The sequence below is a fragment of the Balaenoptera borealis genome, assembly GCF_965194805.1.
Source record: "Balaenoptera borealis genome assembly, chromosome: 16".
NCBI classification, from domain to species: domain Eukaryota; kingdom Metazoa; phylum Chordata; class Mammalia; order Artiodactyla; family Balaenopteridae; genus Balaenoptera; species Balaenoptera borealis.
Genome location: NC_138872.1, coordinates 62,545,401 through 62,689,579, shown reverse-complemented (window position 1 = coordinate 62,689,579; position 144,179 = coordinate 62,545,401). Strand labels below are relative to the sequence as shown.

Here is a 144,179-nt window from a genome sequence, read left to right as displayed (position 1 = left end):
AATAAACAAAATGTGGTGTATTCATAAATGAAATATTATTCATAAAAAGGAATGAAGCACTGATACCTGCTACACCATGGATGAACCTTGAAAACATGATGCTAAGTGAAAGAAGCCCAGCACAAAAGGTCACAAATTGTATGATTCCATGTATATGAAACATCCAGAATAGGTAAATCCAAAGAGACAGAAAGCAGTAGGGGAAGGGGTACAGGGGGAGGGACTGTTTAATGATACAGGGTCTCCTTTTGGGGCAAACAAATGTTTTGAAACTAGATAGAGGTGATGGTTGCACAACACTGCGAAAGTACTAAGTGCCACTGAATTGTACACTTTAAAATGGTTAAGGGTTAATTTTATGGTATGTGAAATTGACCTTAATAAATAAAATCTTGATCTCAGTAGAGAAGAAAGACATATAAAGCCAACCTAGTCCTGGCTTTGGATAAGCATTTGAGAAAGAAAGCCTTGCTACAAGGCAGAGCTGATCCTTACAAAAGCTGACCTCTTAGCTCCTGGATCCCAGCCCGGCCGCCTGCGTCCCTGCTGGGCTGCTCTTCTGGATGTCATTTGCACTTGCTTTAGATGTGCTCTGGGGACACCTTCCCTACATCTATTTAAACAGGATGAAGATGGATGGATTGTGCAGCGGTGGATGGCAGGTCTCCAGCACTAACAGTGCACCACAAACACGGAGTGGGTGAAATGGTCTCACCAGGAGTGCTGGGTGTGAAAGAACCAAATGGAACCAAAATGGAAATAATTTAAGCACTTTTGTTCCTTGTCACAATGATAGCCACTTTTAAGAGCCACCTGCATTTCATCCCTGGAGTAGGGCCTGGACAGATTTCCAGCTTTCAGCTGTCTTAATTCCTTCCTGGACTGAGGAGGGTGCTATAGACTGAATGTTTATGTCCCGCCCCAATTCATATATTAAAATCTAATCCCCCATGTGATGGTATTAGGAGCTGGGGGCTTTGGGAGGTGATTAGGTCATGAGGGTGGAGCCCTCATGAGTGGAATTAGTGCCCTTATAACAGAGACCCCAGAGAGTCCCCCCACCCCCTTCCTCCACATGAGAACACAGCTACAAGACAGTCATCTATGAACCAGGAAGCCCTTACCAGGCACTGGATCTGCCAGTGTCTTAATCTTGGACTTCTCAGCCTCCAGAACTGTGAGAGTGAAATTGCTGTTGTTTGAAAGCCTATGGTCTTCTGTCACAGCAGCCCAAATGGACCAAGACAAAGGGGCATAAACACAGGAAGAAAAACACGAAGTAAGGAAAGACTGGTTTGTCCCTTCCTCTGCTCATTATTGTCTATTTCCCAAATTTATCTCTGGGACCAGGATTATGGAGGGAGTTGTTTCTTTTTTCTGCCCTGGGATCACCAGGAGAAAGCTGGCATGTGGACGGACTTCCCTGGTGGTGCAGTGGTTAAGAATCCGCCTGCCAGTGCAAGGGACATGGGTTTGAGCCCTGGTCCGGGAAGATCCCACATGCCACAGAGAAACTAAGCCCTTGCGTCACAACTACTGAACCTGAACTCTAGAACCCATGAGCCACAACTACTGAGCCCAAGTGCCACAACTACTGAAGCCTGCACGCCTAGAGCCCGTGCTCTGCAACAAGAGAAACCACCGTAATGAGAAGCCCACGCACCACAATGAAGAGTAGCCCCACTGCTGCAACTAGAGAAAGCCCATGCACAACAACGAAGACCCAACGCAGCCAAAAATAAAATTATTAAAAAAAAAAAAAAAAAGCTGGCACGTGGGAACTGCAATGGGAGAAGGTCTAAGTGGGAAGAGTCGGCATGGTGACAACCCAGAATCTTTAAAATTGGTTTCCACACACTATTTCAGGTGCCTATCCCTTTAAAAATATGGAAAGCCAATGGAATTTAATATAGTTGGAAGTTTACAAGTAACTAAAGGGGAAGTTATGGACTTTTTGATGGTCCTAGATTCAAATCCCTTCTCCATTGATTAATGGGGCAAGATTTTCATCTCTCTGTTCCTGGATTTCCGTATATATATTGATACACACACACACACACAATGCTTTATCTTATAGGGTGGTAAAGAGGAGTAAATCAGATAAAACTGTATCTCCTCAATTTTGAGACCACTTTCTTCTCCCACATTTTAGTATTTCTGAAGTTAGGATGCCCCTTCTGCATAATTTAACATAAATGTATACATGTGATAATATTATTAAGTAGATTTTTTTAGTGAAGTTTTCCTTTTAACTTTCTTTTTTGCTTGACTCTCCACTGCCCCCGCCTCACTCTGGCCCTCACATCAGCCCTGTCTCCCCCGCTCACTCCCCACCTTCCCCCAGGTAGCCCATAGCAACAACTTGTTATGCATTTTCCATGTTTTTCTCCATACTAATAAAATCACACACATACAAACACGCACACATACCCATGGATGCATATATATTAAACGTGCTATATACAGAGAGAAATATTTTGTTTTATAAAAATGAGATCCTGTTATATACATTTTCCTTGATCTCATTTTTCTCCCTCAATAATACCTCTAAGACAACTATTACTACTCTAATTTATTCCTTTGTAACAGCTCCCTACATTTCACAGTGGATGAACAATAATTTATTCAACCATTCTTCTACTCTTGTGCCTTCACTGTGTTCAGTGTTTCGGTTTTCTGTTTTTTGCACATACTCCCTTGTATACTGGTGCTTCTATTTCTGTTGGGTAGAGTCCCAGAGTCAGACTGCTGGGTCAAAGCATATGAGTATCTTAAACTTTAATAGATGTTATCTGACTGCTTTCCCCAAAGGCTGGAACACTCAACAATTTCACCAGCAGTGTCTAAGATGACTCTGCTCTCCGCATGAAATTAAAAGGACTTTTAATGGACCAGTACATTTAATGCTGCCATGTTGTTTTTTGTTCTTGTTGTTCCGAAAAGCTGTGATTGACTATGAATGGTGCATCCCACATTTGCTGACATCTAAGAATCAAGGAGATATGGTATATATGTCAAGCACCTTGCCCAGCCTACACCCATCATAGCATTCATGGTGCACCGCCAGTTCACAATAATAGTATCTATTCCTGTTGTTTTGTATCTGATCTGAAAATCTTGCATCCTTCCCTCAAAGCAGGAAAGCAAGAAGGCTCATCTACCCACAGGAGCAGGAACAAACTTTCTAAACCAGGAGATGGGCAGGTGATTTCGACCAAGACTCCAGCTATTTCTTTTTAGTTTGATGATTTTGAAGGTTTGCAAAACACAGTTAAATCATTTGCATCTCAGTCTTTGTGGATTAACAGTTGCCCAATTCGGCAACTGGTGATTGTTTTGAACGTGAAGCTTCTGAGTGCTGGGAGATGTGATAGACACGGAGCATTCAGCATTCAGCAGTGAATGTGACACGCAGAGTTTCTGTGGTCATGGCACTCGCAGGAAGACAGAATCAAGTAATTGCACTCCAGGTTAGCCCAGAAAACTTGGTTTGACCCTATTAGGACTCACTTTCTCAAGGGCCTGCAAAAACACACCTGTGGCCAAACAACTGAATTAATCTCTTGAAAACATTTAGCTATGAGGGCATCAGGTCAGCAAGCTGACTGAATTCTGTTTCTGAAGGACTGGGAGATACAGTATCATCTCTTGGTCCTTTGGTTTTGCATCATTGGAAACAGGGACTGTTCCCAAAGAAGTTTTCTCAACTTCACTGAGGTATAATTGACAAAAATGTAAGATCTTTAACGTGTACATTGTGGTGATTTGATATAGGTAAACACTGTGAAAAGATTCTCACCGTGTAGTTAGTTAAAACATCTATCACCACACATGTTTATGTATTTGTTTATTTTTTTGGTGAGGACATTTAAGTTCTACTCTCTTAGCAAATTTCAATGATATAATTCAGTATTATCAACGATAGTCATCATGTTTTATACTAGATCCTCCAACCTCTTTCATCTTTTTTAAAAAATTTTTAATGGAGTATAGTTGATTTACAATGTTGTGTTAGTTTCAGGGGTACAGCAAAGTGAATCAGTTAAACATATACATAGATCCACTCTTTTTTTTTTTTTTTTTAAGATTCTTTTCCCATATAGACCATTACAGAGTATTGAGTAGAGTTCCCTGTGCTATACAGCAGGTTCTTATCAGACCTCCTTCACCTTCTACCTGAAAGCTGGTAGGTACCCTTTTACCAACCTCTTCCCATTTCCCCCCTCCCCCAGCCCCTGGCAACCACTTTTCCACTCTCTGTTTCTATGAGACTGATTTTCTTTTTTTTTTTAGATTCCACGTATGTGATATCATGCAGTATTTGTCTTTCTCTCTCTAACTCATGTCACTTAGCAAAATGCCTTCAAGTTCCATCCATTTTGTCACAAATGGCAGGATTTCCTTCTTTTTCGTGGCTGAATAATATTCCATTGTATATGTACAACACATCTTCTTTATCCATTCATCGGTTGATGGACACTTAGGTTGTTTCCATGTCTTGGCTATTGTGAATAATGCTGCAGTGAGCATGGGGGTGTAGAGGGCTCTTTGATATCCTGTTTCCATTTCCTTCAGATATATTCCCAGAAGTGAGATTGCTGGATCATATGGTAGTTCTATTTTTTCCAAAAGACCTTAAGTCACCTGAAGGCAGGGACTATAGATGTCCTACTCAAAGGGCTACTGCACAATATCTGGCATATAAGAGGCTATCATTAAATATGTATTCAATGGATGAGGAAATGAATGGATGAATGGACAAATACATGAATGAATGACTTACCTGTTTGGGAATTTTAAATGAACTGAATAATTAGTGTCATGCATTGTAGTTATTTTCCAATTTGCATTTTACGAAATCTAGACGTACCTGTCACCATCTTGTAATGCAGTTGTTGTTCATGATTTATCCAAATAAATATGTCCCTGGAAACCCTAGTCTAGTGCAAACAGCCTGGGCTGTTGTGTCCTTGCTCAGTCCATACTGGCTGCACCCCTTCTCTGGGGTGAGTCCTTAACCTGTGTCCCCACTTACAAAGGGCCATGACGACTTCTGCCCTTTGCCCTTTTTTGTAAAGAGTAAATTAGAAAACACAGGAAAAGTATAAATTGGAAAGTGCTATAAACGTAAGAGGCCATTACTATTACTTCTCCCGACACCCATAATCCATGCACCTCTTTAAACCCTACTGAAAGTGAGACTAAGCAGCACTGGTGCTGATGTATTTAAATGCCTAAGACCTCAGGCTAACAACAGTTATTTCCCACCTGTCACATTGCCTATGCTTAGAAGACCCTCTTTCTTTCCTCTCCGTAATCAACCACCAGTGTTTTTTCCCTTCCAGATGTCTGTCTGGTTAGCCCCTTCCTCCCAACCCACTGCCACTGCTTTAGACTCCAGTCCCTGTGAACTCACGATCAGATGATTCCAAAACATGCCTGGTTGGTCTTCCACCGCCCCAGAGTCCCTGCCCTTCCATCCCGTCTGCAACCACTGCCAGACAAGTCTTCCTAAGATGCTACTTTCTTTACCTCTGCCCCTTGTCCTGCAGTGGCTCCTTGTAGCCTGTCATTTTTAATCTGCTCAAGTCTAGGGGCCCTGATCAATCAACCTTGGACTTCCCCACTCCACCAATGCAGCCAAGTTCATGCATGCCTCCAACAATCTCCTTACACATCGTCACCTCCACTCTTTTCTTGAGGCCAGACCACCCACTTTAACTTTCCTCTTTTCCTTCTTTCCAATTGTTTAAATACTACCCAGTTAAGGTCCACTTTATGTCCTGTTCTGTCAGCATCACCATCATCAACACCATCACCATCATTTAGGGAGACTGTGGCTTTCCACATTCTCTGCCAGGGCTTTCCACATTATCTCATTGAATCTTCCTCATTACCCTATGAGGCAGGTCTTCTTACTATCTCTATTTTATAGATGAGAAGACGAGGGACTTCCCTGGCGGTCCAGTGGTTAAGACTCCACGCTCCCAATGCAGGTTCAATCCCTGGTTGGGGAACTAAGATCCCACATGCCGCACAGTGCGGCCCAAAAAAAAAAAAAAAAGCTATGTATAGCTGAGAAGACGAAATTCAGAGAGGTTAAGTAACTAGCCCAAGGTCACAGAGCTAATAAGTGTTAAAGTCATGATTCAAATGCAGGCAGAATTCCCACTCTCAAACACTAGACTGTCCATGAAATCTTTCTTGGTCACCCCCAGGGAGGCCTGTCTCTGGGAAGCTACAAGTCTTCAAAACAGGAAAATTCTTCTGCTGCATTTCTGTAAATGTCTTTAAGCTCCCACCGCAGTTTTACCCCGAAGGCACTCTGAAGCAGTGAGATATAGTCCTCAAGTTTACAAGGGATGTGTTTGTAATGGAAAAGGAAATGAATGAGCCAGAGAACAGAATCAGTACTAAGAAACCCAGAGAAGTGTCTAACTGACCTTATCTGTATCTGTATTAAGAGTGGTTTTACTAACCCCAGGAAATAAGAAAGGCAGTAGGATGAAGTCACCCGTGCTGGGTTCAAGTTCCAGCTCTGCCACTTACTAGCAGACTGGCATCGGGCAAGTTGCTTAATCTCTTTGAGCCTCAGTTTCCTCATCTGTAAAATAGAGCAATAAATGGCTCCACTGCCCCTCACATCATAGGGTGTGTTGGAAGGAGTAAATTAGAGCATGCATGTAAACATGTGCTTGGAGCAGGCACATAGTAAGTGTTCAGTGTATGATATTTCTTACCATCATTCTCTTCTACTTCTCTTAGAATCACTAGTTTTGCTCCTTTAATGTCAAGGCATTTTAACTAAAAAATAATTATCAGTAAGTCAGACTCTGATTCATTCAAACAAACAAAAATCCCCAAACTTTATTCTAGCAGTCTGGTCCTTGGTCACCCCACGTGGACCCTGCAGGAAATGTGGAGCTGAGCCTTCTCCTGTCTAGCCTCCTATGAACTTATCTGGACTCCAAAATGCACTCACCTCCTGCCTGTCTTGTCTCCCTCACTCTTTAAGAGTCTAGCAAGCATGACTGATCCAGCTGTAGTTCCCGGGTAAAATGTGCACATGTGCCATTCCCTCTGCCTGGAATGCTGTTCCCCTCAGTCAGTGATGAAATATTGTTCACCTTTTCAGCCTACTTCAAGAGTCCTTTTCTCTTCCAGACCCCAGGAACCATCCCTCGGTGTGACCACTTGGACCTACAATATATTTGTTATTATATTATACAAATTATACCTGTATTTATTTATTATTATTTTTTTTGGGGGGGTGCGCCACACGGCTTGTGGGATCTTAGTTCCCCGAACAGGGATCGAACCTGGGCGCCTGGCAATGAGAGCTCTGAGTCCTAACCACTGGACCGCCAGGGAATCCCCATCTTAACCATTTCTAAGTGTACAGTTCAGTGGTATTAAGTACATTCCCATTTCACAGATGAAGAGAGTGGGGTCCAGGGACGTTAGGTAACTTGCCCAAGATCACAGTGTTGGGAAGCAGCAGAGGGAGGAGTGGAACACAGCCAGCCAGAGAACGCCTTAACGGTGAAGTCTGGGTCTTCTTCATTAGCTAACACATAGTAGGGGCTCAAGCCCACTGGGTAAGTGAATAGTGAGGGAATGAGTGGATTGTATGGTAAGCATCCTTGGGGGAGCTTTGTGAGTGATGTTCTGAAGAGCTACGCTAAAAGAGCCTCCACCTGTGCTTATCTCCGGCCCTCAGGATCATCCAGGTAACAGGTGATTCACATGAGTGAACAGACCCCAAGGTTTCTTTCCAAGGGGAAAGAAACAGAAAAAAAAAAAAAAAAAAGTGGTGCATGGCCTCTGGGATCTCCACCTCCTTGCCTGAGGCTGGCAGCTCACCTGAAATGCCCTTCTCCCCTCTCTTCACCCACTGAAACCCTGCTCAGCCTTCAGGTCCAGTGCAAACACTCCTCCTGCTGTCATGCTGGAGCCCCCAGGAAGAGCCAATCTCTTCTTCTGCTCATTTCCCACTTGTACCTTCATTTAGTGTCTATTTCATACTGTTTATACCGGTTTATAATATAAACCATGATGTTCTTCACATCTGTGCTCCCCTTCCCCAAATCTGTAAGCTTCTTCAGAGTAGGGGCTGTGTCCTATTTCATCTCTAATCTCTGCAACATCTAGCGTGGTGCCACGAATAACAGACACTGACTAGGAACATTTAGAGTCAAAGAGAGCTAGCATCAGGCTCCAGCTCTATCATTCACTAGCTTCGTGGCCTTCAGCTCTCTTAACCTCCTTAAGCCTCAGTTTCCCCATCTATGAAAGGGGAATAATTATCTCCTGACCTAATAGAGTTGTTAAAATTTAATAAGCTCGAGTTCATAGCTAAGGCTCACTAACTACTATTATTATTAATAAGTGTTTAATAATTAATCAGAGACCAAGAATAGGCATAATTGATTTTGCCTTCAATGGACACATAAGAAGGAAACGTTTGCAAAAATGAAACTTAAAATACCGAATAAACAGAGCTATGTAAATAATTGGTTTTGTTCAAAGTACATACTAGATAATATCATATTCATCATCTTTGCCTTCCTGCTATTATGGTTCCTGCAATAAAGTTACACAGTCAGTTGCCTCTCCAGGGAGACTGCAGAGACTAGCACACCTCCTAAACCTTAACCCGGTGCTCAGTCTCCCAAAAGGTGGTCCATGTTGCCTTTACCCTTGTCACTCCTTTCACACTAAGGAAATTCCTACCACTTAGCCAAAATGGGATCGATTAGGAAGGACCCTGGGACTACAGCGAACAGTGATTACATCGATCACTTGCCCCATGGTCTGATTCTCCATCTAGTAGCCAATGTGACCTTTTAAAAACAGAAACCAGCTCATGTTAGTTAAGCTGGACAATCAGAAGCAGCTTCTCCTACAACAAGAATAAAATCTGTACTTTCTTTTTTTTAACCACAACCTACAAGGTCCTACCCAGTCTGGCTCCTCGCTGATTTCTCTCCTCTCTCTACCCTGACCCTCCCGGTTCCAGCCACCCTGGCCTTCTGTCTCTTCCTCTAACATACCAAGGGCCTTTGCATTTGCTTGTTGCATCCTTGACATTTACATGGCAAAATGTCACCTCCTTAGGAGAGCATTTCCTGACCACTGGACGGGAAATAGCCCTCCCCTATTAATTCCCATGTAACACATCATCATCTGAACGACATTATTTGTTTGCTTATGTATTGTCTGTCACCTTCACTCCCAGCCCACTTCCTGCTTTCCCCTTGAATAGAAGCTCCATGCAGGCAGGAACCTTGCCTGTCTTGCTCCACACTGTGTCTCAGCCCCTAGAACACTGCCTGGCACTTATAAAGCAGTTAATACCTATTTATTGAATGAATAAATGGGGGAGGGGGAGCAGATTATGGTCATTTTTCACTTTTTATTTTTATATTTCAGATGAATTTGAATTCTTTATAAAGTGCATGTACTACTTCTGTAATAAGAAAAGAGAAATAAGACTAAAACAAAATAAAATTGAAATAATAAAATTAGCATATTTAATCAAACAGATGAAAGTAACACAAATTCTTTCCCAAGTATCTATTATATAGATTGCCAGCAATTCATATTTTTCAGCCTCCACGCTGTTTATTAAACCTGAAACGTTGGCCAGTTTAATGATCTGTTTGCCAGTCGGCACACACCCTTGGATTTTTAAATAATTGTCATCTCTCCTGGGCTTATAGAAAGATTATCATTTGAGCTTTCCACTTTATTCCAATCTCCTACTCATAGCACATTTATTTCCACCTCTATGCTTTTGCCAATGCTGTTATCTCTCCTGGTATCTCCTACCCACTGTGCCACCTTCCCCCACCTCCCCTGTCCAAAATCTTGATCATCCTTTAAGGCACACTCAAATCTTTCAAGAAACAGCCACGACCACTGACAACTGTGCTTTTAGAAAGCTCTGTGCTTTGTCAAAAGGCACCTTGTCTTTGTGCCTCCCCTAATTAATTACAGTTGGTTGAAAGCAATACTTTTATATATCTAACCACACTAAAATGTCACTATGCATTTTCCAACTGAGTAAAAAAAAACAAAAAACCTACTCACTTCTAGTGGAAATATGTTGTCAAAAGTGGATGGGAGCAATTCCTTAGACTCTTTCTCAAAGGAGAAAATACTAGGTGGTTTCCAAGGATGCAAAAGCCGTTTCCTACACCTTCCCATAAGGAAGAAGGTGGTATCTACACAATCATTACCTGGAATTCACAAAGAAATGCACGCAAGGAAAAACTGACTGGCAGGCTGGAATAATCTCCTCCAATGTTATTGGGCACCATCCTCTTATGTCCTATTGCTGTGGTCCCCAACCTTTTTGGCACCAGGGACCGGTTTCGTGGAAGACAATTTTTCCACGGACCGGGGGCAGGGGAATGGTTTCAGGATGGTTCATGGGCATTACATTTATTGTGCACTTTATATCTATTATTATTACATTGTAACATATAATGAAATAATTATACAACTCACCATAATACAGAATCAGTGGGAGCCCTGAGCTTGTTTTCACTTGTCTCTCACTGATAAGGTTTTGATATGAGTCCTCACGCAATTGATTTATTATGGTCTCTGTGCAGTGAAACCTCTCTGCTAATGATAATCTGTATTTGCAGCCACTCCCCAGCGCTAGCATCACAGCCTCAGCTCCACCTCAGATCATCAGGCATTAGATTCTCATAAGGAGCGCGCAACCTAGATCCCTCGCATGTGCAGTTCACAGTAGGGTTCGAGCTCCTATGAGAATCTAATGTCACCGGTGATCTGACAGGAGGCAGAGTTCAGGTGGTAGTGCAATGATAGGGAGAGTCTGTAAATACAGATGAAGCTTCGCTCACCTGCCTGCTGCTCATCTCCTGCTGTATGGCCTGGTTCCTAACAGGCCACAGGCTGATACCGGTCCATGGCCTGGGGTTGGGGACCCCTGCCCTATTGGGGTTGGGGACCCCTGCCCTATTGTGACAACCATTCAGCATGGATTGAGTGCTTACTGTATGTCAAGCACTATGCTAAATGCATTATATGCATTATCTCATTTAATCCTCCCAACAGCCTGAAGTGGTCCTTACTATCCTGTTGGAAGATGTCACTGAGAGGATGGAACTGCCAGCTGACTCTTGAGCAGGACTGGGGTAATCGGAGGCTCCTTACCCCTCCCGTCCTTGAAATGTATATTCCACCCATTCTTCTCGCACTAGGAGCCAGTTCAAGGATGCGGCTTTGAGAGAGTAGGACGTTGTTGAGACCATCGGATGGGATACACCACTGAACCCCATTAAGGCCTCTATATAAACTGTTGAGATTCTGGCGGGCCGGTGCAGAGATCTTGTGGCGCCCAAGACAAGCCTCATATGTAAGTTCCCTTGTTGTTAAACCTGCCACCTACCAATCTGGAGTGGCTGTCTCTTTCTTTGGCCTCTTCTTGCCCTCTGAGTACGGGCCCAGTTTCAGATTTCAGCTGTCAAGTTCCCAAGGGTTCAAACCAACATATCCCCATTTTATAGATGAGACAGCTAACTTACAGAACGGTTCAGCAATTTTCCCAGGGTGACAAAGCAACAAAGTGTTAGAGCTGGTTTGGATCCATGTCACCTGATTTCAAAACTCTCATTCTTAGCTACTATACTATTTATATCTTCTACCTAGAAACTCTAGCTAACATTAAAGAGAACGGTTAATACAACCTTAACTGAAAATGACCAGTTTTGCAATCTTTTTCCCCTTTTCAAGTCTTTTTAAGTAACACCTACTCAGTGTTTAACATAAAATATTTAAATATGTGTAAAAGTTAAACAGAGAGTGTCTTCTTTTTAATGGGCCTCTCTTTTTCTCCAGCATTTCCTGCATAGCGACATTGGCTTGACAGTTATTATGCCACAGAATCAATAGTACTAATTTTTACACTTCGTTAATAAATAAGTGGAGGCCCCAGATGTTATGGGATGGACCCACAGATCCCCTGGGAGTTGAGAGAGAGTCCAAAAAGAAAAAAAAGCCACTTTAATTAAAAAAAAAAAAAAGTTAGGCTGCAGACAAGAGTCTAGAGATCAAAAGTCTAGATTCAAAAGTGAAACTCTGGATCAGTGCTTTAAGAAGATTTTGAATTTGAATAGGTAAAAATGAAAGAAAAAAAAAGATTTGGGGATCCACACCAAAAGCAGATCATAAACTGTGGTCTTGCATCTGAATGGGAAGCAAGAGTCAGAATCTTTGTTGCTTTGGAAGAGAGAGGATAAGAAAGCCTTTCCGCCAAGCTTTTAACAGTTTGCAGCCTAAGACTTAGAAGTACAAAAATTTCAGGAGCGAAAATGCTATATATCAGGTTTTCACTGCAATTTTTCTGTATGCTTGAAATTTTTCCTAATAAAATGGTGAGAACATAAAAAAACATAAGAGAATTATTAGGGACCTGGCCAACATTGCAGCTTTAGTCCAGAGTGTTGCTTTATGTAATTCTTTGCAAAGGATAAAAGCAGGTTCTTTCTACAGATGTAGTAATAAAATAATGGAAGCAGCCAATATATTCAGCACTTACCTTGAGCTCTACCTACATCATCTTATTGAATGTTCACAATTAAGCCGTAAGGTATGTATTATTATCATCTCTGTTTCAGAGAACAGAGGCAGAGTGAGGCTTAAAAAAATGTGACTAGTTACAAATTCAGTCACATGCCAGCAAGGGGGCAGAGCCAGGATTCAAACCCAGGGCTTCTATTCTGCACAGACCCAGTAGTCTTTCAAGGCCACCGTGAACTCCAGAGACCAACAGGCTGCCACATACTTAAAATCACTAAATGTGTTCTGGGACTCTCAACAGATTTAGAAAGCTTCCTGAAAATGTGAAAGCAATACACCTTCACGTTAAAAGCAGAGAGGGGCTCAGGGGCCCAACAAACCTGAGTTCAAATCCTGACTCTGCCACTTAAATCACATCACCTAGTAAGCCCCAATTTTTCCATCTATGTAAGGGGAGTCATAAGTCATAATATTCCCCTCAAGGAGGCTGTTCCAGGGATTGAATGAGAGGATGCATTTAAAGTTCTTAGCACAGGCAAGACCTAATACATGGCAATCTATCAACAAAAGGCAGCCATTGTGGGTATTATTTTGAGCTTGCAGGAAGACCAGAGACCCTCAGCCCTGGTGTCATGTTAAAGTATCAAAGCCAAAGGGTTTTGAAAGGATGAAATGGGAGGAAGGACCCATATTTTAAAAGGAGAAAGAAAAGAAAAGGAGAGAGGCTGGACACACTCTGGTTTCCAGGTGCAGAACTAAGATACTTGACTGTGATTTCTACTTGAACCCATGAAAACCAGAGTACAGTTGAACCATTCTAAAAAGATCTTCTGAATTTGTAATTACAGGTACGGAGAAAGCACACACACAGACACACACACACACAATCTTCTACCAGGTGAAGACAGGAAAAGAGCATATTCACAATACTTCGGTCCAACACAGCTCAGCGCCAAGGCAGGAAGCTGAGGGTCCTTGTGAAGGGCGAGACGGCCCTTCCCAACCCGGATGGAGGTACGGAGCTAAAGCAAGCAGTGCAAGGGCAGGGGACTGCTAAGTGCCCGGGGTTTGCAGGGAGGGCTGGTGACCCTGGGACCCCTGCAGCTGCCTCTATACTTTGAGAGCAGGAGTTTCAACTACTGCATCCTATTCATTAAAAACAAAAGATCCTTCGTTTATTTGTTAATGTTGTTGACCCCAAAATACCGTAGAGAGAAGCAGCAAATACAGTGTGTCCATTTCAGAACTGCCTTCTAGGACTGTACCCAAACCAGAGACTTTGAGTCAAGAGAGAAAGAAGGGCGTGCACAGGGTTAACCTTCCCCTAACCCTTTCCCTTCCACTCGCGACCCTGGAGAAGGCAGGGGAAGAAACGCTGGGAATTTCAGGTGTGCCCTGAACCTCACGCCGGGGGAGAAGCAAAAGCAGAAACCCAGCGGACACTCCCCCCTCTCCAGAGACGTGGGCGCTTTCCAGGATGGTCCAAAGGTTCCAGCGTCCCAGTGCATCCCGGGTGGAGAAAAACCCTCCTCCCTGGGCTGCGGGAAAGACCCTACTTTCCAAGACCGGCTGCGAGCTTGGATCCGGGACTCCTGAGTCCACCCCAGGCTCCCGGCTCAGCTGCCTGGAGATTCCCGAGCCTCCCGGTGAAGCCCAACCCGGAGGCTTTTGTTCGAGGGAGAGCGCGTCGCAGCGCAGCGCATCCCCGCAGCGCTGAAAGCCTCGCTGCGGGGGCGCTTCCCTCGGTCCGCTCCCTACCAACCCCGCGCTCCCGCGACCACCCGCTCCAGCGCACGGATCCCCAACTGTCCCCACCCCCCGCCCGAATACTCACTTCTCCCCAGTCCCTCCGCTTTCCACGCCGTCTCCTCCACCGCCCCATAGCGCCTCAAAGGCTTCTCAGCTTCCAGATGGATGGACAAAGATTGCTTTAACTCCATCGCTGATCTCCGCGGGCAGGTCGACGGGTCTCCCTTTACTCCATCCCCGCTGCGGGTTGCAGGGAGGGAGGCGGCTCCAGACAGCAGCGTCTTAAGGGGCCGGGCGCTCGTGACGTTGCTCCATCTCTTCCGCCGCCAGGGCCGGGGACAGCCGACTGGTACCTGGTGGGGGGGTGGAGGGGTGGAGAGAAGGATGAGGACGCATGCGCAATGGAGGCTTGGGGAGGGGAGCTTGGGGGCTGGGTAGACAGAAAAGAGGGTAGGTGATAACTCTACGAAGAACAACAAAACAACAACTAAAATAGAACCATCACAAAGGAAGTCAAAACAAGGCAGCAGCCCATACTGGGGCTTGTGGCGTCAGCGTGCTGCTAGGTTTTGAGTGGGATTTGTGAGAGCATCTCTATCTGGGGGCAATGGATCCATCTTTGTGGCGAGTGTACAGAAGCGTGAGTGTGGACCTGGATCTGTGGGTTCTGGGCTTGGCCGAGTGCGTTTTTGTGACAATCTCTGTCGTTTGCATCTGTGTGTATTTTGAATTTGAATTTGAACATAAAATGGGACAATCTTGTCTGCCGGTGCCTGTGTCCACTCTGTATGTGTTTGCATGAACTTCAGAGAGACATGAAACTATTTTAGACACAAGTATAACAAAGCTATTTGGAACATGGGTCTTTACTTTCCAGAAACCCAGAGGTTTATCTTAACCAACAAAGCACGGCAGCATTAAAAGTACAAGGTAAAATCAGCAGCTAGACTGATTTTTAAAATAGTACTATTTGTTGAATGATGGCTAGGTGCTAAACACTCCCCAATAACTCTGTGAAACAGATACTGTTTTGTTAGCTTTGTTTTATAGAGGATGAAACTGAGGTGCAGCAAGATTAAGTTATTTGCCCAAATTCCCACACTTACCAAGTGGTCTGGTCAGCACTTGAATCCAGACTTAGACTCTTTATTGTACTGACCTTCTTGACTGCACAGGTATGTAGTTTTGTACTGGGTTGGGGGAGAAGCTCTATAGGACATGTGTTGTTCATTTGTTGTTTGTTGTTATTCTTAAGACATCATCTGGGGCAACTTTTGGTTTCCACACAGCTTGTGGAGGTATGAAAAGGCTTTAATAAAATGATTTATCAACCAGCAGCAAGAGGCTTTAAAAATTTATGATCAGTAAAGTACTTCTAGGGCTTCCCTGGTGGTGCAGTGGTTGGGAATCAGCCTATCAATGCAGGGGACACAGGTTCAAGCCCTGGTCCAGGAAGATCCCACATGCCACAGGGCAACTAAGCTCATGTGCCACAGCTAACTGAGCCTGCGCTCTAGAGTCCACATGCCACAACTACTGAAACCCATGTGCCATGACTACTGAAGCCTGCACACCTAGAGCCCGTGCTCCGCAACAAGAGAAGCCACCGCAATGAGAAGCCTGTGTACCACAACGAAGAGTAGCCCCTGCTCACCGCAACTAGAGAAAGCCCGCATGCAGCAACAAAGACCCAACACAGCCGAAAGTAAATAAATTAAAAAAAAAAAAAAGTACTTCTAAATAGCTCATGAGAGAAAAAGGATAAAACAATGAAAAATTTTAAATATTTAGACCTCGATAGTCATGAGAGTATCACATATCAAAACTTGTAAGGTTATTGTTTTTTTTAATATATGTTTTTCTAAATTTATTTATTTATTTATTTATTTATGGCTGTGTTGGGTCTTCGTTTCTGTGCGAGGGCTTTCTCCAGTTGCGGCAAGCGGGGACCACTATTCAGCGTGGTGTGCGGGCCTCCCACTGTCGCGGCCTCTCCCGTTGCGGAGCGCGGGCTCCAGACGCGCAGGCTCAGTAGCTGTGGCTCACGGGCTTGGTTGCTCCGCGGCATGTGGGATCCTCCCAGACCAGGGCTCGAACCCATGTCCCCTGCATTGGCAGGCAGACTCTCAACCACTGCGCCACCAGGGAAGCCCCAAAACTTGTAAGTTTTGATGTAAGTAAATGCATAGCCTTAAATGCATGCATTTAAAAATGTAAGACTAAAAATAAATGGGTTAGGATGAATAGGTAAGCAAAATGTGGTCTTTCCATACAGTGGAATACTATTCAGCCTTTAAAAAGGAAGGGGATTCTGCAATATGCTACAACATGGATGAAACTTGAGGACATAATGCTAAGTGAAATAAACCAGTCACAAAAAGACAAACACTGTACAATTCCACTTATGTGAGGTGCCTAGAGTAGTGAAAATCACAGGAACAGAAAGTAGAATGGTGGTTGCTGGAGACTAAGGGGAGGGAAGAATGCGGAGTTTTTGTTTAATGGGTATAGATTTGCAGTATTTCAAGATGAAAAGAGTTTTGAGGGTGGATGGGGGTAATGGATGCACAACAGTGTGAATGTATTTAATACCACTGAGCTGTACACTTAAAACTAGTTGAACTGGTTTAAAAAAAATCATTGTGTTCAACTGAAAAGACTATAAGAGAAAGGAAGAGATAAAACCTAAGTGAAAAAAAAAAGAAAATAAAAACCTAAGTGAAGTAGAAAAATAATAATAAGAGCATAAATTAAAGTAATAGGGACTTCCCTGGTGGCACAATGGTTAAGAATCCGCCTGCCAATGCAGGCGACATGGATTCAAACCCTGGTCCGGGAAGATCCCACATGCCACAGAGCAACTAAGCCCATGCACCACAACTACTGAGCCAGTGCTCTAGAGCCTGCGAGCCACAGCTACTGAGCCCACATGCCACAACTACTGAAGGCTGCGTACCTAGAGCCCATGCTCCACAACAAGAGAAGCCACTGCAATGAGAAGCCCGCTCACTGCAATGATGAGTAGCCCCTGCTCGCCGCAACTAGAGAAAGCCCGCGCGCAGTGATGAAGACCCAACACAGCCAAAAATAAATAAATTAAAACAACAACCACAACAACAACAACACTGAGTGGAGAAACTGGAACCCTCATACGTTGCTGGTGGAAATGTACAATGGTGCAGCCACTTTGGAAGACAGTCTGGCATTTTCTCAAAAGGGTAAACACAGTTATCTCACGACCCAGCAATTCCACTCCTTGGTATAGACCCACAAGAAATGAAAGATACATCCACACAAAAACTTGTTTGAACAAATGTTTACAGCAGCATTATTCACAATAGCCAAAAAAGTGAAAACAACCCAAATGTCCATCAACTGATGAATGAATAAATAAAATGTGGTATATTCCTACAGGAGAATGTTAGTTGGTAATAAAAAGGGATGAAGTACTGATACATGTTGCAACACGGTTAAATCTTGAAAATGCTATGCTAAGTGAAAGACACCAGTCACAATAGACCATAAGTTATATGATCCCATTTATATAAACTGTCTAGATTCTTTATCTACAGAGAAAACATTATCTATAGCAAATCAACAGAGAAAGAAAGTAGGTTAGTGGTTGCTTAGGTCTGGGGGTGGAGGAAAATAGGCGAAGGCAGGGACTGCTAAAGATAACAGGGCTTCCTTTTGGGTGAAAATGTTCTAAAATTGTGATGATGGTTGCATAACTCTAGTAATATACTAAAAACCCTTGAATATGTACCTTTAAAAGGGTGATTTGAATAGTATGTGAATTATATCTCAATAAAGCTATTAACAAAAAAAATTAAATTGAATGGGATTTAACCATTTAAATCACAACACATTATCATGAGGTAAATGAAATGACTAAGGCCAGCCTGTGCAGCCAGCCAGCAGGGAATTCCAGGGGTCTGGCCACACAATCCAAATCTGTCTGGGTCCTACCTGGGGTTTGGCATTACCTGACGGTGGTTGTCCATTCTAGCTTGTGTGTGTGTGTGTTTTTCATATTCTTTTCCATTATGGTTTATTACAGGATATTGAATATAGTTTCCTGTGCTAAACATAAAGACCTTGTTGTTTATCCATTCCATATATAATCGTTTGCATCTGCTAATCCCATACCCCAGATCCATCCTTCCCCCATCAGATTGTGTGTTGATGGATATCACTTGAGGTCCCGTGGCAATTGGAATTTCCAAAACAATGACAGTGATTCCAGGACAGTGATTCCCCAGTTAGTGGCTCAATTACATGGGGCCGATTCAGAAAAATTAGGCTAGGCGAACACCTCCCCACCCATCAGCCCACCCCTGCCAACCCTTCTGTCTCCCACTTAATATGTACTTTGGCCAGCATTATCCTGGGGTTTTAGTGAATTAGCCATTGTGCTACTAGTATATAGGCTATATATTAGTAGGACTACAGTTATGCTTCTGTATCTGGAGAGATAGTAAAAGTTTCAATTGTAATACAAACGTATTCATGAAAGAACATCAGAAGGATCATTTCCCATTCCCATGATATGTCTTTCATTCCAGTTTAAATCATGGAGAAAGGGGGAAAACGTGGGGATGGAGATGCACTGATATTGTTCAAGCTATTTTTACTCTCACAAAATGGGTCCCTCCCCTAGTAGGCCCAATTTCTCCTAATAGATCATTTTTTATTAAAGCATATCATTTATCAGCCTTGTCTCTCTTTGATTCCTGGAAAACATTCCTTGAATATTTCAAGGAAAGACGTTACTAGCCATTTAAGTGGAATGCCCCCCATAATCAGTATGGCATTATACCTTGTATTCCAGCTGAATCACATCCTGTCAGTCACACACTCTGATTATAGAAACAGTGGAATAGCCAGAGAAGAATTGATCTGTGTGCCTGTAGAGAACAAACGTATGGACACCAAGGGGGGAAAGTGGGGGGGCGGGGGATGAATTCGGAGATTGGGATTGACATACATACACTAATATGTATAAAATGGATAACCAATAAGAACCTGCTGTATAAAAAATAAATAAAATAAAATTCAAAAGTTCAAAAAAAAAAACTGGGGAAAAAAAAAAGGATTCATCTGTGTTTCAATGAAAAGCCTAATGCAGAGGGAAAACAAAATCTCCCTGTGTCTCAAAGAAATATAAGAAGTGTTGCTTCTAGAACGTGGGAATTCCAGAAACTATGATTTGCATGAGAAGAAACATTAATTTTAAGATTCAGAAGAAAAAGTTCTAGATGTTAGGGCCATAGATGGAAGTCAGGCTGCTTGAGTGAGATCCTGACTCCATGATTGGAAGCTATTTACCTTAAACCAACTATGGAAGCTGTCCAAGAGATAGTTTCCTTTCCTGTAAAATGGGGTTAATTATGAAACATGCTTAGTACAGCACATAAGAGATAGTTTCCTTTCCTGTAAAATGGGGTTAATTATGAAACATGCTTAGTACAGCACATGGCACAGAATAAATATTCAATAAATGTCATTTATTCTATTAATTTCATCACTGCTGTCATTACTTGAAGTTAAAAGTTGGCTTCCGTGTTGTGCTGTAGTCATCAAAATATCAAGATCGTCCTTACATAAATCCTAGAATATGCAACTCTATGAAGTCATTACATTTGTCATAATAATATTCCTAATTCTACAGACTCCTTCCAGGGAGATCGATGTTATCCAGTATTAACACATTCCTAAATTGATGGTTAGCAGATATCTTGGAGTTCCACAGATGAGGAGTTTCAGGAAGCAGTGAAAGAGATTCACAGAGAAGGACTGGAAAATGCAAAAACTGGACCAGGTCGCATGCCTCCTGCACAGTCCAGGAGCCTACCCCATGTCAACTGTTCTGCAAAGAAGCTGTCACTTACGCTTGCAAGGCAGAGTCCAAAGCAGAACCGTACACTTTCATCAGGCAGAGTTGGGATTAGTACAGCTCTCTTCTCTCATCAAAACTGGGGTGTTTTGTTGGTGTGTTTCATTTGTGTATTTTTTATTTTTATTTATTTATTTTTTTGGTGTGTTCCATTTGTAAAGTCAGTGATCAATGTCTTAAGAAGGCATCACTTTCATAAAGCAGATCTGGGGTTTTAGTGTTTCATTTCTATAATAAAATAACATACCATTAGTTTCCAACCCACATAAACACAAGACACACTTGGGACATGTTAGTAGGCATGTAAAGAATATTACCTGTAGAGCAGAGTGATAAAAAAAACTTGGGCTCTGTCGTCCTGGCTCCACCACTTACTAGCGGTATGACCTTGGGCAAGTCACTTCCTCTCTATTCTACTGAAAATGCGCTAAAGATCCCTAATGGCCTATTTTTTGTCACATCCAATAGCTTCTTTCCAGTCATCATCCTATTTAATCTCTCCAAAAATATGTAACGTTGTGGACCAGACCCTACTCCAAACTCCCTCTCTACCCAGTTTCCAGGACATGCTCTCTCCTGTCCTCTTGGCTCCCACTCCTGCTGTTCCAGTCTTCCCTTCTCGTCTCCTTCACAAGCTCTTTCTCCATCACTCACCCGCTTGAGTTAAGGTTCCCAGTGTTTATCCCTTTCATCTTCTCCTCTTCTCATTCTTCACCTCTTCCTAGTTAAACCTATCTTTTGTTCAATCTCCATCTCCAGCCCCCGTCCTTCTCTCCTCTTAGAAATATCCAGCAGTCGTGGGGAAATTGATAAAAAGAGGAAAATGGATTTGGAAGAGAAAATAGAGTTAAAGAGAGTTCCAGAAAGCACACTGTGTATTACTCTTAAAGGAGGCTTAGAAGAGAGAAAAGAAGCTGAGGAAACATATGCCGGAGACTTCAGACCTGAAATCCTGCATCTGTTGGAGAGCAGGGAGCTGGTACTTCTGCCCAAAGTGCTCAAGGAGTGGGATCAGGTGTTTTGGCTGTGCTGGGGCATGAAGTTATTAGGAGTGAAGTCAATGCTACATGCCTGTAAGAGGGTGGCGGGGGGGGTAGTCTGAAAAAAAGTCCCCAGGGCATGTAGGGACTCTATTATGGTGCTTTCTGTTTTTCAACGTTTATTGAGTGGTTACTGTGTACCAAGCACTTTACAAGACTTACCCTTCTTAACTCTATACTCTGAACAGTGTCCTGTGAGATCAGGGTTTGTAGCTACAGAGAGGTTGTAGTTTGCCAGTAAGTGGCAGCACCTGCATTCAGTCTCAGTCGGCCAGTCTCAGAGTCCAAACACTTAACCACAATCCCACATCCCCTCTCAAAGCTTTCCTTTCTCCTCCAGGAATCACCATGGCAACAGCCAGGAGGAGGGATTTATAACCTCAACCTGAACATGTTCAAAATCAGACTCCTTATATTTCCCCCCAAACCTGCTCCACCTCAATTAGAAATCTCGGATTTAGCCTCTGTACCTTACTCTCAAATATTCCACACTCTTTTGCACATAGCCAGTCAACAAACCCTGTTGATTCTACCTTGGAAATCTCTCCAAAATCCAATTGTCCTCTTCATTCCCACTGCCCTGCTCTAGCTCAATGCTGCATCACCTTTTTCCCAGACTATTGCAGAAAAACATCTTTTCTGTTTTTTTTCCCTACTGGAGACTATTCTCCACATTGCTTCTAAAATTATCTTTATTTTTTATTATTTTTTTAGTATTTATTTATTTATTTGGTTGCACCAGGTCTTAGTTGAGGCAGGTGGGCTCCTTAGTTGTGGCTCCCTGGCTCCTTAGTTGTAGCACATGGCCTCCTTACTTGCGGCATGCATGTGGGATCTAGTTCCCTGACCAGGGATCGAACCTGGGGCCTCTGCACTGGGAGCGAGGAGTTTAATACACTGCACCACCAGGAAGTCCCCTAAAATTATCTTTAAAACACACACACACAAATGCACACACACACACACACACACACACACACATATACACATGCAATGCCACTCTTATGCTTAAAAGCCTCCACTGGATTCCTGCTGCCTGCAGAGTAATTTACATAAGCAATCTCCTTCGTTTTGAGGACCATCAGGTTATTCCCAACTTCCTGAGTTTATCAAGAAAACCATGAGGAGAGTCTTGGAGTTAAAGCTTTGTAGATGTCCTTTATTTCCTTAGGATGAATTCCTTAAAGTGAAATTGATAAATCAAAGGATATGCACATTGTCAAAGGCATTTAATGCCTATTATTAAGCTGTTCTCCAGAAATGCCATACTTAACTTACACTCGCCAGAAGTGTGTACTACAACTTACTAGAATTCACATGTTTTCATGGGTATACCCACGGAGTGGAAATGTGTTTTATTCACTTTCAAATAATCAGAGCTGAAATACTGAACGGCACATGGTACTCAGCAAATGTTTGCTGAATGAATGAAGAACTGAATAAACAGAAGAAAAGTCCATTTGTGAAAAGCTCCCCGACTTGTGTATAGCTTAAAATAAGCATATCGTAACACAACTTCTAGATGTTGTCTGAATCTGACTGTTTCATGTAGAATTAATCCAGTAGCATCCTTTTGCACATGGGATTGATATTTATGGGATGCTCCACAACAGTGCTCCATCCAGGGAACAAAATCTTTGCTTCCTATCCATATTCACTACACATGTACAGACCCAATCTTATTGTAATTTCTTCAATTTTCCATCATCACCTATGCAGGTTAGAGGCTCTCTGGAAAGGAGTTAACCTAAACAGTAAAATGAGTAAAAGGGTGATAAAATTTCACAAATCTATATTTCCAGATGTGTACACTCGGCCCTCTGTATCTGTGTGTTTCACACCTGCAGATTCAACCAACAACAGAATAAAAATGTTTTGGGGAAAATAATTCCAAAAAGTTCCAAAAAGCAAAACTTGCATTTGCTGCTCATTGGCAAATATTTACATAGCGTTTACATTATATTTATAACTATTTACATAGCATTTACCTTGTCTTAGGTATTATAAGTACTCTAGAGATGATTTAAAGTATACAGGAGGGGGCTTCCCTGGTGGCACAGTAGTTAAGAATCCACCTGCCAATGCAGGAGACATGGGTTCGAGTCCTGGTCCAGGAAGATCCCACATGCCTCGAAGTAACTAAGCCCGTGCACCACAACTACTGAGCCTGCGCTCTAGAGCCCATGTGCCACAACTACTGAGCCCGTGTGCCACAACTACTGAGCCCGTGTGCCACAACTACTGAAGCCCATGCGCCTACAGCCTGTGCTCCGCAACAAGAGAAGCCACCAAAATGAGAAGCCCGCGCACCACAACGAAGAGTAGCCCCCGCTCGCCACAACTAGAGAAAGCCCGCATGCAGCAATGAAGACCCAATGCAGCCAAAAATAAATACATAAATAAATTTATTTTAAAAATAAATAAATAAAACAAAGTATACGGGAGGATGCGTGTAGATTATAAGCAAAACCTGCACCATTCTATATAAGGGACTTGAGCATCTGTGGCTGTTGTATCCAGGGGGTCCTGGGACCAAAAGCCCAGGGATACCAAGGGATGACTGCATATGCATCTCTCTGTTGTACAGCTCTGCTAGAATAAATGTCCCCAAAGCATCTCAATTTAAATCCCTTCCTTCCAAAACCTTCCACAGGTGGTAACAGTTTCCTTCCAGCCAGTCAGTCAAGCCAGAAAATGTGTATTTTGTCCTATAAATCTTACTGATATTGCCTAGGTACATCTGAATTTATCAACCTAGACTATCCCTTCCTCCCTACTTCTACTCCCATTGAACTAATTTGGGCTCAAATGATCGCTACCCCTGACAATAATTTCCATCACTGATTTTTACCAGGCTAGAGATATATTCAGTGTTACTCCTGAAAGGTCATTTGATGGTCCTAAGGAGAATGGGATGGAGGAGTGGAGGTGGCATAAAACTAGAGGTAGGGATATCAGTTGAGAGACTCTAGTGGTAAAATACATAAGTACTTCCCAAAGTTTTTTATTTTTAATAAATTTATTTTATTTTTGTTTATTTATTTTTGGCTGTGTTGGGTCTTCATTGCTGTGTGTGGGCTTTCTTTAGTTGCAGCGAGCGGGGGCTACTCTTCGCTGCGGTGCACGTGCTTCTCATTGCGGTGGCTTCTCTTGTTGCAGAGCATGGGCTGTAGGCGCGCAGGCTTCAGTAGTTGTGGCTCACGGGCTCTAGAGCGCAGGCTCAGCAGTTGTGGCGCACAGGCTTAGTTGCTCCGCGGCATGTGGGATCTTCCCGGACCAGAGATTGAACCTGTGTCCCCTGCATTGGCAGGCGGATTCTTAACCACTGCACCACCAGGAAGCCCCTTCCCAAAGTTTAACATGTTAAAATGGACCCTCTGATCCAGATGGTCTGGGGTGAGGGTCTGAGATTCTTAGATGTTCTCATGTGATGTCAAGGCTGCAGGTCCATGGACCGCACTTTGAGTAGCAAGACTTTACACGAGAAACAATGAGGGCTTGAACCAAAAAATGACAGTGGAATCAAAAGGAGGGCATGGACTAACGAGATATTAAAGAGACATGACCTGTTGACCTGAGCTACCTGAGGTTACCTGAGCATGAGGTAGCCACACTGAGTTGACACAGCTCCTGCGAATAGTACAGAAGGGATGTTTGAATTAATCTGTGTAACTTTGCTTTAGAATGATAGCTTTTTGGAAGTAACTCTCAGTCCTTTATGTTATCTTTAAGGATCCATGGAGATATTGGTACCCTCCAGTTAAGATTCTGTGGCAATATAAATTTTTCAAAAGCGTAAAGTCAGATGAAATAGAAAACATTTACTCAGCATATACCATGAGCCAGTCACTCCATGCCTCTGCATATGTTACTCCTTCTCCTTGAATATCTCCATGCCCACATCACTCACACACACACACACACACACACGAATTAACAATTTCTTCCTTTGTGTCACTGCCACATCTTTAATATACTTCTTATCACACTGCACTGGAAATGCTGAAAGCAATTCTACAATTCTACAATCATAGAAAGTGTGGGTTTTGGAGCCAATCGAACTTCAGTTCAAACCATAGCTCTGCCATGTATTGGGTTGATGATGAAGACAAGTACCTTTGCTTCCTCAGTTATAAAAATGGAGGCGCCATCTACTGTGAGGTCATGTGTAGCCTTCAAGATGCTTTCCTTCAAGTAATAGGAAACCTAATTCACAGTGGTTTAAACAAGGAAGAGAACCTATCAGCTACTGAAACAGAAAAGCCCAGAGGTAAAGCAAGCTTTGAAATAAGCTAGTGTAGAGATTAAGAAATCATCAGGGTTTCTCTGAGATTCTTTCAGTGATACACTCCACTTCCTGTGCCCTTCATGCTAATAAAAATGGTTACAGCAGTTCTAGCACTCACGTCTGTATTAATACCCCAAACTGAAAATAAGAATGCCTTTGTTTGGTGTTCCCAGCTAAAGTTAGGAGTATCACTCTCCTAATGCCTAATTGGACCACTGCAGGTCACATGGCCATCCCTGAACCAATCACTGTAACTACAGGCAGGAAATGCACTGATTGGCTTCACCTTGGTCAGGTGCTCCATCCTTTGAGCCAGGAGTGGAATCACCCTCCCTGAGGATCTCCAAACAGGAACTGGGAGCTGTAGGGAAGAAGGGTGGAAAATGGATGCTGGAGAGGCAGCTGACAACTATTCACTATACCACACCCATTAGTACATTATACAAAGGGCGTGGCACAGAATCTTGTCTGCAGTTTGTGGGCACACAGTAAGTGGTAGCTGTAATTTGCTTATAAGTCTATCTACTAGACCAGAAGCAAACTGAGAATGGGGTCCTTCTAAGCTCAGGCGTCCCTCATGCCTAGCACAGCACGTGGGACATAGCGTAAATATTTGTTGAATTAATGTTAATGGTTGGAATGGGAAATACAATGTGATAGAGTTATAGAAATTATTACAAGAAAAAAAAGAGGATCATATGACTTAAGGGAATATGAAAACATACACTGTTGCTGGTCCACGACACTGATAAGATAACCAAGCTGGATATAGTTGACTTACAGACTGGGGTTAAAATTGGAATAAATTTCAGTATATATTTTTAGGGGTCTGCTCTAATTTTGGGTCAATTCAGAAAAGAAATGCTAAGTGAAGTGTCTTTATCTGCTTTGCCTGGCTTGGGAGTAGAAGAGAAGAAAATCAACCTTTTTCTTTCCCCCTTAAATCTATTCAAGAAGTGTTGCTTGAGCATGCGCTACATGATCCCATATTATATAGGAAAATAAGTTTCAGGAGGACGGCTGATCTCGTCTATTATTCTGTGGATCTTAAGAATCAATGTCAATTAAAAAGACACTAACATCGATTAATCCCACTATGTGCCAGGCGCTGTCCTTCAAGCTTTCACAAATGTGATCTCTTTTAATCCTGAGTAAATTGAGGCTGTGAAAGGTTAAGCTCCTTACCCAGGATCACACAACTAATAAATAAAGACCCCGGTGCCGAGAGGCACATGCCTCAGAACCACTCTTCTTGTTACTAGAAAAGATTTCCTTGTATAAACCTCAGGGACTTTACAAGGGAAATATTGGATTACGGTAATATGACTCATTAGCCCAATTTAATATTACCTATTCATTATAATGATGCTTGCATAGCAGAGAATGCTGTTGTATTTCTGCCTCTGGCTCAGATCACAGGAACTATGAACATAGGCTAATTACATGACCTACATACTCAATCAATATTAAGAACATTTTTAATTGCTCTTATTTATGTGGTTGAAAATATATGGTCTAATTTTGGTCAGCAGTAGCATCTAGGTAATGCTGACTCAGAAGGGAAACATTTGTTGTTGCCATGAGAAATGCAAGAGAAAAGCTGAATCACACTGTACCACATCAGATGTTACCACTATTAATATAACGTGCTGAATAGTGAGCAAGATGGAATCAGACCATCTCTGACCAACAGGTTCATCATTCTACCAGTGGACAGATCCAAGAAATGTCACGGTACTACGTCCCTACGTTGTATTATGTTTTTATCAACTAAGCTTATAATTAGTGTGTGGTTATCTGGTCAATGACACCAGTGTAGTGTACCATCCAAAAAGGGGATTGCAAACTCAATGCGTTCAGGGGCCAGGTGGGTAATGGAAATGAACACATTGGGCGGGTTGTCAGACGTAGGGAGTGAAGTCTATAGTGAACTCTCCAATGGAAGTAGATTTTTCAGGAGATGCCAGAAACCCAGGTTTTTAATATGAAATTTCCCATCTTCAAACCGTGTGATTGCCATAAAAGCACTCTTGTGGGCCAGATTTGTCCATTCTCCCCTACATGCCTCTGTTAAAAGACTCCTAGTTCATCTCTCATTTCTGTCTTCTTCTATCCTATGGAAGTCTGAACTTGCTTGGGTTCCAGTTTTCTTTTTGAGATAAGAGTTTCTGATACATGCTGTAGTTGTCTATTTGAGACATTGAGAAATTAAATCAATTTTAAATTTTTTATTATTTTTTATACAATTGTTAAAGGTTACACTCCATTTACAGTTATTACAAAATATTGACTATATTCCCTATGTTGTACAATTCATCCTTGTAGCCTATCTTATGCCCAATAGTTTGTACCTCCCTCTCCCCCACTCCTATATTGCACACCCCCAACTGGTAACCACCAGTTTGTTCTCTGTATCTGTGAGTCTGCTTCTTTTTTGTTATATTCACTAGTTTGTAGTAGTGTTTAGATTCCACATATAAGTGATATACAGTATTTGTGTTTCTCTATCTGACTTATTTCACTTAGCATAATGCCTTCCAAGTCCATCCATGTTGCTGCAAATGGCAAAATTTCATTCTTTTTTATGGCTGAGTAGTATTCTACTGCCATACACACCATATACATACCACATCTTCTTTATCCATCCATCTCTTGATGGACACTTAGGTAGCTTCCATATCTTGGCTATTGTAAACAACGCAATTTTTTTTTTTTTTTGGCCGCACCGCGCACTTGCAGGGTCTTAGTTCTCCGACCAGGGACTGAACCCAGGCCCTCAGCAGTGAAAGTGTGGAGTCCTAGCCACTGGACCACCAGGGATTTCCTAATAATGCAATTTTAAAATAAACTGTTTCTGCTTTATGGTCTTCATTTATTCAATCAAAAATGTCTCTTGAGTACCTATTATAGGCCAGGTGTTTTTCTGGGAGCTTGGGATACATCAGTCAGCAAAAGAGACAAAGAATCCTGCCCCCCTGGAGCTTGGGGGAAGAGAAGGGTGGAAGCATGCAATAAACAATAAACATAATAAATAAATAAACTATATAGGATAGTAGAAGAAGACGTTACAGCTATGGAAAAATAAAGTAGAGCCGAGTAAGGAGGATTGGGGGAGTAGAGCGGAAAGGGGGGCCAATGACAATTTTAACCAGGGTGGTAGGGGCAGACCTTATTGAGAAGATACATTTAAGCAAAGAATTGAAGGAGTTGAGGGAGTTGGCCATGAGATTATCGTAGGGAAGAGCCAGTGCAAGGATCCTACAGTATCCAGCCTCCATTAGGGCCCCCAGTGACCCCTGCCTCCTGGTGTTCATGCCCTTGAGGGCTGAATTTAGAAGAGATGAGAAGAGAGTGTGGCAGAAGTGAAAGTGTGTGACTTGAAAACTAAGTCATAAAAGGCATGTGTTGGTGTTTTCTTGAGTGTTCTTTCTCTCTCTTGGATCTCACTCTATGGAAAGCTGTGTTGGGAGCTGCCCAATGGAGAAGTTCATGTGGTGAGGAACTGAAGTCTCCAGCCAACAGCCAGGTGAGTGAGTTTGGAAGCGGGTCCTCCAGCCCCAGTCAAGTCTTCTTCACAGACGGCAGCCCCAGCTGCCATCTTGACTGTAACCTCATGGAAGATCCTGAGCTCCAACCACCCTGCTAAGCCACTCCCAGATTCCTGACCCACAGAAACTCTGTGAGATAATGTATGCTTTTTCTTTTAATTACACTTTGGGGTAATTTGTTACACAGCAACAGATAAATAATACAGACCCTAAACAAGACTGTGCCTGGAGAATGTGAGGCAGAGAGGGAAGTGGTAGGAACTGAAAACAGAGGGTCGAGGTGAAGGTGTGGTAGGATCTCCAGGCTTCTATAAGAATCCTGGTTGTTCCTCAGAGTGAGATGGAGAGCTACTGCCAGGGTTCATTCTCAGAAGAGTGACATGACATGACTTACTGGTCTGACAACTGAAAAAGAAGGTAGGATTTCTTTAGCACTATATAACAAATTATTTCATACTCATAATGATTCAGAAAAGCTTTTTCTTTTTTTCTACTTTGCCTCTAATTTCTGTCCTTGATTATCCTGTCAGCCTTGGGTTTTCACCCAAGTCTTCCTTGGATATTCCATGTGGACCTTACATTGTAGCATCTTCCATATCTCGAAACCTCGTCCTTCTCCCTTCAGGCACTCATCCAGAAACAATATTTTGGATCCTGCCTGACTTCAGCAGAACTATTTTTAAACCTTTGTAAAACCCAGACACTCTTTGTTTTAGAGGATTACCCTACTTTGTATCAAACATATTGAAATGCACCCACATCCCACATTTAATATAGATGATATGATTATGTGAATTGAGTTGCAGATTACTGGCCGACATTATATTCTCTTTTAAAAGAGATTTAAAACTTATTCATTTTGATTTTCTGAGTTTTTTTTTTTGTATTTTGAAGCCATACCTATGTATGTGTAGACATATATGTATATATGCATGTATGTATATGTGTATACACATACACACACACTTCAAGTTTTAAACATCTTTATAAACCTTTAAAGGTCAAAGACCCTAATCGCCGTGCTTACAGTGCCCAAAAGGTAACATAACCTGGAACTAGTTTCCTTATATCCTGTAGAACAGAGTTTCTCAACTTAGTACAATTGACATCTGGAGTCAGATTATTTTCTCTTGTGGGAGCTGTCCTGTGCATCGAAGGATGTTTAGCATCATCCATGGACTCTACCCACCAGATGCCTGTAGCACACCCTCTCCCCTCCACCCCACTGTGACAACCAAAAATGTCTCCAGACATTGCCAAATATCCTCTGGGTGTAGGGTTGCCAGATAGAATACAGAACTTCCACTTAAATATAAATTTCAAATAAACAACAAATCACTTTTATTCATATGCCCCAAGTGCAACATTTGGGACATAATTATACTAAAAAAGTATTCACTGTTTGTCTGAAATTCAAATTTAGCTGGGTGTCCTGTACTTTTATTTGCTAAATCTGGACACCCTACCTGGAGGGAAAAATTATCCCCAGATGAGAACCATTGCCCTCGATCTTAATTCCCACCTCCGCCTTCCCTTCTCTCTATGCTTGAGATTTAATGGCATATTACTTATTACACTGGTTAGTAAAGTCAAAGAAATCTACTTTCTTCAACTTCAGGGGGTTTCTATGCATGAATGCAATTAGTGCCATTGTCAGTATTCATTTACACAGAAGTCAACCAACCAGTATTTCTTGAACTCCTTTGGGCAAAGCATTGGGCTAGAGGGATACAGAAGAAATATAAAACATAACCCTTAACTTCGAAGAGCTCCAATTTCATTGGGAGAACATATATACACACAAAATAGTTTATAATAGAGAATAAAACATAATAAAATGCTAAATTATCTGGTACAGACTATAAATGCTCTGAGAGTCAGGAGAAAAGAAGTGTAACAAAAGCCAGAACAGGCAGAGATGGTTTTATAGCAAGGTGTCGGGGACTGGGCTTTGAAAAACAACTTTAAAAAAAGAGTAGGTACTCAGTTCAGTAAACATTTGGGCTTTTTTGTTGTTGTTGTTTTTTAATTAATTTATTTTTTTATGCAGCAGGCTCTTATTAGAGATTAATTTGATACACATCAGTGTATACATGTCAATCCCAATCGCCCAATTCATCACACCACCACCCCCACACCCCCGCCGCCTTCCCCCCTTGGTGTCCATACGTTTGTGCTCTACATCTGTGTCTCAATTTCTGCCCCGCAAACTGGTTCATCTCTACCATTTTTCTAGGTTCCACATATATGTGTTAATATACGATATTTGTTTTTCTCTTTCTGACTTACTTCACTCTGTATGACAGTCTCTAGATCCATCCACATCTCAACAAATGACCCAATTTCGTTCCTTTTTATGGCTGAGTAATAGTCCATTGTATATATGTACCACACCTTCTTTATCCATTCGTCTGTCGATGGGCATTTAGGTTGCTTCCATGACCTGGCTATTGTAAATAGTGCTGCAATGAACATTGGGGTGCATGTGTCTTTTTGAATTATGGTTTTCTCTGGGTATATGCCCAGTAGTGGGATTGCTGGATCATATGGTAATTCTATTTTTAGCTTTTTAAGGAACCTCCATAGTGTCCTCCATAGTGTTCTCCATAGTGGCTGTATCAATTTACATTCCCACCAACAGTGCAAGAGGGTTCCCTTTTCTCCACACCCTCTCCAGCATTTGTTGTTTGTAGATTTTCTGATGATGCCCATTCTAACTGGTGTGAGGTGATACCTAATTGTAGTTTTGACTTGCATTTCTCTAATGATTAGTGATGTTGAGCAGCTTTTCATGTGCTTCTTGGCCATCTGTATGTCTTCTTTGGAGAAATGTCTGTTTAGCTCTTCTGCCCATTTTTGGATTGGGTTCGTTTTTTTTTTTTATTAAGCTGCATGAGCTGTTTATATATTTTGGAGATTAATCCTTTGTCCATTGATTCGTTTGCAAATATTTTCTCCCATTCTGAGGATTGTCTTTTCGTCTTGTTTATGGTTTCCTTTGCTGTGCAAAAGCTTTGAAGTTTCATTAGGTTCCATTTGTTTATTTTTGTTTCTATTTCCATTACTCTAGGAGGTGGATCAAAAAAGATCTTGCTGTGATTTATGTCAAAGGGTGTTCTTCCTATGTTTTCCTCTAAGAGTTTTATAGTGTCCGGTCTTACATTTAGGTCTCTAATCCATTTTGAGTTTATTTTTGTGTATGGTGTTAGGGAGTGTTCTAATTTCATTCTTTTACATGTAGCTGTCCAGTTTTCCCAGCACCACTTATTGAAGAGACTGTCTTTTCTCCATTGTGTATCCTTGCCTCCTTTGTCGTAGATTAGCTGACCATAGGTGCGTGGGTTTATCTCTGGGCTTTCTATCTTGTTCCATTGATCTATGTTTCTGTTTTTGTGCCAGTATCATATTGTCTTGATTACTGTAGCTTTGTAGTATAGTCTGAAGTCAGGGAGTCTGATTCCTCCAGCTCCGCTTTTTTCCCTCAAGACTGCTTTGGCTATTTGGGGTCTTTTGTGTCTCCATACAAATTTTAAGATTTTTTGTTCTAGTTCTGTAAAAAATGCCATTGGTAGTTTGATAGGGATTGCATTGAATCTGTAGATTGCTTTGGGTAGTGTAGTCATTTTCACAATTTTGATTCTTCCAATCCAAGAACGTGGTGTATCTCTCCATTTGTTGGTATCATCTTTAATTTCTTTCATCAGTGTCTTATAGTTTTCTGCATACAGGTCTTTTGTCTCCCTAGGGAGGTTTATTCCTAGGTATTTTATTCTTTTTGTTGCAATGGTAAATGGGAGTGTTTCCTTAATTTCTCTTTCAAATTTTTCACCATTAGTATATAGGAATGAAAGAGATTTCTGTGCATTAATTTTCTTTCCTGCAACTTTACCAAATTCATTGATTAGCTCTAGTAGTTTTCTGGTGGCATCTTTAGGATTCTTTATGTATAGTATCATGTCATCTGCAAACAGTGACAGCTTTACTTCTTCTTTTCCAATTTGTATTCCTTTTCTTTCTTTTTCTTCTCTGATTGTTGTGGCTAACACTTCCAAAACTATGTTGAATAATAGTGGTGAGAGTGGACAACCTTGTCTTGTTCCTGATCTTAGAGGAAATGCTTTCAGTTTTTCACCATTGAGAATGATGTTTGCTGTGGGTTTGTCGTATATGGCCTTTCTTATGTTGAGGTAGGTTCCCTCTATGCCCACTTTCTGGAGAGTTTTTATCATAAATGGGTGTTGAATTTTGTCAAAAGCTTTTTCTGCATCTATTGAGATGATCATATGGTTTTTTTCTTCTTCAATTTGTTAATATGGTGTATCACACTGACTGATTTGTGTATATTGAAGAATCCTTGCATCCCTGGGATAAATCCCACTTGACCATGGTGTATGATCCTTTTAATGTGTTGTTGGATTCTGTCTGCTAGTATTTTGTTGAGGATTTTTGCATCTATGTTCATCAGTGATATTGGTCTGTAATTTTCTTTTTTTGTAGTATCTTTGTCTGGTTTTGGTATCAGGGTGATGGTGGCCTCATAGAATGAGTTTGGGAATGTTCCTTCCTCTGCAATTTTTTGGAAGAGTTTGAGAAGGATGGGTGTTAGCTCTCCTCTAAATGTTTGATAGAATTCACCTGTGAAGCCATCTGGTCCTGGACTTTTGTTTGTTGGAAGATTTTTAATCACAGTTTCAATTTCATTACTTGTGATTGGTCTGTTCATATTTTCTATTTCTTCCTGGTTCAGTCTTGGAAGGTTATACCTGTCTAAGAATTTGTCCATTTCTTCCAGGTTGTCCATTTTATTGGCATAGAGTTGCTTGTAGTAGTGTCTTAAGATGCTTTGTATTTCTACGGTGTCTGTTGTAACTTCTTTTTCATTTTTAATTTTATTGATTTGAGTCCTCTCCCACTTTTTCTTGATAAGTCTGGCTAATGGTTTATCAATTTTGTTTATCTTCTCAAAGAACCAGCTTTTAGTTTTATTGATCTTTGCTATTGTTTTGTTTCTATTTCATTTATTTCTGCTCTGATCTTTATGATTTCTTTCCTTCTAACTTTGGGTTTTGTTTGTTCTTCTTTCTCTAGTTCCTTTAGGTGTAAGGTTACATTGTTTATGTGAGATTTTTCTTGTTTCTTGAGGTAGGCTTGTATAGCTATAAACTTCCCTCTTAGAAATGCTTTTGCTGCATCCCATAGGTTTTGGATCATCGTGTTTTCATTGTCCTTTGTCTCCAGGTATTTTTTGATTTCTTCAGTGATCTCTTGGTTATTTAGTAACGTATTGTTTAGCCTCCAAGTGTTTGTGTTTTTTACGTTTTTTTCCTTGTAATGCATTTCTAATCTCATAGCATTGTGGTCAGAAAAGATGCTTGATATGATTTCAATTTTCTTAAATTTACTGAGGCTTGATTTGTGACACAAGATGTGATCTATCCTGGAGAATGTTCTGTGCGCACTTGAGAAGAAACTGTAATCTGCTGTTTTTGGATGGAATGTCCTATAAATATCAGTTAAATCTATCTGGTCTGTTGTGTCATTTAAAGCTTTTGTTTCCTTATTTATTTTCATTTTGGATGATCTGTCCATTGGTGTAAGTGAGGTGTTAAAGTCCCCCACTATTATTGTATTACTGTCGAATTCCTCTTTTATAGCTGTTAGCAGTTGCCTTATGTATTGAGGTGCTCCTATGTTGGGTGCATATATATTTATACTTGTTATATCTTCTTCTTGGATTGATCCCTGGATCATTATGTAGTGCCCTTCCTTGTCTCTTGTAACATTCTTTATTTTAAAGTCTATTTTATCTGATATGAGTATTGCTACTCCAGCTTTCTTTTGGTTTCCATTTCCATGGAATATCTTTTTCCAGCCCCTCACTTTCAGTCTGTATGTGTCCCTAGGTCTGAAGTGGGTCTCTTGTAGACAGCATATACGTGGGTCTTGTTTTTGTATCCATTCAGCAAGTCTGTGTCTTTTGGTTGGAGCATTTAATCCATTCACATTTAAGGTAATTATCAATATGTATGTTCCTATGACCATTCTCTTAATTGTTTTGGGTTTGTTTATGTAGGTCCTTTTCTTCTCTTGTGTTTCCCACTTAGAGAAGTTCCTTTAGCATTTGTTGTAGAGCTGGTTTGGTGGTGCTGAATTCTCTTAGCTTTTGCTTGTCTGTAAAGCTTTTGATTTCTCCATCAAATCTGAATGAGATCCTTGCCGGGTAGAGTAATCTTGGTTGTAGGTTCTTCCCTTTCATCACTTTAAGTATATCATGCCACTCCCTTCTGGCTTGTAGAGTTTCTGCTGAGAAATCAGCTGTTAACCTTGTGGGAGTTCCCTTGTATGTTATTTGCCATTTTTCCCTTGCTGCTTTCAATAATTTTTCTTTGTCTTTAATTTTTGTCAGTTTGATTACTATGTGTCTCAGTGTGTTTCTCCTTGGGTTTATCCTGTATGGGACTCTCTGTGCTTCCTGGACTTGGGTGGCTATTTCCTTTCCCATGTTAGGGAAGTTTTCAACTATAATCTCTTCAAATATTTTCTTGGGTCCTTTCTCTCTCTCTTCTCCTTCTGGGACCCCTATAATGCGAATGTTGTCCCAGAGGTCTCTTACACTGTCTTCATTTCTTTTCATTCTTTTTTCTTTATTCTGTTCCACAGCAGTGAATTCCACCATTCTGTCTTCCAGGTCACTTATCCATTCTTCTGCCTCAGTTATTCTGCTATTGATTCTTTCTAGTGCATTTTTCATTTCAGTTATTGTACTGTTCATCTCTGTTTGTTTGTTCTTTAATTCTTCTAGGTCTTTGTTAAACATTTCTTGCATCTTCTCGATCTTTGCCTCCATTCTTATTCCGAGGTCCTGGATCATCTTCACTATCATTATTCTGAATTCTTTTTCTGGAAGGTTGCCTATCTCCACTTCATTTAATTGTTTTTCTGGGGTTTTATCTTGTTCCTCTGCCTTTTCATCTTGTCTATCTTTCTGTGAATGTGGTTTTTGTTCCACAGGCTGCAGGACTATAGTTCTTCTTGCTTCTGCTGTCTGCCCTCTGGTGCTACACATTTGTTGAATAAATGGATAAATGAATGAATGAGCAGTAGGTAGTGTAGTGAATTGTTTTTTTAGTTCCCTACCACCATTTATTGTATGCATGGCCCTACCCTAGTCCCAGCAGCTCAGAGGAAGTAAAATATAGTAAAAAAAAAAAAAAAAAAGGTGCTGATAATTCACAAGTCAGTCAATTATTAGCTTTTGGATTTCAAAACAGGCTTTGGAAACTAATCATAGAAGGATTCTGAAAAGCTCTACAGTCCCCAAACTAACCTCTGAGTATCAAAAGTCAAGTCCCAAAGGGCTCACAGCATAAAGTTTCTGCAATCATAGACAGATTTATGAAGAACAAATGAAGAGCCAGATGACCTTGCCCTGGGAGATAGATTCCTTAACAGAGGAAGGTGAAAAGGAGGGGTGCTGGGGGCCCTGGGAGAGAGGTCCCTGGGGCTGGAGAGACTGCTTGGAGAGTTGAGTCACCACTGAAAGGCCTCCAGCCTCTCTGGAGTGAGCACTGGACCTCATCGGCAAAGGGGGACCAGGTCAAGGCTCACAGATCACCCGAGTCACTGCCTAAGCCAAGGCCTACCTAGGTCCACAGCCAGGAGCTCTGTGGCAGCCCTCCTCAAGGCCCGCATGTTCATTTTCCAGCAAGACGGACACATCTGCGGCTCAGATGTGGCCCAGCTCTCTAAATTACCCTTGTGTACATAAGCCTACTGTTCTTAATCCTGGAGGGGAAGTGGGGGGAAACGGAAGGGAAAGCCTTACGAGCCCATCCTGACTGGAGCCAGCATGGGGATGAATATTAACCTGGCAGAAAAAAATCTTTTTTTTCAAGTTTGATTAACAAGTAGAATTTGAATAAAAAGAAGGCAAGGACACAACATCCTAGGAGGGGACACACAAGCAAAATGTCAGATGTTCTGATGGAGCCACAAAGAAACCAGTATTAGCAGGAGAAGCATACATAGTGGGGAGTAATAAAATTGATTTTCGCAAACCATTTGCCTGTATTGTTCATCATTCTGTCTACACATTTGCATTTAGAATTTGCCTCTTCTTGGAAATTCCCTGGCAGTCCAGTTGTTAGGACTCCTCGCTTCCACTGCTGGGGGCCCAGGTTCAATCACTGTTCAGGGAACTAAGACCCCTGCAAGCCACGCGGTGCAACCAAAAAAAAAAAAAAGGAAAACTAAATAAATAAATAAAATAAAATTTGCCTCCTCTAGCTTTTGCTTTACGATAGACTATTTTATACACCTTTTTTTCTTCTTTTATACAGAGTGAAAAGTTTTTCATTTCTTCAAGGCAAAGCTTAATTGTGCCAAACTGTTGAGAAATGACTCAAGATGTATATATTGCTCCTTATTTCTCCCAGAGGATAAAATAAACTACTTGCATTCATTAACTCTATTCAAAAATTTCACACATCGGACTTCCCTGGTGGCACAGTGGTTAAGAATCCACCTGCCAATGCAGGGGACATGGGTTTGAGCTCTGGTCCAGGAAGATTCCACATGCCACGGAGCAACTAAGCCCGATGCACCACAACTACGGAGCCTGCAATCTAGAGCCCACGAGCCACAACTACTGAAGCCCACCTGCCTAGAGCCCGTGTTCCGCAACAAGAGAAGCCACCACAATGAGAAGCCGGCGCACCGCAACAAAGAGTAGCCCCTGCTCACCGCAACTAGAGAAAGCCCACGCGCAGCAACAAAAACCCAACGCAGCCATAAATAAATAAATAAATTAGTAAATAAATAACATATTAAAAGCAACTTACCTATCACCCTTTAAAAAAAAAAATTCACACATCACCTGCAGAAGATTCTCTAATACTGTTCTGACAAATTCATTATTGGCCAAAAGCCTGGAAATCGTGGTTCACTTTAGTAATACTTATCATTATGGAGCAAAAACAGACTGCAAAACTTGGCAAATTATAATTTCTGTGTGGTGGGTTTGTATCTTACTGTTCAGTATATTAATTTAATACTTCATGTCCCTTTATTAAGTCCTCTAAATATTATTGTTTTCTCTGGCATTCAACCCATGCATAAACTGACTTTTTCCCATTTTCCTTTCATAGCAAAAAGTTAAAGTAAAACTGGCCAAATGTACAACAACTTTACTGACATAACTTTTTTTCCCCTAAGAACATTCTCTTAATCTTCAATTTAGAGGCCTGCTATTGAAGAAATCAACTGGACGGGGAATATTTTCACTTTGGTTTAGCAGTTTCTGTTTCAACTTTCCAATTTACAACCCTTATGCAGAGAAGACATTCAGAAAGAATGACGCATGAAAATTTAACAAACCTGAACTCTACATGTAACTTTATTTCAATTGTTCTATCCCCCTTCAAATTCTAGAACTAAAAGCTAACAGATGGGTACAAGGAAAGGAATTCCATCTCCCACCCTCCAAGTTAACTTCCTGACAGCCACTTACTATTTCCATTATATCCACAACAGTTTAATTATAATATTGAAACAACAGAAAGGGACCTGATGGGAATGTTAAATCAGTACAGCCACTATGGAGAATAGTATGGAGGTTCCTTAAAAAACTAAAAATAGAGCTACCATATGATCCTACAATCCCACTCCTGGACATATATCTGGAGAAAACTCTAATTCAAAAAGATTCATGCACTCCAATGTTCATAGCAGCACTATTTACAATAGCCAAAACATGGAAGCAACCTAAATGTCCATCGATAGATGAATGGGTAAAGAAGATGTGGTATATATATATATATACAATGGAATACTACTCAGCCATAAAAAAAAGAATGAAATAATTCCGTTTGCATGGACCTAGAGATTGTCATACCGAGTGAAGTAAGTCAGAAAGAGAAAAACAACTATCACATGATATCACTTATACTTGGAATCTAAAATATGATACAAATGAACTTATTTACGAAACAGAAACAGACTCACAGACATAGGAAACAAATTTATGGTTACCAAAGGGGAAGAGGCAGGGAGGGATAAATTAGGAGTTTGGGATTAGCAGATACACACTACTATATATAAAATAGATAACCAACAAGGACCTACTACATAGCACAGGGAACTATATCCAATATTCTGTAACAAACCATGATGGACAAGAATATGAAAAAGAATATATATATATATATATATATGAACTGTACACCAGAAACTAACAGCATTGTAAATCAACTATACTTCAATAAAAATTTTTTTAAATAAAATTTAAAAATAAAACAATAAAATAAAGAAGGGGACCTGAACTGAAGATGCAATCATACAGAAAGGGGAGCCACGGAAAGATCTAATGTGACCTTGAGGCATGTATGTATACATGTTCACAAACAGCATAAATGTATACATTTGCTGAACTCAACTCCAGAACAAACCAATATATTTTTCAAATACGCATTTGCAATTCCTTCATGGAATGTGTCCAGGGAAATCTATTTCAGTCACGATAGTAGGAAGGAAGGAATTTAAATCACGAAGGAAGAAATGAGTGGACTCCAGGCCAAAGGAGCCACAAGAACACTGGATGGTGGAAAAAGCAGCTTCAGTAACTTGCAGCTGAAGCTCAAGTTGGCCTCCTCAGTATTAATATGAGGAATCTTAATACTGCATTTTTTTCCTACTTTATGCTCAAAAAGAATGGTTTTTGAGAAGTCACTTGGGAATGATTTCAACTCTAAATTTTCAGCTCTATGAGAGTACAAACATACACAGGAAGTACACCATAAGTGACGACGAGCACATATAGACAGATAAGGACAACCTGTATCTCAATCCAAAGTAAAGGCATAAATCTTACATTTGCAAAAGAGGTGATTAGGAAAGATTACAGGATGTAAATCTCATTTCCTTTACATATTTCCCAGAATATTCATACCACCAATAATACAAAACAGCCAGAGTCATTTGCTTTACCTAACTAAAATTCATTTATTTTTCATTTACATTAAATCACACTACCCTAAAAATTTAATATACATATTTTATACATAAAATTTAAACTTAGAAATGAAGCAACTGGTGTTGCTTTTACAACCCTTTCCGCCCAAAATATGAAGAGTATTCTGGCTCCATGGCTCAGAGGGATAGGCCACTGATATGAGTGTTAGAAAATGAACAAATAGTTCTTCATCATGAATAGTAGAAAGGCAATATTCAGAAACGGCAGGTGTCTGCCCAACTATCGGACCTCAGTATTGAGGTAGAGTATCAATCACACTGACAGAGTCCTTCACTAGGAAGCATCATCAAACACTGTGATAGTCTCAGCTCCAAAATGGCTTGCCATCTTACCGGAATCAATTCTCGGTCCCCAACATTCACAGAATTCACAACATACATATTCCATCCACTGTCAACCTAAAGTGAAAATGTAGTCCGTTCTGTTGTTGGGCCATTATCTGGCTACCTGGCTGAATTTCCATTTTCAGGTTATATACGGAGGCTGTGGAGTAGGAGTGGATGACCACCTACATATTATGATTTCAGGGGGGTCCCAGAAATTAACGTCCAGAGTAAATCTGTAACAGTTGTGAGCTGGTGGTCATCACCCAGACAACCACACTGCATGAACCACAAACTATGAAATATTAACATACATAAACAGGGGGAAATATTCAGGGTTCTCCCAAAAAACAGAACCAAAGGGCTGTGTATAGAGAAGGACATTTATTATAAGGAATTGACTCACATGATTATGGAGACAAGCCCCAAATCTGCAGGGTGAGTCAGCAAGCTGGAGACCCAGGAGGGTCGATGGTTTAGTTCCAGTATGAGTCTGAAGGCCTGAGAACCAGGTGAGCCGATGGGGTAGCTCCCATCTGAAGGCCGACAGGCTCAAGACATAGGAAGAGCCAATGTTTCGAGTCCAACAGTAGAAGAAAAGCCAATGTCCCAGTTTGAAGGCAGTCAGGCAGTAAGAATTCTATTACTTGGGATGAGGCCAGCCTTTTTGTTCTATTCAGGCCTTCAGCTGATTGGACAAGGCCCACCCACATTAGGGAAGGCAATCTGTTTGACTTAGTCTACCAATATAAATGTTACTCTCATCCAAAAACACCTTCAGAGAAACACCCAGAATAATGTTTGACCAAATATCTGGGCACCCCGTGGCCCAGTCAAGTGGACACATAAAATTAACCATCACAAAGGGTAATTTAGTGGTTTGGAGAAGGCCCAACTATCACGATTCCACCCAATTCCCCCTTTTTTGTTTTGGCCACGCCACGTGGCTTGCGGGATCTTAGTTCCCTGACCAGGGATCAAACCCAGGGCCCCTGCAGTGGAAGCATGGAGTTCTAACCACTGGACTGCAGGGAATTCCCTCCACCCAATTCTTTCTTTTTTTAAAAAAATTTATTTATTTTATTTTTGGCTGCATTGGGTCTTCATTGTTGCACACGGGCTTTCTCTAGTTGTGGCGAGTGGGGGCTACTCTTCATTGCGGTGCACGGGCTTCTCATTGCAGTGGCTTCTCTTGTTGCGGAGCACGAGCTCTAGGAGCATGGGCTTCAGTAGTTGTGGCGTGTGGGCTCAGTAGTTGTGGCTCGCAGGCTCTAGAGCGCAGGCTCAGTAGTTGTGGCGCATGGGCTTAGTTGCTCCGCGGCATGTGGGATCTTCCCAGACCAGGGCTTGAACACGTGTCCCCTGCATTAGCAGGCAGACTCTTAACCACTGTGCCACCAGGGAAGCCCCCTCCACCCAATTCTTAAAGACAAACAATCCAGTCTTTGTAGAGCTGGGGAGAGGTGTGACGAGACGGTTTTCAGAGGGTATGTGCAAGTTGGGCCAGGGGTATCAAAGCCTACAAGTCATAACCATCTCCAAGAAAATACAATTTTATGGGCCTGAGGCCAAAGTAGGTAAGGGTCTGGACTGTGCCCAGCTTAAGACAGAACAGCTGCCTGCACAAGGGGATGAAAATGAAAGGGCCATCAGTACAGACTGCTCAGCAGCAGTCCAGAGGCAAAAAACAAAGATGAGAAATCCACAAATCACATTCATTCATTCAGCAGTATTACAGGGCCTCTGCTACATGCCCAACACTGTGCTAGACATTTCAGATACAAGTATGAATAAGAAATATATTCTTCCCTCCAGGAGCTCAGTCTAGTAGGGAATACAAATATGCAAACAAGTAATGATCATCCATCGTGGAAGGTTCACAACACATTGCAGTGATAGACAGCATAATGTAAAGTGTATCAGAGGTCTTCTGCTAAAAAATACCCTCTTATTTCCACCCCCTCCCACCACAGCAATAGTTACTAAAATTCCATCCAGAGAGTCATTTGTGTTAGCAATTAAAACAAAACTCAACTAGAAAGGCTGTCATCCACATCTCAGTAAATTAGCTTAATAAACCTACTTTTCTAAATGTAGCTGAAATCAGTCAGATAGAGAGAATGGGAGTTTTGAAAGGTGAGGAAAAGACATGAGAACCGATTTGGAAGATATTGCACTAAGTCAGAGAGAATGCAGGGAACGGGCATCCAGAGGAAGGAGAGGATCTCTGAAAAGAAAGGGGACACTTCAAGGTCAAAATCTTCAAGTACAAGGACCCATTAAGTTTCTAATACTTTCAGAAGATGAACCTAATTTCTAATGGAAGCTGCCTCCAGAATGTTCACTCACTTCAAAATTCTCCCTAGGGCTGATTGATCCTTCCTCATTTTCTTCCCCCAGAGGGAAGAAAAGATCCAAAGAGGAGGCTCTGCTACCATCTCTCTAAATCATGACTGTCGTGTCACTTAAGTAGTCTGATCCCTAACTTCATCACAGTTATTCTGTCCCCTTGGATTGTCTGGGTGGTCAGGGTTAGGGAGGGATGAAGGACAGGAGAAGGGGGCTTGTTATGGCCATTCAACAGAGAAAGGAAGGAAGGTATGGATAAATAAAGATTTAAGGAAAGAAAGACACAATGGGGAAGAGAACTAAAAAAAGATAGGCTTCTAACTGATACATGCCAATAATGTTACTCAGTTACTAACTATTCCCTTTTATTCACTTGGTTGGCTACTGCTCACAGTAGCTTGAAATTCCAAGTACATCCTTTATTGTTAAACTCCAGATTTCCCCTTTCACTTATTCTCCATTATTAAAAGAAAAATTTTCAATAGTTGTTTAATTGCATTTTCTGTTCCTTTAGATTCTAAACATTGTGGGTAAAACTAGATTAAGTGTAGCCAATGCAAGGTCAAGATCTTCAGGCACAAAAAATCCATTAAATTTCTAATAGTTTCAGAAGATGAACCTAATTTCAAATGAAAGCTGCCTCCAGAATATATGGTTAAGCATGTTCTGGGTATAATTTGTTTTGGCAAACACTATGGAAATTCACATAAAATTTCACTGAACTAAAAGTAAATTGCCCACCTAGCAAAAGATATTTTTCAATAGCTTCAAATGAATCCTAAAGGATGACAATTCTTGGAGAGAAATAAAGTATGGGTGAGTTAGAAATTGTAATTCTGGGTCATCTACCTCAATCAGAGAGACTATCTATGTTTAATTTGGTTGTGGTTAACACAGTTGATTTGGAGGCCTTATTTAGACACAACCTGAAATACCAAAGTTAAATCTCTATATCTATGTGTTTTATAGTGAAAGAAATGAAACAAAATTTTCTTCAAAGTATTAAAAACCAAAATTGCAATTATTAATGAAGTACTAGAATGTGAAAATGTTTTCCTCTTTGAATTATCTTTTAGTAGCTGTAATTCCTCTCATTCATTAAACACTTTTCTTATTCTGGCCCCCCAAAATATCAATACAAATAAGATAAAGTTTTCCTAAAGCACCCTTCATTTTCATGAACCCCTAAATGCAAAATTTCACTATGTAGTGGGCAAATAATCACTTTGTCTGCTGAATCACCTTACTGACAGATTTTGAGGAAAATATTTTTACATGCCACTCTCAAACTTGTTATCAGAAATTTTTAAACACATGCAAACTCTCACATTGCCTAATTTTTCCTCACCAAACCCACTATGATACAGCTAAAAGGGAATAACTTGCATTAATTTTCCTATAAATGAAAAAGACTGATAGGTAACAAATTATGCATAATTTTTAATTACAAGTAAGCTGGACAGAAACATCTACTTTATTCAAAGTTGAGGAACAGCCAATGGAAATTTCCTTCTAATTTAGAACTTAAATGCCTTTTCTTTTTCTTCTCTTTCAAGATCTCATCTCGGGCTTCCCCGGTGGCGCAGTGGTTGAGAATCCGCCTGCCAATGCAGGGGACACAGGTTCAATCCCTGGTCCGGGAAGATCCCACATGCTGCAGAGCAACTAAGCTCGTGTGCCACAACTACTGAGCCCACGTGCCACAAATACTGAAGCCTGCGCGTCTAGAGCCCATGCTCCAGAATGAGAGAAGCCACTGCAATGAGAAGCCCGTGCACTGCAACGAAGAGTAGCCCCCGCTCACAGCAACTAGAGAAAGTCCGCGTGCAGCAACGAAGACCCAACACAGCCATAGATAAATAAATAAATTAAATAATTAAAAAAAAATAAAATCTCATCTCATCTGATCCTACCATCACCACTCCAGTTCACAGACCTTCAGTCTTGCGACTTTCCATCCTTCAAGACCCAGCTCAGGCATCTCCTCCATGGAGCCTTCCCAGGTTGCCTCGGGCACCATGTTTCAAAGTACCTACTGCTTATGTCACTAACCTACAGCTGGGAGGCATTACTTGAGTAATATTCAAGCTTTCTATTGACCACTTGTCATGGATGCTGTTCAAGCAATGAATGATGAATCGGATTAGATGTCCTGAGAACCTGATTATCAATTTCTTCACTTAAACTCCCAACTAGACCACGGACTTCTTTTAACAGTTATCGCCTTGTTGTTTACCCTCTTCACATCCCTACAGTGGCCCTTTAATAACATTTATTATTTACATAAGGGTTATGAAATTTTATCTACTATGGTTATCCTGGTGGACTATAAGGGTGGTTGCATCCACTTGTACAGAAGGAAAAGATCTCCCTTGAACTGAGAAATCATTTTTCAGTTATCTGGGTAAAAGGCCTATATCTGAGACTGGAAATGGAAACTACGAGTCCAAAAAGATGGGACTAGGCACTCCTGATTTTACTGGTAGCGGGGCCAAGAAGACAACTCCCTGGTAGTGGTGGCCAATGGCATTACCATACGATGGCCATCAGGGCATCAGAAAAGTAGGAAAGCTGGGTAGGTGCCATTGGAGTTACAAGGTAAATATCTCAAATGCCAGGACCCAGGATCAAAAAGCAATATTCTGTAAACTTTTTTCAAAAAAATGCTTCAACATCCTCTAAATTTCCTTTCTGTTTTCTACATGTATTAGGTAAAGTTGTTTTGAAAATCCAGTCTACCTCAACTCTGTCAAGGGAAAATGAATGAAAGGTTTTGCCTTTGCCTGAGCAACCAGGGGCCCCAGAAAAGGGGCCAGGTGGCAACACACAAGCAAGTTAAAGAAACCTTATGAATGGGGAAATCTGGAAGAAGAATAAGAGCCACCTGCTCTGTTCTAAACACTGGAAGGTTGAGAGTGTGTTTTACCAAGGACAGCAGCATTTTAAAACAAACACTGCATTATTTCGAATGAGTTCCATTTCTCACACTAAAAAAAAAAAAGTACTCCTGCATAAAAATTAAAAAGGTATTATTTGCAAAAATTCAGAGAATACATGCTACATATTCTCTCTACAGTACAGAGTAACACATTATTGAGTAAAGATTATCATACTTTTATGAATAATAAGCTTTTCCCCCTTGACAGTATAAACAAGGTTTGTTTTCTGAAATATTTTCCCAAACACTATTCTTCCACCATAAGTAATATTGAAGCTCATCTAAAAGATTGCCTGGTAGTTCTTTCTATAGTTACTCTGGATATTCTTTTTAAACGACAAAACGTGTCTTATACGTTGTGAAATAGCTCTTCTGTTGTATGAACTAACTTTTAGAACTACTGAAAAAAAAATTAGGGCTTCCCTAGTGGCGCAGTGGTTGAGAGTCTGCCTGCCGGTGCAGGGGACACGGGTTCGAGCCCTGGTCTGGGAGAGTCCCACATGCCGCGGAGCAACTAGGCCCGTGAGCCACAACTACTGAGCCTGCGCGTCTGAAGCCTGCGCTCCGCAACGAGAGGCCGCGATAGTGAGAGGCCCGCGCACCGCGATGAAGAGTGGCCCCCGCTTGCCGCAACTAGAGAAAGCCCTCGCACAAAAACGAAGACCCAACACAGCCAAAAATAAATAAATAAATAAAATTAAAAAAAAAAATTATTTTAGAATCAAACTATCTAGAAATCCTTACTCTTGCCCCAATAATGTAAAATATATTCATATCTATTAAATTCAAATAAATACACACTTAAAAGTTATTTACTTATGACATATAAATTTATATTACAAGTTATATAAATTATATGCTTAAAATATTTAGGCATACATTCTTAAATTAATCTTAAATATAAATTCTCAAGATAAATATATTAACATCTCAGTGCTTCACATCTTTAAATCTGTGAAACACTCCATGGGAAGCAACAGAATAGTGATGCAATTCTCGGGTGAAAATTGCTAAAACTTCTTGAAATAGTCAAATAATTGTTAAACCCACTGGTTTTGTAGTTAGAAAAACAGTAAATCTGAAAAACTGGATCAAGTTTCTCATGTACACCTTAAAGATTACCTATAAAGATTTATGTTAAAGCACTAATTTTAAAAAAGAGAACATCAGTGTGAATTTGGGGTAACTATTTTCCCTGGAACTTTATGGAATAGAGTTCTTCCTTCCAGAAGAAAACTTATTAATTTTTTTTAGAAACTTCACTCAATATATTTTTTTTAAAAGCCAAATATTTTATATATTTCATATATCTAGGAAATGGGATATTTAGCCAAGTGACTATGCTGAAAACTAAAAAACATTAACTAAAAAAATAATTAAAAACTATAAAAGTAGAAGACATCAGTAAAATACACTCTATACAGAACACTAATCATACACTGCGCACATATTTTTTTACATAAAACGTACTTGCAGAACTTTAATATTAGCATAACAATAAATTATTATACAGCATTTTAGGGGAAAATCTGGTTATTCAATCTTCCTGATTGAATTCTGTGTAAACAGAAATTAACTATAAGGACTATTTTTGGTATAAAAGGTAATCTGATCCAAAAGTGTTTAAGAGATAACCTGAGATTTTAGAAGAGAAATGTATACAATCAAAATGGAAGTTCCTTAAATCAACTGGCAATAAAATATTAGACCAGAAATAGTAACGATTATAAATTGCCATTTTGCCACTGTTATTGATATTAACCAAAGTATTAGGGAAGTGAAAATACTAGAGAAGTATCAATAATACTTTTGGATTAGAATGAAAAAAAAGGAGATTTGAATAAAATTGAAAGTTATCATTGCTAATTAAAAAACAATCGGGTCTACAGAATAGTAATTCTTCAAAATGGAGCACATAACTGGTAAGCAGGGTACTTCATCTGCAGGCAATCCTCTGCATTTAAGGGAAAAAAATTAGTCAATTTCAGGGAGTTCTTGACTTGTCATTTCTCTGGGGGTCTTTCAACTTCATTTGTTCCCTTTATACAAAGAAAAGTAAAAGCTGACTTCAAGGTACCATCACCACCCTGTTGTGAAAAGCAGAGGAAAGTGGCCCACAGAAAACCACAGAGCCCAGTGTAAGCTGTTCTCCAGTGAACAGGAACGAGGCTGAAGTTGGTCAGCTATAACAGAGAGAGAGAGAGTCTTTTAGGGCTCCATATAAACCAGACCCATGAGTTAGCATTCTAAGTAGTTTGAAACTCACCTGTACAAAAGGCCAGTACATCAGACCACTCTGGAATAAAGAAAAACTTTATTAGGATGCTTTTTAATCGCACAAAACAATCACACAGTTCGTTCTATAAAGCATTAAGAAACACCAGGCAGGTGGAATGTGGACGTGGTATTATATTTCAGACTAAGCAGATTAAATTAGACTACTTATGGTCTCTTGAGTAGAAGAGGGTAAGGAGTTGTACAAACAGCTGTTAGGCACAAGAATAAAGATTTTTATTATATTCACAAATTTACAATAAAAAGTCTACCTGAATCAGTACCAATTCTGGAAGACAACTGCTTTCAAAATAACAACACATATTTATTTATTTAAATTTATTTATATTTTATTTTTGGCTGTGTTGGGTCTTTGTTGCTGCATGCGGGCTTGCTCTAGTTGCGGCGAGGGAGGGCTACTCTTTGTTGTGGTGCGCGGGCTTCTCATTGCAGTGGCTTCTCTTGCTGTGGAGCACGGGCTCTAGGCGCGCAGACTTCAGTAGTTGTGGCATGCAGGCTCAATAGTTGTGGCTCACGGACTTACTTGCTCTGTGGCATGTGGGATCTTCCCAGACGAGGGCTCGAACCCGCGTCCCCTGCATTGGCAGGCAGGTTCTTAACCACTGAGCAACCAGGGAAGTTCACAACACATATCTATATATTGCAATTTTCCTGTTTGCCCAAGGGAAATATTGATAAAATACAGGATCATCAATGAATTTTTAAAACTCTAGACTAAACTGTTCTTTATGGTGATTTGATAATAATATATTCTAACTACTTCATGCTACAGAATAAGTTTAGCTTTTAAGATGTATTTATTTGTGGGAATTCCCTGGTGGTCCAGGGGTTAGGACTCGGGGCTTTCACTGGTGGGGCCCAGGTTTGATCCCTGGTCAGGGAACTAAGATCCTGCAAGCCACGTGGTGCGGCCAAAAACAAAAAAAGATGGATTTATTTTAACAGGCTTTAACCTGTTCATTCTGACAAAAGAGTCATCATTATGGATTTTTTTTAAAGATAGAGATCTTGGTATGTAAATTACATCTTAAAAAAAAAAGCTAGAGGTTTTTGTTTTGTTTTGTTTTGTTTTGTTTTGTTTTGTTTTTGGCTGTGTTGGGTCTTCGTTTCTGTGCGAGGGCTTTCTCTAGTTGCGGCAAGCGGGGGCCACTCTTCATCGCGGTGCACGGGTCTCTCACTGTCGTGGCCTCTCTTGTTGTGGAGCACAGGCTCCAGACGCGCAGGCTCAGTAATTGTGGCTCACGGGCCTAGTTGCTCCGCGGCATGTGGGATCTTCCCAGACCAGGGCTCAACTCCGTGTCCCCTGCATTGGCAGGCAGATTCTCAACCACTGCGCCACCAGGGAAGCCCTAGAGGTTTTTAAAATAGTCCTTACAAATGGTGTTACACTAGTAATATAAAGATGGTATTATTCTTTTTTTTTACTAATTTTTATTTTCTAAAGTTTCTATAATAAACTGTTGCAATGAAAGCTATTTAAAGTTTAAAGTGTATACTCATTTAAGAATTTACTACTTTAGGGGCTTCCCTGGTGGTGCAGTGGTTAAGAATCTGCCTGCCAATGCAGGGGACACGGGTTCGAGCCCTGGTCCGGGAAGATCCCACATGCCGTGGAGCAACTAAGCCCATGTACCACAGCTACTGAGCCTGCGCTCTAGAGTCCGCGAGCCACAACTACTGAAGCCCACGTGCCTAGAGCCCGTGCTCTGCAACAAGAGAAGCCACCGCAATGAGAAGCCCGCGCACCGCAGCAAAGAGTAGTCCCTGCTCTCAGCAACTAGAGAAAACCGTGTGCAGCAGCAAAGACCCAATACAGCCAAAAATTAAATAAATGAATAAATAAATAAATTTATTTTTTAAAAAAAGAATTTACTACTTTAGGAAAAACCCATCCAAACATGGCTTCACTTCTTATGGCAATTTTTTTTCTTCAGAATGTAGCATCGCTCAGTGTGCAGATCTTGGTCTCCCATGCCATTCCCCACAAAAAGGAAAAAGGACTCCTCAAAGAAATGGTTGATTCCAGGGCCAGAATAGGGGAGGTACAAGGTACAAGGTACAAGACGAGCCGAGAACATCTATCTTTATGATATAAAGTAAGAAAGTGGCTTAAAATAAAAAAAAGATGGGGGGGGTATCACAAAGACATAGGAGCCAGCTTGAAGCAACTCTCACTGGCCAAGTCTGGGACATTTGCACACCAAAAATAATTAAACACAGCAATGAATTATAAACCATCGATAAAATGGGAATCCCTGAGTCCCTACTGGTAACAGAGAAATAAGCAAATAACTGGGAGAGAAAAGTGGGCTCTTGCTTACAGAATGCTGTGTGCTACCCAGTAAATGCGGATGGGTCACCGTAGATGTGTCCTTGCCCATCAACCCTACTTCCAATCCATCATCAAGACCTACCAATTCTATCTCCTAAGTATTTTTGAAATCCTTCCTCTGCCCACTGCTTCATGATTTCTTACGTGAACTTGGTCACAATAACCCCCTAACTGGTCTCCCTTGCCAGTAATTACTTAAGTTCAAGATCCTTGGCATGGCCTTCAACACCTTCCAAGATCCAAAGTCATTTGCAGTTGCTCCTCAATTCATATTTTATATTCTATGAATAGCATCCCTTGTAGTTTCTCCCTTACAGGTACACCACAGTGTTTTATGCATTCCTTACTCGGCTCCTTCTGCCCCTGGAAAGGCCCCAGGTATCCGCCTAACTCCCCTGAGTTCTTTAAGACTCCGCTCAGGCATAACCTGCCCCCGGAAGCTTTCCTTGAGCCGCACCCCTACATCTCCATGCTGTGCTAAGTACCCGTTTCCATGCTCTGAGCAACGCTCGTGGCACTGAGGTTAATGTTTGTCTATTCACTTGTCAATCTACCCCACTACATTGTAAGTCCCTTAAAGACAGTAGCAATGTGTGTGTGTGTATATCTCTCTCTCTCTATATTTATATACATGCTTTGTGTTATCTTCCGCTAACACCTAGCGCAATGCCTAGCAGACAGTTTCTTGTTATGCGGGATCTTCAGGAAAGTCCCCAAATGGTGCTGGGCATCAGACTGCCGGTACCCTCTTTCTTCTCAAGGGCATGGATACAACTGACTCATCTGGAACCACTGTTTTTGTTGTGTTTTGCTTTTTTTAAAAAAAATATTTATTTATTTTTTTATTTGGCCGTACCGGGTCTTAGTTGCAGCATCCAGGATCTTCGTTGCCGCGTGCAGGATCTTTAGTTGCAGCATGTGGAATCTAGTTCCCTGACCAGGGATCGAACCTGGGCCCCCTGCACTGGGAATGCAGAGTCTTAACCGCTAGACCACCAGGGAAGTCCCAGAACCACTGTTTTTAAAAAGGTGTGTAAAAGCCGCCACGTTTCTACCCAATGAAGATAGCCTGTATGTCTTCATTAAAGAAGGAGAATCTGAAATATCTGCAAATCCTTGGTCAAAGCCCCTTTCTTTTACAACTCTGCTTGGCTTGCTCTTCGTATAAATGTATAAATGTCAGATGTACCTATCTCCATGAGATCTATGACATCATGGGCAAACTTGTTCCTTTTCCAAAGTAAAGCAGAAGAAAATCGTATTTGGATGTCACCATGGGCCTATAATTTTTGCCTCAAGAGAAGTAACAAGAGTTCTGAATGCTTTCCCCCCGGAGGGGCTCGGCAGCATGTGGCTTCCACCCTCCCTGTCATCTGCCTTCAACCACCAAGCGGGTGATAATGGTTCTCGTGCTCAGAATAGTTCAACAGAAGATGCTGGCGGTGTGGGTGAGGGTGGCGGGATGGCTGGGGGTGGCTTGGCACTGCTTTTGATCGGGAATTAAGTAGATGTGGAGCCCTAGACAAGGCTGTGTATATTCTGGAATCCTGAAAATTCACCTCATTGTCATTAATAGAATCAAATAGAATCAAACATTGTCATTAATAGAATCACACTAGGCCAGAGATGGAAAGCATCCCTGACTTTGCCAGGTCTTGAGGACACTGCTCAATAAATCTTCATTGAATAAATGAATAGATATTTGTGGGATTGGATTATATATATATTTGTACTGAGCAAACAGGACAAGAGGTGACTTGATTCCAGCCTCAGGATAACCCTGGGAAACATCTTCCATTTCTGTAAATACCTTTGTGATGTCAAGAAGGTTCCTTTCAGGGCTTCCCTGGTGGCACATTGGTTGGGAATCCGCCTGCCAATGCAGGAGACACAGGTTCGAGCCCTGGCCCAGGAAGATCCCACATGCCGCGGAGCAATTAAGCCCATGTGCCACAACTGCTGAGCCTGCGCTCTGGAGCCCACGAGCCGCAGCTGCTAAGCCCGCATGCAAAAACTGCTGAGGCCCGCGTGCCTAGAGCCCGTGTTCTGCAACAAGAGAAGCCATCGCGATGAGAGGCCCGCACACCGCAATGAGGAGTAGCCCCCACTCGCCGCAACTAGAGAAAGCCCGCATGCAGCAACGAAGACCCAACACAGCCAAAAATAAATAAATTAATTAATTAATAAAAAAAAAAAAAAGAAGGTTCCTTTCATAGGGACTCAGCAGAATTCACACTTGGAAACATCAGCTCTAAATGTGAGAATGATTCCATGAAGCCACTCACATTCTACTATTCCTATTTTGCAATAACCTCTTTGGCTCCAAAAAAATCACTGTGATCACTAACAAGAATAAATATAAGAATGTCAGAAATCGTTGTGAACATTGACTAAAATTCAGAGACACTCACATATAGACACTCTTAAAGCTTCTCATTCAACTATCAAAACAAATTTAAGATCTGTCAAAATATAGTACCCTGTGCCAACCAACTGGAGCCCTAATTTAAGAATATTTTTATTTAAATGTATTTAATGTTAAATAGATACAAAAAGATCCTGGTCATATTTTCAAAAGTCTGTCTTACCTTATATGTATTCCAGAATTTCTGTCTCAGGTCCAAAAATATGTCATCCTTTTCCTGGAGAATACTCATACCTATTTGAAAAAACACACACCAAAAGAATTTTAAAAGATTTAATACGAAGAATACTGTATAACAGTTCACGTTCAAGTTTTCTATTCCAATATGCAAGGTAACCACCACTATCACTCACTCAGTATGTTCCGTCTGACCCAACAGTGAAAACAAAAGATAATCTCCATTCTAAAGTTAGGTAAATTTTAAAGTGATGATAAATATGAAGTGAGAATAGCAGGGTACCGAGTTATAGCAGAATGATTATTTTTTTTAAAAAGCTGTTAGAGAATTCACAAAAACCTCAGTGTTAGCATGGTGGGACTACTGGTGACTTTTCTTCTCTCCCTTCAAAACATTTTGTGAAATGTTTAAAATTTTAAAAATTTAATTTCCTTCTTTTACAAAAAGGCTGCCAGACTCTGGGTATTCTAGCAACTACAGATTTCCCATCTAAGAGGCTTTCTAAACAGGATTTGAAAGCAGAACACCAGTTCAGACTTCCTAAAAACATCTGGAAAACTTTGATGTTCAACAACCCTGAAAAGGAAGTCAGGGAACAAGGACAAAACCCTCCTAATTTAGGAAAGGTGTGAAAATGAGAATGCTTTAAAAAGTCTCCCCCAACTCTGATTAGGAAGAAGGGGAAATAAAATCTTTTTAGTCAATTGCAGGGGATTCTTAGAACAGGACCAGTAAGAAAACCGAGCCCAATATTGGTAATAGTATTCCACTTACCCAGCACTAATTAAGGGCTAAGCACTTTATGTGTTTTCTTTCATCTGACCCTCCTAACCCTCAGCTAAGGATGGTCGAGTTGCAGAGGAGGAAAAGAGCTCAGAGAGGCTGACAGTGATCCAAGTCTAACCCAGGTGTGGATTCCGAGCCAGACCTTTTAATCACAACTATTCTAGCTCCCAAGGCAGCCCCAGCACAAAGGATCATCTGATACAGGCAATTTCCAAGTCTGAGGTGCCTTGAACAAACATCCAACCCACCCCCTTCCCACCATTCCCCCTTCAGTTTAACATGAGGAGAGGGAAACAGGGCCCAGAAATCTGAAATGCAAAACAAAGAAGCAATGTGGGCAGGAATCGGTTTCAGGGGCCTCGGGCTTGAACCACAGGCCCCAGCAGCCCTGTGACTGCAGCATCTTTCTGGTTTCAGGAACGCTGACATCCCTCAGGGAGAGGAAGACCATGACATGGATTGTGTTGCTTTCGGGCAGGTCATTTAATCCCTTTGAGCCTCAGTTTCCCTGTCTGTAACATGGGAATAACAATACCTGCCTCACTGGGTTGTCTGAGGATTAGATAGGAATCTGACTCCCAAACACCAACAGCCACCAACCTTCCATCCCATCACCAGAGTACAAGGGCACTGCAGTAACAGGCATGAGGAACCTGTCTGCCAATCTGGCTTGGAAGTCGCGCTGGGATCAGGCACAGATCTTCTGATAAATCAGGCAGCTCCTGCTCTCAGGTCCTCTATCCCCTGACCTCACTGACCCCATGGGCCATGCGGTTGGCACTGCATCAGGCATGTTTCCTGTGGAGTTTGTGACTCTGGCCCCCAAAATAAGATCCATGGGGCAGTGTAGGTTCCTTCAAAGTGGTGACTTGACCACTTCAACACGGTTTAGAAGAAAGCACCAACAGCCACTGACAAGACCCCTTGGGGGATCTGTGATCCCCAATGCCAAGGCCAGGCCCAGGACCCTTGAATTTTCTTAGGGGATTGGGTGCCCCTCCCCTGCCCACTCCCTTCCAAGCAATAGAAAACGCTATGAAGATGAAGGCCACAGAGCCCTTGCCATTGTTTTTAGAATTTAGGGTGCTAAGAAAGGTTCCCAAAGTCAGGCCCTCAGGCTCCAGGGTGGACTTTTTGAGGAGGGGGCGCCCCAGACCCTCACAGGTACAGAGACCTCTCATGACAGGGGTCCGAGGTCTCCTGACAGTTTCTGTGGGTTTTGATATGGGGACGGGACCCCCTTCAGGGAAATCTTGTTACAAAAGCAGGACTACCGCCCTGAGCACACATTTTGAGGGGAACCGGGCCGCACCTCAGATGCCACCGGCTCTGCCTGCACCATCCTGAATCCCCTCACCTTTTGTTTGTATGTTGGAAAGGAGGCCCCTAGCCCCCGGGTGGATCTTCCCAGGAGCAGGACCAGCCCTGCCCCACAACGTGGTCACGGGGCTCACAGCTGACATGGTAGCAAGCTGGGGTCTCCTCGACGTTCCCGTGGACCTTTATCAGGGGAAAATGGATCCCCGGCCCTGCCTCCCCACTTCCAGCCTACGTACGCCCCAGGCTCCCTGAAACCTCCAGCCCCAGACTACCCAGCGTCCGAACTGCGACCCTGGCCCCCTGATCCCTGGCCTCTCCGGCAACCGCCCCTCAATTTCTTTCCCCTCAATCCTGTTAATCCATGGTCCCCAGACTTCTCGACCCTCGCACCTCGACCTCTGGCCCTCGTCCAGACACTCCCAGTCCCCTGAACCCTGGCCCCCACCCCAGGATTCCAGCCCCGGTCCCCGGCCCCCAGAGCCACAGGCTCCTGCCCGGTCCCAGCCCCTTGAAACCCCGACCCCTGCCTCTCGTCCCCCAATTCCGTATCCGCCTCCGTCCCCCAGTTCCGGCCCCCAGGTGCCTGGCCCGGCTACTCACCGAAGTAGAAGGCAGAGACGTACACCGGCCCGCCGAACGCCTGGTCGCACAGCACCTTGGCCAGGACGGCGCGCGGCGCGCGCCCCGGCAGCGCGCGCTCCAGCAGGCGCAGCCACACGTAGTTGAAGTTTGCGTGGAAGGCCACGGCCACGGTGGCCACGTGCCGCGTCTGCCGCCAGTCGGCAGGGCCGCCCCGCAGCCGCTGCTGCAGCGCGTCGCCGGCTGAGAAGAGCGCGGCGTAGAGCAGCACGTTCGTGGGCCAAGGGTAGCGCCGGGCGGTGCGCAAGAGCTCCCGCCGCCAGCCCGCCATGCCCGTGCCCTGGGCGCCGGCCAGCGACCGCCGCCAGCTCCGGGCCACGCCCACCGCCCCCTGCCCCCTACGCCCCGGCCTCCGCCCTCTGCCCCCAGACCCCGGCGCACCGCCTCCCGCCACCTGCACCTGCCTCCTCTCCACGTTCGAAGGCGATTGGGCGCCCCGCACACACCCAACTGCACCGACCAATCCCGTGGCCACTGGCGATCCTGGAGGCTGAGCTTTTGAAATACTGCTGGTCCGCATATGCATGATCCCCTTACAAGTCATGTCCAGAGAGGCAAATCCTTACAGACTTCAGGGGCTGGGCGATGGGGGGGATGCGAAGTGACTGCTAACCGGGTGTGGGATTCTTTTTTGGGGTGATGAACTATTGTATAATTAGATAGTGGTAACGGTTGCACGGAAAACCATTAATGACACTTTTTTTTTTTTTAATTAATTAATTTATTTATTTTTGGCTACTTTGGTTCTTCGTTGCTGCGCGCAGGCTTTCTCTAGTTGCGGCGAGCGGGGGCTACTCTTCGTTGTGGTGCGCGGGCTTCTCCTTGCGGTGGCTTCTCTTGTTGGCGAGCACCGGCTCTAGGCTCACGAGCTTCAGTAGTTGTGACGCGTGGGCTCAGTAGTTGTGGCCCACGGGCTTAGTTGCTCTGCGGACCAGAGCTGGAACCCGTGTCCGCTGCATTGGCAGGCGGATTCTTAACCACTGCGCCACCAGGGAAGTCCCTAATTACACTTCTAAATGGTGACTTGTATGGTATGTGAATTATATCTCAAAACGAACCAAAAAAGGTTAAAAAAGAAGGGGAAAATTGGGGGAAAAAAGTGGTGTGGGGGGAATACCAAAACTCAGTTACCAAGATGGCAGTGTATTTTAAATGTCTTAACATACAAGGAATTCACACTTTCGACACACACACTTACTATGTAACAGTCTTTGGAGACAACGTCAGAAGTTAAACTTTGAGGCCTTTCATGAATGTGAGGTGGAATTCAATGGGACTACTGCCTTCTCTTCAGAGTCTGTGCCTCAATGAATATTACCTCCCAAATCATACGCTGAGCTCCCAGAAGCAGGGGGTCACTGGAAACCCAAACAGCAGATGTAACCTCTGACCTCATGGAAATCAGTTTCTCTTTGCTTCTTTTCCTCTATTTTTCCTTCCTTCATTGTCACACCCAATTCCATTCTCATTTTCTCCCTCTCTCTTCTATTTGTTTACCCTATTTTAGTTAATTATTAATTTTTTGATTTTTAACTTTTCATTTTGAAATAATTCCAGACTTTCTGAAAACTTGCAAAAATAGTACAGAGTTCCCATATATTCTTCAACCAAGCTTCCCCAAATATTGACATCTTACTTAACCATAGTACAATTTTCAGAATGACTGATGTAATACTGCTACCCAATCTACAGACCTTATTCAAACTATTGCCAATTGTCCCACTAAAGTCCTTTTTCAAGGACTGGCTTTCAATTCTGGATCACTTTGCCTTGTATTGAATTGTCATAGATCACCTTAGTCTCCAATCTGGGGCACTAATCAGTTATATTGTAGATTGTTTCTCAGTTTGTCAACCTTATTGTTATGGGCTGCATTGTGTCCCTCCAAAATTCATATGTTGAAGCCCTAACACCCGGTACCTCAGAATATGACTGTATTTGGAGATAAGACCTTTAAAGAGGTGATTAAGTTAAAAATGAGGCCCTGGGACTTCCCTGGTGGTGCAGTGGTTAAGAATCCACCTGCCAATGCAGGGGACACGGGTTCAAGCCCTGGTCCGGGAAGAACCCACATGCCATGGAGCAACTAATCCCCTGCGCCACAACTACTGAGCCTGTGCTCTAGAGCCTGCAAGCCACAACTACTGAGCCCGCGTGCCACAACTACCGAAGCCCTCGCACCTGGAGCCCATGTTCCACAACAAGAGAAGCCACCTCAATGAGAAGCCTGCGCACCGCAAAGAAGAGTAGCACCCCCTCGCCGCAACTAGAGAAAGACTGCGCGCAGCAACGAAGACCCAACGCAGCCAAAAATTAATTAATTAATTAATTTTAAAAAATTTTTTGAAATGAGGCCCTTAGGATGGGCCCTAATCCAATCTGACTGGTGTCCTAATAAGAAGAGGAAATTTGGACACACAAAGAGACACGAGGGCGGTGCATGCACAGAGGAAAGATCAGGTGAGGACATGGTGAGAGGGAGGCCACCTGCAAGCCAAGGGGAGAGGCCTCAGAAGAAACCAAACCAGCTGACACCTTGACCTTGGACTTCTAGCCCGGAGAACTGGAGAAAATACATTTTTTAACCCACTTTGTCTGTGGTATTTTGTTCTGACAGCCCTAGGGCAGATTAATACACCCCTTCTCTTCAGTTCTTGGGAATCTGCCAATTTCTGTGTTCTTTGACCCTTTCTATCTGCCCACATGCTGATTCTCATCCCTCCCTTCTCCTTGTGCTTGTTACTGGTCCCAAGCAAATCTTTCTGTCAGACTTGTCCCAGCTAAGCAGCCTCCTAGTGCGCACCTTTCTTTGTTTACTACTTACATTCATTCCCCTTGTATTATTTTCCCATTGTTGCTGTGACAAGTTGCCACAAATTTGTTGTCCTCAGAGGTTTGGAGGTCAGAAGTCTAAAATGGGTCCATGGGGACTTCCCTGGCAGTCCAGTTGTTAAGACTCCACGCTTCCACTGCTGGGATCCCTGGTTGGGGAACTAAGATCCTACATGCTATGCAGCGCAGCCCGAGAAAAAGAAAAACGGGTCCATGGGCTGCATTCCCTCCGGAGGCCCTAGAAGAGAATCCATCTCCTTGCCTCTTCCAGCTTCTAGAGGCCCCCTGGCATCCCTGGATGGCCCCTTCCTTCAAAGTCAGCAGCATAGCATCTGCCAATCTCTCTCTCTGTCTTTCCATTGTCACATAGTCTTTTCTGACTCTGACCCCACCTGCCCTCCCTCTTAGAAGGACCCTTATGATTACATTCAGCCTACCTGGATAATGCAGGGTAATTTCCACGTCTCAAGATCCTTATCTTAAGAGTCATCTATAAAGTCCCTTTTGCCATGTAAAATAGCATATTCACAGGTTTTGTGGATTAAGACATGGACATCTTTGGAGGGCCATTATTCGTGCCTTTCTTCTCTGTAATCCTTTTGATCTCCTCTAACAGCAATTGATCACATTAGCTGAAATCAAACTACCCATTTCTCAGCACACTGAGATCAGGACCATCGGTTTTTCCAGGCAATCTTTCATTCATTCATTCAGTTGATCAATATTCATTGAGCACAGTTATGTGCCAGGCACTAAACTATGGGCTTGTGGGAAGGATTTGTATTTGCAGTGCTTAAAAAAAAACCCAAAACAACTAATTCCTGCCTAGATTAGAGAAAATTGTGGTCTTCATTATGAAAAAAAGAAAATCTCCCTAATGATTCCTACACAATTCCCTTAACCAAAGTTTTTAGAGAGAAAAATAGAGCAAAATTGGAGAAAATTGCAGGAAAGTAGGGTGGGGGGAGGGATTAGGGTTTCCAGGTAAAATATAGGGTGCCAAGTTAACTTTGAATTTCCTATGAACAAAGAATAACTTCTTGGTGTAAGTATATCCCAGTGCAATATTTGGGGCACACTAAAAAAATTTTCACTGTTCATCTGAAATTTGAAGTGAATTGGGCATCCTATATTTTTCTTTTTTTTTTTTTTTTTGGCCTCACAGCATGCAGGATTTTAGTTCCCTGACTAGGGAGCAAACCCATGCCCCCTGCAGTGAAAGCTTCAAATCCTAACCACTGGACCACCAGGGGAGTCCCAAGGGCATCCTGTATTTTTAAAATTTATTTTGCTAAATTTGGCAACCCCAAAGGGATGGGACTGACATTTATGGAGAGCCCACTGCAGGTGTCAATTTTCTACTAAGCACTTTACTACATGAATTCATTTTCTCCTCACAGAAAGCCAGTGAGGCTGGGGATTGGTAACAATCTGTAGAGGCAAATATCCTCCAAAATCTATGGTGATCTTTATCAAGCAGCTCAATGTATTTACTTAATGGGAATTGAAAGAAAGAGAAATGAATACTTCGAAGGCTGAGATGGTTTTACGACTATTGCTGTATATTTGTCTCTTCTTAAAAGCAACAAAAAAATGCAGTAGTTAAAGACAATCTAATTCAGTAAAGATGCTAAAGAACCTGCTTGGCCTTCAAAGGGAAGAGATGCTCTAAGATTAATTCATTACATTGATGCTTCATCATCTGTGCAAGCTGTGATTCAGAGCCCTCTGGCAATAATGAGACAACACATTTATGCGACATTAATATCTCTGAACACTGGGGGATAACCAGAGAACATAGTTCTGTGTTAAAACGGAAACAAGGTGTTTTGTTAAGAGCTTTTTCAGCAGGGAATAAAGTACTGATGTGGGAACTGAGCTTCAATTTACAACTAAGGATCACATTAAACATACGTTAAGATGATTACAATGAAGCTTATTTGTAACCATTATTATTTCATTTTATTTAAATGAACGGGGGCTTAATAAGAACCACCAAGTGGGCTGCAGTGTCTAAAATCTTCTACCTTCTCTTGCTAATCTGGAAATTTCTACTGACAAACAAAAGGCTACTACTCTTAACAGGCTCCAAGACCAATAGGTCTGTTTTCCAATGAACGGAGGAAGCAATCAGCTTCAAAAACAGTCATGACCTTCAAAAAAGGTCATGGAAGTTCCTCCAGCCCCTTCAATATCACCTCTGAGATATCAATTGTCTCTGAGGGTGTGAGTACAGAGCCAGAAACTGAAGCAACTGTCTTCCTCCTTGTCACCTGAAGTGAGGTTGGCAATAAAAACCCTTATCTAATCCTCCTTCTTTCAAGATTTTCTCACCCACCCACCCCTTCATTCCAGAACCCTTCATTCTTAATGGAATTTCTCCAGCTTTGATCTGAATGGAAGAGGGTACTTTGATTTGAAGCTGGGCATGCCCAGTAAACACAAGGTTTTTGTTTAGTGTGGCTACAGATGAATAAAAAGAGCTATGCTTTATGCAAATGTTAATATGATTTTCTTTTTCAAAAATTATTTTTATTTGGATGAGTTCCAGTGGGTGGGATTGAAATGATGGAGGTGGGGGTAGGAGGCACCACCACTGCTGACTCCCTATCTGAATGTGCACGGGAGAGAAAGAATGGGTGCTCAGCTGGAAAAGGTCAGGAGGGGAGGTTATTAGAAAGAAGATACAAGCCTGGTTCCCACCAGAGCCTTAATTTTTCCTGTTAACAGAAATGATATTAAACAATTCTTTCATGAAATCATTACATTTCAGCTCTGCTGTGGAAAAACCATGCCTAAGAATTCTGCCTCTATGACCTAGGCAACTCTTATGCCCTTGACGTTGGCACCAATTATGTGAAAGGTGCTTGGTTCCATATGGTCATTTTCAGACCATCTTAACATTGGAACTAAAACAAAGTACTAAGGTGAGAATTGTACCCGTCCTTTGCTCTTGTTTAGAAGTTTGGAACACTTCCCCATCCTTCTATCCTGCCCCCAATAGAGTACGAAAATGTGGCAACAGATTTCTTAAGAGGGATGGTGGCCATCAGAGATTCCACCTTTGACTTGGTGCTTTGAAAATGTGCCATTTGGAAGAAATATTCGAAGTAGAGTGTTCAGGAACTCTGTTTTCACCAGCTTTATTTTAAGAAACTATTCTGCCCACATTGGTGTGGGATAATAAAGCAGCCAATTAAATTTATTTCATTAATTTTTTCATTGTTAAGCTTTGAGAAAAGAAATACCTTTTTAAGTTCTAAAATACATAAAGAAGAGATAAAATTAAAAATCTGAAATTATGAAAAACCCAACATTAGAGGTAGCTTTAAAGATCTTGCATATTCAAATATGCAAATGATTAAGAATTCCCACATAAAAGGTGGAATTAATTTCAGAGAGTTTTCTTCTCCAATTATGCTTTTTTGAACCTCTGAAACTTCAATTACTATAGAAAATGTGTGACTCTACTAATATGTGGAAGAAATAACTAATTAGTGGAATAATGGTTTAGAGATGATTTTAGTACTCTGTATGATCCAATCAGGAGGGAGAAATCACACTGTAATTAGAACAGGGAAAGTTTAATACAGTCGATTCTTATTACTTGAAGTAGGTACATTCTATAAAGTTACTATGAACACTGCAGAACTAAACTCGAGGGCCATATAAAACAGTGAAATTCCTGACAAAAAGCTCAAAAAATGTGGGAATAGACTGTGAAAAGGACACTTGCTTGCAGTATGAGAGACACAACAAAAAGGCCAAGCATCACCTTGTTTGACTGTAGCTGGGAACGTGCAAGCTGGGTGATTCAAATTTTTTGCTGCTCTGAGCATGTGAATGTCTTCAAATGACGGCAAAAGCATCAGGAGTATTGACTTTGGGGTTCCAAAAAAATTTTAGCAAGTAGGTGAATTTGCAAATATGGAATCACCAAATAATGATTATCGACTGTATAAATAATTATTAACAGGGAATTGGAATGATGAGGGGTTGAATAATAAGAGAACCCTCAAGAGTATAGAAATAGCAAACATAAGGACCAGCCACTACCACCAGGACTGAGATAAAACACCCAAGAAGAACCCTCCCTACCCTCTAGGGCTGAAATCCTGATCTTATTGGGAGGGTACAGCCCTGTCTCACCGAATGACAAAGAAGTCAGTTGCTCTAATGCCCTGACAACCGGTGGAATTCGCTGGACATCTGCTCTCTAGGGTAAACTGTTGTGGGAACTCATTGGAGGTACTCGGCTACAAAACTACCAGAGTGTGTACCAGAGTTTGATACAGTGATTTATAATAAGAAATATTTATTTGGTCTGTGTCCTGTTTCTGGTACAGAGTTCCTAAAATGCTTGGAATTTCCTGAGTGATAAGAGCAATGGGAGCATCATTTTGTTGTAGTATTTGGTCCACAGTTTTGTACTCTGCCTGAAATAGCTTCTGAGTCCTCGAACTGAAAGGAGTGTCTTGTTGTTCATAGCAAGTCCCTTTCAACCACACCTGAATTTATGTTATTGCGGTAACTTTTGGAAAGCTTCTAAGGGTGGACTTGTTGCCAGGGGAAACCGATCTCATCATTAGAGGGTTGGAACTTTTAGTCCCACACCCACATCTGGGTATGCAGGCTGGGGACTGGAGATTGAAGCAATCACCAGTGGACAAGGGTTTAATCAACTGCACCTTTGTAAAGAAGCTTCCATAGAACCCCAAGATGATGGGGTTCAGAGAGCTTCCAGGTTGGTGAACGTGTGGAGATTTGGGGAAGAGTGGCCCCCAGAGAGGACATGGAAGCGCCGAACCCCTTCCCACATACCCTGCCCTGTGCATCTCTTCCATCTGGTTGTTCCTGAGTTATATCCTTTTATAATAAACTGGTGATCTAGCGAGAAAACTGTTTCTCTGAGTTCTGTAAGCCACTCTAGCAAATTAATCGAACCCAGTGAGGAGGCTGTGGGAACCTCTGATTTATATCCAGTTGGTCAGAAACACAGGTAACAACCTGGACCTGTGATTGGCGTCTGAAGTGGGAGGAAGTCTCGTGGGAGTGAGACCCTAACCTATGAGATCAGACACTCTCCCCAGGTAGATAGTGTCAGAATTGAGTTAAATTTAGGACACCCAGCTGATGTTACAGAACTGCTTGATGAGTGGAAACCCGCACATCTGGTAGAAGTGAAGTAGGGTTGTAGTAGGGTGTCGAGAGTAGAGGAGACACAGGAGGAGTAAGTTTTTCCTTACATCCGGGGGAAGCTTCACAGGGCTGGTGGGAGAAGCCCACCAGCAAGAACCTGGAAGCAAACCCCTTTCCTCCTGCAATGTCTCTCCCACGCCCTCTACTGATAAAACTTAACATTGTGCCAGCTGGCAAAGGAGAAATATTTAAAGGGCCCAGATCCATTTTTAGAGAGCAGGCAAAAAGAATGGATTTGGAGCCAGGAGATTACAAATTAATAACTAGCACAAGTACTATTTAATGTTATACATGCTATTTTCTTAGATATCTTTTTGAGTTAACTACATATCATCTTTCCATGTCAATAAGTAGGTTATCTACATCATTGTTTGTGAAGGTGTGTTTTGACCAAGTTTACCATAACTTAACCAATATTTTATTATATTATTGAATATACAGATTGTTTAAAATGTTTCACCAATATAAACAATGCTGATGTGACATTCCTATAGTAAAGTCTTTAACTTGATGTCTTTAGTTTAAATTTCTGGGAGCAGAATTTTGCGGACAAAAGATACGTATATTTTAGGCTTTTTTGGTTGTTATTACTGAATGCCAAATTGCATTCAGTTGAATATAATTGAAACCTATAAAAGGTTTATAACAATTTGAAATTCAACCAGTAATGCATGAGAGTACTTCTTCTCTCCTACTCTAATAAACCGTAGATGTTATTATTAAAAGCAAAAAAAAAAAAATTGTTAATTTAATAGGCAAAAAAATCACTTGGATTTTGCATTTTTTTAATCACTAGTAATGTTGATGCTTTTTCATGTTAATTGAGCATCTGCACATGTTTTTCTTTTCTTATATCGTCTGTTAATGTCTTTGCTCATTCTTTTGAGGTACACAGTTTTAGAGAAGGCTGAATTCTTTCATAAAATATAAATAAATCTGAAACAAATGAAAGGTGAAATCACCTTTTTATACTATTTCACCTTTTTACAGCATCACCTAAAATTTAAGTATACTCTAAAATCCTACTTAGAAGAAAGTATTTTATTTATTTCTTTATTTATTTATTTTTAAAGTTTTGGCTGTGCTGGGTCTTAGTTGCAGGATCCTCGTTGCGGCATGTGGGATCTTTAGTTGCAGCATACGGGATCTCTTTTTAGTTGCAGCATGCGGACTCCCAGTTGCAGCATGCATGCGGGATCTAGTTTCCCGCCCGACCAGGGATCGAACCCAGGCCCCCTGCATTGGGAGCACAGAGTCTTCCCACTGGACCACCAGGGAAGTCCCTAGAAGAAAGTCTTAAACATAAATTAAATCATAGTTTAAAATGTTAGCAAAATTTTTTTTCATATGGCTGTATCAATGTTAACATATCTGCTTCAGATTTTCCAAGACATCACACCCAATCCTGCTCCAGGGATAATTAGATGATGGTAGAGTGTAAATTACCAGAGGTGCTCAAACATCAAAGAAAAGTCCTTTAAGTAACAGAAATCAACAGAAACGCCTCCCTCAAGGTCTTGAAAATTAGTAAATTGTTGATGGTAGTAAGTTGGCTTTGCTTAATTTTCTTCTATTTCCAGCTAGTTATCACTGAACAAATATTTTCAATGTTTTAGAACAAAGATTTCAAATTTACGGCCTGAGGCATGGATTCATTTATAATTTACTCTCCATTCTTGTATCCTGCTTAATTTTCCTTATGATACTTACAACAAATTAATATATTATAGAGCCATTTTTTATCACCCCATTCCAAAAGAATGTAAGATCTGCAAATGCAGAGACAATCTCTTAATCATGGTATCCCCTATTCCTAGAATACTGCCTGGCATATAGTGGACTCTCAGAAAGTACTTGTTGAATCAATGCATTCAGTATTCATTCATTGAACCCCCACTGCATCCTAGACACTGACCTGGCTAGACTTGGGAAGTAAAATCGCCACTTGGACTGTGAAGTTTTTTTAAGATGTGATACCCATTAAAACCAGATTGAAAATAATGGGAATGTTTAGGAATAAAATCTGCACATCATGCCAGTATGTAGATTCATCATTCATGCATTCATCCATTCACTCCACAAATAATTTTTAGAGCCTACCTGCTAGTCACTGGGGACAAAATAACATTAAAGACAGACTCCATCTCTGAAGAAATGGCATTTATATAGTCTTTTGGGGGGAAGACATTAAATAACTAATTAATTACAGTTATGCTAAGTACATTAAAAGAGAGACATAGGGGCCTATAGGTGCCTATATGTACATAAGACATTTCCCAAAGAATGACAGCCGAGACCGAAGAGGTAGAAAGGGTTCATACCACACTTGTGGGCCATGTGAAGGATGCATGCTTTATTCTATCATCAACAGAAGGCTTATAAGCAGAGGATCCAGTTTCTCTGTTTAACAGACTACTGTTGTTACCGAACACAAGTTCAAGTGCCTGACGCACAGTGAGGCCAAAAAACCTCAACGTCAGAGTTTGGAGCAGAGAAAGGTTTATTGCAGGGCCATGCAAGGAGAATGGGTGGCTCGTGTCCGCCCCCTCACCCCCACCCCCCACCCCTGAATTCCTTGCAGGGTTTCAGCAAAGCCTTTTTAAAGGCAAAGTGAGGAGGGGCATCCCAGGGTATGTGATCAGCTTGTGCACAGTTCTCTGATCCGTTGATGGTGAGGTAGCAGGGACGTGTCACAGGGGTTAAAATTATCTATATCTATCCTGAGGCATCACTAGGTCTGGGGGCTATGTGCTCATGATCAACAAGTAATTAATTTCTTCCATTTGGTGGTGAGTTTTTTGGTTTTTGTTTTGGCCATGCCACTCAGCATGCGGGATCTTAGTTCCCCATCCAGGGATGAACCTGTGCCCCCTCCATTGGGAGCACGGAGTCTTAACCACTGGACTGCCAGGGAAGTCCCAAGGTGGTGGTTTTTAGCATCTGAAAAACTCTGGAGATATGCATGAGATACTATTATCTGGGTACTTCAGAGAGGAGCTACAGCAGAGGATATAGGGGAAGGGTCTATCCTGGGAAGGCCCCATAGGCTCAGTTACACTCTGGGTTCTGTGTGGCTACAGAGATCACTTATATAATGGCAGTACTCAAGGTGTGGCAACAGAGATAAATTTGTAGACAGCTTTAGGAGATATTTAGGAGGTATAGGTGGCAACAGTGATTGAAAGTGACTAGGGAAGAGGAAGTTTGTGTGTGTGAGAGAGAGATACCAGGGTTCCTGGCTTGAACTACTGGGTGGATGATGGTGCCTTTACTGGGATGAGGAATGTTGAGGAATTTGGGGTGGAAGAGGATGAGTTCAATTCAGTCACTGCACGTATCTATATATACATAACTGGAAGAGGAGTTTCAGAAACAATGATTACCCTTACTACAGTTGATGCACTCTGATATCTTTTATCAACTTTATTGAAGTATGTTTTACATACAGTGAAATACATTCATATTACTTGTACAGTTCAGTGGGTTTTGACAAATGTGTATACCTCTGAACCTCCACTACAATTAAAATACAGAACATTTCTATCACCTGCAAAAGTTCCCTAGCACCCCTACGCACTCAATTCCCTTTGACCCCTGGCCCTAGGCTTTCTGTCATTATAGATGAGTTTGCATGGTATAGAATTTCATATAAATGGAATCACACAGTATACATACAGTATCTGTGTCAATTTGTATTTGGCTTCTTTCACTCAGCATAATGTTTTTGAGATTCATCTGTAACAGGGATCAGCAAACTACAGGCTGTGGGCCAAATCTGGCCCACTGCCTGTTTATTTAAAGGCTCAAGAGCTAAGAATGGCTTTATGTTTTCAAACAACTTAAAAAAAATCAGAATAAGAATATTTCATGATGTGAAAATTATATTAAATTCAAAATTCAGTGCCTATAAATAAAGTTTTATTGAGACATGGTCATGATTCATTTCCTTACGTATTATCTATGGCTATGTTCAAGCTACACAGAGTTGAGTAGTTGCAACAGAGACCAAATGGTCTGCAAAGCCTAAAATATTTTCTACCTGGCGCCTGACAGAAAAAGTTTGCTGATCCCTGCTCTATGGTATTCTGTATATCAGCGGTTTGTTCCCTTTTATTGCTGTGTAATATTCCATTCCATTGTATGGGCAGACCACAATTTATGTCTTCACCTGTTGATGGACATTTGGAGTTTTTCCTAATTATTCTTATTCCATATGTCATGTGCTCTGATGTTTTCTATTCCATTTGATTTGCTAAAAATTGCTAAACATGACCCAGTAAACTCGTTTCACAACGCATTAATGAGGTGACTCTCAGTTTAAGAGCCCAGGTATAGATGTTACTTGAATAATGGAGGATGAGAGTGTGTAGAATAAGGAAAGAAAGGGGCTTTAGGGCTGAGTGCTGAGGAAATCCAACAACTGTATGTTGGTAGATGGAGGAGCTACTCCAGAACACACTATTCCAGACTTTTACTCTCCCAGACTTTACTGGGATAATTGTCAAGACCTGAATAGAGTCCATTGATTAGAAAATAGTATCAAACAACAATGAGGTACCACCTCACACCAGTCAGAATGGCCATCGTTAAAAAGTCTTCAAATAGGGACTTCCCTGGTGGTCCAGTGGTAAAGAATCTGCCTTCCAGTGCAGAGGACACGGGTTTGATCCCTGGTCGGGGAACTAAGATCCTACATGCCACGGGGCAACTAAGCCCATGTGCTACAACTACAGAGCTCGTGCGCCTCAATGAGAAAGCTCATGCACCACAACTACAGAGCCCACGCGCGCTGGACCCTGAACACCACAACTAGAGAGAGAGAAAACCCGCATGCCACAACTAGAGAGAAGCCTGAGCGCTGCAATGAAGAGACCGCATGCTGCAACTAAGACCCGATGCAGCCAAAATAAATAAATAAATAAAATACATAAATAAAATAAAATAAAAACAAAAGCTACTACTACAAAAAAAAAAAGGTCTTCAAATAAATGCTGGAGAGTGTATGGAGAAAAGTGAACCTTCTTACGCTGCTGGTGGGAATGTAAATTGGGGCAGCCACTATGGAGAACAGTATGGAGGTTCCTCAAAAAACTAAAAATACCGAGCTGTCATATGATCCAGCAATACCACTCCTGGGCATATATCCAGAGAATATATTCAAAAAGGTGTAATTCAAAAAGATGCATGCACCCCAATGTTCATAGCAGCATGATTCACAATAGCCAAGACATGGAAGCAACATAAATGTCCATCGACAGATGAATGGATAAAGAAGCTGTGGTATATAGGTACAATGGAATATTACTCCACCATTAAAAAGAATGAAATATTGCCATTTGCAGCAACATGGATGGACCTAGAGATTATCATACTAAGCAAATTAAGTCAGATAGAGAAAGACAAACAGCAAGTGACAACACTTATATGTGGAGTCTAAAATACGACACAAATGAACCTAGCTACAAAACAAAAACAGACTCATAGATATAGAGAATAGGCTTGTGGTTGCCAAGAGGGAAGGAGGGGGCGGGAGGGAAGGATTGAGGGTTTGGGGTTAGCAGATGCAAACTATTATATATAGGATGGATAAACAACAAGGTCCTACTGTATAGCACAGGGAACTATATTCAATATCCTGTGATAAACTGTAATGGAAAAGAATATGAAAAAGAATATATATATGTATAACTGAGTCACTTCGCTGTACAGCAGAAATTAAACACAACATTGTAAATCAACTATACTTCGATAAAAATTTTTTAAAAGAGGAAATAGTATCAATGTTAATTTCCTGATTTTATTACTTGTATTGTGGTTGTGAAGGAGGATGTCCTTCTTTGGGGGAAAATATACACTAAGTTATTTAGAAACCAAAGGGCATCATCTGCAACTGACTATGAAATGATTCAGAAAAAAAATAATGTGTGTGTATATATATTTATTTAGAGAGAGAGAACAATGAAGCAAGTATGGTAAAATATTAACATTTGGGGAATTTGGGTGAAGAGTTTAAAAAAATTCTTTCTACTCTTCTGGCAACTTTCCTACAAGTTTGAAATTACATTAAAAAAAAACCAAAAATGAAAGTAGGGTGATATGAAATCATATCTCGGACTTACACTCTCGAAGAACCTTCCTCAGATATAAAAATGTATATGGTATAAGAAAATCCACAGTTCTTCCCATTCAGGTCAGAATTAATGTAAGTTAAAGAATATTAGTGCCTGCTAACAACACAAAAAGAGAGAAAACCAGGTACTATGTGCCTCTTGGTGAAGAGAACAACACCATCTTTGAATACTTTTCCCCAAACTTCAAATCTGAATCTGATTAAGCCTAAGTCCAACTGCCAATTTGCAGGAAATATAGAGAACAGAGGAGAACCCAGACTAAGGGAAATTCTAGAACGATAATCTGGTGTCTTCAACAAATAAATTGCAAAGGAGGAAAAATGTGTAGGAAAACCTATAGATTAAAAGAGACTAAAAAGATATATAGATATAGATACAGATATAGATTCAGGTGGGGCTTTGTTTTTGTTTTTAAAGATGAAGCTAAGTTGTAGTGTTTAGGGATGCATCTTTGGGTGATAAAACTACAAAGAAAACGTAAGTGCATGATTACTATAAATGTGGGAAAGTGGTTATTTTTTCTTGGGAGGGGACTGGGATTGTTTTGGGGCTTATGGAGTATCTGAGAAGGTTCCTTTCATGGGGAGGATGGTGATTATAGGGTGTTAGTGATTATAGGGTGTTAGTCAATGACAATTCATTTCTTTTAAGTTGTTTTCTATATTTTAACAATAGAAAGATTAAAAAAAAATTGTTAGTGAACTTGGTGTAACTAATGAAGTAAGGTAGGATACAAATTGTCTCAGGGTTGCCACCTCAAGTCGCCTTTAGGGACTGCAGACCTCTCTCAAATTTTTAAAATATTAAAAAATGATTGAAATCTATTTTTTACAGGCAATTTAAATTTTTTAATTCATAAGAGAAAATGCATGCAAATGATAAAAATTCAAATAGTGCAGAAGAATATAAAATGGAATATTGCCATTTCTTTTCTTTCATCTCCAAACTCCTAGTCCCATTCCTCCAAAGCCTTTACCTTCTACTTTGTAAAAAAATATCCTTATACCTGTTTCTTAATTCAGAAAGAATCTATTGACTCCTTACTATAAAAATGAGAAATTTATTGCCATTTGCATCAGCTTTCCTGTCTTCTCCAACTCCTGATTTTTGTTAATTTTATTTCTTCCGAGGTTTCATTTATGTCTTTAAATATTGTAGTTAAAACTTTGAATCTTGATTTAGCCCTTTTATTTACTGTTTTAAATGCTTTTGTTTGTTTATTTATTTATTTATGCCCGCGTTGGGTCTTTGTCCCTGCGCGAAGGCTTTCTCTATTTGCGGCGAGTCGGGGCTACTCTTCCTTGTGGTGTGTGGGCTTCTCATTGTGGTAGCTTCTCTTGTTGCGGAGCACGGGCTCTAGGTGCACGGGCTTCAGTAGTTGTGGCATGTGGGCTCAGTAGTTGTGGTGCATGGGCTTAGTTGCTCCGCAGCATGTGGGATCTTCGCGGACCAGGGCTCGAACCCGTGTCCCCTGCATTGGCAGGTGGATTCTTAACCACTGCGCCACCAGGGAAGTCCTTGATTTAGCCCTTTTAGACAGTATCTACTTACTTCCTGGAATGAAGTTGAGGACATTAGTGATCCCCCTTACATTCCTCTTCACCTCGCCTCTTCCTGCCCACTTTTTGGTAATTTATTATTTTTACATAACCATGGTGAATAATAACTATATCTTCCGTATGTGAAATTTGGTTGATTCTAAAACTTAAAGACTTAAAAACAACATCTACAATATGGGTATGTAAATATTATTCAGGATACAACAAAAATCATGTGAATGGACCCAAAAGGAAAAATAACCACAAACTTCCTTTATTTGGTTTGCTTTTTGCCTGTTAATCAGGAAAGGTCTATATCAGAACATATAAGCCAAATTGTCCCCACAATGAGTGGTTTCATGTTCTGGCTTCCTACAATATTTTCCTCATCTCTCTGTTCTAGCCCATAGAATGCCACATTATAATTTATCAGCTTACATATCTGTCTATCTACAAGGCAAGTAGTTTTAATTTCTTTTGACAGGAGTGTGTGTGTATGTGTGTGTGTGTGTGTGTGTGCCCAACTTGATCTTGAAAGCTATGCAATGCTCCCCAGAAAAATGCACTCATGCAAAATTTAGAGCATAGTTTCAGGAGTTTCACAGACTTCCCCCTGGGTCCCAAAGTAAAAACCTCTGCCCTAAACAGCATTTTCTTAAGGGCAGGATCTTGTATTTCTAGCCCCTAACTGTCCAAGATGGCAGTCGATAAACATTTGGATAAATATTGAATGAACCAATTATTCCCACTTTCTTCATGTTGGCTTTTAAAGTCTACTTTTAAAATAGAAAATGTAAGTTTCATCTCTCTAGTATTTGTTTTGTAGAATCTACTTTTTAATATAATCCAGATACTTGGAGGTGTCTTTAAAAATCAGGAGTTTTTAATGATACCCAGGCTGAGGTGTTAAGGGGTGAAACGTACTGATGTCTGCAACTTTGGAACGTATCAAAACATAAGACGTATTGATGGATAGATAGATGGATACTTATGTAAATATCATATTTGTAAAGCAAATACAGGTAGATGTTCATTGTAGGATAGGCATATGGGTGTTCATGGTATAACTCAACTTTTCTAAATGCTTGATAATAACACGTTGGAAAAGGTGACTTATTTAGCTCAAAGAGGTACATTCCACTTTTACATCTTGGAAGACATAAATCTATCATCCTTTTCTGTTTGCAGAGCTCTGTGGAGGATCTGAATAGTTCCCACTGTACACAAAGCTTCTTTTGGTTGAAAATAATTTTATTAACATAACTGGGCAATTTATCTAATACAGTTTAGAGACCTCAAATAATATAATTACTACACTGAAAATGTAACCCAGTCATTTACACAGATTTTGGAAGAGAGGCGCCCAAAACAGGAGAGAAGAGATATGGTTTTGCGGTTGTAACGTCATCGGTGTTCCAGTGGTGAATTGTTTTACGGACTGTAACCGTGATAGACTAGTTCATTTCAGTTTTCCTCATTTAGAGGTAAGAATAAGGAAATTTATGTCCTCTCTTATTCCCTGGAAATACCTTATGATTATACAGGAGGGGTGGAAGCGGTTATAGAGGCAGTATGTGTAGTGTACAGATGCTGGGGTCAGGGTGCTTGGATCCTACCTAGATTGGCACTGTGAAATGGAGATAATAATGATCTCTACATCACAGGGCTGTTGTACCATAAAATGGAATAGCAGCAACTGATCTATTATTATTACCTAACAAGTCATAATTGTGGCCTGACACGAAGAAAGAGGCTGAGCCAGTTGTCTCAAAGTCGTTTCCGTCTAGAATTCTGCGGTAAGGTCTGAGACAAATACCTCCGCTCTGATCAGCGCCTTTTCAGAGTAGCGGTCACTGGTCAGAGAGTCCAATACCTGAAACCCGCGAAGCCCTGAGCACCTAGGAAACCACCGAAGCTGCGCGTGCGCGGGGGCGCACGCTCGCCCCGCCTCTCCGTGGTGAATGGCCTGTTCCATTCCTGAGGAATGTCGATAGCGGGGGGAACTTGGAACACTAGGCCCGGAAGTACAGGTGCGTTACTAGTTATCTCCAGCATTTTGCTACATGAGTGATGCCTTGTAATTATTATACTTCTACTCTGACTCCCGGACAGGCTTCTGAAGAGAGTTTGGAACGGCTCCACCATCCATTCTCCCCCTCTCACCTGGGAACATTTGGGCTGGCCAGACTGACGGCCCGGTACGGAAGCCTGGAGGGCCCCGCCCACACCGTGGGCCCCGCCTCCCCCGCCTCCCCGAGACCCGCTTTCCCCTCCCCGCGGCGCCGCCAGGAAGTTCTTTCTCATCTCCGCCCCGCCGGCCGCGGGCGAGCGGGACGTCAGCGCTGCCAGCGTGGAAACGGCGGCGGGGCGCGGGAGGCGGAAGTAGTGCCCGGGATCGCCGGGCCTCCATCGGGCTCTACCGGCCGCCTCAGCCATGGACGCGCCCCTGGAGAAGGTCCGTACCGGGGGTGGACGCGGAGCGGCGGCCCGAGGCCCCCGCCTGCGGGGCGCCTGTTTCCCGGTCGCGAGCTGCCATTGTGACCGGGGAGGGGGCCGGGGGCTAACGGGCCCACCTGAGGAGGCCTGGTCGCGAGGGCGTCCGGCCCGTCGCTCGAGGCTGGGGCCTGGTCACGTCACGGGGCCGGTGGTCTCTGGGGTCCCCGTAGGCCGGGAGAGGCTGCGCCGGGTTCTGCCCGGGGCCGCGAACGACCCGGAACCCAGTCGGGGGCCGCGGGGCCGACCTTGGGGCCTGCGAGAGCTCGGCTCACCCTCTCGGATGACGGAGCTAACAACTTGCGGCCGCAGAAGCGCCTGGAATGAAGCCCCAGCTGTTTCGGAGCCAAATGGAAACCTGTAGGTCGTCTGTGGTCTCCAAGTTAGGAAGGGAGAGGTGCAAGCAGTAATTTGCCATCTTCAGCGAGCTTAGGAATCACCTGGGGCCCTTGGTAAAAATCCAGATTTTCAGTCCTCGGGTCGGAGCCTCGGGGGGCGGGACCGGGATCTGTGGGTTTAACGAGGTCCCCACGTGATTTTGATGCAGTAGTTTGAAAGACCCCTGAGGTCCAGAAAGGGGCGGGGCTTCTGTAGATTGTGAATTTCGTTTTTGGGGATGCTGCTGCTCCACAACTTTCTGGCTCCCCCTTTCCGTGGCGAGGGGAGACCCTGAGGTCAGTCGGAAATCCACTGGTAGCAGCGTTTTACTCTGGTTTCCTCTTGGGGGAACAGCAGCGTGATGTACCTGGCTGACCGCTCTGGCATGTGAAATGGATTCTAATTGTCCCGGATTTAGGGCTAGTAAACGAGAACCAGTGCTTGGATTTCTTCACGGATACCTACCTTCAGACCCTGACTTTCTGCCCTCCCTCAAAGTCCTTCTTTCTTTTCAAGCTTGGGAGTCCGCTTGTCCAGACCCGGTTTTTCATATATGTGGAATTCAGGAGCAGTGCTAGTGTTTCAAGACTGCTTTATTTTAATTTTGAACTGGCAGAAGTAACATATTTTCTCATTTTTTCAGTGCAGCAGCTGCTGTGGATTTGTTCACTTGTCACTGGAGAGTTGAAGGGAGTAATTGTACAAGTTGAGCCAGATGTCTTCATATGCACACAGTGGTATAGCCTACGCCTCCGTTGTTTCTCATATATTGGGTGGAAGGAATCAAGAAAGGACAAAGATAATATGTTTTTCTTACACCGCCTCTGTGGTGAATGTTACATGTTTTTCTGTCTAGGAATAAAGTCTTCCCAGGCTTTTGATGAGCACAGTGTCTACCTTGTGGTACTTTGAGTTTCAGTCTAAATCAGTGATTCTCAACCACCAGGCTGTTTTGTTCCCCAGGGGATATTTGGCCAACGTTTGGATACACTTTTTGATTGTCACCATCAGGCGTTAGGAAGGGGCTGCTGGTACCTAGTGGGTAGAGGCCAGGGATGCTGCTAACATCCGACATTGCACAAGACAGACCCTGTACCAGAGAATTATCAGTAGTGCTGAGGCTGAGAGCCCCTGGTCTACACCGTGTGTGGACCACTAGTTGAATACAAACGCCAGTGGTTGAATACAAAATGATGCTAAAAATGTCCCTTCAGTGTTGTTTCCTTTCCAGTTTCATAAAGAAGATGGGAGGGGCTTTGTGGCATTTCACTTAGAAACCTAAAGAACTGGAGTGTTCTTTCCTCCAAAAGTAGTTCGTTATAGGCAGATCTGCAAAACAGAATGGGTTGGAATCCTTCAAATATTACTTTTCTGGTATTTGATTACTAGATTACAGTGGTTGCTCCCTAAATGTTAATTGATGATAAAAGATCTTAAACTCTTCAAATGAAGATCTGAAGAGGTACTGAAACTCCAGCGTGCTTAAGCCTGGCACATTCGCAAAAATTGCAGGGATCTTTCAGGAATTCAGAATGTGTGGGCTGGAAGTCTCTGCCTTAGGCCAGTGTGTAAATTCTGAATGTAAGTTTTTCAGAACTAGTACTGTGTCTTATTTTTATATTCCCTGAAGGAATACAGGGCTTTACTTGTAATGAACAATTTCTCTTGGTGCTAAGTGGGCAGAAAAGAAAAAGCATTGCTGTAATATGAATGTTGAAAATTTTGTGTTGTGAAAAATAGTTTGAATCAAAGTAAAACATTGAATTGTGTCCATTATTCTGGTTTCTCTGAGGAATAGACTGCTGGGTTAAATTCTACATTGCTAGTATAAATTTAAGAACTATTTGAGCAGTTCTGAAGGATCCCATTTAAACTAATCCTTGCATAATTCAGACTGGCTACAGAAACCACAATGTTATTTGATACCCATCCTCTACAATTTCAAGTAATCTCTCTCACTCTAAAATGTAGTGTGCTATCATTGTTTAATAGAATCACTCAGTACATTTCCTTTGCTCCAAATATAATTTTGTACCCTTGCTTTTTCTTTAAGTAATATGTAGACATGCAGACCTGCGATGACAGAGCCATTTTCTTGCCTTGATTTGCTTTTCTTTCACAATATATGTTTTCTTTTTGTATTCGAAATTAGTGACATCCAGAGAAACTAGAGATAGGTTAATTATAGGGACAAGGAATTCAAACTAGAAGAGTAAGGCGCCTCAGCACCCCCAATACTGTACGTCCAACTCGTAAGGAACAAATCTCACAGTGTTTACTTATGTTAATATCCAAGTTTAAAAATGCCACAGGAAGTAATAATGCTGATGCTGAAGATCTTAATAAGGTATTCAACACACCTACATAACACCTGTTAGTAAAAACCTGCTACTTTAAACTTGTAGAACAGCCCAGATCTTTTCCTGCTGCTTGGAAAAATCTCATTCTTCCTGGGTATTATGTTTAGACAAGGTGTATAGCAGTTTGTTTTGCACTTTTAATTCCAACCTTGAGTAAACTTAGAGCAGATGTCTCAACCTTGGCACCACTGACATTGGGCTGGATAATTCTCTATTGTAGGAGGCTGTCCTGTGCACTGTAGAATGTTTAGCACCGTCCCTGGCCCCCACCCACTAGATGCCAGTAGCATCCCCTCCCCCCAGCGTGACAACCAAAAACACCTCCCAGTTGAGGCAGTTGTCCCCTGGGGGTGAGAGGATCCCCTCTGGTTGAGAACCACTGACTTAGAGAATCTAGAGCTGCACTGTCCACCAGCCACATTTTTAAAAAAGATTTATTTAATTTATTTATTATTTTTGGCGGCGTTGGGTCTTTGTTGCTGCATGCAGTCTTTCTCTAGTTGCGGCCAGCAGGGCTACTCTTCGTTGCGGTGTGCGGGCTTCTCGTTGCAGAGCACAGGCTCTAGGTGCGCAGGCTTCAGTAGTTGTGGTGCATGGGCTTAGTAGTTGTGGCGCACAGGCTTTATTGCTCTTCGGCATGTGGGATCTTCCCGGACCAGGGCTCGAGCCTGTGTCCCCTGCATTGGCAGGCGGATTCTAAACCAGTGCGCCACCACGGAAGCCCCACCAGCCACATTTGGCTATTTAAATTTAAATGTAATTAATTAAAATTAAATAAATTTAAAATTCATTTCCTCAGTCACATTAGCCACATTTCAAGCGTTCAGCAGTCACAATGTGGTTTGTGGCTGCAGTACTGGGGCAGCACAGATAATAGAAATGTTCACCACAGAAAGTTCTATTGGATAGTGCTTTAGAGCGGGGCCAATTTATTTATTGGTCCGTATATCTAATTCTTGTCTCTAAAAGAGGCAACCTCGACCCTGTTTCTGACCTAAATAATTACAACCAAACCCATTTTTTACTGTTGTACTCATCCTGAGCTAAGTCCCCCCCTACCCCCTTGGACCTGATTTTGGAAAATTCTGTTCCCACCTTACTGTTTATAAGGAGCAATGGGAGCTGCGTGGATGGAACATTGCTGATTATTACTGATAAGGACGACCAGAATTTCTGTTCCTGCTCTTTACTTAAAAAGCTCATGAAAAGAACCCCTACTAGCCAAGCTTGAAATGACCAGTTTCTGTGATAAGCCTTTGTAGATCCCTCTCTTACCTAGAATAGAAGGACTTCCGTGAGGATATGATAGCCTATAATGTTACCATTCATTTAAAGCTGATCTCTATATCATCATGATTGAGGGTTTTGCATACAGGTGCATGGTGCCTAAGGCAGTAAATGATTATCAAATGCTGGGTGTCAGGGAAAATGAAGTACAAAGTTCCTGATCCTAAAAATTTATGGCGTTGGTGGTTCTCGATTTATTCAAAATTTCAGCTGTAGTTAGCAGAGCTGTTGGTGGTCCCCAGTCTTGTGTGTTCCACCTTATCTAGAATTATAAGTTATAATTATAGATAGCAGTTGCTTGAGCTTAAAGTCATCTGTTTTCACCCGAAGCAGAAACCTGTTTTTACTTAAATTTTTTATTGCTGGCCAACTATGGTCAAAGCCCAGTGCTGAGTGCTGAGAGAGACACAAGGTGAATAAGACATGATCCCTGGGAGAGGTTACATTATAGTAAGGGGCATACAAGTTTAGGCAAAGCCTTGTATAGCAAAGAAGGGTAAAAAGAATCCCAGGAATTAAGAAACAAAGGGCATCGAGTGAGTGACCAGGAAAGAGTATGTGGAAGAGATTCTTTAGGTAGAATATTTAGTTCAGAATCATGGCTTTTCTAGGTTTGTTTTAAATGTAAATATAATGTAGATTTTTACTTTATAATATGTTTGTGCCTAATGTTATTGCTGGTAGAACATAAGAGAAAGGAAGCCATTTTACCTTTTAAAGTTAGATAGAGAAAATATGCCTCCAGTCACTTTGAAAATGTTTAAAAATTCCTTTCAGAAATTTAATTTATCTAGCTTAAATTAAATCCATTCTCTCCAAACAATAGTCAAGGGCCATAAAACTATTTTGAGTTTAATATTTTGTTTATTTAATTTCTGTTACTATTGCAGTAGTTTTTGTTTTTTGTGGCAAATGCTAAGTGTTTAGCTGCCTTAAGGTTAGTTAGTCCTTGAGGCCCAGCCTGGGGCCCTGTCCACTTTTTTTTCCCCTAGTGCCTGTGGAAAAGGCATTCTGAGTTTCAAATGACTGAGGGCAAAGTAAACCTTTCTGAGATCTTTTTCCTATGCGCAGAAAAACAAACAGCAAAGTAAAGCCTTCAATTTGAAGGTGGAACTCAGGGACATTGAACATCTTGCTACAATGAGATTTTCAGGAGCCTAGTGAGACTGAATTACTTATTAGACTGGACATTGTATTGGGTGCAGTCATATGAAATCGCTGTTTTTGTCCCCTAGAAATATCTGGATGTTGGCAGTTTCACACAGTTTACAGTTTTACAACAGTAAAGGTCTGAAGATACATAGAAGGAAGGAATTGATGGGTTCCTTTCTTTAGAATTATTATTTTTAAGATAAGGTTGGCAACATTAAACCTGCATAATTCCAATTCAGTTTTGAAAATAATGATATTGATAAGGGTAATGGATATCTTTATCTTTCTGAATTGATCCCCCAACAAATCCTAGGAAACACCTTCTTTAAGAAGCATATCTTAGTGACTTATTTTTTCCAGTGACTATAGTATGTTTTGCTTTAAGCAATTTTCTTTTTGTTCCAGAATAAGTATGTGATTCCAGATAAACTAGTAAACTTCTTAGAAATAGAGCTTGCCTGTTGTGGTATTTTTCCATCCGTGTAGTTGTCGGCAAACACTCATAATAAAATGTCTGAATGAACTATATGTAAAATAGATAACTAATAAGGACTTTACTGTATGGCACAGGGAACTCTACTCAATACTCTGTAATGGCCTATATGGGAAAAGAATTTTAAAAAGAGTGGATATATGTATATGTATAGCTGATTCACTTTGCTGTACACCTGAAACTAATGCAACATTGTAAATCAACTATACTCCAATAAAAATTTAAAAAATAAAAAATAAAATAAAATGTCTAAGTGAATTGATTCTCTTGGAATACATTTTTTGAAATTTAGACTTTGATCTCTGGCCTTCCCATCATGTATCTTAAGGCAAGTAAATTGAATGCCCCTTTTTTCCTTCTGTGTACTTCTATTTTTTTTTTTTTTAACTGTTTTATTTATTTATTTATTTTTGGCTGTGTTGGGTCTTCATTGCTGCACGCAGGCTTTCTCTAGTTGTGGTGAGGAGGGGCTATTCTTGGTTGCGGTGCATGGACTTCTCATTGCGGTGACTTCTCTTGTTGTGGAGCACGGGCCCTAGGCGCGAGGGCTTCAGTAGTTGTGGCACGCAGGCTCAGTAGTTGTGGCACGCAGGCTCAGTAATTGTGGCACACGGGCTTAGTTGCTCCGCAGCATGTGGGATTTTCCAGGACCAGGGCTCGAACCCGTGTCCCCTGCATTGGCAGGCGGATTCTTAACCACTGTGCCACCAGGGAAGTCCCTGTGTACTTCTACTGATGCCAGGTTTGATCTGGTGTTACTAACTTTGCTGCCTCCTTATTGCTACCAGATTTTCCCCGCTCTTTTGTATATTTTTGCCCCTTTTTTTCCCTATATGTTGTTTTTTGCCTCTTTTCATGAGGGATTTGTAAGTTTAAATACTGACACCTCATGCAATATTTGCAAATCCCTTTTCAACTAAAATATTATGCTTAATGAGCCAATAAGTACAGTATGTCTTCATGTTCTCACACACTCAAGCGTAAAGTACACACTCAAGCATAGTTAAAAATAAGATTTTCCAAGAGTATCCAATTCTTAAAAGACAAACATAGACGAAAGTGCCTTGTTCTTAATTAAATACTTTTCTGTTGGAACTACACAAAAGTATTTACAGATGTAGAAATTGAGGCTCCAGTGAGTAAGTCAGGTTTGCAAGGTGCTATTATTACCTTGGAGAATCCCTACATTTTCTCTCGTTGTTGACCCGTAAGGAACAGCTGTGTTCCTGAAGCAGCTGCTGCTGTTCTTATTGCTTCTCTGAGATGTGTAGTATTTGGGGCACTTGTTTAGTGCTAGACAGCAGGCATTCTTTGCGTTTTCACCTGGGAGGAAAATATATGGTTTTTGGAGAGTTGATACTTGCATGCTTATCACTATCCAGGATTAACCTTGCTTAGAAAGCTGTGGAAGGCAAAAGAGTAGGTGAAATGTTAGAAACATCAATTCAGAGCTTTATCTGATCACGTTGATCAGTTGAAGAAAGGTAGTGATTTGTTTTTTATTGAAGTATAGTTGATTTATAGTGTTGTGGTAATTTCTGTGTAGTGATTTTTTTTTTTGTAAGTCTAATGCAGATGTTGGAAACTAGCATTTGTTAACATCAAGCCCTTCTATCTGGTACGATCAGCTGGTATTCTCACATGCTTTAGTTTTTCTTCTGTCAATAGTCCTAGAACCCCCCAAAATGAACATTCCTCCCCTGAAAAAAGTTTATTGAAACATGGTATTGTATACTTCTATTATTAATGAATGTTGTGATTTATATATTTTAAAATTACTATTTAAACTTCCCCTTTTCTGGACGTTGCTTCTTTTTAAATGTTTAGCTCTGCGTTTTTCAAATAGATAACAGTTATTCATATACCATCTTAGTGAATTTTGTCACAGCAGTTACCACTTGTAACTGCTTAATATTTCTTTTCAGTCGACTAAATCAATTCGACCTCCTTCTTTAAAATTGAGGAACAATTTATATACAATAAAAATATGCACTTTAATTATACAGTTTGAGTTTTGGCAGTTGTGTATAGTCATATAACCACCAGCATAATCAAGATATGGAACATTTCCATCTCCCTAAAAAGTTCCCTTGTGCCCCTTTGCAAGTGGATCCCAGATCTGCTTTCTGTCACTACAGCCCTTTTTTTTTAAACTTAGATTTGTGCTAAACAGTAATGTTTATGAATTCAGGGTTTAAGGTATTATTTTTTCCCTAATTCATGTGAAAGTAAATCATATAGTTTTTGGTCACACTTTGGTAGGCTGGTTTAACTTAAGAAAATGTATACAAGAGCTTGATTAAGCATTTGAAAGCTGAGAAAATTTTAAGTGACTGGAGAGCAGTAGTTCCCAAATCTTAGGCCCTAAGATTTTATTATTCTTCTGTTGTAGTTTCCACTTTTGAAAGGTTATTATAAACAACTTCTCAGTTAATAAACTTTATTAACAAATGATTGTTTATTCCATTACTAATAACTGGATGTTAATTTTCAATAACATCCATTAAAATAGTGCGGGTTTTCCCCCCCCAAACTGCAGGTTACATCCTATATATGAGATGTCAAATCAATTTAGCAGGTCATGACCAGCAGTTTTTTTTTTTAATGAAGTAGAATAAAATGATAAATATAGTGTGTTCCGAATAATACCGGTAAGAATAGTACCAGTGTTACCTCATAACTAAGTTGATATAATTCTAGCCAAAAGCAAAAATAAGTGATTTTTTTCATTAACCCATGTTGCCTTATTCCAAATAAATTTATAATTTCCTACTAGCTTGAAAAATAGAGAATTACTTCCTGACCTCCTTTACTATTTTATTTTGCATTTGACTTTCAACTTTTTTCCTCCAACATTTAAATTGTGAGAATTTTAATGATATTTTAACATTACGTATATACTATTTCTTCTTCTGATAGTGGCAGGATATTTTAATATTTAATATTTAATATCCCACACTGAAAGTGATGGAAATCAACTAGTATAAAAATGATTGTTGAAAAGATGCTTATAAAAGGATGAATGGCGGGGCTTGTTTTACAAAATGAGCTGTCTAGTTCTGTGACAGTTATCATATGAACAATTGAATGGTTCTCCTTAGGAGTTTTGAACTTGCTTTAAGCCATGCCATGCATCTATGTTAGACGTAATTGAAGCAAAAATACTGAATCCACTTCATTACACAGAATCGACATAGCTGAAATATAATTTACAAATTTGAAATCTAATGACTAACAGTCTAATAATGGTTTCTGAATCTTCAGTAGTGAACATGTGGTAGTTTTGTAATTAGAAAGTGAACCTGTGGATATACACACTCCATAGGTGCACAGGCTTCAGTAGTTGTGGCACGTGGGCTCAGTAGTTGTGGCTCACAGGCTCTAGAGTGCAGGCTCAGTAGTTGTGGCACACGGGCTCAGTTGCTCCGTGGCATGTGGGATCTTTCCGGACCAGGGCTCGAACCCGTGTCCCCTGCATTGGCAGGCAGATTCTTAACCACTGCACCACCAGGGAAGTCCCCTAGGCCCCAGATTTTTAATCAGGTCACTGTACTCAAGATTTAAATGAGGGGGACTTCCCTGGTGGTGCAGTGGTTAGGAGTCCGCTCCGCAACAAGAGAAGCCACCGCAATGAGAAGCCTGCGCACCACAATGAAGACCCAACGCAGCCAAAAATAAAAATTAAAAGAAAAAAGATTTGAATGAGGGAAAATGTACTCAGGTATATTTATAGGTAGGAAAAGAAGTCTCTTGTAGCAATACTGTGTGATCTTGAGCATTGAGACAAGTGCCGTGGGCAGTACTTGCACTGCGGTGCACTCCTTTCAAATTATATGTCGTCTTTCATTTTACCTTATAACTCATAAACAGCCACCACTGCAAACATTTGCATGGCCTTCGCTAGGTGGAATACTGGTTTAAGATATGAAGTAAACATTGTAGTAAATGCTAGGGTAACTGTACATCCTGGTTTGCCCAGGACTGTCCCAGTTTGTACCTGTTGTCCTGACTTAATTATTAATAGTATTGCCTTGCACTCTTAAAAATGCCCTGGGTTTGGGTGATAAGTTTATGGTTGGGGCTGTTGCAGAATAGAAATTTTACCTATAGGGAGAGTCTTCTGATATACTAACTTTATCTAGGTGAAAACATCAATCAAGCAAGGATTATCTTTATTTGTTTTTTAATTAATTAAGTTATTTTATTTTTGGCTGCGTTGGGTCTTCGTTGCTGCATAGACTTTCTCTAGTTGTGGCAAGCGGGGGCTACTCTTTGTTGCGGTGCGCAGGCTTCTCATCGCGGTGGCTTTTCTTGTTGTGGAGCATGGGCTCTAGGCACACACGTGGGCTTCAGTAGCTGTGGCACGCGGGCTCAGTAGTTGTGGCTCGCAGGCTCTAGAGCGCAGGTTCAGTAGTTGTGGTGCATGGACTTAGTTGCTCCACGGCATGTGGGATCTTCCCGGACCAGGGCTCAAACCCGTGTCCCCTGCGTGGGCAGGCGGATTCTTAACCACTGCGCCACCAGGGAAGTTCCAAGGATTATCCTTAAAATGAGAGCTTACTTAGCTCTAATTATGGTTCTTGAGACAAGAGCTTTTTCAAAGTGTGAGTTGCTTTGTTTACTTTTTTGATGAAATTGAGGAGCAGTATTGCCTAGTGGTCAAGAGCACTGGTTCTAGAGTAGTACAGACCTTGTTTTAAATTCTGGCTCCAAAGCATACTAACTCTGTGCCTTTGGGTTAGCCAGGAAGTAATGCATGTAAAGGTGTTAATTAGATGATGCTTGAATATAGCAAGCAACTCAGGAAGTGTTAGTAATTCTTAAGGATCACAAATCTTATTGAGCCCTTTTTCTGTGCCTGTGTTAGATGCTAAGGGTTGAAAAAATATGACATTCTTCTGGGAACCTGGCATAGAATACTATTTTTTTTTCTTCCCTCAATATTGTAAAACAGCCTCCTTCTAAATACCGAATAATGGACATCTTTATTCAACTTAATTCTTCACTCATTTTGGTTTGTGTCTGGCTGTTGCCCTGCTGTTATTTATTAACATTTATCACACAAGTACTCTGGCACTGTAACAGGTACTGAGGATACGAAATGTGAATAAGAAAGTAGTTGCTGCCCTTAGTAGAAGCTTATGGAGGCATGGTTTAAGGAACCAATTTATAAATATTTTTCTTAGAGCATTTCTTGACTTAAGGCCTAATATCTTGCAACTGGATAACATTTATACTTTGGATTATCCCGTTAACACAAGCACATGAGGGTCTACGTCATATTCACATTTAATTGATTCAAATTTAACTAAAAGTGCTATTTTCCCTACCCACCCGCTACCCACTCCCCACCGTCCCCACTTCACTCCCTACAAGAGAGTAGGAGCAAGAACAATTTAAATGTCAGCCTTTCCATTCAATGAGTGTGTGCTTGCTCTCTCTCGAGAGACTCGGATGGAGAAATGTGACGCTGCACTTCCCTCTTGCCTCTTTCAGTGTAAACATCTTGTCATCACATGTGATTCTGGTGTTTAAAAATAAGTATTGTCATATGAAGTGGCTTCTAAACTAAGGCAACTATTTTGTCTATTCTTTTTTTTTTTTTGTACTGCAGGTTCTTATTAGTCATCAATTTTATACACATCAGTGTATACATGTCAATCCCAATCGCCCAATTCAGCACACCACCATCCCCATCCCACCGCAGTTTTCCCCCCTTGGTGTCCATATGTCTGTTCTCTACATCTGTGTCTCAACTTCTGCCCTGCAAACCGTCTCATCTGTACCATTTTTCTAGGTTCCACATACATGCGTTAATATACGATATTTGTTTTTCTCTTTCTGACTTCACTCTGTATGACAGTCTCTAGATCCATCCACGTCTCAACAAATGACTCAGTTTCGTTCCTTTTTATGGCTGAGTAATATTCCATTGTATATATGTACCACAACTTCTTTATCCATTCGTCTGTTGATGGGCATTTAGGTTGCTTCCATGACCTGGCTATTGTAAATAGTGCTGCAATGAACGTTGGGGTGCATGTGTCTTTTTGAATTATGGTTTTCTCTGGGTATACGCCCAGTAGTGGGATTGCTGGATCATATGGTAAATCTATTTTTAGTTTTTTAAGGAACCTCCCTGCTGTTCTCCATAGTGGCTGTATCAGTTTACATTCCCACCAACAGTGCAAGAGGGTTCCCTTTTCTCCACACCCTCTTCAGCATTTGTTGTTTGTAGATTTTCTGATGATGCCCATTCTAACTGGTGTGAGGTGATACCTCATTGTAGTTTTGATTTGCATTTCTCTAATAATTAGTGATGTTGAGCATCTTTTCATGTGCTTCTTGGCCATCTGTATGTCTTCTTTGGAGAAATGTCTATTTAGGTCTTCTGCCCATTTTTGGATTGGGTTGTTTGTTTCTTTAATATTGAGCTGAGTGAGCTGTTTATATATTTTGGAGATTAATCCTTTGTCCATTGATTCGTTTGCAAATATTTTCTCCCATTCTGAGGATTGTCTTTTCGTCTTGTTTATAGTTTCCTTTGCTGTGCAAAAGCTTTGAAGTTTCATTAGGTTCCATTTGTTTATTTTTGTTTTTATTTCCATTACTCTAGGAGGTGGATCAAAAAAGATCTTGCTGTGATTTATGTCAAAGAGTGTTCTTCCTATGTTTTCCTCTAAGAGTTTTATAGTGTCCGGTCTTACATTTATGTCTCTAATCCATTTTGAGTTTATTTTTGTGTATGGTGTTAGGGAGTGTTCTAATTTCATTCTTTTACATGTAGCTGTCCAGTTTTCCCAGCACCACTTGTTGAAGATGCTGTGTTTTCTCCATTGTATATCTTTGCCTCCTTTGTCATAGATTAGTTGACCATAGGTGCGTGGGTTTATCTCTGGGCTTTCTGTCTTGTTCCACTGATCTGTGTTTCTGTTTTTGTGCCAGTACCATATTGTCTTGATTACTGTAGCTCAGGGAGTCTGATTCCTCCAGCTCCGTTTTTTTCCTCAAGACTGCTTTGGCTATTCAGGGTCTTTTGTGTCTCCATACAAATTTTAAGATTTTTTGTTCTAGTTCTGTAAAAAATGCCATTGGTAGTTTGATAGGGATTGCATTGAATCTGTAGATTGCTTTGGGTAGTATAGTCATTTTCACAATATTGATTCTTCCAATCCAAGAACGTGGTGTATCTCTCCATCTGTTGGTATCATCTTTAATTTCTTTCATCAGTGTCTTATAGTTTTCTGCATACAGGTCTTTTGTCTCCCTAGGGAGGTTTATTCCTAGGTATTTTATTCTTTTTGTTGTAATGGTAAATGGGAATGTTTCCTTAATTTCTCTTTCAGATTTTTCACCATTAGTATATAGGAATGCAAGAGATTTCTGTGCATTAATTTTGTATCCTGCAACTTTACCAAATTCATTGATTAGCTCTAGTAGTTTTCTGGTGGCATTTTTAGGATTCTCTATGTGTAGTATCGTGTGATCTGCAAACAGTAACAGTTTTACTTCTTCTTTTCCAATTTGTATTCCTTTTATTTCTTTTTCTTCTCTGATTGCCGTGGCTAGGACTTCCAAAACTATGTTGAATAATAGTGGTGAGAGTGGACATCCTTGTCTTGTTCCTGATCTTAGAGGAAATGCTTTCAGTTTTTCACCATTGAGAATGATGTTTGCTGTGGGTTTGTCGTATATGGCCTTTATTATGTTGAGGTAGGTTCCCTCTATGCCCACTTTTCTGGAGAGTTTTTATCATAAATGGGTGTTGAATTTTGTCAAAAGCTTTTTCTGCATCTATTGAGATGATCATATGGTTTTTATTCTTCAATTTGTTAATATGGTGTATCACATTGATTGATTTGCATATATTGAAGAATCCTTGCATCCCTGGGATAAATCCCACTTGATCGTGGTGTATGATACGTTTAATGTGGTGTTGGATTCTGTTTGCTAGTATTTTGTTGAGGATTTTTGCATCTATGTTCATCAGTGATATTGGTCTGTAATTTTCTTTTTTTGTAGTATCTTTGTGTGGTTTTGGTATCAGGGTGATGGTGACCTCATAGAATGAGTTTGGGAGTGTTCCTTCCTCTGCAATTTTTTGGAAGTTTGAGAAGGATAGGTGTTAGCTCTTCTCTAAATGTTTGATAGAATTCACCTGTGAAGCCATCTGGTCCTGGACTTTTGTTTGTTGGAAGATTTTTAATCACAGTTTCAATTTCGTTACTTGTGATTGGTCTGTTCATATTTTGTTTCTTCCTGGTTCAGTCTTGGAAGGTTATACCTGTCTAAGAATTTGTCCATTTCTTCCAGGTGGTGCATTTTATTGGCATAGAGTTGCTTGTAGTAGTCTCTTAGGATGCTTTGTATTTCTGTGGTGTCTGTTGTAACTTCTCCTTTTTCATTTCTAATTTTATTGATTTGAGTCCTCTCCCTCTTTTTCTTGATGAGTCTGGCTAATGGCTTATCGATTTTGTTTATCTTCTCAAAGAACCAGCTTTTAGTTTTATTGATCTTTGCTATTGTTTTCTTTGTTTCTATTTCATTTATTTCTGCTCTGATCTTTATGATTTCTTTCCTTCTAACTTTGGGTTTTGTTTGTTCTTCTTTCTCTAGTTCCTTTAGGTGTAAGGTTAGATTGTTTACTTGAGATTTTTCTTGTTTCTTTAGGTAGGCTTGTATAGCTATAAACTTCCCTCTTAGAACTGCTTTTGCTGCATCCCATAGGTTTTGAATCATCGTGTTTTCATTGTCATTTGTCTCTAGGTATTTTTTGATTTCCTCTTTGATTTCTTCAGTGATCTCTTGGTTATTTAGTAACGTATTGTTTAGCCTCCATGTGTTTGTGTTTTTTACATTTTTTTCCCTGTGATTCATTTTTAATCTCATAGCGTTGTAGTCAGAAAAGATGCTTGATATGATTTCAATTTTCTTAAATTTACTGAGGCTTGATTTGTGACCCAAGATGTGATCTATCCTGGAGAATGTTCCTTGCGTACTTGAGAAGAAAGTGTAATCTGCTGTTTTTGGATGGAATGTCCTATAAATATCAATTAAATCTATCTGGTCTATTGTGTCATTTAAAGCTTGTGTTTCCTTATTTATTTTCATTTTGGATGATCTGTCCATTGGTGTAAGTGAGGTGTTAAAGTCCCCCACTATTATTGTGTTACTGTTGATTTCCTCTTTTATAGCTGTTAGCAGTTGCCTTATGTATTGAGGTGCTCCTATGTTGGGTGCATATATATTTATACTTGTTATATCTTCTTCTTGGATTGATCCCTTGATCATTATGTAGTGCCCTTCCTTGTCTCTTGTAACATTCTTTATTTTAAAGTCTATTTTATCTGATATGAGTATAGCTACTCCAGCTTTCTTTTGATTTCCATTTGCATGGAATATCTTTTTCCATCCCCTCACTTTCAGTCTGTATGTGTCCCTAGGTCTGAAGTGGGTCTCTTGTAGACAGCACATATATGGGTTTTGTTTTTGTATCTATTCAGCAAGCCTGTGTTTTTTGGTTGGAGCATTTAATCCATTCACGTTTAAGGTAATTATCTATATGTATGTTCCTATGACCATTTTCTTAATTGTTTTGGGTTTGTTTTTGTAGGTCCTTTTCTTCTCTTGTGTTTCCCACTTAGAGAAGTTCCTTTAGCATTTGTTGTAGAGCTGGTTGGGTGGTGCTGAATTCTCTCAGCTTTTGCTTGTCTGTAAAGCTTTTGATTTCTCCATCAAATCTGAATGAGATCCTTGCCGGGTAGAGTAATCTTGGTTGTAGGTTCTTCCCTTTCATCACTTTAAGTATATCATGCCACTCCCTTCTGGCTTGTAGAGTTTCTGCTGAGAAATCAGCTGTTAACCTCATGGGAGTTCCCTTGTATGTTATTTGTCGTTTTTCCCTTGCTGCTTTCAATAATTTTTCTTTGTCTTTAATTTTTGCCAATTTGATTACTATGTGTCTCGGCGTGTTTCTCCTTGGGTTTATCCTGTATGGGACTCTCTGTGCTTCCTGGACTTGGGTGGCTATTTCCTTTCCCATGTTAGGGAAGTTTTCGACTATGATCTCTTCAAATATTTTCTCTGGTCCTTTCCCTCTCTCTTCTCCTTCTCGGACCCCTATAATGCGAATGTTGTTGCGTTTAATGTTGTCCCAGAGGTCTCTTAGGCTGTCTTCATTTCTTTTCATTCTTTTTTCTTTAGTCTGTTCCGCAGCAGTGAATTCTACCATTCTGTCTTCCAGGTCACTTATCCGTTCTTCTGCCTCTGTTATTCTGCTATTGATTCCTTCTAGTGTAGTTTTCATTTCAGTTATTGTATTGTTCATCTCTGTTTGTTTGTTCTTTAATTCTTCTAGGTCTTTGTTAAACATTTCTTGCATCTTCTTGATCTTTGCCTCCATTCTTATTCCGAGGTCCTGGATCATCTTCACTATCATTATTCTGAATTCTTTTTCTGGAAGGTTGCCTATCTCCACTTCATTTCATTGTTTTTCTGGGGTTTTATCTTGTTCCTTCATCTGGTATATAGCCCTCTGCCTTTTCATCTTGTCTATCTTTCTGTGAATCTATTTTGTCTATTCTTAACTGAAAAATCTGTTCAATCTTACAGGAGAAGTTAGCCGTGTTGAACTTAGAGCCAGTATGTTGATATCCAATATGCCATGCCTTCCTAAGGGGTTTCAGAGGTAATAATGACAACCCAAGAATCAAGCTGACTTTAGATTCTTGGTCCTATAAGATAAGTCAAAATTAGTAGGAGTCTGAATGGCTTCTTTCAAAAAGCATATAATCTAATTGGGGAGAATACCTATACTGGAAAGATCATCTATAAAACAATTCACAGTAAAGGATGTAAAGAATCGTGAGGATGAATGGCAGTTGCATATTAGAATGGCCCCAGTTACAAGCCTTCCGTCCTGTTGTCCCCATAAATACAATCATTTGTCAGGCAGTGAGTCCAGATTTTTAGTTTAGGAACAAATGGTATTGATATCATTAGGGGGGATGTGAACATGTAAAAATGGTTTTATCCATAGGGGTTTCTTGGAAGTAGTGAATTGTGATTTAATAGGTAGGTAGAGGTGGATAAAAGGTACAAGGACATTTCAGATGGGGCAGATGTTATAAGCATGAAACATGGAGGTGTAATTGATCAAGCAAACTGTTTATCTTTTCATTTGGCCAGATGATCAGGGATTGATGTGTCACAGGAGATGAGGGTGGTAAGGACCATGACCAGCAGACTGAGGAGCAAGAGCAGTTCTCTTGACCATTATCTGTTCCTCATCCTACCCTGAATTGTTAAGGGAGAGCAGGGAGACCCTTTTAGATTACTCTCTAACCCATCTGGTGCTTACATTTAAATCGTGATTTTTATTGGAAACACCTGGGTTTTTTAATTTTTTTTTTCTCTAGTGTAAAAATCAGATCGGATGTGGCTATGTGATTATTTTCTAATCTCTTGTAGAATCAGTGTGATGTAATAGAAAGAGACAGAAACAAATCAGGAAGCCAGGGTTCTGGCACCTCTCTGTCATTTATTAGTTCCATGAGCCTAGGCAAGTCAGTGTACCTCTCTAAGTCTTAGTTTCCTCTCCTCTAAAATGTTATACCAGAATCAGAGGTTTTCATGCTTATACTTTTTTTTCTTCTTTTTAATGAAACTTTTTACAAGTGAAACTTTACTCAAAACCCTATTGTTAAAAACAGCTGATCTCCTTAAGGCGGAGCAGAGAGGTAGCAGCTCCAACTGGCTACCCAACCCTTTCTCCTCAAAGTTCTTTCCAGGAGTCTTAAGGCTGAGAAGAACACAGGTGGGAAATCCCTGGACTAGACCCCTAAGGTCCCTTCTAGAATTAATATTTTCTGATACTTACATTGATAAACAGTAGAATTTCTTTAAAAAAAAAAACAATTTTGAGGAGGTAACACAGTACTAAAGGTAATATACACTCACTGCACATCTACATTGTATAAACTATTACAAGGTACAAGAGACAATATGAAGAGAAAAGCAGATAAATACACTTGAAGTGTATTTGAAGAGTAAGGGGAGACAAAAGAGAGCTTCTGTGATTGTTTATAACCCAATTCATACTATATAGAGATTCAAGGCAACAAGATTGTCTCTCTCAAAATTTTTACGGAGATGCAAGAGGAAAGAAAGGAAAATGAGTGTTTCAATTCTGCAAGAATTTTTAAAAATTTGTTTTGTTTATGTTTCGAATGGGAGGTAGATGTACACGTGGTACTAAAATCCAAAAGGAACAAAAAGATATGAACTAAAAAGACTCCCTCTGACCCCTGTAGCCATTCTTTGGAGGCAATCACTATTACTAGCTTGTGTAAGTGTCCCAGAGTTTTTAGAAGCACTTGCAGATCTTTGAGCGTATTAGTTTCCTGGGGCTGCTGTAACAAATGAGCACAAACTGGGTGGCTTAGAACAACAGAAATACATTCTCTCTCAGTCCTGGAGGCCAGAAGTTTGAAATCACTGTCGCGGGGCTGAAATCAAGGGCTGGCAGGGCTGCGCTCCCTCCAGAGGCTCACGGGGAGTGTCCCTTCCTTTCTTGTTCTGGCTTATGCTGCTTGCCAGCCATCCTTCCCTGTTTGGTGGCTCCATCGCTCCAGTTTCAAGGCCAACATCTTCAAATCTCTCTCTGCTCTGTCTTCACATAGTCTTCTCTCTCTGTGTGGTCTCCCTCCAATTCTCTCATGTGGATACATGTGATTGAATTTAGGGCTCACCTGGATGATTCAGGGTAATCGTGCCATCTCAAGATCCTTAATCACTTCTGCAAGGACTTTGTCGCATAAGGTAATGTTCACAAATTCCAGGGATTAGGATGTGAATATCTTTTGGGGGGCTATTTTTCAGCCTACTACAACAGTAAAATGAATAGTATACTATACATACTTTTCTGGACCTTGCTTCTAATAGTGAAAAACTGGAATAACCTAAGGGTCCATTAATTCAGGACTGGTTCAATAAATTATAATACATCCATCAGATGCAAAAAGGTGTAACCACTAAGAAGAATGAAGTGGACCTGCTGACATGGAACCATATTCACTATAAAGTAGAAAAAAGCAATTTGGAGAGGTGCATATGAGCAAAGTGAAACTTTGGAGAGACACATGTCAAACTTCAAAGTGGCCTCCCCTGGGGAGTGGGACTTTTTTATGTTATACCTTTGTACTGTTGGAATTTTAAAATCAAACATGTTCTTTAATAATCCAGGTATTTTATAATAAATCCAGAAGAAAATGGACTTGCATTTAGTTTTTCTGGATGAATTATGTTGCAGAAGTAATAGAGGGTTGTTAAAGTTTAACCTTTTGAAAATTTGTTTCTCAGATAGCAGACCCTACTCTAGCTGAAATGGGAAAAAACTTGAAGGAGGCCATGAAGATGCTAGAGGACAGTCAGAGGTGAGCCTGTGGAACAGAAGTGACCCCATTAAATGTGTTCAACCTGCTGTGAAACTGGCGGCACTTGTTTCCTTCTGTTAAAGACACCTCTTGGTTTCAGAACGTCACACTTAGCTTCAGCTGACTTTAAAACTGGTATTTGTCTTGGGTATAAGGTGCTTTGTAATTAAAGGATTTTGAAATTAAGGGGCAGGACTTACAATTTTCAGTTCTGCCTATTAAGAGTTTCATTTATTTAATATATTGACTTGAATCTATAAATACTTCTTACTGTATATTCAGGTCATATACGGCATCAACTAACCAAGAAATGGGTTGAAGTATTATTATACTTTTAATATTATTTTCCTGAAACTAAACCCTACCCCAGCCTGGGGGCTGGGATGAGAAGGCGAGGTGTGTGTTTCAAATCTGACATCAGTTACTAAGAGGTTGTGAGCAACATTATCACATGTTCCTGCTCAAATGTTACAAGGTTAACAGTTTTTTATTTTCTTTAAATTAGAAGAACAGAGGAGGAAAATGGAAAGAAGCTCCTATCAGGGGATATTCCAGGGCCACTGCAAGGCAGGTAGGTGGCAATGAAGATAAGTACCTTTACTTACGGTGTACACTTTCTTTAAACCAAGATTTTACCATCACTAACTTACAATTTTAGTTTTAATGAGCACAAAGCAAATTGAGAGTTATATGCAGTGTAACATCAGAAAACTGAAATGCCATTGGTTGGTTGGTGATAACGCTAAACCTACTGTTTCTCCCCCTTTCCTGTTCAGAGTTTAACACAACCTCTTAACTCAAAAGTGATATGCAAACTCATAATTATAACTCAACTATCACACTTGGTTCATCCTTGAAACCAGTAATCTATTTGGTAGACTGAGCTTTATTGTGAGAGTTATTTTAACTTGATAAGATTTATCACTTTATTATATAGTAAATGAAAGGAAAACGTCAACTCTAATTTATTAGCAGAGTGGTTTATTTTTTGGCAACTAAAGCAAATCTGTCAAGTGTTTGTGACTTGAGCTAGCAGGGAAGAGGTCAGAAAAATAAGTAGTTATCCAACTAACATTTTCACAGGATGTTAGCACTCAATCTGGAGTTAAAGTCCCGGCCCAGTTTCCCTCAGACAAACTTATTATTTTTTTTATAACCAGGAAACTGTACGTAGGTAAATAGTACAACCCTCTTAAGTTGTCCTTTGACCTGAATATAAATATGTACAATAAGTATGTTGCAAAAGAATAGTATAGAGGAAGGATCCCAGTGTGCCAATAAATGTCACATCTAACACACCCAGATACTGATTTTTTTTTTGGCTGCGTTGGGTCTTCATTGCTGCACATGGGCTTTTTCTAGTTGCAGTAAGCAGGGGCTACTCTTCGTTGCGGTGCGCAGGCTTCTCATTGCGGTGGCTTCTCTTGTTGCAGAGCATGGGCTCTAGGCGCACAGGCTTCAGTAGCTGTGGCTCACGGGCTCTAGAGCACAGCCTCAGTAGTTGTGGCGCACGGGCTTAGTTGCTCCGCGGCATGTGGGATCTTCCTGGACCAGGGCTCGAACCCGTGTCCCCTGCATTGGCAGGCGGATTCTGAACCACTGCGCCACCAGGGAAGCCTGAAAGAGAGAACTTTTTATTAGTCACATTCTCATTAATAGAGTGATAGTATTTTGACGTCACATGTTTTACAAGTTGCCTTGCCATTGCTTAGAACTTCACCTTTCACATTCTTCTCCTAAGTTTCCACCTCCTCATGTGATGAGCGTTTAAAAACATATCTTGGATAGAAGTAAGTGTTTACACTCCAAGCGAATCTGCAGTTTCCCCAGCTTGGGGAAGAGGTAATAATAAATCATGCTTCCATTTCATGTTTAGCTCTGTTAGAACAAACAGACAAGACTCCCACGTGGAGGGAAGCTAGATACACCAGTGACATTGGAATATTCTTGCTGCTTTTGTGACCTTCCAACAGCTTATAAGGACTACTTCGGCCCTTATTACATGCTTATTAAATAGTCTCCAAGATTCAAATGAACAGGTAGAGAAATATTGCTAAAGCTGGTAAAATTTTTAAAAATCAAATTAATATTTAGGAAGAAGATTTAATCGCAAGTAAGGTTATTTTCAGAATTCAGTTGATAATTTGAGGTTTGTTTTAAAAATGATGTATACTGTATCTCAAAACACATTATTTCTTTCGTAGCTCCTCAGTTAAAAAAGAAAACATGTCAAGCTAGTTTAGACGAGAGAAAATAGTGAGAGACTGGTGAGGGACGTGTGCAGTTTCCCCCTGTTTGTCAGCTGTTTTTCTGTTCCGCAGTGGACAAGACATGGTGAGCATCCTCCAGTTAGTTCAGAACCTGATGCACGGAGATGAAGATGAGGAGCCCCAGAGTACCCGGTAATGGAGAACAGTTGGCAGCTTCTGTTTCAAAGTATATGTGTTCTTGATTTTGATAATGATTGCATTCTCACAAGTTTCTGCAGTAATAAGCTATATTTAATTCCTAGTTACATGTGATATTCAAATGATGTTCAGTTTCTTCAGAGAGACATTGACATATTTTAGATAATATATTTTGTAAAAGGAAGTCATTTACTAAAATCTTGTCGTTTTTATGGTCTGGTGTCTTAGGGAGGGGCTGGCACAGGGGCCGGAGAATAGCTGCTGTGTGCTTTTCTGTTTCTGATTGCTTCTGCTCCTGTGCTTCCGCCTCTGATTGCTGAGAAGTGCTGCAGCTGAATTCATTGGTGGCAGGCCACGTTGTCTGTGAATCATCTGTTTATTTTATTTCTGTTTATGCATCTATCAAGCAATTTATTTAGTTTCATTTTCTCTTTAATAGTTTTAAATTTAATTTTTTTGGAGTAAGTAATTCATTCTTCCAGTTCAAATTTCAAAATATAGAAAGGGTGTATATACAAAGGCAATTTTCCTTCTTACCTCTGCCTCCCTACCTTGTTCTCCTTCCTAGAGATAAGTTGCCAGTTTCTTGTGTATTTGTCAGAGATACTTCATGTGTATGTACACCCAAGCAAAATGTCTGTGCTCACCCCCTCCAGTACCTAAATACTATGCACGTTGTTCTGTGCCTTGCCTTTTTCATTTATGTCTTGGAGTTCCTGGCATAGCAGTATACAAGGAGCTTTCTCCTTTAAGAGCTGTTTAGTGTTACTCTGAATGGATGAGCCATATTTTATTTAACTAGTCTACTTTTCATGTTTTACTCTTACAAACATTCCTACAGCCAGTAACTCTGTACATGTGTCATTTCTCATAGAAGAAGTGTTTCTGTAGATTAAAGTCCTAGAAGTGGGATTGCTGGGCCAGATAAGTTTGTGCATTTGTAAATTTGGCAGATATTGCCAAACTTCCCCTCGTGGAATTGTGCCAGTTCACATTCCCACCCATAATGTGTGAGAGTACGTCTTTCCCCACACCTTTGCCTGAAAGAGTATTAGCAGACTTAAGGATCGTTGCCAGTCTGATAGGTGAGAAATGATATTTCAGCATAGTTTTAGTTTGCATTTTTCTTATGAACCAGATTAAGTGTCTTTTTGTATGTTTTAAGACCCATTTATATTTCCTATTCTATGAACTGTCTCCTTTACCCAGTATCCTGTCAATTTTTTTTTTCTTTTTACATTTATTCTTTATAAGGGAAATTAGTCCATCCACTTTAGTAATATGTAAAACAATACCTGGTTCCCCTTGAATGTGCTGTATTGTTATAAATAGCTATTTAATGCAGGGAATTGATCTTCGTCTATTGATTCTTAAATTTTCTGCACATTTTATCTCAGCTCTACTCTCCATAGTTCTTCAACTGGTATTTAATTTAAAAAACTTTTTTGGAGAAAATTATTCAAAAACAGTTTGTGAATTTAGTTGGTATTCAATAAAACAGATATTTATCTCCTAGGACTTGAATTAAAAAAAAATAATTTTCCCCCAAACTATTAATACCTTATGCATTGAATTTTCTAAATGTATCTCAGTGTCTGCCTTCTAGGCCATTAAATGCATTTCAAGTCTGACAGAAATTTCTGTGGAATAATGTGTCTCTACGTTTTATTTATTTATGCTTTGACTAATACTTTTTTTTTAATCTAATAAATTTTGATTAACAGAATCCAGAATATTGGAGAACAAGGTCATATAGCTTTGTTGGGGCACAGTCTGGGAGCTTACATTTCAACTCTGGACAAAGAGAAGCTGAGAAAACTTACAACTAGGATACTTTCAGACACTACCTTATGGCTATGCAGAATTTTCAGGTAATAAGTTTTTAGTTTCTGGTAAAGACATTTAAGCGTTGGGTATAGACTGTGAGAGATCTCTTTTCTGGAGCTATGCTACCTGGGTTCAGCTCTGCCTCTTCCCTTTCCTCTTGGAAGCGTTGCTTAACCACTCCATGCCTCAGTTTCCTTATCTATGAAATGGGGATAGCCTTAATATCTATTTGATGACATTGTTGTGAGGATTAAATGAACTAATGAATTAATATATGTAAAGAGCTGAGAACATGAGCACATACATGTTGGATAATGTCCACAGTTACTTGTTCTTAAGATTCCTAATTGGCACATGTTGATAGAAGGTACAGCAGTGAAATAGATTCAAGTATTTTTTTTTTTTTTAATTTTATTTATTTCTTTATTTATGGCTGTGTTGGGTCTTCGTTTCTGTGCGAGGGCTTTCTCTAGTTGTGGCGAGCGGGGGCCACTCCTCATCACGGTGCGCGGGCCTCTCACTGTCGCGGCCTCTCCTGTTGCGGAGCACAGGCTCCAGACGCGCAGGCTCAGTAGTTGTGGCTCACGGGCCTAGTTGCTCCGCGGCATGTGGGATCTTCCCAGACCAGGGCTCGAACCCGTGTCCCCTGCATTGGCAGGCAGATTCTCAACCACTGCGCCACCAGGGAAGCCCCTCAAGTATTTTTAATCAAAGTATTAGCTGTGCTTTAGTAGAAAGGAAATGCTGTCATAAGGAAGATGAGTATGTGTTATGAAATTGAAATTTGCCTTATACTGTGATAATATTGGCATTATTAAGGAATTCTAGCAGATTAAGGAGTCAGTAGAAGAAATGGGACCAATGGTATTTTGTGTTTATTTATGGTATTACGTTTATGGAAAAGGAATGTTTACCTAACGTTGGAACATTTAACTTGGGAGACTTGTTTTCAGATGCTGGGAAAGAGCTTGACCTGGCGAGAGTATGAGTTTGCCTAACTGTATGGCAAAGGAGAAATTTTCTTCTGTTCTAATAAAAATCCAGCACCTGTAACTGAAAATCTCTCTGTCCTTCTTTTTGGAGATTGAGAAGAATAAAATGTCCCAGGCAGATATTAGTGAAAGCAAAAGTTAGCCTGACTAGCATTTTTGACAGTTTTACTTAACTTTGGATGTTTTAGGGCTGAAACTACTAAGAACCATGCCTGCATTATCCAGTGCTGGCTTTCCTGTAAAGTAAGCCAGTCCATGATCTTCAGCCTTTTTATATCTGAGGGATTCCTATTCTCTACTGGTTTTCATAGTTTCTGCTCTTTCTGGAGCTGGGTGTGGATGAGGGGTCATTGCCGCTGTTCTTTATAACCTCCAGCTGCAGTGAGGTGTCAGCCCTCTGAGATGAGGGTGATTCCTATCTCCTTTCACTGATCTGGGTAATAGTTTCCGGGTTGAGAAAAGAATTACTTCCATGGTTATAAGACTGGGATATAAAATCAGAGATAAGAACATACTGACATATGGGTGTCTCTTAACAGGTATGAAAATGGCTGTGCTTATTTCCACGAAGAAGAAAGAGAAGGACTTGCAAAGATCTGTAGGCTTGCCATTCATTCCCGTTATGAAGACTTTGTGGTGGATGGGTTCAATGTGTTATATAACAAGACGCCTGTTATATATCTAAGTGCTGCTGCTAGGCCTGGCCTGGGCCAGTACCTCTGTAATCAGGTAATGTGGCATAAGGTGGATATTTTAAAGAAACGATGTTTTGTTCTGTCCTGGAAGTTTTTCTTTAGCTGCTGTTTTTTTCAAGTGAAAAGAAAGGTGATTTTCTTATATGCTTGTTTTGTCATTATTATGTATAAATGTGTATTAATAAATTTAGATATATATATATGTATTTTTTTTTAGTTGCCCAAAGGCAACCACAGTCGACATTTTACTTTATTTCTTTTCAGACTTGGCTTAATCAGAGTGTATGTGTGTTTTTACATAGCTATATCTGGCTTTTTTCACTTACTGTTATAACAGGTTCATAACATGTTTTACCAATTCTCCAAAGTAAAGTAGGTTTTTAATGTCTTCATAATAATATTCCTTCAAGTGAGTGTATAGTATTTTAACTGTTTCCCTTTTGGGCAATTAGAGTGTTTGCATTCTTTTGCTTTTTATGACCATTTTGAGGAAGTGCTGTTTGTATAATGCTGTTATGGACATCTTTTTTTTTTTTTTTAATTTTATTTATTTATTTATTTATATTTATTTATGGCTGTGTTGAGTCCTCGCCTCTGTGCGAGGGCTTTCTCCAATTGCGGCAAGCGGGGGCCATTCCTCATCGCGGTGCGCGGGCCTCTCACCATCGCGGCCTCTCTTGTTGCGGAGCACAGGCTCCAGACGCGCAGGCTCAGTAATTGTGGCTCACAGGCCCAGCTGCTCCGCGGCACATGGGATCCTCCCAGACCAGGGCCCGAACCCGTGTCCCCTGCATTGGCAGGCGGACTCTCAACCACTGCACCACCAGGGAAGCCCCTGGACATCTTTTTGCATGAAGCTTTTCTATACTTTGTGGGTTTTTTTTAAAATTAATTAATTAATTAATTTATGGCTGTGTTGGGTCTTCGTTTCTGTGCTAGGGCTTTCTCTACTTGTGGCAAGCGGGGGCCACTCTTCATCGCGGTGCGCGGGCCTCTCACTATTGCGACCTCTCTTGTTGCAAAGCACAGGCTCCAGACGCGCAGGCTCAGTAATTGTGGCTCACGGGCCCAGTTGCTCCACGGCATGTGGGATCTTCCCAGACCAGGGCTCGAACCCGTGTCCCCTGCATTAGCAGGCAGATTCTTAACCACTGCGCCACCAGGGAAGCCTGAAGCTTTTCTATACTTTGGGTTGTATTCCTCAGATGGATTTTCAGAGCCAGTCTAGAATTATTAGATCAAAGAGCATTACCATTTTTTAAAGTTCATGGTAGCCTGATTACGGGGCTACCTTCAGTCAAGAACTTGTTAAGCCTCTTGGCCAAGAATGTTTTAAAGCAAAACCCATAGGATTGGAGGGGTTGTCTTTTGTAAGATGGAGGAGTCCAGGGAGATACATAGGGGAAACTCAGGGCTTAAGTTGATTCTGAGCTGTGGTCATTGGTGGCAAGAAATTATGTCCTCTTCTTGAGGGTGTACAAAATAAGGAGTTTTACAATATCTCTGTAGAAACATGAAACAAATTACTTATTGAGTATCTACTATAGGCCAGGCTCTTATGGACCCAAAGCTGTCTTGGAACAGCAGTCCAGTCTGCAAAAGATGTGTGAGAGTGTTCTGTTAAGTGGGAAAGGTAGATGGCAGAAGAGTCATGTTCATGTTTTAAAAAGTGTGTACATGCTTATATGCATATGTTTTTTATACCTAGAAAAATATATTTATATAAATGTATATATTTTTGCCTAGCAATTATCTGCAAGGTTCTATACTAACCTGTTAACAGTAGCAGATTGGTGGTTTATGGGGGGGTATTTTCACTTTTAATTTCTGTAATTTTTTATTGTGTGTTTTACTTGGCTTTCACTTTCATAATTTAAAAGAAAAATTCTTTAAGGTGAAAAAGTGTGAATAAAGTGCTCATTAAATTTTTGGTCTTTAAATGCTTCCAAGTCTTAGTTATACAGAGCAATATGCTGCAAATGTTAAAAAAATTCCTAAAACATAAACTCCTTAAGGATTTGGAAGCTAAAAATGAGGAATATAAAATTTATTTGACAATTACTGTCTCCATAATGCTGACTTCATTTCTCTCAAGATATGTACATCTGCTAGTCCATATCTATTGCTTTTTAGGAATGGGTGGACCCTTAAATAAGATATTGTACTTTGAATGCCTTTAGCCGGTGTTATTTACCACTAATCCTTGGAGGAAGGATTCTAAATTATCCCCCCAAATGCTCATATTAAGAGTTCCTAAGGAGAGAGAATGTTTAAAAAGAATAATTGTGACTTAGAGCCACAATCTTTTGGGGACATAAGGGAATGGTGACAAAGATCTTTCTTGTTAAATTGCATGTTTCTTCCTGCAGCTTGGCTTGCCCTTCCCCTGCTTGTGTCGTGTGCCCTGTAACACTATGTTTGGATCCCAGCATCAGATGGTGAGTTCTTTAGGTTTATAAAATAATAAAGAATTGTGTTTTGAAACCGTGCCTTCCTTTAAACTGTAGTTCTGTTTGCTGGCCTCCAGATAATTATTAGCTTATTCATGGATTGCTTAGATCTTCCCATTGCATAATACATGCCGCCAGGTTTGAATGTCCAGGAAGGCTGGCTGGCATAAAGGTGAGGAGTACCTGGCTCTTAAGGAATCTTGTAATCACTGTATCACCTGTTTTACGTAGAAACATGGAGTCCAGTTAAGCCTCAGAAATTCCTTCTAAAGCTCATTCTTTCAAATGGTTATCACTGTTGCCTGGATTTATGAATGGGCAGATTTTGATTATTGTAATCCTTGGCATTGGATTCTGCTTATTTTTAGACATGCAAGTGATATGCCTTTCCATACTGAAGTCAGAAGCAAAAGGGATAGGTTTTAGGGTTCTGCATTTCTTTTTCAAGGTAATTAGATTTTCTGGTTCAGATACATCAATGAGTAATATCGAAGATACATGTTTGGTTGTTTTTTGGGAGGGGGGGTTGAGAGAACATTTTTTTTTTATTGTAGATGTTTAAAACTAGAGAAATGTTGGTTCTGTATATGCAGTTTCTAACTTTAATCTCATTTAACTGATTTTTCTAGTTAGTCTTCAAGGAAAACGATTTTATTTTCACAACTATGATCGGAGAAAAAAGGAAAATTGTCAAGAAAAGAATTGCTTTGATAAATTTTGAGAGTCATCTGCTTCTTTTAGAAGTTATAATTTTTCAGTGTATATGCTTTTATGCTGGTTGTCTCATGTTTTTGTGGTTTGTCTTTCAATCCCAGGACGTTGCCTTCCTGGAGAAACTGATTAAAGATGACATAGAACGAGGAAAACTGCCCCTGTTGCTTGTTGCAAATGCTGGTAGGTATCATGAACCTGAATCTTCCATTTTGGACATACAAGAAAGAGGCTAGGTAGTTAGCCTAAAAGAGATCAAGTCTTACGAATGTTTGTGTGCCACATGTTTAAGGAAGTCAGTATCAGCACTGTGGTGAGAATTACAATACTAAAGTTTTAGCTCATTAGATTCCCTTAATTGTTGGTTTGTTTTGGGAGTTCTTGTTTGTGTGTATATACTTTTTCATTTAGGTTGTGCTTCTCTATTCCTTCATGTGCTTCCTTTCTAAATTGAATTTTTTTTTTTTTTTTGGCTCTGTTGGGTCTTCGTTGCTGCACTTGGGTTTTTCTCTAGTTGCAGTGAACAGGGGCTATTCTTCGTTGCATGCATGGGCTTCTCATTGCGGTGGCTTCTCTTGTTGCAGAGCCCGGGCTCTAGGCGCACGGGCTTCAGTAGTTGTAGCACGTGGGTTCAGTAGTTGTGGCTCGCGGGCTCTAGAGCGCAGGCTCGGTAGTTGTGGCACACGGGCTTAGTTGCTCCGCGGCATATGGGATCTTCCTGGCCCAGGGCTCGAACCCGTGTTCCCTGCATTGGCAGGTGGATTCTTAACCACTGCGCCACCAGGGAAGCCCTAAATTAAATTTTTAAATGTCACATTTAAATGTCCACCTTTGAGACAGCAGGTCAACTACCACTTTCTGCTGTGCTTACCAGATTGTATTCAGCATTGTACTTGAAGCTCTGGACAGTGGAGTAAGGCAAGAAAAATAATTAAATGACATACAGATTGGAAAGGAAGAATAAACTGTCTTTATTTGCAGATGGCATGATTGTATAGGTAGAAAGTCCTAAGGAAACCACAAAGAACAGCCATTGGAACTAATAAGCAGATCTATCAAGGTTGCAATGAACAACTGAAATTGAAATTTAAATGCCATTCATAATAGCATCAAGAAAAAAACCTTTATGGATAAATTTAACAAAATAATGCAAGATATGTACACTGAAAACTACAGAATGTTGCTGAGAGAAATTCAAGAAGACCCAAATAAATGGAACAATATGCCATGTGCATGGGTTGAAAGACGCAATATTATTAAGTCAAATCTCCCCAAATTAATCTATAGATTCAACTCAGTCCTTATCAAAATCTCAGCAGACTTCCAATTTCTTATAGAAATTGATGAGCTGATTCTAAAATTTATATGGACATAAAAGGATCTAAGAAGAGCCAAAAGAATTGTGAAAAAGAACAACACTGGAAGACTTATCCTATCTGACTTTTAGACTTACTGTACAGCTACAAATAAGAGAGTGTGAGATTAACTGAAGAGAACAGACTCACTCATAGAAATATGGTCACTTGGTTTTTTTTACAAAGATGCCAAGATAATTTAAGAGAAAAAGGATAGTCTTTTCCACCAGTGGTCTTGAATCAATTGGATATCTATATAGAAAAAAATTGAATCTCAACCCTTACCTCATTCTGTATGCAGATGTTAATTATAAATAGTTCATAGGTCTAAACATAAGTGCCAAAGCAATAAAGCTTCTAGGAGAAAATATAGAAGATCTTTATGACCTTGGCTTAGGACAGAGATTTCTTAGGACACAAAAGGCAGAACCATAAATTGGACTTAATCAAAAATTAAAAGCTTTTGGGCTTCCCTGGTGGCACAGTGGTTGAGAGTCTGCCTGCCAGTGCGGGAGACACGGGTTTGAGCCCTGGTCCGGGAAGATCCCACATGCTGCGGAGCAACTAAGCCCATGTTCCACAACTACTGAGCCCACGTGCCGCAACTACTGAAGCCCATGCGCCTAGAGCCCGTGCTCCAAAACAAGAGAAGCCACTGCAATGAGAAGCCCATGCACTGCAACAAAGAGTAGCTCCACTTGCCACAACTAGAGAAAGCCCGTGTGCAGCAATGAAGACCCAATGCAGCCAAAATAAATAAATTAAAAAAAAAAAATTAAAAGCTTTTGCTGTCCAGGGAACTATATTCAGTATCTTGTAATAACCTGTAATGGAAAAGAATCTGAAAAAGAATAACTTTGCTGTATACCTGAAACTAACACAACATTGTAAATCAACTATACTTCAATTAAGAAAAGAAAAAGAAGCTTTTGCTATCCAAAAGACTCTCTTAAGAAAGTGGAAAGGCAAATAACAGACTGGGAGAAAATATTTGCAAAACATTTTTCTGACAAAAGACTATATCCAAAATATATAAGGAAGTTTTACAATTCAATATTACGGAGGTAAACAGTACAGTTTTTAAAGTGAACAAGAGATTTGAGTAGACACTTTGCCAAAGAAAATATATGAACGTATAAGCACTTGAAAAGATGCTTAGAGAAATGCAAAACAGAACCACAGTGAGCTACTACTATATATCTGTTAGAATGGAGAACATAAAAAAATACAATGCCGAACACTGGTGAGGATGCAGAGTAACTGGAACTATCCCTTCAGTTAGGGATGCAATATTCCTAACTGAAAACAACCCAGATGCCCTTCCCTTGATGAATGGATAAACAAATTGTAGTATAAACATATCATGGGATACTAAGCAATAAATGGAAATAACTACTGATCACGCATTTCAACACAGATGAATTTCAGAAGCATTCTAAGTACCAAAATCCAAACATGAAAGAAGTTACATAGTGTATGATCCATTTATATGAGATTCTAGAAAGATAAAACTACAGTGACAGAAAACAGATCACAGTTGTCTGGGGCCAGTGAGGAGTAGAGAGAAGGGTGAAACTTCAGGGGGGATGAGGGAACTTCTGGGGTGATGGTGGTTGCACACTGTATTTGTCAAAATTCATTGAACCATAGCCTTAAATGAGTGGATTCTATTGTATGTAAATTATACTTCAATCAGTAAAGCTAATTATTTTAAAAAATAATAATAAACAGAAAAAACACATATCCACGTTGTTGCCAGCAGAAAAACTACCACTTCCCGCCTGACTTAGTATATTGTATGTTTAAAAAGAAACATAACCAGTCTACTATCAATCACTTAATAGATGGGAGAGGCTGCAGTTTACGTGTGATTGAGTGGTTTACCAGTGTGACTGCATTGCCGTCACCAGAGCGCACATCCCAGTGGTTAGCAAGCAGACGTTGCCAAAACATGAAGAGAATCTGAATGTGGTCCAGTCACTTAAACACGGCACAGTGCTTTATGTTTTGATGGCTCATGTGACACAACCCATGCGTTGGCCTTTGATCTTGTTTCGACTAAACTAAATGTGTCATTTTAGATTTTTTTTTTTAATTTGAGACAGATTTGGGTGGGGGGAGGAGTGGAGTTGTCAGCCCTTTTCCTGGCATAACCACTGCAAAAGAAGCACTTGTATTAGTTGTGTTTGTTGAAGCCGTTGGTGAGCGTTTGGAATCTTGTTAGGTGGGTTCTGCTAACTGGAAATTTAGGACAGTTGGGAGAATGTGTGACTCTGCATTTTACTAAAGGCTCTGTGAGGAGGATCTGCCCAGCAAAGCCTGCAGTGTAAACAGATCACCGAGGGAATGGGTTAAAGTGTGTAACGTGTTTAAACTGACTTCAGAATGCTTTCTACATTAAAACAAAATACCTCTCGGGAATTCCCTGGTGGTCTAGTGGTTAGGGTTCGGCGCTTTCACTGCCGTGGCCCGGGTTCAATTCCTGGTCAGGGAACTGAGATCCCGCAAGCCGTGCAGTGCAGCAAAAAACAAAAAACAAAAAACAAAACAAACACAAAGGACCTCTCAAATTGGGTTAAAACAAACAAAACAAATTCATCTATGTATTTTTTATAGAGAGCACACCTAAATAAAAATAACCCAGAAAGTGACAAAAAGTAAGTGTGGAAAAGGGATATCTTGGGCAAATGCTAACGAAACAAAAGTACTGTAGCAAGGTTGCTGTGAGATAAAATAGACTTCATATTAATAATAATTCATGGCATCTACTCAGAGATATGACAGGTATGAATGCTTATGAATATAACTTTGAAATATATAAAGGAAAAGTTGATAGAATACAAGTATAAACTGACAAAACCACAATCTTGGTGGGAGACTTGAATATATTTCTCATGAAACAACAGATCAAGTAAATAGAAAATAAGTATATAGAGGATTTAAATAACACAGTTAACAAGTTTGATTTTATAGATACATATAGTGAACAATACACACTCTTCAAAACTTGAATACCCAGCTTGCAAAAGTTGATTTTAAGCCAGTCCAGCAAGAAAATCTCAATAAAACAGAGATACAATGTTACTTCTCTCATAGGGAGATAATGTATATAGAAGCTTTTATCATGCTGCAAAGACTCAAAAAATATTTGTTTCTTTTAGTCTCCTTTCTTGTGTGTTTTATCCTAGGAACTGCAGCAGTAGGGCACACAGATAAGATTGGGCGTTTGAAAGAGCTCTGTGAGCAGTACGGCATATGGCTCCACGTGAAAGGGTGAGTGGAGGGGAGTTTGGCTGCGTGGTGGGCTGGCAGAGTGCCCAGGAGGCGCTCACTTTGTCGTCACATACATCACTAAGGGCTCTTTGGCTTGCACATTACAAAATTACCCAAATTGGCTTAAGCAAGAAGAGGTTTTATTGGCTCCCATAGCTAAGAAGCCCAGTGTTAGGATTGGCCTTAGGCACCACGTCAGCCAGGTCACTTGGCTGAAGTTCCTCCATGGTGGTGGCTCCGTCTGTAGATAGCCTTTCCTGTTCTGGTGCAGAGTAGCTGCAGCAACTCCAGCCGCCTTTCCAGGTGTGTGCAGAGGGTCAGAAGTCCCAGCAGGAGTCTCATGCCGAGCCAATTGCTGTGGCCAGGGAAGTGTAACACTCCTAATAGTTTAGGTGATTTGTGAAGCTGTGGTCTCATAGAGGAGATTGGGGTGGCTTCCCAGAAGGCCGTTGGAGTGCTGCTACGAGAAGAGAGGGGCGGGGATGCAGGGCAGCCCAGGTAGTCCGTTTCCAGGACGTCACACACACACGGTGCGTTGCTGGTTCCTGTTGTCCCTCTGGGAAGGAATGATGACTGGGGAATAATGCTGGTATCTACCAAAGATATAAAATAATATAAAATAAGACACCCATTGCACTAAATAAGTAGAAGTCACCCCCTGAATTACGTTTTGATTAAAATGCATTTTCCAGGTTTTCCTGAAAGTTGTATATGTACCCCACTTTATGTTGCTGTTATAAAAGCTACCAACACAGCTGAAAGACATGTAAATGTCAGCGTGGAACAGCACAGCCCTTTTTTAAAAAAATTTTTAAATTTAAAGTATGTACTTAGTGAATAAGCAGCAGTAAATAATTAGTTCTTAGGTCTGTGTTTTTTCTTCCAGTGTGAATCTGGCAACATTGGCTCTAGGTTATGTCTCCTCATCAGTGCTGGTATGTTGTTGATTTACTGAATACTGTGTTTTTAAGAAGGAATTTAACATCACTTAATCCCTGATGGCTTTTCACAGTTTTTATGAATGGAGAAATATGTTGGGTTTAGTGTATCCTGATAGTCTAACAAGAAGTTGTTCTCTCTGTGGTAGGCTGCAACCAAATGTGACAGCATGACGTTGACTCCAGGCCCATGGCTGGGTTTGCCAGCAGTTCCTGCTGTGACGCTTTATAAGCACGACGATCCTGCCTTGGTAAGCTTACTCTCACTGGGAGGGAGTGGGGAGTGGCTAATAATCACTGGGTCTGGGGGCAAAATACAGAAAAAGGAAAAAGTGAACATTTTCCTTAATGTTACCTCTGTGACTTTTTTTTTTTGAAAAAAATGTTTTTAACATAAATGAAACTATACCATATATATTTTTCTATTTAGTCTCCCCATACTACCCCATGTGTATGAAAAACTTTTTATCACTGTGTAATATTCCATCACTTGAGTACCACAGTTATTTAATCATTCTCCATTTGTGAACTTTTAGGCTGTTTTCAAATTTTTGTTACTAAAATAATGAGCATCATTCTGTGTTTCAAATTATTCCTTAGACTGGGTTCCCAGAAGTGGAATTAATAATGAGTAAGAGTATTTTAAGGTTCTTGATCCACATTGTCTAAAAGGTTGTAACATGATATAGCTTTTAAAAGCATAGTGGTGGTTCTTGTTAGTGGATCAGTTAGTGATAGGCACATGCAAAATAAGCTTTCATTGATTCTTCTTAAACAGTTAATACCTTGCTCAGGTGATAATGGCTAGGTGTTTGAGGATACTCAGAACAGCCTTGGGAGGGGCTGCCTCTTGAATGGCTAAGAGCTCCAGCTCTGGGATGAACCCATTTGGATTCTCATCCTGGCTTTGCCACATCGTAGCCATGAACCCTTAGACAAAGCAAGGTCTCTGAGCTAAGTTGCCTAGAATACTTACCTCATGGAGTTGTTTGATGATCAAATGAATAATGCAAGCCAAGTGCCTGCATAGCATCTGACACAAACTAAGTGCATAGTAAATGGTAACTAGTTAGTTCTGCTATGTGATTTCATTGGCTGTGATTAATAAACCCATATTGGCTTTTTTAGACTTTAGTTGCCGGTCTTACATCAAATAAGCCAACAGACAAGCTCCGTGCCCTGCCACTGTGGTTGTCTTTACAATACTTGGGACTTGATGGGATTGTGGAGAGGATTAAGCATGCCTGTCAGCTGGTGAGTAGAAACCTGAAGTTCCAATGAGTCACAGATACTCCATGGCAAAAACAGAGACAGAAAAATGCTTCATTGATTTACCCTCCCCCCAATACTTTGTTGTCTGGATTTCCCATCTCATAAGCAAGCAGACTAATTTCCCTGCATATATAGGTTTCTTGTTCAAAGTTATGGGAGAGACTGCTGGGGCTGTCCCAGCTTTTGTGTCCAAATGAAATCAGATTAAAATGAATGCCGGTGACAGCATGGGGGAGAAAAGAAGTCACAAGGTGACAGCGAAGGAGTGGAGAAGAATGCAGAAGCCGGGATAAATGTTCCACTTGACTGACCGACTCTTGAGGGTAAAGGATTGTGATGGTTGGGGGGAGTAAGGATGGCATGGATATTTTTAACACACGCTGGCTTGGGCTCCCAAATTGCAAGGCTCTAGGGACAATTTTAATTCTCTGTTTGAGGTGTTCTAATTGTGAAAAATATATAATTATGTTGTAGTTTAGAAAGCAAAAAAAATGCCGTATTTACACAGTTTGAGAGCTGAGTTCTACCTAAGTCTAAAGCATGATGTCACCTTTCTGTACCTCCAATTTCTCACCTGTAGAATAGGGGTGATGATGTAATGGAAGATTGTTATGAGGACTTAGTTCATACATGTAAAGCTCTTACAGCAGCACCTAGTCATATAGTAAGGTATGCAGATAGTTTTAAAAATAAATCTTTGTTTTAAATATATTCTTGGAATTGACACTTCCTCGTGTCATTTTTATACTTAAGAAAAATTAGTATTTTCATATTACTGTAGCAGGAGTCCTTTGGTTCATAATATTAGGCTAGTTCATTTTAACATTAGTTTCTAATGAAATAGAAACATTCTAAATGAAGTAGTTTCATTTTTACATTAAGTAATATTAAGATTTATGTTCATTATGTTTACAGAAGCACCACATTTTTAAAAACATTTTCTCACTGGGCTGTTGGCTCACATCTTGAGGTTTGGTCCTTTGGAAGGAGAAGCCTTCATCACCATGGTAACTAAGTCAGTTTGGGGAAGGTTTGGGCGCCCCAGGGACAGTTTTTCAAATCCCTTTGGTTTATGGGGCGCAGGAAAATAATGATGACAATCAGCCACCAAACCCTTGAGGTCACTGCAGCTCTGGCATCTTCCTGCCAGCAAACGCTGTGGCGGATCTCAAACCCTCCTGAGCACTTGACTCTGCTGCTGACTCACCGCTGCTAAATGCACATGTGAAAACCGCATGGTGGCTTAGCAGGTGTGGTCGCCTGTGTCCAGTCCTGCCTTGTAGTCCGCACCAGGTCACATGTTCCCTGAGAGCAAAAATCAGTGTCCTCCTCCTTTTCTTCCTCCTTCTCATCTTCATCTTCGTGAGAAGCAGTTCCTGAGCATTTACTCAGTGCCAGGTGCTGTGCAGCACCGTGGATGCAGGCTCTCATTTGGTCCCTACAGCTTCCCCAGAATGTAAAGTCCACTGATAACATATTAAGAATTAGTTTTCATGAGGGGTTTTCCTGTGTCCAACACTCAAACATCTGTTGAATTAATGACCCCCAGGCCATGCAGTATATATTATTTTGTCCCCACATTAGTGATGAGAGAGCTGGGATTGAGATATTAACGATGATGACAGTCGTCATCACTTATGTAACGCATGCCACGTTCTAGACACCTAACATGTATCAACTTGTGGAGGATAGATACTGTCACCCCACTATGTAGTTGAGGGAGCGGAAGCACAGAGAGGCTGAAAAACTTGTCCAAGGTCATAGCTAGTAAGTGGCAGATAAGTAATTTACCCACAGTCCCACAGGTGGTAAGGGGCAGAGCCAGGCTTTGAACCCAGATGTGGTTATTCCAGACCCTGTGCTTCTGACGAGCTCTTAACGGTGCTGTGCACTCTCATTTACCTTTGCTCTTCCTCCCAATATCGGTACTGTGCCTCGCACACATTTGCACTCGGTAGTTTGGTTTTGTTTTTTTTCTGTTTTTGTTTTTGTTTTTTAATATTTTCTTGGCCACGCCATGTGGCATGTGGAATCTTAGTTCCCCGACCAGGGATTGAACCCACACCCCTTGCATTGGAAGCACAGAGTCTTAACCACTGGATCGCCAGGGAAGTCCCTGGTATTTTGTTTTTTGTTTTTTGTTTTTGAGATATAATTGATATATAACATTATATTCGTTTCAGGAGCACATCATAATGATCTGATATTTGTATGCATTGTGAAACGATCACCACAATACATCTAGTTAACATCCATCACCACACATAGTTACAAAAAATTTTCTTTTCTTGTGATAAAGACCTTTAAGATTTATTCTCTTAGCAACTTTCAAACATGCAATACAGTATTAAAGTTACTACAGTATTGGGAATTCCCTGGTAGTCCAGTGGTTAGGACTTCATGCTTCTACTGCTGGGGCCCGGTTTCAATCCCTGGTCAGGGAACTAAGATCCTGCAAGCAGCAAGTTGTGGCCAAAAAAAAAAAGTTACTACAGTATTATTGACTATATTCCCCATGACTCATTTTTTTTTTTAATTTTTTTTTTTTTAATTTTTTTAATGATATTCTTGTCTGCTTACATTCTTTTTATTTATGTATGTATGTACGTATGTATGGCTGTGTTGGGTCTTCGTTTCTGTGCGAGGGCTTTCTCTAGTTGTGGCAAGCGGGGGCCACTCTTCATCGCGGTGCATGGGCCTCTCACTATCGCGGCCTCTCGTTGCCGAGCACAGGCTCCAGACGTGCAGGCTCAGTAATTGTGGCTCACGGGCCGAGTTGCTCCGCGGCATGTGGCATCTTCCCAGACCAGGGCTCGAACCCGCGTCCCCTGCATTGGCAGGCAGATTCTCAACCACTGCGCCACCAGGGAAGCCCATGACTCATTTTTAATAACTGCAGTTTGTACCTTTTGATCCCTTTCACCCACCCACCCCCAGCCCCCGCCTCTAGCAACCACCAGTCTTCTCTGTAGCTATGAGCTTTGTTTTGTTTTGTTTTAGATTTCACATGTAAGTGAGATCATATGGTATTTGTCTTTGTCTGAATTATTTCACTTAGCATAATGCCCTTAAGGTCTACCCATGTTGTTGCAAATGACAAGATTTCATTCTTTTTTATGGCTGATTATTTTCTATTGTGTGTGTGTTTGTCTGTGTGTGTGTGTGTGTGTGTGTGTATCCCATCTCCTTTATCCATTCATCCTTTGATGGACACTTAAGTTGTTTCCGTATGTATCTTGGTGATCATAAATAATGCTGCAGTGAACATATCTTGTCGAATTAGCGTTTTCATGTTCTTCAGTTCAGATAACCCACGTGGACTTGCTGGATCATATGGTGGTTCTATTTTTAATGTTTTGCGGAAGCTCCATATGTTTTCCACAGTGGCTGCACCAATTTACATTCCCACCACCAGTTCACAAGCATTCCTTTTTCTCCACATTCTTGTGAACACTTGTCATTTCTTGTCTTTTGATGACAGCCATTCTAACAGGTGTGAGGTGATATCTCATTGTGCTTTTGATGTGCATTTCCCTGATGATTAGCGAAGTTGAGCATCTTTACATGTGCCTGTTGTCCATCTGTATGTCTGGAAAAATGTCTGTTCAGATCTTCTGCCCATTTTTAATTGGATTGTTTGGTTTTTTGCTGTTGAATTGTATGAGTTGTTTGTATATTTTGGATATTAACCCCTTATCAAATAAATGATTTGCAAATATTTTCTCCCATTCCATAGGTTCCCTTTTCATTTTGTTGATTATTTCCTTTGCTGTGCAGAAGCTTTTTAGTCTGACATAGTCTGCTTGTTTAATTTTGCTTTTGTTGCCTTGCACTCAGTAGTGATTGAATGACCTATATTGCTAATATGACAAATTCACATATGTCTCATTAGAAAAAGCTTTTCTGGAACCACTAAATGTAACTTGTAACTGAAATATTGGGGAATATTTGCAGATGTTTAAATGCAAAAATTGGCAGCCAAAATTAGAAATCATCAAGTTGCAGATGGCTTTATCTGCCTGAGATCCTTGTTTGCAGACCTGCAAAGACCCTCATAAAAACCGCTTCTTAATATGAAATTACATAAGCTGTTTTTTTGTCATTTGCAGAGTCAGCGATTGCAAGAAAGTTTGAAGAAAGTGAACCACATCAAAATCTTGGTATAGTACATAATTTGATCTGTTTTTTGAAGTAAATAACTCTTAACTTCAGTGACTTAGAATGATTTTCTCCAGATTTGATGCATGTCCATGGAATTGTGGCAGCTCCAGTAAAACCACATTCTTTGGGAGAGAGTCATGCATGTACTGATGACCTAATTCTGCAGTTAGCAGAAGCCTAGAAATTTGCCCCTTATACTGTTTGAACCCATACAGTGCTTTTCATATAATCCATTTGCAGTTTTTATTCTGTTAAAATTTAGCATTGCACAAAGATGTAATAAGCACCATTGATTTCACCTGCCCAAGGATTTTTAGAACACCCATCTTCCTGAAATGAAAAATCATTTTGTCTGTGAGTGCTTTGGGCTACTCTTTCTGAAACCCTTTGACCCCAGAGTTGGCATTTGCATGAAGGGGAATAAGGCAGAGAAAAGGGGGTGGCCCTGCTCCTCTTGCCCTGGTGTCTTCCTGAAAGATGCCACCATCTGTCAGAGATTGTGCCCTAAGGCTGGTAACTAGACAAGTAGATGAGGATGTAGGGGGTCTGATAACCAAGTATCAGTTCAGGTTTGAATGTTTTCATGTTTTGCTTCATTGTATTTTAGGATTTCAGAAAAAATGTAGATCAGATTCTAATTTAAACAGGGTCACTGGTGTTTCTTTGACAATTCTGCAGGATACAGTTAAGTTTAAAACGAATGTTTGAGTTTATTTGGGGTTCAGGTGAGTGCAGTTTATTTCCACTTTAGTACACAGTTCGGTTTAAGTGCGTGAATGGGGGCTGCTCACATTGCCTTCTGAGTAGGAGCTTGGAGCTACTCAGCTGACCTGAGGTGACTCAAGTCCTAGCTTGGAAGAGGACAGTGGCCCCTCTGGAGAAGCAGAGGGATGAATGTAAGTCAGGAGACTTGGGTTCCAATTTCAGCAGTACCACTGGGGCCCTGTGACACTGACTCATTCTGTTAACCTCCTAAGCCTGTGAGCTCAGCTGTCGGTGAAGGTATGTTGGTTGGACGCCCTTGACTGCAAACAGAGAGAACTAAATTATGGACTAGAATGAGTGCGCTGGTGGGGTGAAGGCAGTGCTGGGCCTGTGTACTTCCTGTCCCACCCTTGCTGAGCCCTCTGGGGCTCCTCTTCATGTCCTCTCCTTCCTCATTCTCCTCCAAGCAGGGAGGAGCAGATGGTGCTAACTGATCTCCAGCTGGTTCGGAGCGCCTCTGTAAGGCCACATGTGGCCCGGGCATAACCCTGCGCCCTCCCTCCTTGCAGTGGCTGCTCTGCTCCGTAGGGGGTACAGTAACTGGCAGACACCATGAGGCATCGTGGCCTGTCGGTAATCCATCATCATCATCATCATCATCATCACAGCTGCTGTTTGTGAAATGCTTGCTGTGTAGCATACGTGGTACTAAGTCCCTTTCATGCCTATTTCTTTTAACCCTCACAAGTCTCCTTTGTATGTGCTGTTCCCTGTACCTGAAAACACTGTTCCCCCTAATTCTTCTCATTACTGATTTCTTATCCATCAGATCTCAGTTCAAATATCACCTCTTCAGAGAGGCCTTCCCTGAGCCCCGACCCTACCTAGAATAACATCCACCACCTTCCATCACTCTCTGGGCTCTGGGTTTTTTCCTTCATTGAACTTATTACTACCTGGAATCGTGGTCTGTATTTGTTTGTTGTCTGTTTTTCCCCTGTAGAAGCCTTGTAAAGGCAAGGACTTTTGTCTGTTTTTTCATGGTTTTATGTCCTGTGCCAAGTATGATACTTGGCGTACAGTAGGCATGCGAGTGTGAATAAATACATAGAATCTGTGAGTTGGACGCAGTGGTTATTCCCTTTTTACTAGTGAGGAAGGTAAGGCACAGATAGGTTGAGTGCGTGCCCAGGTTGCCCAGCGAGGCAGTGGTAGAGCTGGATGCACACTCAAAGCCTGCGACCTTAGTCAGTGCACCATCCCTCTGCGGTCAGTTACAGGAGAGTGAATTCCTCCTGCCTCAGGCTCGTTATGAGGGGTATATCACATAATGCGTGGGAAAGCAAAATGAAGACTGTCAGGCACCATAAAATAGAAGCAATTATTAAGTGTCTTTTGCTCCTCACCACAGTATTTGTCTAGTGCTTTCATAGGTACTGACTCCGGAATCCTCACAATAAGTCTCTGGGGTAGAGTGGCGTTATCTCCATTTCTGTGGCTCAGATGAGTCGTGTGTCCAGAGTCCCAGAACTAGTATGTGGCAAAGCCAGGACTTGACCCCAGGTTATCACAGAAGAGCTTCTCTGCTGCTCAGCCACTCCCTTCTCCAGGCGTCCATGGCCTTCTTCCTTCCCATCTGGACGGCCCTTCAGGAGCCTCTCCCATCCCAGAAGCACAAGCCCACTGCCCGAGCTCACCACCTCCAGCACCAAGGCCTTTTCCAGGGCCCGGGGTGGTGCTTGTGCCCCACTTTATCAGTGCCCAATTCAGTCTCCTCTGCAACTGCATTCTGATAAGGCTGTTGTTTCACAGGACTCTTATCCAGCACATGGAGTAGATTCTAAAGTCAGCATGTGAGGGGAAACTCTAATATTGTCACTCTTACGCCTGAAAATTCCAAAATGCCTCTGGGGGGCAGTTAACACGGTTTCGTGTTTACGTCTCTGCTGGCTTTTAAGATTTCCTTGGTCCTTAGTGTACTGCCACTTTCACCATGATATATCTAAGTAAGGATTTTTATTTTTAATCTTGCTTGGGACTTGTGCTAATTGAACCTGAGGATTCTTTTTCTTAATCCTGTAAAATTCATTTTTTCAGCTATGACCTCTTTCTCTAGTCGTACCTTCTGGAACCCCAGTGGGCTGCATATTGAACCTTGTCATCCCACCTTCCATCAGTCTCTTGGATACCTCCATCTCTTTGCTGCCTTCTAGTGTAGCCCTTCAGATCCGTCTTGGAGTTCAGTAATTTGCTCCGGAGCTGCATCTAATCTGCTGTTTAACCTATTCACTGCGTTTGTACTTTCAGTGACCTCTTTTTCATTTCAGGATATTCTCATTAGTTCTTTTTCAAGTTATTCTCTGTTTTATAAGCATCTTCTTAAAAAAAAAAAGATTTCTGGTCCTTCGTTTCTGTTGAAACACAGTGATCGACGTCTGTTCCGATGGTTGTTTCAGTGTCTCGGCTCTTGGGGCCACAAATTCTCCTCTCAGCTGTGTCTGCTGACTCTTGCTCCCTGTGTGTGTTGTAATTTTTCTGTTATGAGCTAAATTTTTTTTTTCTTCTGTGACTGGCCTAGGTCCATTTATTTATGTTGGTTTCACAGCTCTAGGAGTCTTACACTACAGAGGACATCACACCCAGGTGCAGAACACACCTGACATTTTGATTTCTCATGAGAGAATTTTTTCTCTCTCTACAGAGTATCAGGCAGAGTTAAGCTTTCTTACTGATCAGTGGGTGGAGTTTTTCTCTCTTTTCATGAAGAGTGTTTTTCAAGGGTCCTGGCTTTATGTAAACTCAGCACCATCCCTCACATGGGCTTCAAACCCATGACCTTAGACATTAAAGCGAAGTTCCAGGCCCCATCCGTGCTCCCCCCCGCCCCCCAGCCCCTGCAGCTCAGCTTACACTATTCTTTCTGTTTTCTCTTCTTTCTGGATTCACCTTTTTTTGTGAGCCTAGCAATGGTTTGAACTTCTTTTGGTTATTGGTGACATTTAATCAAGCATTTCAGGTATTTAGAATTGATGACTTAAGTATTAGCTTGGTCTACCATGTTGCCGGAACCAGAATTCTATGTATGTAACCCTGTACAGGATTTCTTATGCAGGCTGACATTTGAGACCACTGAGCTCAAAGAAATAAGAAACAAAAGACTATAGAAGTCTTGGCACTCAAGTCATTCTGCCTTATCCTAACTGAGAATAGGGGAATGGGTGTAGAATTTTGTCACTTCGTTCCTCTTTACTTATTGGGCTTACTTTGTTCTATATAAATATTAAACCCCTCTAACTTTAAAGGTATTAATAGATTTATTTGTTTATGTGAAAGTTAAAGGAGATAGTACCTATGAAAGCACAGGAATTGGCTCAATAAATAATTGGCAGATTCGAATGTACCTCTTGCTTGATCTGAATCACATCCACTGTTCCTTTGAAAAGCTTAGTAGAGAAGATCTTGCGCCAGCTACTTCCTGTCTCTGCAGTTAGCACATCCTGTTGTGGCCCTATGAGTGAGCCATCACTGGCAGAGCCTTGGGAAATGGTTTCAAGATGAGAATTGTAGTACTGGAATTGTTAAATGCTTAGAGATCTTCTCTCCCTTCTCCCACCTCCCCCCATTTCAAATACCACAGTCTGTCAAGGGCATTGCCGCTCCCTTTGTGTCCTGACCCCACGGGAAAGCTGACGGCTCACTGTACATTCATTCAGTGGAGAACATGAACCTAGTGCTGTGCAATCTTAATGCAGTGGACGTCTTCATCTGTTATGAAATCTGTTAGTGAAGATAGTTGTCTGATGCCTGTCCCGAATATAAGTACCGCTTCAATGATTTAGAAAAACGTAGCTTCAGTTCTAGACTGTGGTTATCCACTTTGCCAGCAGGACTTGCATCCTGCTCAGAGAGTTTTACAGGGTGAGTAGAGGGTGAGTAGAAAAAGCTCCAGTCAGTCCTGCTTGAGGTGGCGTCACTTCTGGATTCTTGAAAGCTCGGACGCTCGACAGTGATTCTAGTGCCACTTTTTCCTTGCCTTTTTTGATCTTTCACGTTAGACCCATGTTTATCCATAATTATTAAAATTTCCTCCCACTTTTCATTTTCAAGGTACCAGTGTCAGATGTTATAATTCAGCCATGTATTCTCGGGACTGGCTTATAATTACGTCTAAGAATTTTACTAAACCCTTGATTTTTGTTTCTCTAGCAAATGAAATTAACCTTTGAACTTTTTTATGTGGTTTTTTGGTGGTGGTGGTGTGTGTGTGTGTGTGTGTGTGTGTGTGTTTCGGCTTGCAGGAAGTTAGTTCCCCGACCAGGGATTGAACCCAGGCCCAGGCAGTGGAAGCACCGAGTCCTAACCACTGGACCACCAGGGAATTCCCTTTATGTGTTTAAGTGCCAATGTCTGTAGCCTGTTTTTCAAGCTCACTGATTGATTTTGTAGGTGTTTGAAATTTACTGTTACTTGGTAATAATCAGATTCCATTTTTAGGTGGAGGATGAGCTCAGTTCGCCAGTGGTGGTGTTCAGATTTTTCCAGGAGTTACCAGGCTCAGGTAGGTGATTTTAAAAAGGGGGTTATTTTTCTATCTGTGTTTAAGGGCTTTGAATTTTAAACCACTTCAAGTTTAACTAAATAATCTAAAATATTTTGATTGCTAGAATCTTATCATCATTTCAAAAAAAATTTAATAATGTTCACAAGAACTCCAGACCTATTTGCCTTAGCATTTTCCTGACAGTTTCCTATGATTAAACCAGTGTTTTCCAAACACCAGTCCCTGGACTAGTGCTGGAATGAATGAGAGAGAGTCCCTTGAAAATAGAGTTGGGGGCCCTCCTTCCTGAGTATTTGACTCAGTAAGCTGGATCTAGGAATCTCTATCTTTAACAAATGTCCCAAGTGCCCCCCTACCCAGTCCAGGGCTCTGTTATCTTTCACCTGACGGCCACGGTCCCCTCTCACCTGACCTCTCACTTCCACACATTCCACACGCTCCATTCCCGTCCGCTCTCCCCATCCTGTCACCTCCCTGCCCAGAAGCCTGCGTATCTTCCGTTCCAGATGGAAGGCCTGCGGGTCCTAGCCCTTGCCTTCCCCTCCGACTTCCTCTTCTTGCTCACTGTTCTTCAGTCAGACTGGTCTTCCCTGAGTCTCTAGAACACTCCACCATTTCCCAGAGCAGGACCGCTGCACTGCTGTCCCCCCCCCCCGCTCTTCTGGCTCCTCCTCACCATTCAGGTCTCCGCAGCGTCCGCCTCCTCATGGAGGCCCTCCCTGCCTGTCCTGTCCAAGGTGACTCCCTCACATTATATCAGAGCTCCTGCCTTCTTTCAAGGCCCTAACAACAATGTATGGTGATTTCATTTCATTTCCTTATGCTATTTCTTCAATAGAAGGTAAACACCACCCTGACAAAAACCTTGTCTGCCTCATATCATAACCCCGTGCCCAGCAGAGTGCCTGACACAAGCAGGCACCTCGACCATTTAACAAAAGGAGGCCAGTTGTGTTCTGAGGCCTGGTGTGCTCCTGGGTCTCTGATTTCCCTGCACGGTGCTCAGTGCTGGTAGACTGGTTGGTAACTTATAATTTTATGCTTTGATTTTCCCTCAGAATTCCTTGAAAGAAAAACTTTTTAAATGAAATTAAGAATTCTATTTGTGAGAATATATTCAAGTGTTGTATTTTTCATGAGAAAAAAAAGTGAAAGCTTTAAACCCTCTGTAACATATATATTTTTTAAAAATTTTAATTGTGGTTAAAAAACCCCATAAATTTACCACCTTAACCATTTTAAAGTGTACAGTTCAGTAGTGTTAAATATATTCACATCGTTGGACAACAGCTCTCCAGAAATTTTTTGTCTTGCAAAACAAACTTCATACCCATTAAACACTAGCTCCCATTCCCCGCTCCCCCAGCCCCTGGCACCCACCATTCTACTCTCTGTCTCTCTGAATTAGACAACTTTACCTCATGTTAGTGGAATCACACAGTGTTTGTCTTTTTGTGACTAGCTTATTTCATTTAGCATAACACCTTCAGGGTACATTATGTTGAGCATGTGACAGACTTTCCTTACTTCTTACGGCTGTATGTACTCCGTCGTATGTATGTGCCATTTTGTTCATTCATGGTGAGATATACATTTGATTTCCGGTTGAGACATTTCTCTCAGGTTAACGTTGGGAGCTAAGTGAAATGGGGTTGGAGGGGTGTTTTGTAATTAGCTGTGTTTCTGGGAGGCGAATCCCTTCTCTGTGTTGTGTGTCAGATCCAGGACTTAATGCCATCCCAGCGCCCAACATGGCCCCGTCAGCAGTCAGCCAGGAGAGGCACTCCTGCGACGCACTGAACCGCTGGGTAAGAACGGCCATCACGTGCCCTTTCTTCTGCGTCCTGGATGGTTGGGATAACACATGGTCCTGTCTGGGAAATCAGAAACCCACAGGGGGAGCCTCTTGTGAAGGCGCGGGGCTTCGTCCTGGGCCTCTGAAGCAGACCACAGCCCCACATGCTGCACGACTTCCAGCAGGTCCTGTCAACACTGTTCCCGCCGGTTCCTCACGGGACTGTTTCCCTGCTGCTGTGTAAGGCTGAACAACAACATGCAAAACGTGGCCTGCGGTGCAGCCACTTTGGAGCTCTGGTGATACCAGAAGCACATGAGCCAGACCCTTGCACGCCTCTGGCAGTCTGGCGACATGGATCAAGAGCATTATGCTCTGGCTGCTTTTTGACACTGAAATCATACCTCCTGGATTTGAGTGTAAAGAATATTCTAAACAATGTAAAGATGTTCACCAGAGCAGTACCAGTCCTAGCAAAACATTGGACAAGCCCCCAGTGGTTAGGACTCCGCGCTTCCACTGCAGGGGGCGAGGGTTAGATCCGTGGTCGGGGAACTAAGGTCCTGCAAGCTGCATGGCTCGACCTAAAAAGACACAAAACGAAACAAAAAACATTGGACATGCCCAACCTAGGGGTTTTGGTGGATAAATTATGGTACATCCACACAGTGACATTCAGAACTGCCAATATAAACCACATAGCTGCATGTTTATGGCAGAGGGGAAACGGTCATTGTAAATTATGTGAAAAAATGCAGATTACTACACAGCATGTGGAATGTCATGTTTTATGACAACAGAAGACACACACACACACATATACACCCCGAAGATCCAGGGGGTGGGGGATGGTTATGCCACATGTCAACAGTGGGTGTCTCTCAGTGGTGTATTGTGGGTAAATTTTCTTTTTTTTTACTTTACCTGTATTGCCTAGATCTTTCTATAGTGAACTTATATTTTTTAGTAAGAAAAAATGTAAAATTTACGGTTTTTAAAAACAAGGTGCCGTAAGTATTCAAAGAAAATTAAAGGTGAAAGGAAACTAGCCTCCAGTAGCCTCTTGGGTCTGGGCTGAGCGGACGAGGGCAGGTCCAGAGACTCTGGATTCCCTCCTTGCGGGAGTGTGTGCATTCTGCCCCTTTCCCTGCAGCTGGGAGAACAGCTGAAGCAGCTGGTGCCCGCGAGTGGCCTCACGGTCGTGGATCTGGAGGTGGAGGGCACGTGCGTGCGGTTCAGCCCCCTGACTACTGCGGCAGGTAACTAGTCTTCGTGGGTCGCCCTCGCTGTTCTGGGAGCACCAATGCTGTGTCTGTCAAAGTCCAGGCTGTGATATTCTCTTCTCTCCCTGGAGAGGCTTTTCCTTTTCCTTTGGGCTGAGTTTAGGTAGATTAACCTTCCGGGGTAACTTCTGAGAAAGAGAGACCTCTGAAGTCAGTTGAATTCCTGTGTTTTGATGTCCTGTGACCCTCTGTTCAGTGGTTCTCAGCCCAGACTGACTTCAGAATCCCTGTGGAGCTCTGAAGACTCCCAGCGCCTGGGCCCCACCTGCAGAGATTCTGGTTGACTGACTGGGTTTACTTGGAGTGGAGCCTGGGCACAGTAGGCCAGTGAAGGTCGAGAACCACTGTTGTAGACATTTTAGAGAACTACAGAGCTGAAAGCACGTGGACTTTTATGACAAAGTCCTGGGAATTCTTGTTTCCCCCCTCGGCCATTTCATACCTGTAGGACCTGGAGCAAGTTTCTTATCTCCAGAGCTGTTCCCCACCCCCTCATAGTGGTGACGTGAAGATTAAACTGTGAGATTGTGAATATGAAATGGCTTGGGTAGTGGTTGGTGTATTTTATAGTAGGCACTTAAAAATAATCTGAAAAGAGGTGCCTTAAAAATCTGATTGTGCTTTTTTCTGAGATGATTTAAACATTTTCAGAAAATGTTTGATGGTTTTTCATGAGGTGTTTTCAACATTTTTGGAAAGATATTTTCTCAAAAACATAAAAGTGGTGAAGTGCAGGCAACTGCCCTGCACAGAAGAGCCATCGTGAAGATAGCCAGTGGCCTCCAGGCCTTCTAGGAGTCTCTGCTCCTGCTATGCAGGGGGCCTAGCCCCAGAGGCTTAGCCTCTGAAACTGGAAAAGCTAGCTGTGGATACCCCAGGCCACCTACGTTGAGGCTTAGATCACATAAGCGTTGGAATCAGCAGAAGTGAGGGCGCCGTGATGTTGCCAAGACTCTTGGATCCCTGAACCCTGAGCCCTCTCAGGCTCTGACCTGCAGAAGTACTTGGTACTGTCACCATCATCACCCTGCCCTTCTGCCCCCAACCCTTGCCCCCAGAAACCCCTCTCTTTCTCTCCATGTGAACGTAGAGCGAGAACTGTGTGGTCGCCTCCTTGTTTCTAACCTGTGCTATGATGTTTATAACCTGACTTAAGCAGAGTCTTTCTGTGAGAAGAATCTGATTTCTATGGTAGGATTTCCTTGTGTATTAAATCGGAGAGGTTAATTCTTCGGTGTAAGGAAAAAATGTGTCTACACCTGGGGCAGCCAGCTATATGAATTTTCAACACCTGATTCTTCCATATCTGGGTTTAGTGGCTTTTTTTTTTTTTTTTTTTTAACTCCTCAGCTCAGCTAATGTGCTGTACCTAGAGCTGCTTTCTGACAGTAGAAGTGGGAGCACTGCCCCCTCATTTTCAGCCATTCTTTAAGCGTTTCCCTTGCATTCTGTGCACGTGTTCAGTTTTAGGAACTCGGGGAGAGGATGTGGATCAGCTCGCAGCCTGCATCCAGAGCAAGCTCCCAGTCCTGACCTGTACGCTGCAGCTGCGAGAGGAGTTCAAGCAGGAGGTGACGGGAACAGCAGGTCTCTTACACGTTGATGACCCAAACTGGCCTGGAATAGGGGTTGTCAGGTACGATGTAAAGACCGTGGGTGGGTCATTTTGTGAACCAGCTTAGAAATCTAAGATGACTACGTGGCGTGACAGTGTTCATGTCTGATGAAAGTTCATCTAGATGTGCTGGGCATTTACAAGAGCACAGCGGGCAGGCGGCCCAGCGCGCACTGAGTGAAATAGGAGTTGCTGTGTTCTTTCTGTGCCAGCTTGAAAGTTAACTAGGAGAAGTACGTTGGGTGCACCACTTGACGTGCGTACAGAGAACTACAACTCACTAAGGAGAAGCCAGTTCCCAGTTCCTCTGGTTCAGTGTGTGTCCCTCCTGTGGCCCCTTCGTCCCCTCTCTGGATCAGGGAAGCCTCCTGTTCCTCTTACAAGTGATGGGACTTCCCAGCCTTGCCCCTCCTTCTACATTTCATGCCCCTGGAGACTTGGGCTTCCCTTGGGACTTTCTGGAAAGGTTTGATCTTGAGACCCTCTGAGTGGCTCCTTTGCCCTTTGTCTCATTCCACACCCTTGGTAACTTCCAGTAGCTTCTATTCCACCTGTTATCCTGTGTCTGAAGAGACACTTGATCTTGTAGATTCCTGAAGTACTGTTATGTGATATCGTTTATAGGTATGAACACGCTAATGATGATAAAAGCAGTTTGAAATCGGATCCAGAAGGGGAAAAAATCCATGCTGGACTCCTGAAAAAGTTAAATGAACTGGAATCTGACCTTACATTTAAAATGGGTAATTACTCCTTCTAAAGTCAACTGTGAACTTTGACAGCTGTTTTTTAACTGGTTTGAAGGGAAGTGGCCTCTCTTAGCTATTTAGATCTTCCCAGGGTGAGAGAGCCCTCTGCCCCTTCTGCAGCCTCTCTGGGTCCCATCTCCTCATTAGATCCATGTCCTCACCCCCTCGGGGAGGCTCCTCTGTGCCTGGTCGCGCTGCTGTACAGGGAGTGGCCCGTGTCTGAGGACTTGGGAACCAAGTCGGTCTGTTGTTTCTGCCCGCAGGCCCTGAGTATAAAAGTATGAAGAGCTGTATTTACATTGGCATGGCGAGTGACGACATAGATGTTTCTGAACTAGTGGAGACCATTGCAGTCACAGCCCGAGAAATCGAGGAAAACTCCAGGGTCTGTAAGACTAATCAGTGTCTCATTCCTTTCTGGGTTTTCCCTGGGCAATTAGCTGGAGTCACAAACGAAGAAGCTACCCTTGGCAGTGTCTGTTCATTCATTCTTTACCCAAGTTTTTAAAGGCTTCCTGTGAGCCAGGCATTGTGCAGGCATCAGGGATGCCGGTGATGTGATGTGGTCACTGCCCTCAGTGAACTCACAAGCCAGAGCGGGGAAGAGACGCATGTGAGCAACTGAGGTAGTAAATGTTGTGGACAGAAGTTAGGGGAGGCTGTGCATTCAGGAAGATGTGTTCACCTCTGCCCGACAAGGCCAGGGAAGATTTCCTGGTTGGAGCTGGTCCTGAGGCTGGATGGGATGGTGCTTCTGATAACAGAACTTTCCGCCAGTAATAGACCTGCTTCTCTTGGCCAGTTGGCACGGAGGACCAGGCTGTCAGACTTACAGGACGCTCTCCACACCAGATATGCGAGTCACTAGAAATTACTCAAAAGGAGAGAAAAGGGACCAAAGCCAGACTGGTCTGAGAGGAGGCAGAAACCTGTGTCATGTGATTCACTTTTGGTAGTAGGGGTGCGGAAGAGAAGGGAGTTTGAAATGAAGCCTAGGAGCCAAGCTTATTCATTCTTGGGTGGACTTCTTGAAGTTTCTTCCAAACCCGCCTATATTACTTCTGCCTCTGTCTCCATGAATGTTGAGAGTCATGTCTGTTTTCTATTGATATGACATTCAGATCACAGGGACAGTTATTGCTGTTCCCTGGAAAATGAGGCTGGTCACCAAGGTACGTCTGCCTAGGCCTCCTTTAACATTTTGACCTCTTCTATTTGACATTCTGTTTTATTTTTACACTGACATTTTAAAGTGCCATTTACTAATATACTTTTGAAAAATGTCCCCAGCGCTATGTTAATAGTTCTAGGCCTTCAGCAAGAAGCTTAGACAAATAATGCCTTTCTTGGTCTTAACACAGCTTCTGGAAAACATGACAGAAGTGGTTCGGAAAGGAATTCAGGAAGCTCAGGTTCAACTGCAGAAGGCAAATGAGGAGCGACTTCTGGAAGAGGTGAGGCCCCAGGGTGGGGCTCCCCCGCTGGCCTCAGGCTGGGCGCCAGCCTCCACAGGACGGCCTTGAGCAACGGTTATGTTTTGCAGGGGGTGTTACGGCAGATCCCCGTGGTAGGATCCGTGCTGAATTGGTTTTCTCCAGTACAGGCTTCACAAAAGGGAAGAACTTTTAACCTAACGGCAGGTAGGACTCTCTCTCATCTGGAGAGTTTTGCCAGATGATGCCCTGGGATCCCCCGCTCGTGCTGAGGAGCCTTGTCCGTGCCCCAGGCTTTACACCGAGCACTGGGCCGGGACTCTTGTGAGAGGAGGCGAGACGTGTCTGCCCCTGGGACTCTGCCATCTTTCCTCTCCTGCCCCGACAGCTGAAGCAGTATGAAAGCAGATGCCCGTTGCCCACAGCCGACTCCTCTTGGCCTCAGCAGGAACGCGTTCGCTCGGCTGTTCAGTCCTCCAGACAGTGTGTCCTGGACGTTTGGGTTCAGTGTTAACATTCTGTGCAGTCCTCATTAGTGTTTTGCCCCAGCAGAGAGCTGCTCTTGCCAGGGGCAAGTGAAAGATTATAGTCTGTAGCACTGAGCCATTTTATTTCAAACCAGGCAACCAGCAAGTATTCCCAGTTGCTGGGATCTGGGGAAGATGATACTGAGCTGCAGGCCCCTCCTTTCCTGTTCTACCAGTGGAATAATTCCCTGAACCTGGGGCCCCTTCCCCAGGAAAGAATGACTACGGTGTCATATGACAGCAAGGGATAACCTGACACTGAACCTGCCAAGCCTTTAGCAAAGAGGCATCCATCCCTTGTCGCTAAAGGACATCTCCCACCGGGGCCTGGCTCCCCAGGCACACTTGGGCCCCCCTGCTGTCTGGTTGTTTTCACACGTACACAGGACACGTGGGGAGACGAGGCTGAAACACCCCAGCAGGGCCGGGACTCACTCGTGGGCACAGCTGCGAGATGGCTTTGTCGCTTCCCGGCGCGTGTCAGGAGGCCCAGGGCCTCCCCCAGGGCGCCTGCGCCAGGACCTCCCCCCACACCTCCCCGCCCCCCCTTTCTGCAGGCTCCCTGGAGTCCACGGAACACACATACGTGTACAAAGTACAAGGCTCGGGAGTAACACCGCCTCAGACCCCCTCAGGCGCTCGCACTAAACAGAGACTTCCAGGTACGTCACGTCTCCGTGTTTGAGTTCATTAACACTGAAGAAAACCAGTTGTATTTCCCCTGGTAAAACAGACCTTTGCATCATGTAACGCTTTACCCGTTTGGTATTAGCTGCATTCCTCTGTTTTCTTGATTCTTTAACCCAAAGTCCTATTTCTCGTCATTTAAGGACAGCTGTCACTGTCCCTTTAGCCGTTTCAAAGCCTTGGGGAAATACCTGGGTAGCACTCCCCGGGGGAGTCAGGGTCTGGACAGCTGTCATGCTTAACCTGGGGCTCACTCCCCTGAGCTTTTCCTGACTGAGGTTCCCTCAAAGTCCTCGGCGCTGGGGGCGCGTTAGTGTCATATCAGCTCTCATTTCTCACCTCCTCACTTACCTGCTTCAGAGTCAGTGATCCCAGGGGTTTCTGCTGAAGCCGTTGTGATTAAATAAAGCAATCACTTAGAGCACAGACAGCTTCCATTGCAGGGGTGTCGTTTTCCGAGTGTTCAGTGCCGTTCATTGATCTTCCTTCCAGGCCAGAAGCCTTTTAAAAGGTCCCTAAGAGGTTCAGATGCTGTGAGCGAGACCAGCTCAGTCAGTCACATCGAGGACTTAGAGAAGATGGAGCACCTGTCGGGTGGGCAAGATGCCTCGGAAGCCAACAGCCCTGAGCGGCACCCAGGGGCGCCCACCCCTCCAGAAGCCGAGCAGACGGGGGCCCTCCAGGACAGGGCCCAGCGCCTGGAAGATGACCGCCCACAGGTAGAAGAGCCAGAGAGCTTAAGATAAAATTCAGTGTTTGCCTGGAGACTGGACTGAATGTTCTTTCAGGGAAGATGAAGTTATTCTGAAAATGTGAACTGTGCCACATGTTAGTATGAGAGAAATTACTGTTATTTGTGCTTAACTGGGATTTTTGCACAAAAATGTGCCTGAAAGCCAGGCTTCTGGGAGGGCAATTGACTTGTCTAATTTTGTGGGTATGTATTGATAGAACAACAACTACTGTTTCTGTCTACCCAACTGTAGTAATACCTTTTCCCCCCCAGTTACCATAAACACTTTTTATTCACAGAGAAAACTTAGAATTTCAAGTGCCTGCCACTTGAAACACTTGCTCTTATCTTTCTAAACACATGTGTAAGAAGTTACTAGGTTGCACATAATAACTCTTTGGTAAGACAGCTTTCTTTAGAACTCTCTGGGTTCTCTGTTGTCCTGCTGCAGAGGAGACAGACAGCGTTCTTGGCCATCTGTTTTGCTTGGTGTTTAGTTTGATCAGGTTGCAGTATACAACTGGATTGCGTTTGGCTTGAAGGAAAGTGGGTTTCAATGGGATTGTATATAAGAGTGTCAGAAGCCCTCTCCTGCCACCCCCAATTGCTGCTTCCCCAGAGACGTCAGTAAGGACCGTGTCCGCTCAAGCTGTGGCAGGGTCGTCAAGCAAGTTAGACTGGACAGTGCTTCTGTCTGACTTAGCTCTGCCACAAATCCATTTCTCCCTTTATATACTATTTGTAAACAAATTAAAGGACTCATCTATTAAGAGTAACTGTAAAGACTCTTCTTGACCATATTATATATATATATATATATATATATATATATGTATATTTTTAAATACGGATAAAGCTTTTAAATTGGCACACAAGTACAGACTGTACTTATTTCTATGTTTAATATCTGAAAACTCAATAGATGCTACTCTTAAAAGCCTCGTATTAAACATGCTGTATAGCACCTCGTTACGCTGAAATTCTAAATTAAGTACACCTTTGACCTGTTCTCACGGGAGCTTCTGTAGCTTCTGTTCCACTAGCAGCTCACACTTTTGGGCCCAACTCAAACAAGAACCAGAAATGTAATCTTTCTCAGGCTGATCACGCCAGACTACTGCTGAAATGATTGGAAGTAACCCTTGATTAGTGCCTGTTTCTACTTTTCCAAAAGTACTGCATCACTTCGTCTATCATAGGTAACGGCCCCTGTGCCTTTTAGTCCAGTGAAGTCGAGCTACAGGAGACCTTAAGATGGTGGGGATTCACATTGGGTTTGTGGACTGTAGTACTGAAAGCCTTAGTTATACCACATTAACCCTATAATTACACTCTGATCTGATGTGATTTCTGACATTTGGCACTTGTCAAAATGCAATTTTCCTTTTTTTTTTTTTTTTTGGTGCAAATGATTAAACAAAGTCTTCCCTGTTTATTTGGTGCAATGAAGTATAGCAGATAAAATGGGGGAAGGGGAAATTATTACCTTTAACAAGATTAATTTTTAAATGTTTTTATATATATTTGAAATTGTTAAATTGGTTTTGCTGAAACAGAATTTCACCCTTGAGATACTATTTGAATGCTGGTTTCAATAAAGGTTCTTGAAATTGTTACCACTGAGGTCACTTCATAAATCTTAGCATTAATTGGGCATGGTAACTTCCTTTTGGATAACAATTTCAGAAAAATAAAGGTTTCTAAAAATATAACATCAGTTTTGGATTTGATGCTTCTAAAATAGTTTGAGGTAAAAAAAAAAAAATCTCTGTGAGATGTATAAATTCTCACCGAACTTTACTGCATTTTAAATATTGTTCTTTTAAACAAAATAGATGACAGTTTTTTTCCCTCATTCACTAATTTAGCAGAATTAGACTTACTTACCCAAGTATCTGAAATAGCTGCTTATAGCACAGTGCGAAAGCTGGCTTCTCCTCTGCCTCTCATTACTAACCAAAAAGTAAACCTAAACAAATGCCTTTGCCAAAATAAGATTTTATTTTAAAGTCATTTGAAAAACACGGAGCAAGGAAAGAGACCTAAGACTGAATGGATGTAGATTCCAAATTCATATTCTTTCCTACCTCCACCAGTGGTCTTTTGTCATGCCAAAAAGTTGCTTTCTTTGGTAATTCCTATTTATTTTTAGCTTCCTGGAGAAGAGATCTTTTCCCATAAGCCATCTTCATTTTTTTTGTAGAGTAGAGCCTTATTTCCAGGAAACAGCATGTTAGCTGGAGAAGGGTATTTCTTTAAAAACATCAAGGTAGATCTGATATGTTCAACAAAGTGGGGGGGCTCAGCCAGAGGTGACGTGGAAAGGTTCTGGAAAAACAAACAAGATTTGGGGCGTGAGAGAAGAACCCTGCTCTGTTCCCTACTTTGATAAAGATGTCAGAGTCTCTCTGTGCTCCTTAAACATTAATCAGGCTGTTCTCAGATCACTCTATGTGTAATTTGTAAAATTACATAAGAAACGAGGTGTCCTGGGTTAATGAGAACAAAGCAGTTGGCTGCCTACTGCTCCCCTGCGTTGATGTCCATCCAGGACTCCACTTACCCCCGACTGATACAGCAGCTAAACAGGGTCTGCCAATGGCATCCTCCAAACACTGAAGGGAAAGCTGCTGTTATCTAGTCTAATCCCTTTTTTTTTTCCTTACAGATGAGGAAACCAAGGTCCACAGATTTAAGATTTACCCAACCTGTAAATTCTCACCTCTAGTATTTGCTTATCATCTTGCTGCAACCAGAAATCCACATGGGGAAATGGCATCCAGGAATATGGTCCTATACGAAGTTGTTCTGTCTTTGCATCGTAAATACTAATCATCTGAAAAAGAACATTTCAAGGATAGAATTTAAGGAGTGTTATCAGCTTAAACCCTACCTTTAATGGAAGCTCCAGTGTAGTCTTGAAATTAAGGCATTTGTCTGGATGATAAGCTTCTTTCAATTTTTGTCTCATAGTAACAGAAGCTGCTACTTACTGAATACTTTCCACCTCTCTGGTACTGCACTTTGTGGGAAACAGACATTACTTTGTTTAGTTCTGACAACAGTCCTGCAGGAAGATGGCATTTTTCCCATTTTGGCTGGAAACCCAAGGCTCAGAGAGACAGGCCCGTTGCCCATGGTCACACGTCCATAAGCGTTAGGGCCAGGCCCAGACCCAGGTGTGTCTGACTGAAGTCCACACTCCTCAATGCTACATGAAACACTGCCTCATTATTCACACCCCGAGTAACCTTGAAACTTAAAAGTACACATGCCGTTGCTCCATCAAAAGAAGGGAAAAACCAATTTGTAAAAATGTTAATTTGCCAAATGATCAATTCCCTGAATTCTCAAATGTGCCAATGGTAGTTTTCAGCTTCACCAGCAATGTTCAATTTTGGTTACTGAGACTGAAATATGTCCTGAATCTTAGCTAAATCAAGGCTGTTACGCTACTTGAGAGGCTGCAAAAGGATCCCTAACAATGTCAAAGGGTTGGCAGAACAGACCACTGAATCCAGACATTTCCAATGAAAGTGGCAGCATTTCATAAGTGAGATTTCTTTTGGGTGCTCTGAATGCGATTTCTATTTTTTTCACACTTTAAGCATTTTAAAAGGATTCTTTCTCCCATTCCTCAAACAACGTGTAAGTCTTAGGTTTTTATTTTTCTAACTTTTAAAATGAAGGTGTTACTTAATTAAAAAGCATCCTAAGGCAACGAGACTTTTAAAGTGATTCGATTATTCTTGGGGTTAATCAATTAATCCCAGCAAACTGGTCTTCAGTTACTTGGTCCAGAGGAGAGTGTGATCCTGAGGTGCAGAGGGGAGAAGGCTCTTCTTCCCCCTTAGCTTGCCTTTCTTTACAGCAGCTTCACTGGTAAAGTTCTTACAAAGTAAAAGGGGCTCGTTCTCTTTGGATCTGGGTGCTGGGTGTTCACATACCTCCCCAACATCTTCACGGCAGGGAACTGGGGTCTTGAGCTTATAACTGAAAACGTTTATTATTATTCTACATGGTGTGTTCGTGGTGGTTCCTGATCATGTACAACTTTAAAGAACTGACATAAACTTTTCATTTCTAAGGTCTATAAAACTTAAGACTTTGGAGTTTGATGCCCCCCTTTTTTCCTTAACCCTGTAACATAAAGATGATATCAAACTCACTGGTCCTCCTGTTAAAGCTCGTGCGGCACGTAGCTCCTCCTCCGGACCTCGGTCTTGGAAGGAGGCTCTGTAGATCTCTGAGGTTTTGATGTTGACAGCTGTTGAGGGACAACAGGGTGACTTCCTACTGACAAAAGCCACAAGGGTTGGCACAGTCTCACACTTCCACCACCACATGTAATAGAATATGGATGAGTCTCCCTCAGAGAGAAAAGAGTGGAAACTGAACAAAGTTACTCTTAGGTGTCTGTAGCGTCTCCCTTCCTGGAAAGGGATAATGCAACCCTTTAGCCAAGCATCTCGCTGAGAAGAGCTGAGGCCTGAGCTGGACTAGGTAAGACCTGGTTCCGAACCAAGGGTCCCCCCCACAGGAGGTGCGCCATCTCTTCAGGCAGCGCGTGGCAAAGCCTCCCTGGTCAAGCCCTGTGACCAAACACGGCTGCGAACATGGCCTGGGACTGGGGCCAAATCTGGTGTTTGTGTGTTGGTTTTTACTAACCATTTCAGACATACAAAGTATAGAGAATAAAGCAGTGAGCACCCAGCCGAATAAATCAGATGTCACAGGTATGGCAGGAGCCCTCTGTAGGGACAGCCGGGCTCACCCTATTCCAGCCTTGGGAGTCCTAGGGGCTGTTATAGGAGGGAGGGAAGTTCTGGGTTTTCTTCAGCCTGGTGGTTGCACACTTTCCTTTGGATCTTTGTTCTCAATCAAAACCTTAATTAGTTCCCTAAGTATAAGAAGATTCAAATTCAAATGCCCTGCTCCAGCCCCCAGAGCACTGGCTGGAAAAAAGCAGAGAGGCCTCTTGGGGGAGCAGAGACCACTGACATTCAGCTTTCCCCTAACGGGGGTGATGCCTACACTTTATATTTGCTACCCTTTTTCTTTTCACAGCCTTAGGATTTGGATGTTTTCTCTATTTTGTAGATAAAGGTTAGAGAAGGTAAGCTTCTTGCCCAGCAAATACACCGAGAAGTCAGGATCTGAACCTAAGGCTATGACACACCAATAGCAACGGGCTTACTAGCTGGTGGAATTGCCCTTTAACCAGAGCTTGTCTTGTCAGTGTGAGACCAATAAACCCTCCGATCAACACGCTACTTACCAATGCCATAAATTACTGGAAAGTGATTTTCATTTTCTTCCCGGTCATTTAATTCTAACACGTAAAAAAAAAGAAATTTTAAGATCAATTTTTAAGAAATACCAAACAATCACTTTTATTTTCCATAAATAAAGGCCAAGAAGGAGCCCCCACTGCAAAAGGGGGGAAATGAGAACATGAAAGGGACTGTGTCCCTGTTTCCCCGCTGAGCCCCAGAGCAGTTAAGGTCATAGCAAACAAACGCCTCTCCAGAGTCCGGGCCTCCCAGCCGCCTACACGCGTGGCGGCAGCTCCTCTCCGGGATCTGGCCCCTCCTCCTTCCCAGGAGTACAGAGCAGACCGCTGAGAATCCCAAGGAAGGACAGAGGAGTTGCACTCAAGGGGCGTCAGGATCTCAACTGAGGTTGAGCAGGATTTGGAGTGGGGAGGGCGGGGAAGGCCATCCCAGAAGATATGGGAAAAGCCAGAAGGCATCACAGCATTGACAAACAGTGCCGTCTGCGACTGAGGCACGGATGCTGGGTCCTGCTTTAAGAGCGAGGGCAAAACATCCCCGAAATCTACAGCTTTGCTTTGGGAAAGATGGCAGAACTTACCTGTCACACATAATGTCACCAAGTGAATGTCATCTTCCTGTCTGTCAAATTCACCTACAATGAGAATTTAAAAACTGATGTCAAAAAAGTTCCTTTAGGGACTTCCCTGGTGGTCCAGTGGGTAAGACTCCTCGCTCCCAATGCAGGGGGCCTGGGTTCGATCCCTAGTCTGGGAACGAGATCCCACGTGCATGCTGCAACTAAGTCCTCAGGCTGCAACTAAAAAAAGATACCACATGCTGCTGCAACTAAAAAGATCCCGCGTGCCACAAGGAAGATCCTGAGTGCCGCAACTAAGCCGGCACAGCCTAAAGAAATAAATATTAAAACAAAAGCAACAAAAAAAACCCAAAATCCATCTGCCAATATATAAGCCAGTTCTGAGCTGTGTGCAGTATTCAAAAGATTTCAGGCATCTGACACACAATTTAAAAAAAAAAAAAGTTCCTTTAATTAGCAGAGCATATGCTGAACAAGTCAAGAAGGGGACAGAGAGTCGGATCCACTAGCCTTCCAGTCACAACCTGGCCTCTATCAGAGGTCAGATCCACGTGAGCTGATGCCCAGAACCCTGCCTGCCAACGGACAGATGTGCTCCTAGCCTCAAGCTCGAAGGAAACTTCGACCAAGGCTTTCCATTCTTCTCTCCATTCTGAGAGGTTGGGTGGACAAACTCATTCATAAGATTTTTACCCTTTTCCTAAATAACTATTTTTTCCTGATTATCAGTCATAAAAAATTTGATCATTATGAAAAATTTGGAAAATACAGGAGAGTGGAAAGAATATGTGGGTTTTTAAAGATACAAGTGTATGGGCTTTTAATGCCCATAATCCTAGCAGTTAACATTCAGTATATTTCCTGCCATATTTGTCCGTGCACAGCTAAGCTCAGATGTAGACAATTTTATATCCTGATTGTTTTGTACATATGTATTTTCCCATGTAATTCAAACCTCTTCATAAGTATTATTTTTTAATGGCTATATAACTATTCCTCTACTAATGGACATTAGATTATTTCCGATTGTAAATAACATTCTACTGCCCATCTTTGGGCATAAATCTCTGTGTACATTTCGGATTATTTTCTTATACTACATTCCCAGAAGGGGAATTACTGGGGCCTTGATGGACCATGATGCCAAATGGCTTTCCTGACAGGTTACACCAAAGTATGTTCCAGTGCTGCAGGAATACACCCACCTCGCTGCCTCATGGTTAATCAAAGAACATCTTTTTTTTTTTTTGTAATATTTGCTAATTTAACAGGGAAAATTGGCTTTTATCAGAGTTTTAATTCTCTTCAGATTAAAATGGACATTTCTGCCCAGAAGGTGGTTCCTGTTTTCACACAATTCACAGCACTTGCTATTTCGGGATGCATCACCTGCTATTTTGAAAGAAAATCTTGTCCCCATCCCATTAGCTCTGAGCATTTAGCTCCTTGCTATCCAGTCTTTATGGAAGATTCCAAGCTGAGCAGTTTGTGTGGCTCCAAGCAGGTGCACCCCTCATAGGTCCTGTACTAATTGGGATTTTTATCTAAGCAAAAATAGATACATATTTTTATCAAATGTGAGGAAAAAAGTGAACTTACTAAGAAGCTGATGCGTCAGTTTTTGTGACAACTGCCTGTCATCACTGAAGCCGCCCACGAGGTGCACTTCCAGCCTGGCGAAGAGACAGGAGGTGGTCAGAGGCCGAACAGCACGGGACAGCGTGTGCTGGGTCTGCTGTGAACTTTAGCTCTCGGCTCCCAGGCCCCGTTTACGCCTCAGCACACGCACAAGAACCGGTGCAGCACACTGCGACCCTGCCCGGGTGCCTGGGGGCCGAGCGGAGCCGTGTCTTAACACAAACATGAGGCCACCTTGAGGCACAGGGTGAAAAAGGCTACCCTGGAAGAAGACAACCATGTCACACTATCAACCCGCCCCCAGCGGGATGCTTCCAAAACCTCTTAAAAGTCTCAGCCTAAGAGGACCTGGGGTGCAGAACTGGGAAGGGCGGGACTGACACCATCCCTGCACAGACGCCGTCTTCTCTACCGCCCAGCATCGTGGAGAGACGGGTTCGCATCTCCGTTTCACGGAGAAGGAAACTGCGTCTGTGTCTAAAGCACATGCTTATCTACAACACCAGCTTTTCCCAAAGTGTGTTCCCCTGAACACTGGCCTCATGAAACAGAAAAAAGTGTTCTTGGGGTTAAATAAGTTTGGGAAGCCTTGCCTACTCCCCAAGGGAGTCACCATGCACAGCAAAGCTCCACGTAGGAAGCCCTACAGCTGGAAAGACCACACTAACTTTGTTAACCCTGAGTGCCCCAGGCACACTTCTCTGCTAACCCCTGGTCCTCAGCCTGTGACAACCTGGCAACCAAAGCTTAGGAAAGTGTGGCCGTATTTCACATCCCTTCTACTGACAGACAAAATCCTGCTGAGGAATGAACCAGAATCTTCTGCATCAGCAGCACAGGGCAAAGCATCAAGTCGCCTCATGACATATTCTATCTCACAACTGTGTGCTGAGAATCACGGAGTTGGGCCCATGGCCCAGTCCGGCTACGTAACCTGGAGGGCCCAGCAGTCTGGCGACTGCACAAGCCACAGAGCCGCGAGGCTAGCCCAGCCTGTCGCAGACCTGGCAGGAGAAGAGTTCAATTTAAAAACTGCTCTGTGTTACACTAGTGAAACTCGGACAGAGACGCTGGTCTTTTAAACCCCTGGGATTCTAAGAACTTGCATATGACTAGACTAGTTCATTCAAATGAACTGCTGCCTTAGACTTCAAATAAGATGAGATGCCTGCCAGGCCCGCCAACGAGAGAGAAAGGGGAGAGGACAGGCGTGAGCACCAGCCAGAAGCCAGGCCGCGGCCGTGGGCCTCCCGTTTAACTAACCCTGTGGCTCTGGGAAGCTGAATCTCGGGGCCGCACACGTGAAACAGGTGGTCACGCTTTCTGTCACCGGTGAGAGGGTTGGGCGCTGTGGTGGACACCCAGGGCAGGCGTCAGCTCTTGCACAGAATCCATGACGCTGAGAACTGCACCCCCTTCCTCCCGGCCATCTCCGGCTCCTCCCCAGCCTTGTGTTCCTCAGAGCCCTGTCCATCGTTAAAATCCTGTTGTGCTGACATCTCCTTGCTGTGGAATATGAGCCCCGCGGGGGCAGGGTTTGTCTACTCCATTCACTGCTATGTCCCTATAACAAGTTCTAGTTCACAGGAAACGTTCAACAAACAACTGCTGAAGGAATGAAGAGATTCCACCGCTGGGGTGTAACAAGGCAATGTCCGCAAAACGGACATCTAAGAGGACATTACTGAGAACAGAACTACAGATTCAAAGTCAAACCTCCCCTCGTACCCGCCACCCATTCACTCCCTCAGCAACTACTGATGAGGGGCCGACGCTGGGCCACGGTCTGCTCCAGGGGGACCAGGCGGCCACGGTGCTGGTGACAGGCCACATTGCTGGAACAGCTGCCACAGCTGTTTCCTCTACGCGATGGTGTCAAGTTCCCAATATCACAAAACAGAGTAGCGTGGAGCTCACCTTCCACATTGAGTGTGGTCGGAAAAGGATTTTATGGAGTTCATGATCAAGGGGACCTCAGCTTTGGTGTCAGTTCCGTCACAATGTGTCAAGCAGGTAGCCCCATTACCTGAAGAACAAGGGTGAAACGACTCATGTTATTCCCGATGAGAACTCGGGGAGCAGGCCAGGTCTACGCCTGTCCATCCGGACCGCCTCATCTTTGAACAGCCTGTAAAAGGAAAAATAGAGACGTCTGGGCTGCCCAGCCAACCCATCTGACCAGGGCCACAGGGAGGGGCCATGCAGATGGAGAAGAGGTAAGCGGAGCCAGGAAACGCAAATCGAGAAATTCATGGTCCCACGTGTCGGGTCCGTTTAAGTTAACGGTTTCCTTCATCTCTCTCATCATACCTGTGTGCCTCAGGACCACAATGTGACAAGTGGTGGCATCATCAGAACCCAGAATGGAGATGGAGCCTGTTTAAAAAAGAAATAAAATAAAATATCCAATAGCCTTTGGGGATAACGCCCAATTCACTGCTTCCTAACCTACCATCCTTTGGGGAGGTCACTGCAAGCTCTCTTTGCTGAACATACAGAAGGCCCTGGGGTCCCACTTGTTGAACAGACTGACCTCTGAGAAGTCTGGCTCTTTCCTGTTTAATTAAAAAAAAAAAATACAATAGTGATGGAAATTAGTGAGGACTGAGTGACTAGAGAGGTGGAGAGAGCCAAAGTGTGCCCTACGTGGGAAACACACACTCGTGAGGTCTGAGGTGTGTGTATTATCTGACAGAAAAGCTAAAATAAAAAGGCAGCAGCAGTAACTACCTGTGGAACAATGTGAAGGAAACAAGGAAGTTCTGTTCTTTTTTCACCCTACAGAACAAGACTCTAGTACCTATGAAATAAGATGCAAAACTCTTTTCCCCACTCTTCACAATTGTAAAGAGAATCAGATCCTATGGACTAGGGGATTGGGTGGCTCAGAAATCACAGACCTTCTTCACTTCCTTTAAAGAGGAGGAGGGATCCAGACCTTACCTATCTCCTAATCTAGTAATCCCCACCTCTGGAAATCTGTACTGTGGAAATAACCCAAAAGGCACTCAATCCCTGTGTTATCGAGAATGGCACAAAGCTGGGGACAGCCACAGAAAAGGCAAGTAAATTATGCAGAACCAACTCACAACTGCTAACTGCACAGTCATGAAAAATGAAGACTATGGGAAAAGAGTTTGGAAATGTAAACTGAAGAGCAAGATTCGAGTAAAAAAAAAAAAATTTAAGCTGCAAATATGCTGTTAATACAACAATGCTAAAAATGTTGCCACATATAGGGAAAAATACTGGAAGGAAATTCACCAATATAACCATGATTGTGTTAGAACAGGGCAAACACAAGTCATTTAACTGTCGCTCTATTCTCCAAATGTCCTATGATGTAATTATGTTATTAAAGTAGAAAACCAAAAAGGAGCCCTCATAAATAAGCAAATTTATGAAAAGATAGGTTAATATTAGGTGTGAAAATTCTGACTAATTGAATATTTGTATAAATTCTTATTAGTAAGCCTGGGGGGAAAAAACTCAGGTGGTTAATTCCTTCATGAGAACTAAATTAAACTTTTTTTTTTCAAAAACGTCAAATTGAGGCATCACTAAAATGTTTCATAATTTTCTTCTTACTTGCAACAAATAAACTCCTCAATAAGCAATTTCCTAACCATGTGTGCAAATACAGAGCTTGTGTACTGTCTAGACCAGGGAACATTTTTATGGTTTTATACTGGCTTCTGGCCATTCCTCACGGTTGGTGCTAATTTAGGTTAGTACTTGCTTACTTAACAAAATACAAGAGATGTAAAAAAACATGATGATATGCTTGATGAGTTCTAGAGGGTTCTCTTTTAATAAGATTTCATTAATTGGAAGCAAGGCAGCAGTTATAGTGAGACCGGCCCCTCCATTTAAGAAAGGAACTAAGTTGGGATTAGCAGATGCAAACTATTTTATATAGGATGGATAAACAACAAGTTCTTACAGTACAGCACAAGGAACTATATTCAATATCCTGTAATAAACCATAACGTAAAAGAATATGAAAGAGTATATATATATATATAACTGAATCACTTTGCTGTACAGCAGAAATTAACTCAACAATGTAAATCAACTATACTTCAATAAAAAAAATGTTTTAAAGAAGAAAGGAACTAAGGACTGAGTGAAGTGCAGTGTGTGATCGGACGGCCGAGTCAGGGAGAAAGAGATGCAGCCAATTGTGCAAAAACTCGCAACACCTCATAGCAGTAAGCACTTTTCATTTTCACACCATTTCTCACCTTAATTCAAGATAAGATAAAGGAGAATGCAGAATTTCCTTTTTTTTATTCCTTTAATACTTACCTCTTTTTGTTCTTTTTGGGGAGGGGGAGGGAGAAGTCAAGGCAAATTTTTACCACTCATTTTCACAAATTGGTCACCACCCAAAAGCAAAGCTATTTCTGAGAAATGAATTATCACTTGCATGCCCAAGACCAAAAATCACAACGTCTCTCATCGACACAGCTCCTACTATTTCCCAGAGAAACAGAAGCACAAATTATCAGGAGAGAGAATGGCCAGAAAGTGAAAACAGCAACATTGCTTTGGTCTTTCACTTTAAAAAATGAAAAAAAGTTAGCCAAAGTTCTCTTCTGTGGAAAAACACACAGTCCTACTTTATAAACTCGCATCCTTTCTGAAATAAAAGCAGTCGTTTTCTGAACTTTTTCTATCCGCTGGACGCTCAGATTCACAAAAACATATCTTTTCCCGCAGTCTCTCCCTGCTACGGCTCATCCTCGTTTCCCAGTCCCTATCGGAAGGCACCGTTCTCTTAACCCAGGGGTCAGTACACGTGTTTCAGAGAAGGGCCAGTCAGTAAGTATCCCGGGCGTTGCAGACCGTGCGGTCTCAGCTCCTCAGCGTGAAAGCAGCATAGATGACACATGACAAGTGGCCGTGGCTGTGTCCCCAGAAAGCTACTTATGAGTGACACTGAAATTTGAAGAAAACGGGAGAGCAAGTATGAGAGCGCCACCAGGCGCAGCCCTCAGAACTGAGCCTTCTTCCCACCCCTCGGGCGCTACCTTATCTCAGTCCTTTCTTCCCTTACACCTAAATTCCTGCAATATAGTGCCCGGGGGAAGACACAGAGCATGGTGGTGCTGGGGGGCCTCTCCCTGAGCCAGTGACCTGGGCATTAGGCTGAGCTTCGGTGCTTCGTCCCCTCCTCTGGGAAACGGGGCTGATGACGGCCACTCCTTCGGCTGTGGGAGGATTAACTGACAGCAGGTCTGCAGGGGGTGGCTGTCACCATTGCCCACCTCTGGTCCCCTGTCCTGACCCCGCTTTTCTGCTCAAAAAAACCCTTCTGAGGAATAATTACAGGGGTTTATAAAGATTTAGCTCTGTGAATGTTCCTAATGGGAAAAGAGCATAAATATTGCGCATGCTTAAAGGCAGGAACTAAGTTACATGGAATTCCATGGGACTGTTTCTCAAGAGGCCGCAGGACCAGTTCCTGAGCGTCCAGTGACTGGTTAAGAACAAAGGCTCTAGACAGCACCGCCCAAAGGCGCTTTCTGCAGCGATGGCAAGGATCTGTACCTGCCCTGTCTCATACAGCAGCCACTGGCCACACGTGGCTGTCGAGCACTTGAAACGTGGCTAGTGTGACTGAGGAGCTGATTTTTAAATTTTAATTAACTTAAATGTAAATCGCCACATGTGGCCAGTGGCTAATGTATTGAGCACTGCTGCTCTAGAGGCAAAGGCAGACAGACCGCCTGGGTTGCGATCCAGGCTTCACCACTCACAGGATGTGGGATCTTGGGCAACTGACTCCACCCTCTGTGCCTCAGAGTCCCCATCTGTAAAATGGGAACAGCAGCAGTACCTGCTTCCTAGGGCTGGGATGCTCAGCAAGTTCCACGGCGTTGCTATGATTGTTGCTATTGTTACTACTATCCTATGCTAAGCATAGCTACGGACAGGCTTGTAAGTGCTGCTACTGCATACTCACAACCTACTGTCACATGAAAAGGACACATTATAGAACAGAATATATAGTATGCTATCATGTAAAAAAGTATAGCAGAATGTGAAGCATGGTTCTTTTTTCTTCTTTTTGAGATTTATAATTTCTATTTTCTTACCAAGGGGACACTACTTGTTATTAAAAAAAATAATTAAACCTTTCATTTCTCCACACTGCACGTCAGCTGAAAGATCCATCTAAACCCCTGCCACCTAGGTACGACCTACCTCTCCCGGCTTATCTTCCACTCTGCCCCTCCTGCCCTCTCTGCCAGGGAAACGGGCCAGTCCACCCGCCTTCGGGGCCCTTCCCCTCCCGCCCAGGGGCTACGGGGCACAGTCCAGCTTGCTCAGCTAGAATGCCCTCCCCCTCTTCCCTTAGGCTGCTGAGATGGAAGTGCCCCCACCCCCGCCTCCCCGTTCCTGTAAGGCAAACTGGTCCCCACTACACAGCATTTCTAGGCCACGTCTCCCCAAAGAGGCCAAACCTCCCTTCTAGGGGGCCAGCCGCCCTGGTATCTCATCTCATTCCCCCTGTCTCCACACTTAGGGGGCTGCCTTGGACACTGATCTAACTTTTTATCATAGAAAATTTCAAGCAGACATAAAAATAGGGTGCCACCTATATTCTTTAGGCAGCTGCACTTTTTCTCCCTTGGTGAGTCGTACTCCCAACTGCACCAGTTCATGGTGTGGCAGTGACACAGTACAAGGAAAGTGCTTAACACTTAACCTAGTGTCTGCTAGGTGCCCAGTATGTGTTGGCTAATATCACTATTGTTTTCTTGAAATGCAAGTTGAGAATCACACAGAGTTGTCCTCTTTTCCCCGTCAGTAACACACCCCCCCCCTCATCTTTTGGGTCATTTTCAGGGGTCATTCTGCTCAGACATTTGTGTAACAAATATTTACAAAGCACAGATTCACTGAAAGGGCCTGCCCTAGGCTCTGAGGATACGAAGACACACTGTCTGCCTTCAGGAAGCTTACATTCTGGGGGAGAGACCAAAGGAAAGTAAACAAAACAAGCATGCAGACAAAATCACCCTGCAACTGTTACAGAAGAAAACCCAAAAATACCTTCCCTAAGCCTACAGACTCAATCAGGTTCCCCGGCTTCACTTTGCAGAGTGAAAAGGGGCATTTTTTTTCCCCCTTTATGGCACTTAATTAACAGTCATGGTATTTGAGCCACCCTGTGATTAAAAACTATCCCCACCCTATAAATGTCCTGATTGTGGGGAAAGAGGCAAACACCATAGGCAACGTACATTAGAGGCTCAACATGAATCTCTTAAATCAATGAAATGGTTGATTTCCCCTTAGCTGGATCTGGGGCAAGTGGGAGGTTTGGTTCGGATTTTTCTTTTACAGTAAGAACCCTTTTCCAAACAGTCTCTGCATAAGCCTGGACTAAGGGTTCAGAGGTCCATCTAAGGACAAAAGCAGGAAACAAAACAAAAAACCCTTCCATAGGGTGTGGTTCCTCAACACGGCCCAGCTGGGGGAAAATAGGGCACTTTCTTCCGACTGAAACTAACCGGGAGCCCCAAGCCCCGGGTCTAGAAGACTAGGCGACCCGCCAGGATGCCCCTGCCCACCCCAGAAAACCTCCTGCTTCCTGAGGACCCAAGGACGATGCCGCGCTCACCACGGGTGGGGATCCCCGGCGAGGGAGCGAGCAAGGGCGCTGCCCAGATTTGCCTAAACGGGCCAAGTCCGGATTGGAGGTTGGGACCGCCCTGTCTGGAAAAAGGGGGTCCCGGGGTGTCCTCAAGCCGCGGTGCTGGGCGACCCTGGACAAGTCACCTAACCTCTCTGGGCCCTCGTTCCCTCCCTTCGAAAAAGAGGGGCTTCAGCAGATGCCCTCTAAGGTCCAAAGAAGGTAAAAGCTCCACAGATGCCTCAAGCGAGGGCAGAAACTCTGCTGCCGGCGGCCTGGGCTCCGGATGTGCCGATAGCACCTCCGCTGCGCCAAGTTTCGAGCCTGATTCGGGGAGAGCGGGTGGTGGCGGCGGGGTGAGGAGGGCTCTGGACCGCCTGCGGATTCCCTCGGGCCCGCCTCGAAGCCCCCCGCCCGGGCCCTGCTCACCTCCAGAAGCGGGTGGGCTCGGACGAGGTCCCCAGCGGACTGCGGCAGCCTCACTCGCCGCCCCTCCACGAGTAGCGGCATCGCGGAGGCGGCCGCCCCGGCAGGCCCAGGGAGGCGGCGGCCTCCTCAGCCGCGGGCCGCCCGCCGCCCCTGCCCCCGCTCTCGCCCTCGCCCTCGCCCTCGCCCTCGCCTTCGCCCTCGCCCTCTCTCTCGGGCCGCCCCGCCGCCGCGCCCAGCCGCGGGTGCCACCGGGAAATGGAGTCCGACGGAAGCGGTGCAGCCCCAAGAGGCTGAGGAAATCTACGGGGGCAGCAGGGGGGGCGCATGGCTCCATGGGAAACGTAGTCCAAACAGGAGGGAGCGGCCCGCCTCCGCTATGGGCGCTGGGAAATGTAGTTCTGAAAGCGTGAGGGAGAAGGAGCTGCGCTCATCGCCAGGGCCCTTGCCCTCAGGGCCAGGCTCACATTTCAGCCAACCTGGCCTGAGTGCGGGCTCTGGGGTCGCCGCCTGCCTAGGTTCATATCACAGCTGTACCACTTCCCATAGTGACCTTGAGCAAGTTTTCCGAGTTTGCCAACCTGCCGTGCTGCTCCATAGGATTGTATTTAATAGTAAACACAACCTGTCTTAAACTGGGAAAATGGAGCCTAAAGTTTGCTAGCCCCACACATTCAGAATCATTAATAACACTTGGTGCTTGACATTCAGTAGGCACTCACAGGTGGGCTAAGAACCCTGGGAGTAAAGATCAGCAAGATACCCTACAGACCCTACTGAGGACAGGTACCCTGGCGTGAGACTTCTCACCTTAGCTGAGTTTAGAATAGTTTTAGCTATTCTAAAACTTGGAAATATTACCCAAATAGATCCAACTCCACATTAACAAAAATAATTTTACAAAAGACTGGTGAGACGAAAAAGAGGCCCCACTTCACACAGAGCAAAACCTATTAGAATGTCTATAGGATGCTGTAATAAGCACTGCCTGGCAGGTGGGGCCCTCTGGCCCTTCCTCTCCAGTTGAGATTGTTTAAGTTGGTACCAAGTAGGTAATACAAGTGAAACGGAAGTTACTTTTGCCTTGAAAAGACCTTCCCATGAAAGTGCTTCCAGCTTAACTAGACTTTCTCACAAGATAACCAAACAGCTGACTTTACGTGCATTTTCATCAAATCCTCACAACTATAAAGTAGGTATTAGTAATTTCCACTTATTTTCAAAGTGGAGCTCAGAGAGAGGCTAGGTAACTTGCTCAAGGTCACACAGCCGATTAGAAAGAGAAGACAGGTCTGACACCCATGACACTGGTCCTTTCACACTTGTATGAATTAGCCACTTCTCATTAAAGAAGACCTGCCCATAGCAGACAAACAAAATGATGGACCCTGGAACTCCTATCCCAGTTGAAAACCTGCTTTTGAGTAAGAGGGATAGGAA

The 144,179-nt window shown here is 42.0% G+C and overlaps 3 protein-coding genes and 1 long non-coding RNA gene across 15 annotated transcripts in view; 2 read left to right on the top strand and 2 right to left on the bottom strand.

The window, feature by feature from the left end:
* The window catches only part of LOC309613672 (bMERB domain-containing protein 1-like), a 168,492-nt gene extending 102,289 nt beyond the window's left edge, over nucleotides 1–66,203 (bottom strand). For 2 of the 7 annotated variants that reach the window (XM_082360766.1, XM_082360767.1), the window contains exons 1-4: nucleotides 55,652–56,006; nucleotides 52,931–53,001; nucleotides 47,982–48,011; nucleotides 14,390–14,657 (exon numbers count right to left, since the gene is read on the bottom strand). In XM_082360766.1, coding sequence (XP_082216892.1) covers nucleotides 14,390–14,657; nucleotides 47,982–48,011; nucleotides 52,931–53,001; nucleotides 55,652–55,961 — 679 coding nt within the window. In that variant the 5' untranslated portion in view covers nucleotides 55,962–56,006. Of the gene's footprint in view, nucleotides 1–14,389; nucleotides 14,658–37,292; nucleotides 47,899–47,981; nucleotides 48,012–52,930; nucleotides 53,002–55,651 lie in introns of those variants that run through there. The other 5 variants (XM_082360770.1, XM_082360769.1, XM_082360771.1 and 2 more) reach the window with 5 other exon arrangements.
* A 7,441-nt stretch (nucleotides 66,204–73,644) lies between these two features.
* On the top strand, nucleotides 73,645–129,960 carry PDXDC1 (pyridoxal dependent decarboxylase domain containing 1). 3 transcript variants are annotated; one of them, XM_082361205.1, is made up of 25 exons: nucleotides 73,645–73,845; nucleotides 92,296–92,372; nucleotides 92,913–92,986; nucleotides 93,492–93,557; nucleotides 95,308–95,388; nucleotides 97,119–97,265; nucleotides 98,753–98,942; nucleotides 101,278–101,346; nucleotides 102,174–102,252; nucleotides 106,613–106,697; nucleotides 107,584–107,632; nucleotides 107,785–107,886; nucleotides 108,764–108,889; nucleotides 113,017–113,067; nucleotides 118,268–118,331; nucleotides 120,054–120,142; nucleotides 121,283–121,388; nucleotides 122,877–123,048; nucleotides 123,652–123,770; nucleotides 124,040–124,161; nucleotides 125,138–125,230; nucleotides 125,320–125,416; nucleotides 126,294–126,398; nucleotides 126,916–127,142; nucleotides 129,825–129,960. In XM_082361205.1, exons 2-25 carry the CDS (start codon nucleotides 92,307–92,309, stop codon nucleotides 129,882–129,884), a joined length of 2,439 nt encoding a protein of 812 aa, XP_082217331.1. In that variant the 5' UTR covers nucleotides 73,645–73,845; nucleotides 92,296–92,306; the 3' UTR covers nucleotides 129,885–129,960. The 3 variants fall into 3 exon arrangements, with proteins under 3 accessions (XP_082217331.1, XP_082217332.1, XP_082217333.1); XM_082361206.1 differs by lacking the exon at nucleotides 129,825–129,960 and having other exon boundaries at nucleotides 126,916–128,772; XM_082361207.1 differs by lacking the exon at nucleotides 92,296–92,372 and having other exon boundaries at nucleotides 73,691–73,845.
* On the top strand, nucleotides 73,852–76,034 carry LOC309613810. The gene is made up of 2 exons (XR_014235899.1): nucleotides 73,852–74,243; nucleotides 74,905–76,034. It is a non-coding gene; the product is annotated as an uncharacterized lncRNA (long non-coding RNA).
* Nucleotides 129,135–142,933, bottom strand: NTAN1 (N-terminal asparagine amidase). 4 transcript variants are annotated; one of them, XM_082361210.1, is made up of 10 exons: nucleotides 142,743–142,933; nucleotides 137,121–137,223; nucleotides 136,979–137,044; nucleotides 136,586–136,694; nucleotides 134,630–134,703; nucleotides 133,031–133,084; nucleotides 132,435–132,488; nucleotides 131,326–131,423; nucleotides 129,879–129,992; nucleotides 129,135–129,484 (listed from the first exon to the last, which is right to left on the bottom strand). In XM_082361210.1, exons 1-10 carry the CDS (start codon nucleotides 142,821–142,823, stop codon nucleotides 129,305–129,307), a joined length of 933 nt encoding a protein of 310 aa, XP_082217336.1. In that variant the 5' UTR covers nucleotides 142,824–142,933; the 3' UTR covers nucleotides 129,135–129,304. The 4 variants fall into 4 exon arrangements, with proteins under 4 accessions (XP_082217336.1, XP_082217337.1, XP_082217334.1 ...); XM_082361211.1 differs by lacking the exon at nucleotides 136,979–137,044; XM_082361208.1 differs by lacking the exon at nucleotides 137,121–137,223 and having other exon boundaries at nucleotides 142,743–142,930.
* Between the last annotated feature and the right edge of the window lie 1,246 nt (nucleotides 142,934–144,179).

Coding starts and splice junctions, on each gene's coding strand:
- PDXDC1 (XM_082361205.1), top strand. CDS start 92,307: ATGATTCAGGGTAATCGTGCCATCTCAAGATCCTTAATCACTTCTGCA. Junction 92,373..92,912: donor CAAGGACTTTGTCGCATAAG/GTAATGTTCACA, acceptor TTTGTTTCTCAG/ATAGCAGACCCTACTCTAGC. Junction 92,987..93,491: donor ATGCTAGAGGACAGTCAGAG/GTGAGCCTGTGG, acceptor TCTTTAAATTAG/AAGAACAGAGGAGGAAAATG.
- NTAN1 (XM_082361210.1), bottom strand. CDS start 142,823: ATGCCGCTACTCGTGGAGGGGCGGCGAGTGAGGCTGCCGCAGTCCGCT. Junction 133,085..134,629: donor ACTGACGCATCAGCTTCTTA/GTAAGTTCACTT, acceptor TTCTCATTGTAG/GTGAATTTGACAGACAGGAA. Junction 132,489..133,030: donor GGTGACATTATGTGTGACAG/GTAAGTTCTGCC, acceptor TTTACGTGTTAG/AATTAAATGACCGGGAAGAA.